The sequence below is a fragment of the Rhyacophila brunnea genome, unplaced genomic scaffold, assembly GCF_057557595.1.
Source record: "Rhyacophila brunnea isolate RB1 unplaced genomic scaffold, BYU_Rbru_1.0 scaffold_18, whole genome shotgun sequence".
Lineage (NCBI taxonomy): Eukaryota > Metazoa > Arthropoda > Insecta > Trichoptera > Rhyacophilidae > Rhyacophila > Rhyacophila brunnea.
This window is the reverse complement of record NW_028232837.1, coordinates 28,629,629-28,773,807: the sequence shown is the minus strand read 5'-3', so window position 1 is coordinate 28,773,807 and position 144,179 is coordinate 28,629,629. Positions and strand designations below refer to the sequence as shown.

At 33.6% G+C, this 144,179-nt stretch overlaps 1 protein-coding gene across 1 annotated transcript; it reads left to right on the top strand.

The window, feature by feature from the left end:
- The first annotated feature begins 27,077 nt into the window (after positions 1 to 27,077).
- abd-A (abdominal A) lies at positions 27,078 to 120,998 on the top strand. The gene is made up of 3 exons (XM_085945644.1): positions 27,078 to 27,570; positions 35,694 to 35,753; positions 120,604 to 120,998. Exons 1-3 carry the CDS (start codon positions 27,078 to 27,080, stop codon positions 120,996 to 120,998), a joined length of 948 nt encoding a protein of 315 aa, XP_085801770.1.
- The last annotated feature ends 23,181 nt before the right edge of the window (positions 120,999 to 144,179 follow it).

The window sequence follows — 144,179 nt, the reverse complement described above, 5'->3', positions numbered from 1 at the left end:
AGTGCAAAAGGTTTCCCCAAAAAGTGAACATTCCTCGCACTTCACAGTGTGAAAATTTCATTTTAAAATATTCCGCCAATAAAGCTAAGCACTGATAAGGCTTGAGATGCTGATGTTACAAAATCGGCCTGCCAGTACTGTAGCGACTGATAAGATTTTCGAGAAAATTTGGCGGAATATTTTTTATCGCCCACTGGGAAATGTACGGATATACATAAACTCTGCAGATATTACTTGTTTTCTTTTAGCATAATTTGAAATAAATTTTGAACGCGGGAAACACTGGCATCGATAAAAATGAAAATCAATTCATACAGAACTACCACAGAATATGTATAGATAGATGGATAGGTAGATACAATTCAAGCATGTTAAAAACTGCGCAAAAGTAAGCATTGTACAATAAAGACATGCGTAATTAATAATGGGGCAGGTGCACACTTTCTTCGTTCTGGCGTCTCTTCCTCTTCAGGATCACAGCCTACTAATCATCACTACTTTTAAATAATCTCTGCATTCTGCATGTCCGAGGCCAATTAATAGCGTCCTTCAGATGATCGGACCATCGTTTAGGCTACCTGTATAGTATTCCGCGTCTACCCTCAATGTTTCCGTCGTAAATTGATATAATACATGCATGCATTGCTATGTACTTATATGCCTACACTCCCTACCTCGACTAATATTAATATCCATTATATCGTTTAGATGTATGTGTTTGTTATAAGCTATAATTATGTAAGTAGGTGTGTAGCTTGGTACACATGGAATTTGTAATATAAAACGACTTACATTATTTAATGTAATCATTAGACTCAGTAACATTTTTTCAGCTTTACTTTTTCAGCTTAGTATTTCATATAGAAGAAAGTTTTCTTGAACGTCTTTCAATTTAGGTAGGTGCCTAACTATCTTTTTAAATTGAAAACAAAACACCAGATCATACAAAAAGCATTCTTTAATAATTCTTTAATAGTCGAAACACATATTATTATTGTTTTGTTTCTGTTGCATAGACTGAATCCTTACCTATTAATTGATTTTACTTAAGATGAAAATAATCAATCACAGCGATACGATCTCATAATTATAATATATCGGAATATAATTTAATCGTAAACAAAATAAGTCAGTATGCTGTAATCTTTTACACAATGTCGAAATACGTGATTTAAAAAAAATGTTCTCCTGAAGATCAAGCAAAGGATTAAGGCGATTAAGCCAACAGGGATGGACGTTATATGTTTATAGGAAAGGGTAGGAAGTTGGAATGTGAGGGGAAATTGGGGGTGAAAATCTTTATTTCACATCGCTCTCCCTTACTTGTATCCCAAGCATGCCCCGAGACCTGCCTGTAATGCTGATAGGCAAAAAAAAAGAAACTGAAAACTTTTAGTTCCCACTTCTTTGGTGGCGGAATGGAGGAATTTTATTTTGAGAATTCGATTCGTGAGTTTATTGATTTTAATGAAACTGCAAGGAACTTTTTTTGTGAAATACGAAATGTTTGTTATGATTAAACAATATTGTACTGATTAATGATTTGGTCGGTGATTAATTCACAAAAATTTAGGTACCTACCCATCTCCACCATGGATATAAATACTTATAAAATATAGAATTATCTCATTGGTACCTGAATTAATTAAAAATATTTGTACAGTGTCTTGTTATAATAATATAATACCTCCGCATAAAATGTAATTGTACAAACCTACCCAAGATATTAACTGAGTCCTTAATCTATAAAATGTGAGGGACATTAATATAATATATTGGTTCAATGAATAGAAAAAAATTGCCTGCGGCGCAATTATCATTCGTGTTGCTACGTAATAGAAAAATATAACATAATTTGTTATACCTAATATAAATATTTTTATGAGAATATAATTCATATAGAATAGGAGTTCCATTTAAGAAATATTTTTTTTATATTTTGGGAAACCACGCTTGGTGCGGCCCTAAACACAACTAAAATTCTATAAATCGGGCATAATATAATATTATTATGTAGCCATATTTTATTTCTTATGTTTTACTCAATCATTTAGTTGGAAAGATTTTTATTTATAATGCAATATGTAAAATAGCCGATGAAAATTAATGGAATACCTAGGTACTTATATCAGTTTGTATTATTTACAAAAATAATAAGATTGGATTAATTAAACAATCGTTCATTAATAGTATTGATTGATTCCGTATCAGTTTTAATTTAAATGACTCACTATTAATATAATCTGAAGCATCGGTAGTAGTAAAATGTAGATACAATTTATTGGTGTAGGTTAACACTATCAAAAGGAGGTAGGTAAGGTACACTAATTATCTTTACAATGTAAATTAGGTAAAAGGATACAATGCTCATAATATCATATCCAACTCACGCGCATTACACAACTGGTAAGTAGGTACCTACCTACGCAAGTCTTAAACAGCATGCCAATTCAGTAAACGACAGGGATACCTATATTGAGAATATCGGTTTCCGGTAATCAGCAGTCACGCAGATATAGGCGCCACTCACATACAAGTAAATCAATCAGGCTTAACAAATAATTTTATTCAATGCACATAACGCATTACTATTTAACTGGCATTATTTATTGGCGATAAAAATAATATATAGGATCAATTTGTATTATTGAATCAATTATTGGAAAGTAAAACTTAGTGTTATAGTTTACGTTAAGTGAGCATGTAAGAGATTGTGTAATCGATTTGGAATTGAGTAAATTGTCTGAGAGAAATAATATGTACTTACTTATCAATATTTTAATTCTGTCTATCTTAACCCTGTCGCACATAAAAACTCGGGTCGACTGCAATACATCGATTTTGTCGATGTGATTTTGTTGTCATTCAAAAAACAGAATGATGTAGCTTAATGTGCTGCCAAAATTTTGCATTTTAGCATATGCATAAGCTGCTTATTCATTTGACATCACTGTCTCAGCACGGAAGAGAGTTACAACATTGCTTCCAGTGTTGATTTATGATTATATCCCAGTCAAGACAATTATTGGCTATGGCTTATTGTTATTATTTTCTCTACAGCAAACTGTTACATCTTAATGCTGATAATTCTAAATCATGAAATAAATATCAAGATGTAGGTACCTAATCTATATTTTATTTTTAAATACTTATTATTAATCGTTAAAATGAACTGCTCCCATTGTTCGATATCAAAATGCAGCTCGTATTGAGAAGACTGCACAAAAAGGTACCCCGGTACCACATATGCAAAACAAGGTCTAAATCCACGAGACACTAAACTTTATTGCACCAACAGAACCCCTGACGGGCTCACCCGAAGTGGGCTGAATGCCCGCATAGAATGCAAGCTTAACACGAATTCTCGAATAATGGGTCAGCAGAACGTTTCCCCAGCCCTAGAGCTAAGCTCGGGTTCCAAAAATTGAAAACCGAAAAAATTACAAAAAATGGACCACAGGTTTTTTATTGAAAGCGAAACCACTCAAATGCAATGAGATCCTACACTAAGGAATTGTGTTGCCTCTGGAGGAATACCTTAAACCCATTGAAGACTCGATATTATGAACTCGAACTGTCAACGGGTTTTTACATATTATTTTGTGTACTCAAAGACATGCAATTCGGTACACAGCACAGTGGTAATGCTACAGTAGTAATGTTATAAAATTTGATACGGATCAGGTGCTCCAAATATGAGGTCCCCATATAACCGTTTTTCAAAAAAAAATCAGTCAATGTCAGTTTTTATATTTCAAATGACATTTTTTTAAATTTAAATAGTATTTAGTCGAGACTAGGAATTCCAATCCCGGGATCACAACTATTTTCGATACCTATGAATCCCGGGATTGGTAAACATAATCCCGAAGCTTTTGGGATTGATTTTTTATTAATTTTTTGGAAAATAAAATAAAAACGAAAATATAACAGAAAAATACTTTTAATAACATATAACTACATTAGAAATAAACTGAGTTTGAATCAAGTTTGATTTATTACCCAAGTATTTTTTCACATAAATTAATAAAAATGAGAAAGATTGGAAAAAAACAATTCTTCGCACTTTTAAAAAAGTGATTCCACCATGATCTCATACGTTTTACGACAGTGTCATATTTGGCTGTCTAATTAATATGACAACAAAATACAAATGCAAAAGAAAAAAGGGTTCAGAAAATGCTTACTAGGTAATTCTAACCATTCCCGCTAGCTATTTCTGTACACAATACTACCTTACATAGTTAGTTATCTACATAAGGAAAGGCTGAGTACATTTCCTAAGATTTCCTTTGAATTTTTCCTATTTTCACTCACCCGCTCTTTTTGAGAGTTTCAAGCGAGGGACGCGAAAGACGTATCGTATAGCTTTGGCTTGCCTAAAGTTGCGTTTACGCAAAGACAATCACTTGACACTTGAAACAAATATACCTACATATGGTATTAACTGTTTATTATACTTATACTAAGATACGTAATGAAAATATAATTAAAAACTTGGTTTTGAACAATCATTCTCTTGTTACCCCGTACCTTACCTTCTAGTTCATTAAATAAATAAATATCAAAAAACCACCTGTTTGCAATTCACCAATAAACTAAAGAGTCTTGAATATATCTCTAAGCTGTCATTATCAGCTAAATCTATTTGGGTCTAAAATATTCTATAACCTTATTGTGTACCTAGATTATCCATGAGCGCCACCGTAATGAAATACTATATATTGCCCGCCTCTGAAACCGTAGATGCGGGTTCGAATCTCGCACTTGGCAAAAATCACATAGATACCTATTGTTTTTTTTTAATGTTCATTTGATCCACAGAAACGACCCGATAAGTTGGGAAAAGGGTTACTTAAATTCCTCGTAGAAAAATTATAAACGTAACTACATTTTCTTTTAATTAAAAAATATTTTAAAAACTATATAGATATTTGGTACCTATATTATGAATGATTGGGTACATTTTACTCACACATAACTATTAATATCACATATATTTAGTTAATTGTTTTAACTTAAGCAATTGTTTCGATAAATAATTGACTTGCTTTGTAGTAGAGTAGATGGGCCGTGTTCGAAATAAGTAGGTAGGTACCTACTACGCTATATACATACATTATATGCAAGAATGTAGAGCTACGGCGTCTACGCCAGAACTTAGTACTCTTGTACGCAGAACAAGTAGATCTTGCTAGGCGTAGAACCTTCCCTCCCTCCGAAGTGTCAAACCTTTTTCTGTGTGAACTGAATAACAAAACATCTATCGAAGATATTTCTTATGTTTTAACGTATCTCTTTGTTTCGTGGGGAATTATACTAATTAGTTTCTAAGCCAATATACCTTCATATACTTTTAATATGATGATAATATCGAATAAGGATGACTTTTAAAGATTAATTATACTCCTGTATGAAGATATGCTGATTTTTATACAAAATCATAGTTAATACAAACTTTTACTTTTTACTTCATATTGTTAGCCCATAGTCCTGGGTGTGCATTTTTCATTCTTGACACTTTCATTAGTAGGTAGTTATTTTTCTTCACTCGGCCCGGCCTATCATCAGTAATGCATGCCTGTATAGGTAGGTAAATAATGTGATTTATGAATATATAATTAGTTAAATAATGTAACTTTTGTACGATTTTGTGACCACTGAAGTCTCTAAGAGTTTGGTGAGATGCTATCAAACGCACGGGCTACACACATTGCCTTAGACTTGAGGGGCCTCGCGAATCTTAGAGGATATTTACGCCAAATAAACATTATCACAGAAATGATAATTTTCTAGAAAGAAGTAATAAAATAGTTACATATCTTCACCCCCATTCTACCTTGCTGTAAGGTAAATGCGACTTTTCGCCATTAATTTATTTATCAATCGATATCTATTTGCCACTTGTAAAAAATTGTCAATTAATACCCAAGACGGACTATATTTAGGCTGTGGTGCTGTATTGCGAATGTGCAAATTGTAATACCGACTAGTTATTGATTATTTTCGAATACAATGCGGTAACCTGTTCGAAATAAATGAAGATTTTTAATGTCATATTTTGTTCAAATTATTATGTATGACCTACCCACTTATTGTCTTTATGATTGAATATGATTTTTCGAAACCTTAATAGAGGAAAGATTAAATATCTAGTCATTATTTTGTATATTGTTATACCTAAGTATATTGTATCCATGGATATACTTATATTAAAGGTTAGCTTTCTTCTCTCTACGTTCTACGTTAGTGGACGACAGTTCAGGAATATTGTGTAGTCAGGAAGGTCTTCCTTTCATCCATCCTTCCATCATCAACTTTTAAGGAATATAAAATAGGTAGGTACCTAGGTAGGTATATCATACAAAAGAATTTGTTGTCATTATTATAGGAAGGTAAAAAGAATTAATTTCACTTAGGTACATTTGTACTTAGCCGTGGCGAAGATTCCATCTCAGGCGATTATTTAATAAGAAAAAATAATTTGTAATTGCCTATTGAAGTATTTAAACAATAACTAAATTTTTTTAATATTCTACAAAAATGATGTATTTTGCAAATTTTGCAAAAGAAACTTAATGCAGATATTACATATTATTATGAACCAACATCACCAACGCAATTCAACAAAGGTTTCAATTAATTTAGGACATTTCACGCAAACAACACCTACGTATGATTATATGCGTAGGTATAGTAAAAAATACATAGGTAACAATGTCATACTATCACGTAAACTGAGGCTGTAGGTATTTAAGCCTAATGAGACCTCCGGTCCATATAACGATGTAAATTTTGAAAAATACACATTCATTTCAGCGCGTCGGGTTGATATCGAACAGTCTCGCGGTCTAAACGCCCAACTGCCGTGATAGCACAATTTTCTAGTCCGAGTTCGAATCGCGGGTAGGTACCTATTACTTTTCTTTAATTTATATTTTAGTGTATTGTCTTTTTTCGTGTAATATCTGTTATAAAAGGGTTAAATACAATATTTTTTCAGTTACCTATCTACCACAGCCTACCTACCTTCAACAGGCAGCCTTCATCACTGCCAACTAGGTACCTACGAAATAGTATAGAATAATTATTAATATCTACTATTATAGTCATAAAATCTTTTAACATGGAACATGTTTTACTCATGATCTCCGTCGCAAAAGCGTTAGGTAAAATAGACATAGAATAACTTATTATAGACGCGTAGCCCGCGGCCCGCGCCCCGCCCCGATTACTTACGAGTGCCGATTATATTCATTTTACGTTCAGTACCCTACATTCTGTGCGACGTAATGTTCGTATGTTATTACACTTCTGTAGTTTTATTATTGTAATTACATAATTTTCAGAAAAGTAAAATTGTTTGAATCATTTGGATTCGATTGCTTTGACAAATAAATTTTCTTTCGAATTTGGACAACCAGCATTCAGAGAATCAGTAGGCATAGCATGCTCCATGTTTAATAATTTTAGCCGTCAGGGTTTAAGTTACCATATTCTGTTTTTATTTTCTATTGTGGTTCTACGTGTTTATCCACCTGGTAGGAGTGAATAATATCAATTTGAGAAAAGTGTTTCATTTACTTTCGACTCGAGAAACGGAGCCATCTCTCACCCAGATCTTCGCTACCTTAGTCCTCTTGACCCTCCACCTTCCAGCGAGGGAAAGAATGAAACTGGGAGGGACGGAAAAGAAAACAGAGAAAAAGTGAGGCACCGAAATATAAAGGCGCGTTCTCACAGGCTCTACACAGCCGAAGGAATTCTACGAAACTTTGGAACTATTCAACTCTCTTAGATTCGTCGCCGATTATAGTAAATGGTTAAATACAATCGAACTTGGTTATTACGATCACGGAAATAGCGATATCTCGGATGTAATGAGGAAACATTCGTTGACATTTCAGTTTATGATTTTTACCATACATTTATTCACTTTTATAACGAGCTACTTCCCAATACTGAGCAAAACTGTTAATGTGTCGATCGTTCAAAAACAACATTTTCGACCCTAAGCAATAAAATCCGAACGGGCAGTTACCTAACTAGACCGATGCCGCTGGGATCGGACTACGTTTATGACACTAGTTAAGTGTCTAAGTACCTAATTGGTGTTTTCGCCGACAACATTGAAAAAGTATCCACGCATATGGTTGAAATTGCATGTAAAAAATCCAAGGTTTGTGAAGTCAGTAGGTATCTACCAGCGCCGGCGGCTCAGCACTTCTTTACAATAAACAACTCAATCTTTTGTAGTTTATGAATGCCAGGCTTGTTTCGGGGATTTTTACGATGGTTTTCAGATTTTTTTATGTTATAGGATGCTGAAATAGTACGTGGCACGAAAAATGCTATATAACGATGTAATGAGTAATGCTCATAACGAGCAAATTCAGTCGGTCCCGTCTTCCTCGTAATAACCAAGTTCGACTGTATACCTACAGCTTTATGTAGGACTGTAGGTTGTCATTGATTGAACTGGCGTAGTTTGGTTAAGCGGTAGGAGATATAGGTTATCCTTTATACCTATACCGCCATCTAACAGAAGATTCATTGTTATTGTTTTATATCTATTTGCGTCTGTCTCTAAAAGGTGAGATTCTGCTTCGGTGGCGCACTCAGGATTTAATATTGGGGGGATCCCAAGGAAGAGAATGTAAATTAGTCCCATAGGCTCTTTTTCTTTTTCATATAATTATTTTTTCACAATACGGCGATATATTTGTACAGTTTCTCCTAGTTTTTATTAAATTGGAGGCATAGTGGCGGTAACCGTTGAGCGTGTCATCAGCGACTGGCGGACTGGAAGTGACTAACAGCAAGCATGCTGGACATGTGCGCTTAGTATGCTAAAACATTACTCAAATTATATTTGCTGTACCCGCTTGGTCTAGAGAGCTACAATATTTATGCCGAATTCCACTGAAAAAAATGTTCTTTTGATTTACACCACCACCGACTGTAGTGGGTGTAGTCGTTCTTTTCACCGAATGTTTATCGTCGAATTTTGGTTTTATAATATTGAGGTACCAAAATATTAATTGAAAAAGGACAAAAAAAGTATTATTGCATTTAACTTATACACAAACCTATTGAACACAACACAGCCTAATTTCTCGTTTATCGGTATTTTGTCTATTGCACTCGGTGTACCTACACCATGGCCCCCACATCCTGAAACGGACCCTAGAGCTAGAATATTTGGCGGCCCCCCCTACCTACCGCTAAGATTAAAGGCAGTGTGAAACACTACATTAACGTTATTCAAATTGTGTTTTAGTTCAAATTAATTTATTCGATTCAATGATTCGGTTCGGTCAGTTAAATGCGGGCAAAGGGAAGGCTATAACGGCGGAGCTGATCAAGACGGTTCGGGAAATGGACATCGATTTGGTTCTCGTGCAGGAGCCTTACTCCTACGGCCCCAACCTGGGTTTCAGTGGGGGTCGGGTAATGCACCACGGCCTGGGATCCATGGCCTGCATCTTCGTTGCGAATCCTACCCTAATGGTGCTACACCTTGCCCACTTGTCGAGCGAACTCTTTGCCGTAGCGGAGGTCTCCGACCGATCGGGGAACTCTATTGTGGTGGTCTCTTATTACTTTAATTTCAGCGTAAACATCCTGAAATGCGTCGAGCAGCTCGGTATAATTCTGGTTGCATGCCGCGGCAAACAGATTATAGTGGGAGCGGACGTCAACGTTCAATCATGGCTGTGGGCCCCCCGGGGGCCGCGGTCTGGCCGGGACAATCCGGCGCCCCTCGAGGAACTCGTGGCAACTCACGACCTGACGGTGCTGAATAACTCTAATGGTCCAGCCACATTCTCTACCAACAATGGGGAATCTCACATTGATGTCACTTTGATATCCACTGGTTCTGCCGGACGCGTCGTGAACTGGACTGTCCACTTGGAAGCGTCAGCAAGCGACCACCGTCTGATCATGTTCGCCTACAAGACCGAGAGGGGCCACGCGTCTCTCGCTCCACTTGTGAGCGAGTCACTGCCGAGGCGTTTCAGGACCAAGGGAACCGACTGGGTACGTTTTGACCGCGAGTTTGCTGAGGGTTTGGACAGGATGGCCTCGCGCCCTCCGCCAAAGGACATGCACGCTGCGGCTGAGGACCTCACGAATCTCATGATTGAAAAAGCGGAGGGCACTATCGGAAGGACGACCCCGAGACCGCCGAACCTCGCACCCTGGTGGAAGCCGAGACTGACAAAACTGAGAGACGCGATGAGGAGGGCCAGAAGGGCCTTACAAGCAGCGCGAAGATCGCTGGAGGGGCCGCTGCACGCGGACCATCCGCTTGCGGTCACCTACAGGACCACTAGACTCAAGTTCAAAAAGGCAATCAGTAAGGCTAAGAAGGTGCACTGGAGAGAGTTCGTCACTGAAATGGGTGGCAATGATCCGTGGGGCCCCCCCTTCCGCGTGATGAAGCTGGGCTCACGGCCCGGAAAAGTCATGTCGGCGGTACGGCGCCCCGACGGATCGTTCACCAATAGCTCTGAAGAGTCCGCCACAGTCCTGTTGGATGCTCTTATCCCACAGGACAACGAGTCGCTCGACATTGACAACGACCGATTTCAGCAGCTTCGCGTCTATGCACTGCTCCCCTTAAACACTCCGCGATCCACAGCCACTACCATGTCCGAACTAGGGATCCTGTTTGCCAGCCTCCCGATTGGCAAAGCCCCGGGGCTTGACTGCATAGATAACGCGCTAGCGAGAAGGGCGTGGTCTCTTGCCTCACACGAGATCACGCAACTACAAAGAATGCATGAGTAGTGGCATATTCCCCGACTGCTGGAAAAAGGGTCATCTCACGGTGATCCCCAAAGCCGGCAGTCGCCCTCCTTGTGACCCGAAAGCGTATAGACCGATTACGCTCCTTCCCGTCTTCGGGAAGATATTGGAAAGATTGATAAACAGCAGGATTGAGTCCCACCTGTCGGAAAACTGTCCAATCTCGCAAAGACAATTTGGGTTTAGACCCGGAAAGTCCACCGAGGATGCGATTCGCTTTGTGATCGATTCTGTGGAGAGCTCTGGCAAGGACCTCGTTGCCGGGATTTTTCTCGACATCGCGGGCGCGTTTGATACTGCGTGGTGGCCCTTGGTTCTGGCAAAGCTTAGGCTGAAACAGATCCCCGGGGACCTCTTTGCCTTAGTTCAAAGCTACTTCAGCAATAGGGAGATAACCTACGACTCCGGCCCCAGCCTGATTCACAGGAGGACCACCATGGGGTGTCCCCAGGGCTCCGTCCTGGGACCCCTTCTGTGGAACATTCTGTTTGACGACGTTCTATCCCTGCCACTGCCTCCGGGCTGCACGCTCGTTGCGTACGCCGACGACTTGCTCCTGCTTGTTGGGGCGACGAGCCGGTCGGCACTTGAGCGTGCAGCCACGGACGCCTTGGGCAGAATCCTTAATTGGGGGTTGCTGAACAAGCTAACCTTTGCCCCGAGCAAGACGGAAGCTGTCCTCCTCAGGGGTAGTTCTCGGGTCAACATAACTCGACGGCCGCCCACGGTTCGTTTTGGCCAGACCTCAGTGCGTTTCTCCGAAAGGGTTACGTATCTGGGAGTAATTCTTGATGACAAGCTGTCTTTCGTTCACCACGCCAAGACGGCCGTCTCTAAGGCCAATTCGGCCTATCAGAGAATGGCCCGAATGGCGGGCAGCAATTGGGGACTTAAGCCTAGAGCCCTTAAGGTTGCATACGGCGCAATTTTCATGGGAATTGCCGGTTACGCCTCCAGCATTTGGCATTCCCGAGTAAACTCCTTAACTCTCGTGAGACGCGCACTACTAAGCGGGCAGCGACTTGCGCTGATCTCGCTTACCAAAGCCTGCCGCACAACTTCTACTGACGCGCTTGCCGTACTCGCGGGGGTGCTACCCCTCGATCTGCACGTCCGAGTCAGAGGATCGATCACCCTCCTCTTGAGGGGGATCAGCACAATACTCGCCGGTGTCCATCTGACACTACCGCAGAGATCCGAGGACGTTCCTTACAGGAAGACTGTAAGTGGCATTGTGTACAAGACCGCATTTGCGGCATGGCAGGCGAGGTGGACCGCCTCCCCCAAGGGGCGGCACACTTACCGTTTTTTTCCAGACGTATTCTGCAGGCACCAAACTAGAAGACTCCAACCTTCGCACTGGATTAGCCAGTTCCTCACCGGCCATGGCAACTTCGCCGCCAGACTCCACGAGTTTGGCTTGATAGTAGATGGGCCGGGTTGTACCTGCGGGCATGACCACCAAGATGTTGAACACATCCTCTGGGATTGCCCGCTTATGGAATTCGAACGAGCGGAGCTGTTTGCCAGGGTCCGTCCTCACACGGGCCCAATTGGTCATGGAGATCTGGTAGCAACAGAGGCCAACTTTGCGGCATTTGAGAAATTTGCAGCGTCGTATGGGGAGCGGGATAGTCCCGACTCTTCTGTGGACTCGTCCATTTCAATTCGTGACACTCAGTATGCGGGTACACAAAGCGCTTAACGTCAGCGGACAGCAGAGCCAGTCCAAAAACAAACATTGTCTTTCTTAACTTTCTTCTTTAAGCACTACGGTGCATGGTTGCAGCATCAGTCCCGTGCGGCTCCGTCTCGGGACGGAATGAGCACTTAAAATCACTTCTTTCAGACACGTTTAAAGCGTCATAGAAAGCGGCCGTGCATATCCACGGTTGTGCATATATGACGGGTGGTGGTGGGCACTTTAACGTAGTACTTATACAGTTAATTATTGGCGATTTTTAATACAATATCTACTTTAATAATGGAGCTGTCGAGTTTCGACACATAATAATCAGAAAATATATTGCACAATTATATAATTTAAAATGTTCATGGCCATGAAGTATATACTTATATTTGTATGTACTATATACTTTTTTTTACTATTAAAGCTAATTTATGATGTGTGTTTATCTCACTTATCTAGTCAACCCGACACGCCGGGCCCCCCACAGCCCGGGCCCTCAGGCTAGAGCCCTGTCTTCCCTCATCAGCCATGACCTACACCACTCCGGAATTTGGGTGGACACTGAGAATTTTTTGACAGTTCCATTAAAGATTGGGTTTCTAAAAAAACCCGTCATTAGTCTTTCGAAAATTTTGTATTGGAAATTAAAATCCAACAATTTTTTTCTAAAAAGAGTGACAAATCATTTTTTTGCCGTGTTTTTATTTGTCTAACCCCAAGGTATAGTTTATTGGCTTTCAATTTCAATGTTTAAATCATTCTGATAATTTTCACGTTTGGGGCATGCCAGGGCCCCTTGCCCCCCTCCTGGGTACGCCACTGTTCTGCTTTGGTTGAACCATAGACATAGATCCTTCTGTCAATTAGGTAATGCCCCTTCATCTTCTTCCTAGTCTTTTTTGCCATAGAAACATATTTATAAAAACATAATTATATTGAAACAAATTGCGCAACCTTATCATAAAACAAATTCATGAGGCATTTTTATCTTTAAGTGTTTTAGCTTTATCACAATTCATTTCATAACTCCCTTTATCATTTAAATAAATTTATTTTTGAAGGTACAATATATTTTTTATTATGCTATTGAGACTTTGAAAGAATAATAATGTCATCATTAGATTCAAATAAAATTAAATACAATACATTTTAAAAAATCGAACTTTTGCCGACTGGGTATTTTGCGCCCCCTAGTATAACCTCTTTTGGCGCGCTCCTAGTTGTCCTATTCACAGTAAGTTTTCACTATTACCTACGATGTTTTGATATTTATAATATTTTTTGTTCACAAATATCTTAGATATGACTGTCATAGATGACATTATACAACGCTATTTAAATCAAATAAAAGGTAAACAGACCCAGAAAATCGCGTTCTTTCGCGTCACCGCTCCACTCCGTACGAACGCTTTGTAACGTGGACGAATTTCTCGGACTGGTTGTTCGGGGTAGGGGTAGAAGCGGAAACGCTTAACGAACGGGAGAAATTTGGCGGAATAAGAATAATGAGTAATGCGCGAACGTAAAATATAGCGCTGAATTACATCGGGAGAGGGCGCGAGACGTACGAATTGGTACACGGCGTTATAGCCATCGGAAAATTATGGCGCAATGGCCAATATTATTAGCTCACTTGCAGTAGGCACTTACTCTCGCAGCACCTAGGTCTAATAATTCAAATAAAAATATAACAAAATTATGCGCCACGTAAATTTTATTGTAGAGTATGTTTAAATAGAACATAGGTACCTACCTACTGGTCCCACCATCCCAAGTATCAGAGTACCTAATTGATCAATTGGGTAGCTATTTAACTACTTTAGATAATGGTGTATTTTACGACGAGTGGTAATTTCCCCTCTTTCCCTGGTCTGGCAAATTCACATGTTGTTTTTCAATGTTTAGACACATAGCATAGATCAGTGGTTTCCAAACTTTGTGTTACTACGCCGCCCTTAAAAAAATCTAATCATGGCGCCTCCCCCCCTTTATTTCATTAAATAAACAAGGTTTTACTACATAGGTACGTATATTATATTCATTTTTTAATTAATTTGTTTTTCATGCGATGAATGTGCTTGTTTATTAGCACAATCAATTTCAATAGTAGTCAATCCAAATTCATCATCGTTCAACCAAATATTAAAAAATATTTAATAGCTCTTAAATAAAGTAGCTTTTAGACTTTCAGACTCTTTTTTGTTATTAATAAAATAATGTTAAAAGTGCATTAGCAAACTAACCAAGAACTCAGTAAATAGATTTTGTTTGCTTCAATAGTTCAATATATCTGCCGCAGAAATTATTTAAAAGTGGAAACATGGCAAACTTTTTTTTTTGTAATTTTGATTTCCAAAGCTGCATTTTTTTATGAATGCCTTCACTTTGTCTTTTTAAACCAGTGAATGCATTAGTGGTCCTTGCATTGATTTATTCACTCTTTTTTTTTTTAAATTTCAACCATATAGACAAGTTTAACAACAAAATTATCGTTCGTAAACAAATTTGCCTCAAATTTCAACATTACGATTTGACCCTTTTATTTCATTTTTTCACGAGATAGCCAGCGCGCTTCATAATAGTATAGAAGTGAGGTATTCTAAAATTAGTCTCCATATTTTCAGACAGGTTTGCAAATAAATTTTTATACGACTGTATTTTTAGGTAGTTTATAACTAGCGGCCGTTTTATAAACTTTGCATTTCCAAACTGCAAACCTGTGGTTACATTAATTGTGTTAAGCTTTTCGCGCCTCCCTTTGCAACACTCCGCGCTTCCCAGTTTGGAAATCGCTGGCATAGATTGAGAAAGTGGCTCGCATACATTCCTTGCAAGCACATCTGTTAAGAAACCTCTCCGTTGAGTCAAATATCCTAAAATATATGTTTTCTTCAAAATATTTCTTTAGTTCTTTAGAGCAGTGTTATTCAACCGATGGTCCGCGGACCGGCACCGGTCCTTGCAAGCACATCTGTTAAGAAACCTCTCCGTTAAGTCAAATATCCTAAAATATATTTTCTTCAAAATATTTCTTTAGTCCTTTAGAGCAGTGTTATTCAACCGATGGTCCGCGGACCGGCACCGGTCCGCAAGAATTTATTACCGGTCCGCGAAAGCTTTCACGACTATATCGCTACACGATTCGGGGAATTCACACTAGATGAAATGCTGAGAGAATTTTTGGATGTAGCTTATATTAGCCAGAAAGTCATATTCAAAATCATAAGCGAACATTGAAAATAGATATTAAATCATGCGCTCTTGATCCTCGTGAGAAAGAAAAGCTGATCGAGCTATCTTCTGAAGTCACTCTGGTTTTGATAAAGCCCTTGATAAAGAATATCCATCTCTGAGTTATAAAGATCAGATTATTTGTAATTTTTTCGACTTCCTATTTTTGTGCTGCAGTAATAAAAACCAAACAGAGAAATCGTATGTTCTTCGAATTCGTCTCTCAGAAACAATGCTGCAACCATGTATATGTATATCAAATTTGCTTACAAAGAAGCAGCAGCAGATGTGGCAGTAACCAAAAGTTGTAATTTTAAAACATAAGATTTAATAAATAAAACTCTACCCATAATGGTTATTATTTGTGGCTAATACCGGTTCGCGAAATATTTCTCCTTTGTTCACCGGGCCGTGGGTGTTAAAAGGTTGAAGAACATTGCTTTAGTGTTTAGTGAATGCTGTATCAAATCAAAACTGACTTCATGTATTATAGTCATTGCAACTGCTGTTCTGTGAACTTTTGCATTGTCTTCGAAAATATCACCTTTCTTCTAGGCCAAATGCATAGATGATTTTATTAGCTACTTCTTTGCTTTCAAACAATACAATATTTTTCCTTAATACCTACGTATCGTATCACTGATGCATATTTTTCCATTTGAAAGATATCTCGTCACTGTTGTCAGTGAAAATTGTTCCAGGTGGGGTACGCATCCGAAAAAATAGTGACCGTGACCTTTATTGTGTGTTCCAATGAATTTGGTTTCGGTGGTACCGATTCACGCCTGTGTGACAACTATGTTGATTTTTCTTCTTCGCACATACGAAATCGTCTCGACTGTGAAACGGTCATAAATCAAAACGTCCAGCAATGTTACAACCCTCTTCCGCGCACACAGGCGGGACCATGCCGAAACTACACTGAAACGAATGACCGACCGCGAAAAGCAGCATCTGCGCATGTAACATTTTGCTGTTCTTCCTGCAGACCATCTCAAGTGAAATTTGTTACATGCGACAAGTAGATTTTTTTTCTATCAAAAATGTCGCACCGACGCTATGTGCGATGGTACATTAATTTACACGTTACAGTTTTTATTTCTTTAGTCGTCCCTTTCGGTGTTCTCCTTTATACCTCGTTCAACCGCATTGAAAATTCAATAAAAATCAAAATGAAATGGGCTTAATTAAAAATTAAACTATGATTCAAACTTCAATAGTAAGTAAGTACCTACCTATAGGTATAAATTCAAATGAGGGTAACCGTTTTTCTTGCCAAAAAAAACAATTATGACAGAACAAATCTATTTTTTCCACATTTAAAACAAAACTATCATCATTTTTTTTTAAATTACCTAACTCTCAAAGACAAACCAAATAACCCACGAATTGGGATTAAAAAGTCAAAATAGCCCTTCCTATAATAAGTGGATATCATACCTATTGCACTTAATTATCAAACTACACTCTTTAATGTGGAATGTCGATTTTTCTAATCAAATAATAAGATATTGTAAAATAATAAGAGCTGTACCTAAGTTAATTCAGCATGAGTAACTTTTTAGGAAATCGTTTTCCCATTAAGATCATATCTATTATAAACGACACCATTATGTAGTGTTATTATTAAAAAATAAACAAATAAAAATAATTGAATGATATTGATTAATTTTACCATGCTACCATCACTACCAATGTTCTATTTGAATTTTCTCTCGGCTCAATTCAACAATGTAGCTCCTAAATCATTTTGAAATAATTCAAGTAGAAAGTCGTCATAAATTACTGGCGTCTGCGAGATTAATTGTTCGTCGTAAGCTCATTTTCTGAAATTCCCTTGGAACAACATAAATTTTAATAACGAATTGAAGTCAAAATATGTAAATTATGTACACATTAATGACAAAAACACTAATTTAATTTACTTGAGTTACGTGCTCTCATTTCAAACGGGAATAATAATATTATTATTGTTCTTTGCATGTAGAACTGTGAGTAAATAACTGCACATATAAATAGATAGGCACGTATTACCACTTTTGAGTTGATTATAAAAAACTCAAAACTTACTCAAACACCCCAGGTATTATTATGGGCAGAATATATCTTAAAATATAGCGTTCATTTTTATGTATAGACGTAGATTAATTTTAATGGATTCGATCTTTACCTACCAGCTACCTACATAAAGTTAGGTCACAGTAAAAAAAATAGATACTAGGTACGAGTACATCACTTAGTTTTGGGTCGAATCTAGGTATAAGAAATCACAACGAAGTATCAGAAATTTTCCAACAGGGCCGCGTCAAGGAAGGCCGCTAGAAAAAAAAGTGAATACATATATAAAAGAAATAATTATTTAATTTTAATCTAAATATTTAAGTAAGTATAAGTACTTATTATAACAATAGTTAAAACATATTTTACATTGGTACTAAATATCTTTATTATATTCTGAATTAAAACGTGAAGTAACTTGAAACTAGCGGTCTGAATCGATGTAGCACAAAGCACAATTTAAAAAATATTTTTACTGAATGCCACTTATGATGAAAATTTGCTACATTTTCTACAATCTCTGAATTGGGGCCCAACCGGACAAGAGGCCCTAAATCTCAGGTCAATAGTTGTTAATGAATGATGATAATAATATTTATTTTTATTCTACTTATACCAAAAACCTATTCCTAAAATGTCTTTGCTAACAAAAGGCTCTCGACATTAATTTTTAATGATTTTTTTTACAAATACTGAATGGTTCTTTACATAATTTTATCATGGGGTCCCAATATTTAATGAACGTTTTATAGAATGATATTATCAAACATGACAGCGATTCCATAAAGTTTTAAGAATGATTGAATTGATAACTATAGGTACTTATAAAATACAATAATATTGGCCGTGTTACCACCAGAACTATTTTTTGTAAATAGGGGAATTCGGGGAATAATGATAGGTATAGATAAGTAGTCAATGGGTCGAGGTGTAAAACTCTCCTTAAACTGAAAACAATGTTTTGTTTGAAATCTATTAACAATTATAATCAAACTATAAGTCATATACGAGTACCTAACAGGTAAAAAAGATGTACATGGGTAAGTACCTAAAAGTACAAGTGGGTTCTTAATTACGTGACACCGTAATTTGCAAAGTATACAATATTAATTTATATTCATGGGGGAGTAGGGCACCCGACTGGTTAAATCCGCCCCTGGGTATATAAATAATTGAAAAGAAATAATATAGTTTAAATAACATTACATACATTGCTTGTTTCAGGTGGATCCATCGACTAATCAGTAGCTTGAAGAGCAGCAGGGTGAGTTTGTTGTGCAGTGCATGCTGTAAAAGAAAAAAAAGCTCTTACGTATGATTTTAATATTAGATGACCACAAAATTTTATTACATGAACAATGATATGTTATCGTAATCTTGGAAAAAAAACAATTGTTAAATATATGTTTTATTAGTTAGGAGTTATGTAGCTACTTCCTTTGTTAAAATTTTTGTATGCATGAGTTCTGTTAATAAGTATGACTATAATCCTAATATTATTATGTAATATTGTAATTTACTTTACTTCTTTTACCTACATCATCATGTACATAGTGAGGATTTATTTTTAATTATTATTAAATCAACTAAACAATAATTCAAGTGATACATTTTTATTTATATTTGACTCATTCTTCCAGTTTGTGTGTGATTTTCGAAACTATTTTATAATGGAATGGAAACCTGTTAAAATCTAATTAGATTTTTATGAAAATTCAATTATTCTTAAAATGAAGCTTCATCTATTCAACGGCAGGTGGTAGAGTTTTTCGAAATGGATAAAAATGTTAGCTATGTATTACTGAAATAATTAATAAACTTATTTACGTCAAACGTCATTCAAAGTAAAAAAAAAAACAATAATATTAATACGGGTACCCAGAGTACATACAATACAAAAATACTAAGTAAATCCTCGTCTCCTATTATAGAATGACGGTCAAAGAATAATGGTTAGGAATAAGTTTGTCGGCGCTTGATTATCCAAGCTGTAGGAAGTTGGCTAGCCAATGGTTGTAGTGCTATCAATTAGTGGTCCCCAACCTTTTTATCACCCCGGACCGGTCAACGTTTGATAATTTTTCCACGGCCCGCTGAAGGGGGGACGTTGTTTATATTTTAGATTGTTTTGATTTAATTGTATTATAACATGCCTTCAAAATAAATTACAGTTACACCAAAAAAATGAATACCTATAAAGTGATTTACGAGGGGCGTAGTTTTAAGGCCGCCGTCATTTGCAATCTCTCAGCTCCCGGTTAACCTCCCGTCCATGGAAAGTCTCACAAACCCGAGAGAAATACAGCACAGTAAATAAAATGGAAATAATTTAATGTTCCTTGGGCGGCCCGGTACCATTTGATCCACGGACCGAGGGTTGGGGACCACTGCTATAAATGATGACGAAACATATCTTGGTAAGGTACCATATTGACAAACTTAGGTACCTACTTACCCATTTATAATATTGATATTGACTTTGAAACATATTCGAAGTTAAGTTTTGAAAGCAGAGACCTGTGTGTCTCGGAAAGTACATCGGTAGGTATTAGTACTACCAGCTAAAGTTGAAAGGTGACCTGCAACTACATATCTATCAATAAATAAGGCAAAGCGATACCCCACGTGTATTACCTATATTGCTTTTTGTTCATAATACTTAAGTACCTAATAATTATAGGTACAAGTACCTACCTAAGTATCTAACAATCTATCAACGTTGAACATAATATTACGTGTACAAATTAATCTGATGTAATACACCTAGGTACATATCTAGGTAGGTACCTACATAGGCATGCCTTATTCGTTGAAATATATAGTGAAGGACACTTTCCAAATTTGGTTTCTACACTTATCATGGATTATTAAGGTAAAGGTAGGTAGGTAGTAATCATAGGTAATATGGACCCTTCTTGTCAATACTCCAAATAAAGAATAAATTTCTACAAAACTCTCACTAGGCGAATATCTATCTACTGACCTAGGTATATAGGTGCATACTTAATACAACTAGAAGAAGAAGACATAATTGATATGACGGTATTGAAGTTTTCGGAACCGCAAGGATGACAAAATCACATGTGGCCCATGTGGATGAGAAAGGCATAACCGCAAAATGTTCGCGTTGATCATTATTATATTTCCTGATAGTGATCCACTCATCGTACATCTTTAAGCAAATTTTTTAAGGGCCTTGTCTCAAGAATGGAAGACACCCCACAACATAATGTAGGTACCTACACCGCTTCTATAGGTATACCGGAATATCGGAAGGGAACAGTATTGTTGGGAGAACCTTTTAAAAATAATTTTACAGAGGTTTTGCTTGCGATCCGCTGACATATCGGCTCTGAGTGAGGATCGGTTGTTCAAGTCGTCTCTCCAATTGGGAGAAATCCATGTTAAAGTACCTCTTCCGTCTTCCTCAATACCAGGCCACCTTCCGGTTCCTCGACGTTTTTGAAGACATCTCTAATATCGTCTACTCAATGTCGTTGGAGAGACATTAATGAGGCGACTCTGTCTGTATAAAGATGACATGAGGAAGGAAGTGGTCAAACTCACCTTGGGTGTTAGTAGCGATGACCTATCGAGTACCTACAGACTGGGGCACCGACTGATTTGGCCCTATAATATTTGACAAAATTATCACATGTTCTAACAACTCGACGATGTTATAATAATAATTCGTAATAGAATGGTGGGTTGGGACTATTTAGGGCAGGGGTGACGAACCTGCTACCTTTTAGGGTCTCAAGTGTGGCCTTTTGACTGAATCCAAAAATCATTTTATTTTAAACCTAATTTTTTTCTGTAAGTAATTATAATTTTCATTTATTAGGTACTTACCTACCACCTATAAGAATGTTAGATTGTTTTTATATCAATTTAGTGTATTTGTGCATACTTATAAATTTAAAAGTACTACCTAGTGTAGGTACTAGTAGAAGTAACACGATCACATCAATACCCAGGCTTTGATAAAATAACATACCTAAATGCATTGTGACCTCACGGGGTATCGAACTTGGAGACGCCGTATGAAAAGCCAGTGTCTTACGCACTGGACTACGGTGGCTGGCACTATAGTAGGTTCCTAAATGTATAATACAAATTCTATAAATAATTATAGTAGGTACCTACGGTTGGCAGCATTGGGCGAATAAGTGATAAGTACCTGCCTAGATATTTTTAGTTATAACAGTTTGGGAAACACTGAAACTAAGGAATGACTAATGAATATCTTTGACTAAATAGATTTCAATGACAAGTTTTCAAAGTGAAAAACTTTGTTCCTCGGTGGCAAGCTAGTATAGTAGCCATGTGTGTTTACGTAATAGAAATCACCGTAGAAAATGTTAAGAGTGTCGTGTGTCAAATTATCGTCCGATAGCGCATGGCGTATGAAAACATGACAATAACATAAAAAGTAACACAACTCCGGATTCTTACAATGCTGATAAAAACACGAAGTGCTCCGTAAATCGTAAAAGTGGCGCAATAAACCTCACGGGGAAGAAGACCAGAGGACTCGTCACTGGGCCGCGACCCGCACAAGGTAAGTGCCTGCTTTCTCATTTTTATTAGTAATTATTAGCTACTCTAAGTAGGTAACTATTTACCTACCTACGTAGATAGGTACGTATGCGTACCTTAACCTAGTAGACAACCGTATTTCTGAAGATACTTTTATTTTACTTATATTTTGATCCTGTTTTGATTTCACCTACAAAGTCGTTATCTCAACTACCTAGTTAACTGACAGATTTATTGTACTAGTGACAAGGTAAGGACCTAGGTATTATAACTAGTAGGCATATACTTACCTACTTATTACCTACCAGCCTAAAAATAATCATAATACTATAAATTAAAGAAAATGAGGTCGGTAAGTATGTAGGCATGTAGTACAGTTTACATACACTAAAGTAACACCAGTTACCTACCTAATTAAAATTAAAGACTATAGATGGGTAAGTAGGTATATATTAAAATAAGTAGGTCTACCTACCTACCTACCTACTATTCGCAGTTAATCTAAGAATGTGTTAAGTACTTAAGTATGTTATTTTATTACGAATTATTATTGACATTTTAATTATGGGTAGGTACACTCTTTTTCTGCATACTGCAATACTGCATAGGTAATACCTACATACCTATATTTATTACTTTAAAAACTTTTTCTTTGTTTTTTTAACGTCATGTTGGGAACATCTTAAATTTATAATTTGTAAAGTTCACTATATCTACAAAAATAAATAAATTTGAATAAATACGAAATTTATTGAATTTGAACAGGTGAAAACTATATCCCACAGAAATAAAATGGATTCTGTTTGTCCAATGATTGATATCCATTTGTGATACATTAAATTCTGTAAATGGGACCCATAAAAAAGTTGTGCCGTAAAAACCATTTTATAGATATTTTAACGACCATCTAAATTTCATATAAAAAATCTGGAAACACATCATTAAAATTCGGCCCAGATAAGAATGTTCAAAGCAATCGTTCACGAGAACAGGAAACATTCTTTTTTTCAAAATATATAAATAAAAAATAGAAACAAATACAGTCGGGCCCTCTGGCACTGAATGAGCGTGTGTAGTTCTTCAGCTGTTTCGGCTTTGGAACGTTTGCTGCGGCGGGTCGCGGGGAACCATTGAATCGACGCTATTGGCCAATTGTCGGGCGCGCCGGCACGTGATTGGCTGGTCGACCATCTCTCGTCACGGCCATCGTTGCCTGGAAAGACCTCAACAGAACAACCGTTATCCCTCTCTAATGTGCCATACGCAGGTACGAATTAACGAGCGACTACCGCGTTCTGTTAATGTGCCATTTTTGGGTATCACTATTCACTACAGTGCGACTTGTTTTAACCATTTCACATTGTCGCCTCTTGAGGCATAAAACTTATTGTATTTAAAAATGTTCATAAATTTGTATCAGATACCATAACATTATTGATGCTAACGCCATAAAAATGCAAAGGTCGCACATTGCTCCAATTTCCACAATTTTAGTAGGTACCTAATAAGTACTTATAAACTTTTAATCCTAAGACAACAATTAACATGTATCTAACTATACGATCTTAATTGGTACAATACTGATTTGGTACAAGTCTGTTTACTGGAAGCCAGGCGGAAACAGCGGCAATTTTCATAGATAATTTCAGCAAAAATACATGAATTCAAAAATTTGAAGCTAGCCTAATCTAACCTAACTTAACCTAACCTACCTAGCTAACCTAACTTAACAAATAATCCAGTATATCGGCTATTTTCAAAATTTGTTTGTCGCTGGCTTCCATTATACAGACAAGAACCGCGTTTTTTTTCTAATTTGAACATCATTCATTATTATATTGACCGGTATCCAAGGTATTAGGTATTAGGTGAAGAAAGCTCGAGAATAGCGGATCCTTTAATTTTAATAGTAAAGTTGATAAATTCATATTTATTAGAAATATTATCTACCTAATTAGCGACTTGTAATTTATTATTTGTATTTCGTATTAAACATGTAAGTACTTGTATTGTTTTGTAAGTATAATGTCCGATCCTTAAAAAATCATTTGGGAGGATGGGCCCCCATATAGTGGCAATTGTATTAACAGATTTTTGTTTTTGTACGAGAAATGGAAGTTTTGCAACATTATTAACCTACTAGGTCTGTACCCTGAGTCCAAACACACGTTAAAAAATAACGCGTTTTTTTGCCATACCAAAGATTTAAACCTGGCACCCACGACGTTATTGTTCGACACGTTATCCGCTGAGCTATCGTGGGCATAATAAAAAATATTAAAAAAGGAAATAAGAATAGTCTAGCTTAACCAAGCTTAACCAATAAAACATCGTATTAACAAATACGTACTAAAACAAGGTGTACATATCTTCAACTTTATCCGAACATCCTCGTCAAATCAGATAATAGTTAAAATTGTCACTTTTGTTGTCACGTACGTTACTAAAACAGTGTCCATACTAAGTCAGGATGTTAAAGACTCGTGGTCTCGTCTGTACCATTTGCTGTGAATCAGGTTTTCGGGGTTAGCATAAATGTCTTAGTCTACCCACCATGCTAAACATGCGCTTCGGTTTTTCTTTTTGCTTTTTTGTTATAATGGGGTCAGCTTTGGCTGAACGAAGTTTACTACATCCTCTCAAACTCTCAGACTCAAATGAACACAACTATACTACTATTGAATAGCGAATTTAACGAATATCCGATCTGCTTTGCCTGGTGATTGATTTAAAACTCAACTCGTCTAATATAGCATTAAATCATAGTAGCAGAACGCTCAGGGCATTATGTAAACGGACCAATTCATCATGTGGTCCATAATATTATAATATATACCCAAGTATACTTTTTGAATAGATGGAGGGGTAGGAGCTGAGAAACAGTTAAATAATAACCTAGCAAGAACTTGTTTTTGTATGCATTATGTATGTGACCAAAACATATGAAAGTGAAGCAATATAGAAACTCCTCAACACGTCATGCCTATTAATTTTCTACATTTTCATTGGGAATTCACAAAAGGTTTCATTTGCCAGAAAAAAGCATTTCTTCAACATCTTTTCTCAACATGAAGTCTCACATTTGAATTTGGTATTTGGTTATTTTTCTGTACCTTAGGTATTAGGCATTCTTGAGATATAAGTACTTATTGAGGAAATATAAGGTAGGTATCTCTCTTTCATACAACAAGAGATAATGACAATTTGATTATTAAAATTAAGAAGAAACGAAAGTATGTGGTTATGTTTTGTTTGAAACTGTAAATACATTATTCGACTACTCAGAACTATTGAGTATGATCGATGATTAAAGCCAACTTCTCTATTCATTCTTCAATATCATTTTCATTTTTTGCGACAGGTTCAATACCTCCTTCAGTTATTCAAACTGGATTAAGTGATCTTTTTGTCTACCTTCTTAACTTCTCTTCATGATTTAATATGCTGCTTTTATTTTAAGGTAGGTACCTACTTTTTTTTTAATATAAAATTTTATGTAAGTAAGTATAATTGTATTTTATATTGCATTATATTTTACTTCATTGTAACATTTTGTTATTATTGTGCGTTCTCTTTTACTATTGTATTTAATACTTTTTTGTATGTGCATGGACCGTTAATTTATAAATAAATAAATAAAAAACTGGTAAACTCAAAATGTTTCAAAAGTCACAATTCAACGTAAACACATCTTTGAAATGACTAAGATTTTAATTTAAAAAATAAGGTACGTACAGGATTCTGTCACCGACGTAACTAAAGCCATGATATTTTTGACTTTTTTTACAGTTCTTTATTGACATATTTTTCCATGCGCAAATATACTTTTTTTTAAAGATTATTTACCAAAATGTATTGTGCAATATGTGCTTAATATTTAATAATCATATTAAAAAACTAAGGCTTTTAGGCAAATCACACTCCAATATGGCAGTACCCAAGTGTTTACAGTTTTGTAAATTTGGTTTCTATACCTGTTACCACCCATAGGCTCCTATATAATAAAAGGGAAAAATAAAATAGGAACGAATTGAAATTTGAAATTACATATATCTGAATTGCCATAACAAACTTTCAAATTATAGAAGTTAAATCCTTGCAAATAAAACTAGTGTAATAGGTGTTTTGTTAATTTTGTTGTAAACTTAGATTTTTTCATTGATATAAAATTAGTGAGCAACACCTTGTTCACTTGCAACACACAACTGTTCAATTCCAGTGTAAACTACTATTGTTATGGCTTGTCGCATCAAAATATAGATACTTAAATAAATCATTGATCAAAGAATAATTTCCTATTAAAAACTATGTTATTTAAAAGTATAAGATTTACTGATCTCCCGTTTTATTAAGGTCAAAAATAAAACTTATATGCAATTTAATTTAGTATCTCGGGCGTCATTTATCGGCGTCGCGTGTAGCAGCGAAAGGGTCAAAAGAGACGTCGTCGGCCCGTAGAGCGGCGTCCTTGTCTCTCTCGAGGGTAGACCTCACGGCGCAGCGGGGTACGGAGGGAAACGATCCGCCATGGCGGGCCGGCCGGCCCGATACCAAAGCGAAGACATTAACAGTCCGCGAGTAAAGCGAGCGGCACGCCGATCGCGCGCCCATACAACGAGAGTGCGTGACGAGATCCACGATCTAGTGCGGCCGAGCCATCCGACATCCTCCCCCAGCCGCCTCCCCCCCGGCCCTCGCCATTTTGCAATCGTCGCATTTCACCCCGGGTGATGGCGCGCGCCAGATTATGAGCTCCAAGTTCATCATCGATAGCATGCTGCCGAAGTACCAACAGCCGCTGCACGGGAACCTCTTCGGCGGCGCTCTCGAGCTCGGAAACTCCCCGCCTCGAACGGGCGCCGGGTCACCGGCCCAGCCCGCCAGAATGTACCCTTACGTTCCTCATCATCAACAGTTCGGCGGGGCGCCCGTGGTGGGCGGATTTCCGCCTGCCGCCCTCGCGGCCGCAGCGGCTGCCGATGCCGACAAATCGTGCCGTTACCCGACTTCAGAGTCAGTTGTTAATTATTTGGGCCACCATCAAAACGGTGGAGGTACGGGGGCGTCCGTGTCGGCGGCATCGGCCTCGATGGCCGCCGCCGCCCAGTTCTACCATCAGGCAGCGGCTGCGTCAGCGGCCTCTGCAGCCTCTGCCGATCCTCTGGGCTCCTGCTCACAAGTCGCCCCCGCCCCCCAACCGCTGCCCGATTTGCCGCGCTACCCTTGGATGTCAATCACGGGTCAGTATTACATTAACTTTCATTACTCGTTTATTATCTCCTTCCTGATCCATCTTCCAAGAATGTTTTCATCCAAAATCATGACATTGTTTTCCCATGTTGCTAAAGCATAATATCATCTGTCATTGAGGAAAATGTAAACAGTGCAGCTAGGTATAATAGTGGTGACTGAACCATTTTTTTTAAACTTTGGTTTTGTTTACGTTTCTCATTCCTATGATAATAGGTACCCGAATAGAGATGTAGGTAGGTACTTACCCACCTGTTTACGATTTGGTAGGTATGCGAGTAGGTACATGTAGGAGTAGGTGTCCTGTCATCTTACTTTTCCATCTCTGACAGCCTGATAACCTAGCAATTTAGTGTTTAATCTTAACGTTTGGTTAATGGTAGCACATGTACATGCAATAAACTTTCAATCTGGTGTGATGGAAGTCACTTTTATGGTCCATTATATTTATAACTGAGTGATAAGATTCTACAACCTACATACAATTACACTTGGTAAATAATATTATTGGTTATTTTATTAATATTATATTTATAATAGAGTGATGATAAGATTCTACAACCTACATAAAATTACACTTAGTAAATAATATTATTGGTTATTAATATTTATCGAGTCACGTGTAGGTACTTCTTAAGCACCTTTAATTAAACGACTATAGGTATATTATAAATAAACCATATTAACACTGAATAGGTACATACATGGTTATTTTATTAGGCACTTGATCATTAAATCAAACAAAATGAGTCAACATCAATCATCAATATTCCCATTACACATTTATAATGCATGGCTAAGTACTAATATAACCTATGCATCTCAATGTTATCACCTGTATACCTAGTTACAGCTATATGTATATAATATATATACCACTATTTGCTAGACAATAATGGCTTATTGGTCATTATTGCTTGTAATTATATACTTCACTATATACAGGTATAATCCATTATTAATTAAAAAAATATTTTGAATTGAAATGAAGGTTAAAACCTTTTTTGGAGGTAATTAGTAATCATTGGTGGATAGATAGATTTAGGAATGATAAGGTTTTACAGATGGCCATAGGTCATATTTATAGATGTTGACTAGGTACTTTCGGTACCTAATTATAATTATGTACATAGGGTACCTCATGAAAATAATGGCCTACCTATTGGCTATTGTCCAAATAGGGATGTGCTCATATTGTTATGTAAACATTATAGGTAGGTACTTACCTACCTATACTTATTTATGATACTTTGTGTATGTTGAAATATTATTTTTGAAAGTTTAGATGGTGTCTATCTTTTACGCCTTATATTGAATTAAACGGCAGTATTGTAGGTACTACATAGAAAAATATGACGTTATAAATTATCTTTCACGATTTTGCCATAATTTTAGGGATTATTGATAAACTATGGGTATTTTTTTGGCGTTTTGGTTTAGGCAACAAATCCGACGGCAGAATATTCGGAACTAAAGCATTTATAATATATGTATAGGTATACCATTGTATTTATAGTACATTTAACATGTATAGGTAGGCCCATTACATAAATATACTTGACTAAATAAGGAGCCATATAGGTACCTCCTATAATCTGAAGAATATGATATCTACATAGGTATGAAAAATAAACAATATCTATGTAAGCATGATTTGATAAGTATATGCATATTATTAAGTAATTACTTGTGCACTTACCTAGGTACTGGAATCAGGATTAGTATTATACCTACTTGGTACCGCCACCCTACATACCTATTTGTTAAGTTTGATTAAGGATTAAGTACTCGTAATCGCCTACTTAACACTAAGCATATTACTTACTATTATGAAGTACCTATCATTAATTGCAGTTTACTTTACACAGTAAAATTAAGTAATATAGAATTAAACAAAATTTACAAAATACAGTAATATACCTACCAACGTTTTTTGTTATGTAGGTATTTACTCGGTCGATCAAAATTTTGTTTCTTGTGGATAGGTATTTGTCACAAATGTGTTAATTCGTATTGTGCATTTACTCGGTCGATCAAAATTTTGTTTCTTGTGGATAGGTATTTGTCACAAATGTGTTAATTCGTATTGTGCTTGCTCTATCAATACCCTATGTACGGTTATTCTGTTAACGGTAGTTGAATCTATTGTTTATGCACCATTTCTCAAATAGGTACAAATAGCATTTTGTCTATTTTGTATATACAGAATATCGACCATCCGTCGGACACACTTCCCAACGCCCTCTATAGGTACTCACTTAATACGGTAATATGACCTATAAAATTCACAATATATTATTAACGGCCCATACGAGAGGAACTGCACAATAAAGTTTATCACGCGCCGTTAGCGGGTTGTAACGACGGCCGTTACGCCGTGAGGGGCGCTAACAAATCACTGCAGATAAATAACCTTCCTTACTTGCACTTGAATGCATCATCTTATGTCGGACTTTCGGATTTCCATTTTCAATAGGTCATTGCAGCGTATCGACCCATTATGCTTTGCCTCAAGAATTGTTGGAATAATATGCCTTTTATAAATCAGAATTTAGAAAATTATTATTATCAGCAGAAGTTAACCCTATTAAAATTATTTTAAATTCCATTCCGTAAAAATCGGTTTACGACACCCGGATATCGTATTGCGACATCTTCTGGCTCTATATATAGTAGGTATAGGTTCTGTATACCTTAAGTATGTATACTTAAGCACTGCAAAATACACGTTATTTAGTGTAGGTAATTAGGTAGGTACCTACCCAATAAATATTGTGAAAGTTGTGCGTATCTACTCGTGCATACTTTCGTATTCTTTTTTTTAAACATGGCGTATAAAGATGCCAAAAAGTGAAACTATGTTCGGTAAAACTAATTCATATAAATGCTCATTTCGACTATACCTAATTGTCTATTAAATTTATTCTTTTCCGTTTGCTATCTTGCCCTGGATATCCATCTTGTACATATTATTAAATGTTCACTGATCACTAGCCTAGGTACCTATATGTATCAAATCTATATGGATACTACAGCCATACTTCCACAGGTGCTCTCACGGTACCGACCACTGGACATATTTATGTAGCTTTGTAGAAAAAAAAATATGGGCAACAATGAAAGATTGATGCAGCACAGATATTTATTTGTTTAGCTTCCATGATGTATGTACATTATCTAAGACAGTCATTGGAGCATAAAAACTTATATTAAATACTGGCATGAGTTTAAATTAAACTTGCTCCAAATCAGCATCAGTATAAAATATAAAGCAAACATTTACATATCAAGGCGTGTTTTCATTCATTGCAACATACCTCAAATTTATTTGGCACTCAACTCAACCATTCGAGCAAATAAAAATCTCATAAAAGATATTTTAAAGTCTCCATTATACAATTTAACTAAGCCATTTGATCGACGCGCCTTCTATTTGAATTCGGCATATTTTTTATAATTTTATACAGTAGGTATCAAATATATAAAACCCGAGTAGATAGGTATGTAAATTTAATGTTTTATCGAAATTTTACGAGACTTATTGTCCATATAAAAACTTGACATGTCATACAAATAACATTAAAGCAATTTATTCACATTAACAAACCACTTTTGCATTTTTAAACAAAAATATTTACGTCGAAGAAAATGCGCCGCTTTTCTTACATTATTAATTCATGAATCTTTAAGAGCCATCTGCGAGTCATTCAAACTAATAATATTATGTACGTTTTCTCCTTTCTTGTAAAGTAGGTGAGTACCTATTTCATTTTGTTAATTTACCTCCCATAATAATATGACCTGAAGTTTAATTCTATATTATTGTTTTATACCTTCCATTGACTCACCTAATAAATAAAATTTGAAATGCAAGCATTTGAAATCTGCAACTAAATTATTACGGAATTTCAGTGAACTATTTTTTATTTTTCTTCGCATGGGTAGGTACTTGAATATTTGAAGCAATTGACATTTTTTTCATTTGAATTGAATTTGAATTAGGTACTACATCATTTTTTACTAGGTTTTGTAAGCCTACTCACTACTGATTTGTATGGAGGTAAAATGTCATTTTGTTTTACCGCCTACCCCAAATATTATTATGATTGCAATATAGATAAGTAGGTACTACATAAATATTGATATACTGACCTACCTATTTCCTGAATGGAATCTATTTTATTTACTGTTTACAAATGCAAACAAGTTGATTTTCCCAATATGTTGGTAACGTTTGAATGTTTTTACGGGTATGTGTATTTTTATGGATAACAGCGTTTATGGGCTATAAAAAGTTTTAATGGCGGCCGGCGGTATCCAGGAGGCACCGAGAAAGTCTCCTGAAACCCATTTCCCTTTATTGGGGAATTAAATGTCCTATAAATCATTTGTTCCTGATACAGGGAATCAGATAGGTACAAATAACCTTTTTTTGTCACATCACTTATTTTATAAATAAATTTTGTATATCGAAAAACTAATGAACTCTACAGTTAATTGTACCCGATTGACCAAACCAATGCAATCTTTATAGTTTTAGATAGGTAACTAACTAACTGCCCATACCTATTAGCATGCCATCACTAAAGATTTTTTTTAAAGTAATATACCTATTAGGTACGTATTATGAAATACTGGATAGACACTTATAGTATAATCATTAATCATACAATACAATAATATGCCGTGTTAATTATCATTATATAAATATACCTATATAGGTATATAAATACCCCATAATATATTTTTATAGATTTTAATTAATTACCTATTTTAATAGTTGTTAGTTATTGCATATTACACACCTTACCTACCTATAATACCTATCTAAATATTATTCTCATATCAAGAAATTTAATAAAATGTTCTACACCTTCTCTTGGAAAATTTGCCATTGACATCTTTGCAATGCATTAAATTTATTAAATTGAAATGCTTAATGCATTCTCACATGTGAGAAAGAGACATGTTTTAATTAAATCTTCATTGTATTGTCAATGAGGATTGATTGATTTACATTTACTGCCTATTTGATTTATTGAACGTCCCTTTAGTGCCACTTGAAATTAGCACATACAAATAAATTATTTATAATTCCATATAAACAGGCACAGTAATACATATTAATATTATGTAGGACTGTTGTTTAGCATTGTCGTCCAATTATCATATTCAATTTTATCAATGCCAGTAAAGTTGTATTTCGTTAATAAATAAGTTCTATTTGGAAAGCAATCATTGCATTTATAATGTTTTTAATTGCTTTTATCTCATGAAGCCAATTTTAATAAGTGTAAATAATAAACAATTCCATGGATTGGAAAGTTGTAAAACAAGCACCAAGCATTTTTTTCAAATAATCCGGTTACTTAGTGTCCAGATAAAATAATTTTATTTCATATGGTGTAGGAAATGATAGTACCTATATTTTAACTAGCAGTAGGTATTGTTCGTCACAAATAGTGTTACTATGTAATTTTACATATTGGATAGGTAGGGATTTAATTGATGTTGACTCATTCCAATTTTATATACCTAGGTAGTTAATAAATAACAATAACATTAAATAAATAAGTGAATAAGTGGAAACCAAAATCTTAAAAAATGGTGGGATACTTTTAGAATTTTGTAAATTATTTTAATATAGGTACACGTGTTTCGTTTACGTTTACATGTTTAACATTATCACCAATGAAATTGTTACCAATTTATATTAATTATCCTTTTATATACTGTGTAAATAAATGTAAAAGAATGTATTGAGTGATTTAGAGAGATGGGATTATAATCTGAATCAATGATGATATTATGAATTATGGACTTCGTCCTGAATTGCCAGTAGCAGCTACCTACCTCCCAATTTCACCACTAAGCAAAATATGCTAAAGCATTCATTCATCCATTCATCATATCATTTTGCAAGCCTGTCCCATTTTTTTCCTATTATTATTTATTATATTTATATTTATGATGGTCCATCTTAAAAGTACGTATTAGTTAAAGTTATTGATTGTGACTAAGTATGTATTTTCAACTATGTACTTATCTACTTCCTAATGTCTACATACCGACAACTATAATTTGAGATGCTGCGATATCAATAACTATTACCTTGCAATACACTAACAATACTCGCAATAATAATACTAGGGCCTCCGCCGCACCTCAAGTTATAGTTGTCGGTCTCTAAAAAATTAAAATAAAAAAATTAATACCCATATATTATGTAAGAAGACCAAATAATTAGTATGCATTCCAACTCTGGACATAACTTTCAATCCCGGGATTAGTATTCCCAATGAAAACAGTACGAAACCTTTTTTTACATAATTTTGAACAAATATGCAAACGTAGGGATGTCCTACAACCATTCCTCATAGAAAATTCCAATAATATAACCTCCACCTGTGTAGAAGCGAATGGTAATTTATGGCTATACCTCAGCTGAGACATGGTCTAAAAAATCGTGACTAGGCGATGTGCGGATTGCGGGTCGCGGGTCGCGGGTGCAAATGACGCGAACCAAACGAAATATAATTTGTCATAAAAATTCAACATGCATCCTTTTTATGTTATGTTTATTATTATATTCGTAATAATAATAATATTTTCATTGACATGTTTTCTTTTTCAAGTACATGCGAAACGTTTTTAAATCATCTTTACACGATTTAAGAATATATTCAGACGACTCCATCACAAAAGAAATTGACGTGCGAACAGTCGACTATCGCTCTCCGAATGGCAACGCGGCCGAAATTTCGTTCCACATAGTGTTTAAAATTATTTTCCGTTTCACTTATGTACGCTCTTACAAAGATCTCATAAGACATAAAATATTAATATCTATGTTTCCATTCATATTGTCAGGGACTAAATTCAGCAGGATTTACAGGAAAATATTGAGCAATATAGGTGATGCCACAAATATGTACTTATTCAATTTTCTCTAAATTATTAAATATATCCAACAACATATGTAATTTGAAATAGATTCAGACCTACCAATTTTTGGTTTACTTTCATTTTTAACTTAGGATTTGATTTTAAAATATTAATTAATAAACACTGAACGATATAAAGCATGCACAAAAGTACGCTCTGAACAACAAACATAAGTACCTATTATAAAACTAAGTAAATAACTAATTTCGTTCGCGAGATTTTGGACCATAGTTCTCTTGTTTTGTTATAAATTTTATGATCTCACACAGTTTAGGGGTTTTCTTTTCTGCTGTTTTAAGGTGACGCATCAGTGAAACGCCAAATAATTTTCAACTGTACGCGCGACGAAATTTTGTACTCGCTTCGCATTCATTGAGAGAACGTCGGGTCAGACACACGTCACTTTGCTGCGTGATGGCGACGGGCCAATTAATTCTAAAATCGTGTAAAGATGACTAAAAACGTTACCCATTTACTTTAAAAAGAAAACATGTCAATGAATATATTATTATTGTTACTAATATAATAATAAACAGAACATAAAATGGACGTATGTTGGATTTATATGAGAAATAATATTTCGTTTGATAGGCGTCATTTTCACCCGCGACCCGCAATCCGCACATCGCCTAGCAACGATCTTTTTAGACCGTGCCTCAACTAATGCATGGCCTTAACCCAACTCTGGTGTTGACTAAACATGTTCTAGATTCTAGAATCCAGTTGGATTAATGTTGTATTGTGTTTGGACTGGACGCTACACGGCGCCTCAAAGAATCCTTCTTGATCGTCGGTATTTTTGATTCTTCTCGAAATTGACACAGTACTTGGTTCTATATACCTAATAAATACAATGTGCTTTAACTAATATCCAAGGTGTACTTTTAAGGCCTCCCATTATAAATAACATATACTATACTATTACTACATTTGGTTAACAAGTTTATTATTTTTATTTAAAATAGAATATTTGTTATAAATGAGACATATATACCTAATAAATACAATGTGCTTTAACTAATATCCAAGGTGTACTTTTAAGGCCTCCCATTATAAATAACCTATACTATACTATTACTACATTTGTACATTTGGTTAACAAGTTTATTATTTTTATTTAAAATAGAATATTTGTAGTAAATGAGACATACTGCTTAATTGATAACAGATTTCCACTTTTCAGACTGGATGAGCCCTTTCGACCGAGTGGTGTGCGGCGAATTTAATGGTATTTATAACTTTCTAAATTATTTATATTTACATATTAGGTCTGTATCTTATCATTTAAAAAATAATCTACGCCCATGGAGTTGTAACATTTAATGAAATCTATACGGTTTAGGTATATGCGTACTACACTGTAGGTACAGTTACTGTGTCATCGAATAACTAATTATATTATTCAATACAATTTTATTAATTATGTTGGGCAAAACATACCTATTAGCAATAAAACTGCGTCAAAATAACCACTATTATTTTTAAAATAAAGTAATAAATACTAGGGAAAGTTATTTCAACCTGCAAGTAATACTTACGTACCTTCTTAATGATAGGTAGTAAATAAATCATAATTTCCTTCATTGGTATGTCTTAAATGGCTGAATGTGTCGCCGAATGCTAATTAATAATAACTTCGCTAGTAACACCATTCATAATTAAAACTAGGTATCTATTATAAATTATAACCTTAGATAGGTAGATATGCCATTCTTCAGTAATAGGTACCTACTGTCGACATTGTGAAGTGTGCATCAAGTGCCAATTTTATATGATCGGATTATCGAGTTGTACACACAATGAAATACATTTATTAGGTACACTTATTTTGTACCTATAACAATTGAGCTACCATTGTCTATATAGCTATAATAATAGGCTATAATCAAGATAATTTTATATAAAAAATATTATTGGATATCACTTCCATAGCAGTGTGTTTATTTGAAACTGTAACCATTGCTAAAGCAATCAATGTGCAGTAAAGTAACTTAACTATCCGGGTAGATACAGCATCTACAGATCTACGCTTTACATAGTCTATTATACTCTACCTATACAGTATACTTGTGTAGGTATATGGACGTATGTATAGAATATACAAGCCGACACACGGGAATGTAGACCGCTATTAAATTTTGCATTCTTGCCTAATGAGATCTAACATGCAATGTCTGCGAAATTTTCCACTTTAGCCGAGTTGGCTTTCGAAGGAACATACTCATGTATTCTAACTAAACGTATCTGTATGGCGTATGCCCATGTACATTATCCAAAAGAGCATTGGAGGGCATTATGAAAGCTTCTATATTTATGTGTGCATACAAGTAGAGGAGTTGGTACACACGAAGCATTAATTTGTTAGAACCCGTATTCCTAATTAAAATTTGCCTTTTACTTGTTCTCTGAACAATATAACTTCGATAGTATGTTTATTTTACTATGAATTCTCTACCACGATTATTAATTTAAAATTAGCTTATTTGTGAGGTTTTACCTTTAGTAGTGGTTTGCGATATGAACGTGAGTAGATGTTTAAACGTGAAAATTCAATAATTGCATATTTTTTTGTTGTTTAAAACACACACTTGTCATACTTAATTATGACATTATTAGTAGGTATATCGTATATATTAAAAATCATACATATCTTCAATATTATGTAAAATAGCTACAGAAGAAAGGTTTGTAGAAATATAATAAAATCTGAAATGTTTATTCAATACCTAATAGTTTTGCTCGATATTTTCAACACCGATAGTAAAAATTAAGCATTATTATATCTCCTTAGGTACCTACTGAATTTTACTCTATTTACTTTGCAATATATTTAGGCAGTTAATTGCATCGCATTGAATACCAGAATATCTACATAAATAACTAAACATATTATTATTTATTTAAAGTGATATGGATTACTCTTTTTGCGAAACCCATCCTTCTTACCTAAATAGTCTGGCAATACAACCTAGGCATATTAAACCAGTTATCAACAAATTATTGAACTCCAGAGTGATGCGCTTTTTGACCCTACCATATTGTTATGATTCGATATAATGTAATTCACTGAATGCTGCATAATAAATGACTTATTTATTACATTTTTAGGCGTATTTGGTATTTGTCTCTTTAATTAAATTATTTATAACCCTTCTTATTTTCGGGTTTACAATAGTGAATCAACAATACATAATATTTTACTTTATCTAGGTGTTATATAAGTTAAATAAGAAATAAAATGTAAATAATTAATTCTTGCAGCATATAGGTATTCAATTTACATGCAAACAGCGAGACAGCATTAGTTTTTTTGATGAGTCGTCAACTTCACTGCAGCTTAATTGTCACTAACCAACCATACAAGAACTAGTTTCTTAGATAGTGTTTTTTCAACTGGTGTGCCGAGAGTTCTAGTGTATCGCCAAATGTTCTAAAGCAGGGTTGGCGAACCTTTTTACATCGCGTGCCAAAATTTCCCAAATATTAGTTTTCGACTGTCTGACGTGCCGAGAAGTTTTCATGGGGAAAAATAGTTTTTTTTTTTTTTAAATTCTTATTTAAAAGGACACTTAACAATTGAGTTCTTGAGATTCTATCTTTCACAGTGTTTCTAGCCAAAGCCATATCTCCCGTTCTTTGAATATTTTTTTCCGTGTTTTCTAATTTTTTTAAAAATCGTGGGAACATTCTCGCTTCTTTCGTATATTCCCCATCACTGAACGGTTTTCCATTTCTTGCGTGTATTTTTGAGGCAACATAACAAGGAGCTGTTATATTTGAATTGAAAGACTGCCAATAATTTTCATTAGGTATATTGATAGAATATTTTTATTTCCATTCTTTTTTTAAATCGACGAAAATTAGCTAGACTAAATTAATGTAGGTAGGATCTATCATTTTTAGCAAAACCTCCAAAATAAGTATATTTTACTAACGACTTTCATTTTAAATACCTTTACGTATCTACGTTTACAATATTTTTAATTAGTCAAAAACAACTTTGTAATGTTTTAGATAGGTAGGTACGTACCTACTTAATTGCGTATTGATTATTTCAAATGAAAAAAAACGTTATAATGTATTCGCGGAGGTAGTACGATCTCCCTTACGAAGGTAATATTTATCGTATACCTACCACGAATTACATTATTAATTTTATTAACAATTGTATAAAAAACGTCATGTTTCAATGCATGTTTCGGTAACCTGTAATATTGAAATACATTTAATATTGTTAATGAACCTAAGCTTTAGGAAATATTGTTTTAAAAATATACATATTTACAAATATTTATTTTCGAGGCCCCATGGGCGCTTCCCAACCCCTCCCATTTACCCTGCAGGACTTCCACGATGTAGTTCAGAGTGTGTTTTTTTAAATAAACAATATGCGGGTACCTACTTTAATATTATAACAATTATTAGTGTATATTTAATTACAAATTACTACAATACCTACCTATTTATTTAAAATTAAAGTCACGTGCCAGGTATATCAATGCGTGCCAGTCAAAACTTAGAAATACCTATATAATAATATTCAAACTAACAAATATGCAATTGTTTTAAAAGAACATCAAATGAAGTAAAATAAATGTGTAGGTAAACCTCGACTATTTATACTAAAAAACCGTTTAAGATTTAGGAATGCAGTCAATTTTAAATAACTGTTTAATGAAACGGTTATGACTTTGTTGTACCTTTTGTGTAAATCTAGAAGAGAAAGTAAGGATATTTTTTTGTATGGAAAACAATCAAGTTGGTAATCCACCTATAGGTAAGTAGGTACCTATTACTTGCACAAAGCTTTAGCGAAGGGTTGAAACCCTTCTGCATTGCATTGTTTACACAAGGTGCAACGATTTCACTTCCAAACATTTATTTATTGTTATCTATTATTGCAAAAAAAGGATTATAAACATAAAAATATTGCACAACTAGTCATAAAACTTTCTCCACAGTCCGTCAGTTTTCGCAAAATAACAACACATTCAGTTTCGTTTTAAAATATATTTTATGGCTGGTAATATTCTTCAATGGTAGGTACCAATTTTTACTGCTGTAAATTCAAACAAGGTTATTTATTAATCAATTTCTAGATCTTTTATATTCATTTAATATTGCTATCTTTTGTCACTTTCATATGCAGATCTTGTAATTCAAATTTTACATAGTTTTATAGAAGTTAGATACTTAAAACCTATTTTTATTTTTTATTTTTTTATACATTTTCCCAACTATTTAATACGTAGGTATGTACAATTATTTGGTTACGGTTACATGTTTATTGTACGTATTACATTTCGCCGTAGCACAGTTTACCGTGAGCTGTATTACCGGAAAGAGATTCCCGTATAGCAGGGGTAGTCAACTTTTTGTATACCTACCGCCCACTTTTGTATCTCTGTTGATAGTTAAATTTTCTAACCGCCCACCGGTTCCTCAATAATGGTGATTTATAAAGTAAGGAAGTAACTTTACTGTATAAAATTTATAAAGCAGAGTTATAGCAAGTTAAATAATATAATAATAATTACTTACAAAATATTTGTATGTCGGACATTCGCTAAGTTTGGCAGAATAAATTATCTTTATAATAAGGACTGTAGTTAAATCTATCTTTTTATTTATACTTTGCATACTTACCTAGAAGCCTGAAGTCTGGTGAAATTAAATTTAACTAAGTAAACTATTAATGAGATCCCTGAGGCTAATGCTGCAAAACTAAATACTGGATATCTGGCTCAATTTTTGTGAGGAACAAACGAAGGTCTCTTTCGGAAATATTCAGGCGGTTTCTCTCTTTGGTCATAATATGATTAACAGCACTGAAGCCTGATTCCACGAGATATGAGGTAGGGAAAGGTGTCAAATGTTTTTAAAACCCCTACCGCCCACCATGACAGCTGGAACGTCCACTAGTAGGCGGTAGGGACCAGGGACTACTATCCCTGCCGTATAGCATCGATATCAAAAAAATACGCGTTGTTTTTGCATCATTGAAGACAGTAGGTACTGTTCCACTTTTATTAGTTTCAATAATAACATTAATTTGATATTGATTGGTATCAAATGTTTGATTATTCGGTATCATTAACATTATAATCAGATAATTGATAGGTACAACTTGATACGAGAACCTATCAGAAGTGTATATAAGTAGGTATTACACTATCTATAATGATTGTATTTCTAATTTATTTACGTACCTATTTTCTTCTGTGTTACCCTTGTGGTTCTCCCGTGGTTTTTATAACTTATTTTTAAGTGGTTTATTTAGGCAAGAAATTGATTTCAATTTTATTCGGCCATCTATCTCCGATACGATATCTCACGATGAACTGTATTACGCCCAACTGCATACGTACAAATTTCCGGACACGCAATTATTTATCTGTTTATAGATAGAACATAGGTACATATTTAAAAAGATACCGATAACTTTATAAGAACAGAAAATATATAAAATTGGTAAAAAGTATCAAAAATCCATCCAACAATCTTGGGTTTTCTGTACCTACTTTGTTTTCAAGTGCATAAGGGTAGATAACCCTTTTTCGTAAATGTAACTTATTACAAAACAATATGCGGAATAATAAAAGCATTGTGATTATTTTGTATTTTTAATACATTGACTTTTATTAGTATTTTTTGGTTCTTCATTCCCCTTATTTTTTGAAGATTACCTTTTTTGGGGATAGTTTACCCCCGTTATTCAACCCCTGAACTATATGTACAAATAATACGTGATTACTTATGTTTTTTTTCAAACATTCATATTATTATGTACAATATTGAAAATGCCGCATTTAAGTGATGTTTTGTCTGGATCAATTTCCGGGACTTTCCTATTTAGGTAATTACCTAAACGAAGAGTAATAGTAATATTATTGAAATGAATTATGTATTTATACCAAGTATATACTATAAGCTCCTCAAAGGTAGGTACCTATAGTTATTATTCAATGGCGAAGAGTAGAGGTAGGCTGTAGAAATTCTGAAAATACCTCAGAAATATACCTACTTAATCTTAAAAAATACGACGCCCGGCGGGACTCGAACCCGCATCCACTGGATTTGCGCCAATGCACTTTATCAATCGTCGATTTATGTACTTTATTGAAGTTAATGAAAATAAATATCTAAGTACTCTTCGCCACTAACTACTGCTCGTGAAAATACCCCGTCTGTCTTCTTAAATTATTTTGGATAAGTTATATAATTTAGTTAACCACGATTAATTAGATTAGGTTGACTTATTATTTAGCAGCTGTTAGATATGTTAGCACTAAAATGAATATATATTATTCTGACTTTCCTTACCTACCTTACATGTATAATGTATTGTAGGTTCCTATTTGATGTGATAAAACTGATGTCCGTTTCTAACTTGCTAAAATATTCCCAATATAAACTTGTCTTCTTGAGTGCATGGCAGCATTCTTTCACATACGTTTTCATCAGGTACTTGCTTACCTATAGGTATTATAGTATATAGGCATACTGGTATACAAGTTTTGTTTTTTGTTTTTATCTAAATAAAAACATTTATCCCAGGCGTACTGGAGTGTGAGCCATTAGCATTTGATACTCGACACAGCGGGGTCATTATAAAAATAAATTCAAAGAACATACCACATAAACCCATCCCGCGGTTAGGGACGCTCTATCTTCTGAGACCAGGATTTATATAGGTAAGAGATATAAATGATTAAATTCTACCTCACAACCGCTGTTATATTGTACGATTGAACAAGCCATACTAGACCTTATGTAATGATGGTTTTCATGTGAAAATCTCATGATTACGTGTAGTGTGATGGCTCCATTTGGAATGAAACGATTCGAACAATGCATTGGTCGAATTGCCATTAGCATAAACAACGACGACCACGGTTGAGATGTTGGTCGGTTTATAATTCACATGCTCTTGAGAGAACCTTTGGCATTTGCAACAACAATACCTGGAGATTTACTCTTTCGTGTATGTACACACATAAGTAGGCATACATAGCTATTATCCCATTTAGAATGTTTATACAAATATGCATAGAAGGAAGTCAAAAGCGCCACCTACAAGAATAATATTTTTTTTCACCCGAATATAAGTTATGTATGTATACAATATCTACATAAAACCTATGTAACAACTACAACGAAAGAAGCTGTGTTGTTTTGCCCCGATGGGTAGATACTAGATTCTCATTTTTCTTAAAGCCTCACCCCTTTTGAGGCTTCGTAACTTATATCGCCAACCCTTTGGGGCGATAATTTTTCATAAAAATAAATTTATATTTATGACCCACCTTCCACGTTTCACCCCATAATCTGGCAGTAGGTATATTCTCGAGCCTTGAACTCGCGGTTTAGTAAAATATCGTTCCCAAGAAGATAGGTGTGCTTTGTTTTTGAGGATTAACACTATTCTTCCCGGTGGCAAGATATACCAGATGCATACTTCTACGATGGTTAACTTTAAGTTGGTATATTATGTATAAAATTGGCTTTCTGTGAAATTTGTTTGTATCCATAAAAACATACAGTTGGAATTAACTAAGTCTTAAATTGTTATCACGTCATCAAACTATACTAAAATATAGTGTAAAAAAGCAAACTAGTGAGGTACGCTTCATATATTCTCATGAGGCACTTTTTATAGGTAGGTAGTAAGTATAAAAAATACAGAATGTGCAAACTAATTCAACAATATTGATTGACAAGTGCCAATTTCGATGACCAAAAATATTGTTTTTTTAGTCTTAGCTTATTACTATTGTATTATGTGCTTGTCGCGTTAAGCCGCGTTGACACGGTCCAAGTACGATCCAAGTAGACTTGGATAGGTATAATTAGTATGAAGATGTCTCATACAAGTGACAGCTTCATACTATTTATTCCTATCCAAGTGCACTCGTATGTGACATCTTCATACTAATTATTCCTATCCAAGCTAGGTACTTGGACCGCGTCCTACTCATCCAAGTTAACTTGGATAGGAATAAATAGTATGGAGCTGTCACTTGGATAGGAATAAATAGTATGAAGCTGTCACTTCGATGAGACATCTTCATACTAATTATTCCTATCCAAGTCTACTTGGATCGTACTTGGACCGTGTCAACGCGGCTTTAGAGAAACAACTAGCATATAAAGTTATAATTTATTATTATGTAGGTACCTTTGCATGTTATCGTTTATCCTACTTATCTGAATCAAAAAAGTATTAGGTCCAGTATTCCGTACCACCCAATGAGTTTAAAAATATACCTATACCTAGGTAGGTAGGTACTCACTGTCAATATTTACTCAATTAGTATCACAACTCACTGTCAATATTTACTCAATTAGTATCACAAGTATTATTGTATGTAGGTAGGTACCTTTATATAAATCTAATAGGTAGCACTTCGAGCATATAAATAATTACTCTATAATATAATGTTATCTTTTTACTTATGTAGGTAGTAATTTTTAATGAAATCGATATACCTAGATAAAAACATACAAATTGCACTTCGGTATAACAGTGAGAATTTAAATTATTTCGCCCAACAGGTACCTAGGTACGTACCAATTATTTTAACGAGCTGCATTACTTTTAAAGAGAAATTCCTTATCGAAAATTTTCGAAATCTTAATATTTTATCAATGAATTTTGGTTCCAGATTTTGACACCTATGTAGGTACATACTGTATACCAGTAGGTATACCTAACAAAAATTAACATTTTAAAATCGAATGATTATTTTATTATGGGTTAATTCAAGTTTGAATACATGTTTTGATTATCCAGTAAAAGTAATGATATCCACCTATATGTCCCCTACATCCGAATTTTCACTTTACATTGCGAGTTCTAACATGTTGAACTATATTATCACTCATGTAGGTTCTGCTAAGCATAAATCCTACTTTTAACCAACGATATTACTAATGCCAGTTTTTGTTCTAGGTATTATAGAAATAAGCATGCCGTGTTGTTTGATATTCACTTAATTTATTATTATATTTAGTTTCAACTAAAATACTACCTACCTTCATAGTTTGAAAAAGTATATTGGTGTCTTGTTAATTCGAAAAGACTCGGTAGGTATTAATCTATCTACTTGCATAATTTCCAAAGCCATATTTATAATCATTAATTTCTTAGGTAAGTCTAATAATTAAACATAATGTTTTAGTTACGTACCTACATTACAATTAGCTACATAGTATCTGTAACATTTAATTATATTTACATGTTCTACAATCTTCTATTCCAATATCTATGCACTGTTTGATAATATTGTGGCTTGTTTGTGTCATTTAGAGGCCTTATATAATTTTATAGACCATTCAACACGCCACTTACATAGCTAATCAATATGACGAGTGAATAACAAAATAATTGTTTTGTTGTCAGTGAAAGTGAACCAACGATAGAGTTTAATAAAATAATATATAAAATTCTCTGGCATAGGACATACTAATGAAAAGTAATAGGTATGTCAGTCATTGTCAAATTTTTTCAGTGATCGGTAAAATAAAGTCATTTTTTGTTTGGTGAATTTATTCCGTGATATCAAATCCATTCTTCGATGTCTAGATATAGGTATATTATATCATAATAAAACCACGTTTGTTATAAGTTATAAGTATCTAAATAAACAAAAGGTTCAAGGAATAATCAATATAAAGGTAGATATCGACCCTTAATCGGCAGAACAACGTAAGCGACACTTTTTGGTAAATTGCGTTTTAAATGGAGAACTGTTCAATATCACCTAGCGCATAAGTGACAAAAATATTAGAGCCCGATCTCAATCGCGTGACATTTTTTTAGGGTCTGTGCCTTTTAGCGTTTGAACTTGAATCGCATTATAAAGTAGAGCAAAACAACGTAACCGACGTTATTTGATAGTGTAAGCTACGGTACGGTTTATTAGGTGGTCCGTCTGGTAGTGAGTTGTGCGAAAACCGATTTGGGAGCAAAGCTCGCGCCGTCCAGTAAAACTGGCTGAGATAAAATAAACCTGGTAATAGAGTTTATTAAACAATAATTACCCGCCGTTACATCTCACTACTGTCGGAATAATCTACGAAGAATAGTATCTTCCTATAGATTTTGAAATGTTAAAAATGTATAAGTATAAAATTTATACTGAAAATTTGGATTCTTTGAATGAATCCACTAATGTCGTGATTCGGAATGTTTTCAGAAACGTATTTAATAGACAGTAAGTTCAACTTGGGTTTTCATCTACCAAAAAAGATAATAGTGTTCTTTTTGCGAGAAAGTAACAAATATGTCTGGTGACGAGAGACTTCGGCTAATTGAAACGGATACTTACAAATGTCCCCTTACCGTAAAGGATAAATGCAAGGAGATGTTCTTTAATGATCTGGCCAAAAGTAAAAATCACAATGACATTTTGTGCGCAAGTTTTGACCTCGAGAAGGTGCTAAACACTCCCTAGTCGAAATACGCATACTATAATGAAAGTATCTACGAAAGTGGAACAAATAATGGATACTGCTTTTTATGGGGTGAAACTGATGGTAAACGTGGCAGTAATGAGATCTCAGCAATCATGCACAAATCTTTGGACAGGACTGACAAAGCGGGAAAAAATCAAGGAATTATTATACTGTGATTGGTCAGAATAAGAACCGGGCAACACTGGGTATGCTATCTTATTTTATGAAAAATTCAACTTTCATTGAATTGATAGAAATACATTTTCTATTACCAGTGGGTCTATTCTGTATTTATCGACCGCTAAAGTGATAAAGTGATAAATATTATCAAACTTAGAGTAGGTTTGTATTATAGAATTAGCACTTATTGTAACAATTACAATACGTTGATTATAATTGTTGCAATAAGTACTAACACTTTTATATAAACCTACCCTAAGTTTGATAATATCTATCACTTTAGCGGTCGATAAGTATAGAATAGACCCGCTGGTCGTACTACGATGCCGGTCGATTCCATTCATGCGACAATTGAGTCATTTATATAGTAGTTTGGGCACTATCAAAATGACCCACCATCATTTCCAACGCTAGGTCATCATGTCATATGCAGAATTCCGTGACTGGAAATCTTTCGCTGCTACTTGCATTCCTTCAAAGTTCAAGATTAAATTTGGTGAATTATGAAAGGCATAATTTAAAAAACTTACCAAATATTGTACCTACTCTGGTGACAGTAGGACTAAACTGTTAGACCTAGAAAATGTCATCAGATCCCGATCAAGTGCTGTGATGCTTTAAGCGCAGCCACACTTGCTGTATAGTGCTAAATCACCAATATCGGAAATCCAGTATAACGAGTAACAGTATAAAAGTCTCTGTGTTAAATGTAATATCCCTCAGAGATGACGGATGAGTTTATGAAACTGCCACATGGATTATCAGTGGAAGATACTTTACCGGAATCCGATCAGGAAGATGTGAATGAGGATAATACAGCGATTACTGCTTAAAAAATGTGGGACAATAATTTTTTTGTAAAACTGAATAGTTCATTACAATTTTATTTTATCATAATTAGTAGGTCCCCATATTTAATTATGTACGAGTAGATACGTACCTATTTCAGTTTGAAAAATAACAATACCTGATAATATTAATAATATAAGCGAAACCTTACAAATACCAATCATTTATTTTTATTTTACCTATAAGTGAATAAGTATCTACAAGCAAAAATATTAATTTAAAAAGTCAAAATATTTTAAATTTATTTAACAATGTCCCCTTTCGTAAAATAAATGGGTGCTTATGTTATTTATTTTAATACTTAATTAGTAATGCCCTGTGATGATAATTAGCATGAAATTTATAAATAAAAACGACTACGCCAAATAGCGTAAGCGACATGCCTGGAAAAAATACCGCCACTATCTCGAAAACTAAAAGCACTAATGCAATTGTTTTATAATTTCCGTATAGGCAGTAACCAATTATTATTAACCACACTTAGGGCTTGCGCAGACAGAGAGCGGTCGGAGTTCTGCGTTCAACCGACCGTTGACCGCTAACGTTCAGGGACAGCAGACAGGTGGCGGTCAACAATAAGCGTTCCATTTGTTTACAAACGTTGTACTGACACAAGCGCTGCATAATGCGAGACCGCTATATTCCGACTGCGAGTGGAAGTGAGAAAGCACCGCTGTTGCGTACTCACTCCCCCGTGTGGTTTCGCTCTATGTTGTGTGACTGCTCAAATTCCTATGACGGGACTGGACGGGAGGTACGGCGTTCTTTGTAATTCCGGGCATAGAACTCCAGAACTCTAGCGTTCCAATTGACCGGCGCGGTCTGACCGCCGGCTGTGTACCCATACAGTATGAAGTCCATACAGTACAAAGAACGCCGAACTCCGAACGCGGAACGCAGACCGCCTGACCGCGCTCTGTCTGCGCAAGCCCTAACAGAATTCATTTTTGGAACTAATTACGGAAATAATTAAAAAAAACCTTCTCCTGTAAAATTTATGAATTGTCGCTTACGTTGTTCTGCCGATTAAGGGTCGATATGTGTTTCACTTACCTACGTAAATTATTATATTTTTTTAAACCAGTGTTTTGTTACACATGCGGACTACTGAAAATAGGAGAAACATTTTACGGACGGCTAACACATAAGTATAATAAAATTATATTAATATTACTACATAATAATATACCTAATAACGTTTGATCGGGGTTAATTTCAACACGTAAAACCAGCCCATTAATCTATTTTAAGAACAAATACAATTGCATGTGCACGGGTTTTGAATTAGTTAGCATATGCATTATTACCACAAAAATTCGCGGACCACCAGATCACTGTTTTAAACCTTGTCCGTACATAAGTGTAGTGTATGGATTCCTCATATCGGAGGGAATAATAATTAATTTATGTTACCGACTTTTCACAAGAATTTATTAGTCATTGGTCGTACTTTGTACTGGATCAATGAAATACGTGTCGCTCTACTAACTAGGTCACCATGGGTGATTTTCAATAAATGATATAGAATCGCATACCTACCGAATGCTTGGATTTTTAATTTGAATTATTTTGTTACAGTGATTATTATCTACGCATTAACTATTTATTAAACCTATAAATTCAAGTTATGTTGAACATATTTAACTAATAATAGTTAAAGATTACTTTAAAAAGTTGATTGCAATGGGATGCCTAGTGTCTACATACCTAAAGTCTAAAAATTGCAGGTAGTCTGGGTCGTAGATGTATTTGCCTAATAGGAACTAAATTATTTTATAAAACATATTGAAAAGCTTTGCCAAAAGTAGGTATGCGCCATACAAACTGTCCACAGTGACGTCCCGTGGGGGTAGGCAGATTGAGCGTCGCTTGGGGGCGGCAGTTACTCGAAGGGCGGCAAATGAAGAGATTCATTTGGTATATATAGAAATAGCTACGTAAGCTTAGTACATAATAACGAAAATATCTTAAAATAAAAATTCCGCTCACTGGTTGGAAACAGAATGTATTAAAAAATAAAATATTGAATAGGTCTGTGAGTAATTGTTTTGTCGGGTTTGCGATGTCTAGTTTACTTCCGTTGCCCTTTGACGTCATTGGTGACTAGAAACGACACGTACAGATTCGCGAATAATTGGATTAACCAGTGCCCACGGAAGTTGCCCTCGAAACTGTTACACCCCCCTCTTATAGAGCGTCCCACCTACCGCTCCTGTGGGTCTATTCTATACTTATCGCACTAAGTGATAAATATAATCAAACTTATGGTAGGTTTGTATCAAATTATTAGCACTTATTGTAACAATTACAATAAGTTGGTTGTAATTATTGCAATAAGTGCTATATTTTAATAGCACCTCTCTTGCTGCCCAAAAAATTCCCACTTTTGGGAAAAAATATTGTAATTTTAATTTTGTATGTTTTAGTGGTAGGTATATTATTTTGAGGGTGATGTTTCCGATCAATAAATTTTTTAGATATATTGGAGTCATGAAAGGATGATGAAAAAATGGGGCGGCAATTTGTTGCTGCCTAGGGGCGGCATTTTGTCTTGGGACGTCACTGACTGTCCACGTAGTTTTATTGCGTAGAATGTTCACAGCAGAAATGCATAACATAACCTAGAAACTTTATGTCCCCAAAAATGGCCGTTAAATCCACGACCTTGGGGGCAATAAAAGTTTAACTGCCACTATAATGCTAACGCAAGATGCGAGTTGAATGGTTAATAAGCAGGCCTGCACGATCGGCGCGAATCGTTTCATTTCGTCATCAATCCATCATCAGTCCGAAGACGACAGCGTATCACAATGTTTTATGATAAAATTATCACAGTTCCCTGTAGTTGAATATCGCCATGTCATAAAATCGTCATAATAATTATAACCGTAAGTATCATAAAAACAATCATAACTTCAATAACAATGTTCAACAAAATATTCTAAATTGTTCATTAATAATAATTATGTAAATAAAATATTGATATGAAAAAGTAGTTCACTCAATATGTCTCTTTTTCAATAAATACATAGGTAATAATCATAACAAGATTTTTTAGCTATACACCTGTAGGCAGTGGCGGCTCGTCCATATGCACTGCGGTACTGCAGCACCCCCAAGCAAATTGAGAAAAATGTAATATTATAATACTTATAAATTTATGTAGGTATATTACATGAAAATATCAATATTATTTAAGTGTGTATTAAAGTCGCCCGCGCACCGATACATCCAATAATTATCAATTATCATACACGGCGGTACTAATATCAGACAGTGACACATCGCATGATTTTGTGCTGTACCGTTTTCGATGGAATATACGTACTCGAGTTCTCGGGGCTCGCAGCTAGAAGCTTGGTCTGTACTGCCACTCCGGCAGTATTTCGTGTTGCGTCTGTTCGGGTGCAGCGCTCTGAGCACGCGCGCGACAGCTGTCGAGAACAACGAAAAGGTGATGGACCCTTTTTCAAGGAAAAAAGACAAAAGAATCAATTTTAGAATGAAATAAAAATACATATACTTAATGCTTAGTTTTAATAATTTAAAATATAATCCAAGTAAATTTTTATTTTTAATCAACCGCGGCACCCCCAGATATAATATTCACGAGCCGCCACTGCCTGTAGGTATGATTTATTTCACACGAATTAACAAGTAGGTATAGGTATTACAATACTTACAAATTTTCCAATCATATTGTTAACACAAATTACCTAATAAATATGAACAACCTATTTTAGAGATGGAGGGGGAGAAAAATTAATTTATTTTTGAATATTAAAATTTATAACAGAAAATTTGGTTTAATAATATTAATTAAAATTATACCTACTTACGCATTTAAGGATAACAAGAGATTTAAAATATGAATAGAAACATAACGCACCCTACCGCTACCCATTGGTATGTTTTTCATCAGAGAAAAATGATTGCAGTAGATCTGCTACACTTTTTTTATTATATTATGTTTAATTTCAATATACCTACTTACCTATTTTTTAAACTTGCATGGTTATTGAAGTATTAAATTTTATAATTCTCTTTACAGAGATTTTGGTAGGTAGGTAGGTAGGTATACAGGGAACTGTGTAGGTATACCTATGTATAATTTAAAAAAAATGACTAAAAGTAAGAACAATAGATCGGTATTATTATTATCGGTCGGTATAACATTTTTTCACAAAGTAGTGGCGCCAAATAGGGGATTTAGTTGCGAGTATTTTTTTGTCTTGTTACCTTGTGTATAGTCTTTTATTACTCTTTGACATATTATATTTCATATTTCTTTCACATTGCTGCTAGCTCTACCATAACTATTAATAATTTTTGGATTTATAATACTTGTACCTAAATGTGTGTTGGACGTGTTAATATATCATTGAATCAATGGGCATCGTTTTTTAGGTTTATATTCTCATGCATGCGTAAATTGAATAGGTGTATAACTATCCCAGTGGCTCTTAACCTTGTTGGAGGTACTGACCCCCACCAGTTTTATATGCGCATTCACCGAACCCTTCTTAATTGGAAAAATAAAATGTGATTTTTTTCAAATTCAAAACATAGGTAGGTATGTATTTTACTGGTGCACAAAATGAACCGTGCATCAACATCACTGTGTTCAAAGAACAAAACCATTAAAACATGACTTTCACACAAAAACAAAAACATAATAATGAATATTTACTGCAAATCAGTGTGACTTCTGCTGTTGCCTTTCGGAGACCAGTTCAGAAATGCGCGGCTTCAACTTGGCAAGTGCCACTCTCATGTCATTTTCGCAACAACGTCTGTTCCTTTTCTTCGTTTTTATGTCCAGCATCCTCGAAAAGGATTGCTCGCAAAGATATGTTGTAACAAGCGGTATGACAATCTCCAGATCTTTCTTAGCAATAACAGGGTACTTTACCATTTGTTGACACCAAAACGTTGAGAGCGTTGTTGTTCTCAAGAGTTGCTGTTGAACCTGGCTCTGCTGAATTCCATCGAGGTATTCATCATTGACATAAATGTTGTCTCAACACTAAACAGCACAGATAGGCCAAGCGATGTTGCGTGATCACCTGCAGCCAATGATGGCCAAGCGGGGCGTGTCATCACGAATCATATGAGTCGGGTGTGCGTCTTGACCTCCGCCGGACCCCTGAGACTGACTCACCGAACCCCTGGGGTTCGATTGAACCAGATTAAGAACCACTGAACTATCCGAAGCATTGTGGTTGAACATATTCATTGCAGTCCCAGATTATAGACAGTACCCCCCCCCCGGTAGTTATTAAGGCCATACCACCTTACTCTTATACATAAGATCGTATATAAAGTTTCGCCATATTCTGAGCGACCAAGACTTTCCACCCCTGCTGACATCTGCTTCTCTTAGACCAGAGTGAAAGCTCCTTCACCTGGTCGCTCCAGCGCGCCGGCGTTCTTCCTCTGCTTCGCTTTCCCCAGAGCAAAGTAACATTCGCAGACATTTCGAATGTAATGTCAAACATAACCTACATCACCCTCCGTCAACGCAGCATAGTGCAATTATAATGTCGCACCCATAGAGCACCTTTTCCTAATCGTAAATCGCCACAACCGTGTGGAACCTGCAGTACATAATATACATAGATATAGCACCACTGCAAGCTAAGGAAGGTCAGTTACGGCGTGTTGCTGTGCCACAAAGAATATCTGTGTTGTCCTCCATTTGCATGAAGCGCTCTTCCTCCAAGGACTGGCGTGTTGGCTCACAACCGACACTTTACCCTAGATGCTCTTTTAAAGATGGATAAAGTAGTTGCACCAGTGCACTCACAAGATTCGGCGGATGCATCGATTCCCAAAGCTAATGTTTTCTAATTTAATTATCTATTCCAAACGTGTCAAACATTAAATAATATGTAAATACATGTTTATTTTGACATCGTAAGTCACAATTAATTTTAATTAAATATAATAGGTATCTCTACCTATGCTACAAAAGGCCGACAATTTGAGTATTAATAAATTTGTAAAATATCACCGAAATTTTATGAGAAATTTTATTCTGTTTACGCTGCCAAAGAACGCTAGCATACGCGATATGGAAATTTTGATAAAATGCTAGATCTGATAAAAATACATAGGTACATATTTGAGTTAGTGATATTGGAGAACGTGTGATGAAATCTAAATTGATTATCAATATTAGTAGTTTGTGGTTACACTAGCAGCTTCTACGGGTGCATATTGTATGGATTTTCCAAAATTAAGTCAAGCTTATGAGATATTATATTATAAAAATTAGATATGAATATTATGATAACTGATAAGCATGTCCCATTTATTATTGGGTGTTCAATATTATTTCCTTGGACCGGTTAGTTTCACACGGATAATACAGAGGTATGACGGATACAGCCTTTACATTGAAACCAGTACATCCTTTTTATTTACAATTGTGGTCGGTATCGTCATACCTGAATCAGTGTATCGGGACACGTGAATCCTCTGTGTGAATCTGCATTGGGCTTGGACGTAGATCGGATGGATTGAATACCGTCACATGGTTGCGTATCACGTGATTCGATTTCCCGCCAAATAAAGTGCAATGAACTTGCGCTGTCGCGTCTGGCGAGTGGAGATCGGTGCATCGCGAATAAGAATAATATCGGGAGTCGGCGTGCCAGAGTATTTTGTGTCGCCAGTATTTTAAAATTTATTAGGCTGGGTGTGTTAGTCATTTTTTCACGAATCGTTTTATTTATACATTCGGATCAGATGTACTCTACCACCATCGATGAAGGAAGTGCACGTCCGTACACCTACCTACATATTATACCGGATATTATAATAGCCACTGTATATTATTATCGCAGGATTAGGAGCCATTAATTAATTGATATAAAACTGTTCAATTAATTATAATTGCAAGTATTTATTCAGCTCAGGTATGACTGTTGAGTAAGTATTACCTATCTACCAATAATAAAATTAGCATTAGCGACGAATTACTGGAAATTGGGCGTAGGTATAAGTAAATCATTTTATACGCCCCGTGTTTCTGACGGCTGTGAATAGGTATTTGTGCAGCATTTCAAAGATTTGCCATCTAGGTATGTATTCGTTCAAGTTAATAAAAATAATAATACATACTTCGTAGGTAATTAATGTAGAATTTAGATAATAAATTTGAGACTAAAACCAATTAATTATTTTGAAATTTTCCTGCATACGATAATATTTGCCTACTGCAGCCCTATGTTATAACTTGTGACATGAAGTCACCCGACGACATGACGTAATTGTGACGTAAGCTCAATGCACGCTCGAGGCAAGCCGCCCAACGCACACGGCTCACCATATATATTATTATGCTGAAACACCTATTTGTGTATGGGGACAATGAATAACGCCAGTATTTGAGTAGCGTTAATTTCTCGAATGCTATTGACTCACTCCGGTAATACGTCACAATGATGTCATATGACGTCATATCGACCGGGCGATTTCAACTCGCAAGTTACAACATAAGGCCCCCGGTTAGGGTTAGGCTTCCGTCAAACAGAATACCCAGGCTTAGAATTACTGCACAGAGCATGATTATGTTATTTTTTATACCTATTGAATAAAATTTCAAATTTCGTAGGTATACATACGTACCTGCCTACCTTCGAGAATACAGCAGCAGAACTGAATGTTAATGCTTGTTTTTAGTATCACCTGTCTAAATGTGTATTGACTGTATTCCTATACATACTTATCTGAATTAAGGTTTATTTTGAGAGGCTTGCATCAGCTAGCTACACGTTTCACATCAACAATGACCTCTTAAGGACGATTCCATAATATAATATTATATTAGATGTAGGTACTAAGTTTGATTAGCTTGGAAACGATATCACAGATATTGTAGGTATGTAGAGTCTGTCTTCTATAAGCTGGCGTGCGGTTTCCCCCCGCTTCAGCATTCAGCACTGCATTCCCTCTCGTTCCCTCCCATTGAAAACTTGCAACATTCGAACGCGATTGCCAATGCTTTCCGTCGTGGCGTGAACGCCAGCTTATAGAATACAGACTCTAGATGTAAAAATGGTATGGAATACTTTCGCCATTCTACTCCGCGCCAGCATCAATGAATATAGCATGCACAAGGCAAGATCGCATTCATCGGTACAGCGCAGTGCTGCCATATTTTTTTTTTACCCAATTATAGTACGAGGTCCAAGAAATTATAGTACTTGTTTCCGAAAAAATTGTAATAGGTAGGTAGGTACCTACGGAATTTTTGTAGGCCTTTTCTATTTGGGTCGGTATCTACCTCTTCTGACCAAAAATTCTTACCAGCGAATTTAAATAAATTTCATTTTAAGCCGAAATCAAACGCTTTTTTTACCTCTTTTTTTTCTTCGTTCGCCAAATTTTCTTCTACATATTGCAAAATTATGGTACTTTGCACCAATTCATAGTACGGAATTTTAGTAGGCACCTTTTGCATATTATTTTATCCGATATTCAAAAATATAGTCTTTTGGGAGTATCTACCTACACTGTAACGTTTTAATATCATGTGTAGAACGCGGACCAAAATTATAGTACAAAAATAATGTACTATAATAATTATAGGTAATGCGGTTGGCAACACTGGTACAGCGTCACATCTTGCACTCGCGCTTTTGTAGCAGCGCTGTAGGTATAAGTATAGGTCTATCTATACCTATAGGATGAGGGAATACTGAAATCCTATAGATATATGATTTTTTTCGCGTGAATTAATGAAACAGAATTCATAATGAAACATAATTGAATATTATTTAGATAAGTTTATGCAACAGTCGATTCCTTTATATAATTGAAAACGTCTCGGATAGTAGGTACCTACCTAGTAAGAAAGTTCAACCCTGAGATCAACAAACCGACGCATTTGCAAGTTGATTTGCATGTGAATGCCTTATCTTGTCTAGGACTGTCGTGTGCTCATAGAGAGCTTAACATTTATTTCAATTCTGTGTGCAGTCGGCGGCACAAAACTGATATTTAAAGACATTTAATTCGCATATATGGCATGTACACGATGTAAACTTACGTGGGTACATAGATAGATAAATAGAATGCATATATTTCCATGTGGTGAGTGCACAATAACGGCTTTTCTCGTTGGTCGTCTGCATAGAATATGCCTACATTCAACAGTGGCGTAAGCTTTCCGTTTAATGTAGGTACATTGCTGACTGATTTCAAATTTTTATAATAATTATTAAAAGTTATCTCAAATTAGAAAATTTTTATACTTACCTAATTACCATTTTTTTCATCGCGTACCTATTCGATTTCGACTGTGGGTATATTTTTGCAATATAATTTCAATTTCAAGCAAATATTGATATGTACTATGATTACATGATTAGGTTAGTAAGTAATTATTAAATTTAATGCTGAAACTGAGAAATAACTAGTCAAAAATAAAAATACATGTATTGCCACACATCAGCGTCGGTGCGACATTTTTAGTTTAAAAAATACCTGTTTATCGCATGCAGCAAATTTCACTTGACGTGGACCTCAGGTAGAATAACATCATGTTGTATCAGCGCATGTGCGGTGCTGTTTTTCATTCGTTTCTGCTAGCTGCGTGACGTCACTTTCCCGGCATGGTCTCGCTTGTGCGTTCGGAGAAGTTGCAATATTGCCGGCGTTTCGCCGCATTACAGTTCACCGTGAGCCGTCGTACCTACCAGAAACAGATGGCCGTGTAGCACCGACATTGAAAAAATACTCGTTGTATTTCACGAGCACCTATTCGCTAACATACTTTTGAATCATTCAGAATTATAATAGGTAGGTATCTAAGTAATTATTTAAGTATACGATATGATTATATTTCTAATTTACTTACCTACCTATTTTCTCTTGTCTTTCCCTTGTAGTGGTGGTTTATATTCCTACTTATTCAAAAAAAAATTACGACATGAATTTGATTTCAATGCTATATTTACGACCATCTGTTTCCAATTCAACAGCGAACTGCATACCTACGTACATTTTTTCTGGACACAATTATGATGGTTTCTTGTGAGTAAATTTAGGGTTAACTTTCTAAGTTAGAGCATTCGGTTGAAAATTTTGACTCACACTTTTTTTGCGTTTTACTTTTTTCATAGGCTGGCAAAATTCACTTTTATTTCTCGTGGCACCCGTCTTGCCTGAGATTTAAGCAATATACCTACCTGAGGTATGGAAATTGCTCATAAAAATTACTGTAGGTGTTGAGAAACGAATATGAATATACTCTCTAGTGTCGTGTTTGACGATTCTATAATTATATCTTGTTGTTTATTTAAATTTTAAATGTTAACTATCCCTTTTACAAGAAAATTATCAGGTGATTCATTATTTTATTAATTTGTATCTTGGACCGATTGGCAATCACACGTATGTATTTAGCTTATTGGGCGAGTGCATATTATCATATACCTATTCCTATTCCAAATTAATGTGTCTTTTCACTTTGTCTCCTTGCTCTGGATTTCAAAATATTAATTATATTACCTACATCTGAAATGGTAGACATGTTCTGTATTAGGGGGGGTGGGGCGGGGGGGCATGTTGTGCTTCGAGTATGGCGGCTCCGACTACCCTGATTACAGGACTACATTGGCATAATGTTTTGTAAACATTTTTATCGACATAACAAAAGGTGACTCGTATATTTAAACATTTGAGCTATTACAAATACGTAGACATAATAATAATTACTGTGCGTAGCAAAATAACAATTCTGTGAATTATTGAGCCATTGTTTTCGTATCAGCTGAAGGCGTGCATTGATGCAAATAAAATGCTAAAACCATGACATTGTAGCTTAGTCATATAATACCTATACCCGGTGGTTCAGGAGAGAAAACTTGAGTATAAACGCTATAAGGACGAGGGACGTAGTTTATTTTGTTATTCGTCTAACTGAAACGATAGTATTCACGTTATGGTACCAGCCCCGGAAGCATCTTGCCAAACTCTACTTGTCAGAAAGTAAGGCAGATGCGATTTTCGCACCTACATCGATATACCTAGCTTTTGGCGAATGAATGTGTATTGTAAATGTATTTATTATACAAATCTTTAACATGCCAAGAGAATTTCCATGCATGTCACGGATAGCACACGTGTTGTAGGTTACCCACCGCTGTTCCATGTAATTTACGGTCGAAACAAATACTTAACTCACTTCACTACCTACATAGGTATCAAGCTTAAGTGGAATTAGGTGCCGGCCTACCTAGTTAGGTACTTGCATGTATTATCATTAAATTTATTATAAAATCTAACATGCAAAACATGGTAAAATTGGCAATAAAAAAAGTTAATTGGTATGTTTGTAAAATGCCTACCGAATAAAAACTTCATAGGACCTAAACTCATATTCCAACGAAAGTACGATGCATTATTCGATATTGGAAATTCATGAATTTAATTATTTATTATAATAGTCTGTGCGATACAGAATTTCTTTAATGTAGAGTAGGTAGATACCTGTGTTGAATGTTGATTATAAAATCTATTCTTTCTTCACTTTCTAAGCCTTTCTTTATCCATAAGATAGGCTGTGCTAAAGCTAAATAAAGAGTGGAAGAAGAACAAACTTTCTATTTTACTAAACAAAGCTCCCTTTGCAAACTTTTTTCATAGCCCCTATTCAATTATGTCGTCCGAATATTCTTCTATTTACATTTCTCGTTTTATTATTGTATTATTTACTTACATTTTTACATTTAAATACATCGTAACATCACAGTTGACTAATAATAAAATGATAATAGGTATTATACTGAGCAATCTGAGCATACATAAAACATTTTATTATGAATATGAACAGTAATAATTAGCAAAGAACCGGAACGGCAACATAGTCATATAATTAGCAATTAAAACTGAAAATGGCTACATTAACGAAACTCTAACGATTCATTTAGATACATAACATGATAATTTCAGCTTTTCAATAGAAATTCCGCCTAATAAAGCTCAATTAAGTAATATTTATGATATTACACGTTTTTGCTGAATTATGGAAAAAAATAATTTTATTAAGTACCTACTTACCTACAATCTAGATCAAAATAATATCTACCCACATTTCAATGGTGTGGCAATTTTATTTTCTCTTATCTGTCAAAATAGTATTGATTATTTTCTCTGTTATTACTGTTACCAGATCATGGTTGTGACCTTATCAGACCATTGCCTTATTTTTGTGGTGACAATACCTATTTCTTTTATTTTTCTTTGACAATAAGATATAAATGTAGGTAAATAGCCATTCGCCATCAACCAAAGTTTTGAAATCGCACTCGTTTTATTTCTCAGGCCATACATCACAAGAACCATAGATAGTAGTGGCGAAGGGTGGAGGTAGGCTGTTAAGATCCGCCATAAATAGTGCACATTAACCCTTTTCAGTCAAATGTATATGTTTTTATTGAAATAAGAAATCAATTAAACCCTGTCTAAACAAAACCATAATAGTATTGGTATATTTTAGGCGATATGACAAAATTGTGCACATTTTTTCATTCTTCAGTCATATTGTTGGTTGATTTTTTTAATTCATCAAGCTATGCCTAAACCAAACTATAATAGATGAAAATTATTATTCTTTCTATAAAATATCCAAATTTATGTATGATTTAATTGCATAATTTTAGATAATTTATAAATATACGAGTATTTTTTGACTATTATGGCTTGGTTTCGCAGGGTTTAATTGAATTTTAAAAACTAGCCAACACCATCTGTAAAATGTAGTCTTACTTCAATGAAAACAAGTATGTATGACTGACTAAATTTAGTGTGCAATATTTATGGCGGATCTTAACAGCCTATCTCCACCCTTCGCCACTGATAGATAGAGCCGAATGTCCTAAAATATTTCCAATACCGAATGCTCGTTTCGTTTATATGCCAATTTTTAATGTATAGTTACTATGATGCAGATGTTAGATACTATTTAAAATAACATATTTTTTAAAACGTGTTTTAAGTTTATACTTACCATATTTCTCTACACTCGGGACTTAAAACATGTTACTACCACATCCAGAAAGTAACGCACTTCCCATTATTTCAGTGTTTTTTGGTACTGATTAATCGCTTATCACATTGTCGTATAAGTACCTACTACATATTATTTTGTGATGAAAATGCAATGCGTCATATGGGGGAATGCAGAATACACGTTTACATAAATGTAATAAACTATTTATTTTATTCAACGAATAATTCCAAAAATTTAAGAATGTGAGTAATAGGTATTCTAAATATTGAACATATAATTTGAAAACATCTCATAACCGATTGCCGATATTATAATATAATTCGATAATCATTTCATGTACGGACCACTAGTTGAAATCGTCGTAATTAAGTAGGATGTCCGTAGCTTAATAATTCGTAAAGTATACTGGCGCGAATCCAGAGGATACAGGTTCAAGCCCATTCGGGTGTAGTATTTTCTAAAAAAAAATCCAGTGTGTGTATGCATATGTTTTTAAATTGTGTACTATTTTCCATAAATGTATCTAATAATACTATCCACCGTGTAATTTGTTGCAGATTTTGTTCTATGTTGCTTTCCTATTCTAAGCATTACTTCACGTAATTTTCAATTTTCTCCGCATATTCGCACCCCCTACGTAGTTACTAGTTAGGTATATAATGAATGGTACAAATGAAAGTAGATGCAACGTTCGTTCGTTTTTTAATCTTGTGTAAAATAAGTGTAAATATATAAGAATAATGCGTTTGGAATTTGTTATGGTTACATAGAAAGAAACATATAAAATACCCCTTTAATTCCGCAGCGTCCTTGTAAACCATTTGCATCGCATACTTTGATAACCCCTTTTCAATACGAATTATAACTAAATTTTTATATACTAAAATAGCTACACGAATCTTCGGCATACATACATTGACCAAGTTTAGCATAATTTCTAAACTAAACTATATAGGTACACATACGCAATCGCGCATGTTGAAAATTGTTTTTTTTTCGTGTGTAAGTATAGTGAACGTTATAAATATGCATTACTTATGAGTACCAAATAATTGTATATCCTCCCCCCTCCTCTAATCTTGTTAAAAATTCAGATTACTGAACAATTTTGGTCGTGCTGCTGACAACCCATAGAAAATTAATACGTCTCTAAGCAGTCTACGAAACTCAAACGTATAACCGTATGTAAAATGTTCATAGACAATGTCTTTTTTGGGGCATAATACACACGGTTATACGTTTGAGTTTCGCAAGACGCCGCCGCGCCGCGCCCGCCAAATCACTCGGCCGAGCACTAAGATAAGATGTAAAGCGGACACCCGTACAGAGATGTCGCTAGTGTGTCGTGAATCGTGAGAGCCACCAAACGACCAGATTAAATGATGATCTTGATTGGTGGCAATAACACTGCAGACTGAAATAAACTCCAACACCCTACCTCCGCCACCCTTTCCTTTTGTCAGACCATTGACCAAGAATGCCAAGTTTTGCATGTAGCTTTTTGGCAAATGCAAATGGTTACGTATTATAGCGATCATCAAGGAAAACAGTAGTCTTCAAAATGTTGTTCTTCTATTGCCCCTTCTAATAATATTATATCTGCTAAAAACTTTCCCAATGGCAGTGAGAAGGAAAAGTTTGTCAACTACTTTGGTAAAGAGTGCTCAGATTTTCCATAGAAATAAGCCTGAATACTTAGTTAGCTGTTCACACTGAATCTAAAAGTTTTAAATAGTCAATAATTTATTTAACATAGGGATGTTAGGTAAAGATGGTTACATAATAAGTTGTATGTAGGTATTATTAAGAATCAGTTGTGTAACCGCTTCGTAATGCAGCCAAACTCCACATCGGATTGGGATTGAAAACATGTAGGTGTAGGTATGTATCAAGAATAAGGTGAAGCGCACAAAAATCACATTTTCTAGGGAAAAAATATAGCAAACGCGTAATGACACGATTCTATTAAATTAAGTCATACATATATAATATTCGTTAATTAGTAGTGGCTAACTTATTCTTTTAGAATTTTCGTTTATTTGATGATCAAAGGATTTTTTAAAACGCTTTCATCAAAGTATTGTATCAATAAAAGCGGTCTTCATTTTTTATGTTCTCTAAGCTCTTAGTAGGTATGTATAGTGGAGATATGTTTTATCAACGAAAATATTTTGTTTTTTTTTAATCACATTTCATTGGTCAGTTCCATTGGCTCAATAATTTTGTGTTTGCACTAGAAAATGAACGCATTCCGATAAAAGTTCGTTGTGACTCGAAAACAGCACTAAGAAACTGCGATTGGTTTAGATTTAGTGGATGAAAAAACATTATTATGGTAACATTCAATAATCACGTTATTATTATGTATTCTTACATTCACACTTTGCGTAAATAGGTATGTTTTCGTGAGTAGTTGAGAGAGAGCCTATAGATTCTAGCTTTTCCGATGTGAAATGTTATACTTAACGGTTTGTGGTCGCATATTATTCTACAATAAAATGTTTTATTCAACTTTTGTTCCACCATACCTGACTTAGTTCCACCCGCCCGCCCACTAGGTATTCCAATCCAAGACAATTACGGAATTTGTGTTTGAATAAATCTCAATCTGCTCAATTTCAAGGTTAAGTTGTTTCACTGTCATCGTTTTTTTTTTCATTTTATATAGGTAGGTACTTACTCTTTTTTCAAAAATAAAAATAAAAGTATTTCGAAATCTCGGAATTCCCACATAATATTATTTCAACTCCATATTTCGAAATCTATCGGGATTACGCGCCATTGAGGTGAATTAGTATGGCAATAGTTTCACAGATTGGTGGTTACTGAAAATTATTATTCTTTTTGTACACTATCAAGTTAATAAAGTGTGTCATGATTGGTGCTTTATTCTTTGGAAGAACCACATGCCATATAAGAGCACATGGGCACGCGACACAAGCCTACATATACAAAATGAGCCATTTCAGTAATGTAACTGGGCTCTTTGGGAAAATGTGGTTATGTGCAATGAAAAGGAAAATGCGTGCGGTACCTACTATAGGAATAAGAATTTATTTTACAAATGCGGCATAGACATAGAGGATTCATTCAATAGACGGTAGTATGATGTTATGTTATATTTATTTAAATAAATGATTTTAATATGTTAAATTATAATTTTATTGTTTAATTGTGTAGGTTTTATTTAAGTATTCACCTCTTATTAGAATTGATTCGTATCTTAATATAGTTTTAACTACATATTTCCTATATAGCGATACCTACATCATCAGCACTGGCGGCTCCCTCTATAGGTCATTCGGTCATTGACCTGCCAAAATAAATACCTAAAAGTGCGGCCACACCGGCAACAAGTCGCGCGACAACTCGTTAAATTTTACGATAATTATCATAATTGCTTAAGAAATTTTACGATAATTATCATGCTTATCGTAAAATTTAACGAGTTGTCGCGCGACTTGTTTTCGGTGTGGACCCGGCATTACAATCGACATAATAATATTAATAATATGTGCAATGTCATATATAATAATATTAATAATAATCGGTGGATTTGAAATTATAGGGCGCGCGATATTGTGTCAACCCAGTCTATTGGGCTTTTTTTGTTTGGGCGATAATTCCCCGAACAAAAATATTGTGTTCGCCGGCAGTCTGAAAATTGACCCAAATTGAATATTTTTATAAAATTTTCTCTCTCGTTTCTCATACATAAGACAGAGATCGATATAACACAACATACGAGATCGAAGCTTGTAACGGTGCGTGAATTACTGTAATATCGGCAATGCCCGAGTGTGAGACAAAAGATTTTTTCACCTAATTAAATGAAACAGAATGATAACACTGACTAGATAATTGGTCTCAAGACGCAACTGTGTATGCGGTTCGGATTCGTTGACAGGTTTTGACGAATGCCTTTGGTTATTTTAATAATATATAAGGAGTTTTTGGTGATTTATAACATTTTTGTGAAGCAGTTAGTACGCACGCAGTAGCAATTGAAGTCTGTGATACAATTATAATGGAAATGGAAGCACAATTTGCATCCAACGATCATCTCATTATATCCGATTTGTTCAATAAAGAAAATTACACTGATTTTAAAAATAATTTTCCCACACGTCAAGTAAATTTGGTAACACTGTTAGAAGAAATAAACATAATCAAGTTAAAAAATGAATTATTGGTGTTTTATCAACGAGATGATTTGCATGGCGCTATTAGTGCAGTTTCTCTTCTACATTTTTTACTCAGCAATAATTTCAACGAAACATTTTCCGAGTCGATCAAAGTTCTCCAATTTATTTGCGTCATACCAATGACAACAGTTGAAAGTGAAAGATGTTTTTCCACTCTCAAAAGAATAAAAACCTTTCTACGCAATAGGGCCAGGATAGACTGACCGCTCTTGCAATGCTCAGTATTGAAAAAAAATATGTGGGAAAAATAGACAATTTTTATAATCGTGTGATTGATGATTTTTCAAAAAGCAAAGAAAGAAAAGTGGACCTGATTTACAAAAAATTATAACGCGTTGTGTGCAATTTCGGTTAACGATGGGTTGGCGTTATGAAAAACGGACATTTTTTGAAGGGTTAGTAGGTACCGACCTATAACAATTTCTAGCACTTATTCTATAATGTATAAAAAGTCAATTTGCAATACGTCTTTTCAGTATACAACGAAAAGGCAAATTAAAATAATATATTCAAAATTGACCTGCTAAGTTTTTCCGGATTAAGCCGCCAATGATCATCAGTATACGTTTTTATGTGTTATGTAGGTAGGTACCTATGTATTCTTTTGCATTTATATTTAATATTCGACGTGTGTCACAATATTAGAATCACTCTATACTATATATGTACACTTAAACATACGTATAATATGAAAACTGAAGGTGAAAAGGGATATATAAAAATACTAGTTGATGGCTATTAAAATGATTGTAGGTAGTATTAAGATTGGCACCCAACAATCAAATGAACAACCAACAAAACAACTTGTCTTCTTATAACACTCAATATTTAGTTCCTTATTTTCATCAAGAGGATGCTTGCCAAAATATTTTCTGGAACGCTGGGTAGCGTAATGATTCGGTTATTGTCACAGATGACAGTATAATGACTCGATCGTTCACCCGATTCTTCGGACAGAGCTCTGCTTCTTGATAGTTGGTTCGAGACTACGAAACAGTGGCACATGTTATGCGGTACCAATCCGCCCCGATGATGAAGTTGGATTGAGATGCGTGCTGCTCATAATTGCTGCGCACGTGATATAGCTTGAAGTAGGCTATATTTATAGATGTATTATATTATTATAATTACATATATTATTATGGGTTATATTATAAAGACCGCCAACAAGAGAAATTTGTGCGTAGGTATTGCAGCGTAGGAAGATTTTTTTGAGTTTTGGTGTTATATTCAGAGTTCATCCATTTTAATTGTGTTTTTGGTATGCTAGTGGAGCTCATCTCATATAAATCCTACGAAGTATACAACACACACATTGTTATAAAATACATACGCACTGTAAATTCGATGCATTTTCAAAATTCAATCTCCCGAGCTGTCCACCAACGGATCTTGCATATAAATCCCGAAAGGGTACAATGAGAAATATAAACGATTTTGGGGAGGGATTTATAAGATAGACTGACGCACATGTGACCGGAAAATGAAGCTCGGACATTTCGTCGTAGGCACTTTTTGAAAACATTCAATAGGTGGATTTAGATTTTACAATAAGCACCTAACTTATTTTAATTAAAATGAATTATTTTAATGCTGAAATACCTACATTCTGGTTTCGCGGTGCTATTATGTACAATTACCATATTATAAAAATAAGAAACTTCATTGTTGAATGTGTTTATAGCATTATTAAAATTCATTAAGCGCATTTGAAATGATTTTTTTTTTGACTTGTGTCTACGAAGCTCCCGGATGAGAGTTGTACCTATCTTGAAGTCGATTTTCAAAAACTATCGCAGGTGTGAATAAATTTAAGTGAAAGTATCGGGACAATCAACAAAAAGTGTATGTTTTAGATCTCTTCAGGTAATAATAGCAATAAAAGAGAATTTACATTAACCAATTTCCAAAACCATTGTAACGTGAACATCAGTAATACGTACATAATTTTATTAATAGATAGGTACTTTAACCCTCCCGCTATTTTCTTGTTTAGGCGCTTTTTTTCATCTAAATACTACAGAAGATTTCACAAGACATTTTTTCAAAATTAATTATTTGACTGAACTGTCCTCACACAACTGTGGTTTATTGATATATTAGTAAAACCTTAAACATTAAGTATTTACAAAAAAATCGATCGCTTTGAAAGTAGATACATAGTTTAAATAAAGTGTACAATACAGCGAATGGAACCAGGTGGTCTTGAAACTATTGACGTAGGAATCGAAAGAAAAATTAAGCGTTAGGGTTATAATTTGAAGTTTTTTTAAAAATGATTTTTGGATTAGGTTATACAGAGAATATAGGACTATTAAAGAATACTTCAATATAGTTGGACCGGACATATAGGTCGTAGATAGGGTAGACTCCTCCACGTAATCTTGCCATTGTAGGTACACAGTGGCAAGGATTTGTGTGTATACGCATCCGTATAAATGTATTAGTAAAAGCCGGGCACTCAATTGGTTTATTCACGTTTTCATTCAAAAATATCTATTCCAAATGGCAAGGTTACGTGGCTGAGACTCTAGTGAGATGGACGAATTTGATGATCCAGTGGTACCTGAGAGTATTTGTACAAGAGTATTGACAGCCGAAAGACCGCCCTAACGTACGATGGGTTGATGACATATTAAGTTTCGGTTGAATTACGTGACAGTGAAGAAAAAGGAACCGAAAAGAGTTGGTTAAGAAGCTCTTTACCTGGAAGGTTATTGAAACTGACTAATAATGGTACATATTATTATAATCAAACAGAAGTACCTACCTATAAGTCGAAAAAACGAGAATACAACTAATGCTAACATTAATTTTTCAAATTGTGATAAAAACCTCAGTGTAGAAATTATGTAAGATGTCTTTTGTGTGTAGATTTGAACGGCTTTCATTAATATCGGAACAAAAATTCTGGATCGTTTTTGATCACTTTTACCAAGACGGCAGAATTTTAATCAGCGCAAAAAAACTGTCGGAATCAGTCCATAATAATTCTTTGTCCCCCCAACAATACCAGAGCAGGCTACGTGTGCATTCACTGGGATCCAGACTATAATAAAATTAAACAATTATTGTTCCACGTAAATTATGAATAGGTATTGTATACGTGTAGATATTATATTGAAATGATCTTAATGTTATATGGCCATCTATTTCCGATACAAGAAGCAACAGCCCACGGTGATCTATGATGTGGCGAATTGAATACGTACAATTTTCCGGATACGATAACGGACATAAACAAATATACATAATGCATTCAGTTTTTCATGGTTTAGCTTTAGCAGCATGACATTGTGGTCAAATTGTTTGAATACGTATTTCATACCTACGTAGGTACTATCTCAAAGAATGTCTGCCATCAGGGAATCCGATACGATTTAAAGTGAAACCGGTTATAGGTATTTCTATCCCTTTTCATCGTGATATAAAAATTCACCATTATACCGCTCTCTTTTATTTGAAATGGTATTTTATTCACCATTTGGGTAGTGCAAGTGTTGAATGAAACTAAGCTTAGGAGTAGGTATCTGACGTTTTCTTGGGATAAGCCTGAATAAAATAAATTTGTTTGTGAACTTAGGTTACGTGAGAAGAATACACACCTACCATTTTATTTTGAATGACATGGTACATTTAAGTATTGCTTTTAGTTAAAGGTATACCTAACCAAATAAATACCCAACATGTCATAATCCATCGATCCATACCCTATTCTGTGGTTAAGTATTCGTATCAGTGTTGCCAACCATAAACGGCGGCTCTCGTGGTGCAGAGCGTAAGGCGCTTGTTTTCCACCCGAGAGTTCTGGGTTCGATTCCCGTTGAGGACACAACATTTATGTGTTTTTCTCAAAGCCTGGGTGTTTATGATTGTTCAAAAATTACTAACAACCACCTTGTACAATAGAGCAGGGACATTCTAAAAAAAAGTACTATAATTTAATTTAAAGTTATTTAAATTTATTATTATTATTATTTTAAGTAAGTAAGTAAATATTATACTGTTAAGTATCTACATGTGTAGAATTCAAGACGAAAATAATGTGTCTGTAATTCCTATAGTTTTTTTTTCTATACATTTGTACACCTTCATACTACACTAACCATAAAAGGTGGCAACACTGATCCATACCTACCTATACCTATTCCAATAGTAAGTATGTAGGTATATAGGTATCTGAGATGTTTTCAAAATTATTATATTGTAGGTTAAATAGATTTTTCATTTATTTGGTATAGAATGCCAAACACGTGTATGTACATGAATTGTTATTATTACAAACCTATAAAACCCTGTTAATTTGTAAGAATAATGTAGACATATTATATAGCACTTTGTGCAAATAAAATATAGGTACCATAATGTACATAATATGAATAAAAAAATATTCAATAAATTACCTACACATATTGTGGTTCGCGAATTGCGTACCTACCAGATTATTTACAATTTTACCTATTTCGCGATTCACGATTTCAGTTGGATATATATGTAGGTATATAATAATTTAATGGTGAAATTTAATGTTATCAATTATCTATCTTATATATAATACATAAGTAGGTAGGTACTGTTACTAGTTACTACGCAGGTTCATTAAATTTTCCTATATATTATTTTTATGGAACTGGGTGTGACGTTCAAAAACAAATTAAGGTAATTTAACGACTTTTTTTATGTGTTCCTGCTATGATAAAACATTATGACAACAAAATATATGATCCACATTGTTCGCACGAGGAGCATTTTTACGTAATTTTTATCGAACAACTTCATTCTTCTACGCCCACCAAAAGCCTTAATTTTCCCACCATACAAGCTTAACAGCCCCATAAATCAAGTTTATGTAATGTCTAGCATATTAATGGCTTAATACGAAGTATAACTTTTAATGATACATTAAAACGTTTAGCTATTCATGAGGAGGTTTATCCATTCACTAAATGAATTCATTTTGTATTGGCAAACAATTTTTATTTCAAATCTTTGTAACTGAAATATAATTTTTCTATTCATCTGAAACAAATCTTAGATACAAGAAATATTTTGAATTCATTATTTTATGCCTATGGCTATTAAACTGCGTAGGTATTTATTTTATTCATTGAGGGTAGCTACCAACCTTTTCTATGATGTGAATATATTTCAAATGAGTCATATAATGATCATTTGATAGTACCTAGGTAGGTGTAATACGTTTACGCCTAAAACATCGCATGTCATTTTTCGACATTTGAACGTTATTTTTCCTTTTTATTAAATGTAGGTATTGTTTAAAAAATGTTCTTGTATCCAAAGCTTAAATGTAAGGAACTGCGTACTTCTATTATAATAGCAGTCAGCTGTATACAAACGCAAGTTTGATAGTAGAATTGTTCCGTTGCCTAGGCAACTAATTTATTATTGTCGGCCATTTGCAATTCCTTACGTAAACAAACGATTAAACGTCAGAGTGACAGGTGATACTTTAAAAATAAAAACAACGAAAAATAAATATATAATTTAGTAATATAAGATAAGTGTATAGAAATAAACCAACGGCGCTCCAATAAGCGGCCCTTTTTCTTGAGTGTATAATTTAACAAGATAATTAAGAGCTAGTCGAAGAATCTAGGGTATCATAGGTTTTTTTCAAGAGACCGAACTAGAGTTGAAAAACTAATGGGTATATATGTGTCGCTAGATTTCAAAATCAGCCAAGTCTATAATAGATAAATAGGAGAAAAACAGCTTTTTGTTTTCTCAAATACACGGTCACAAAGGTGAAAGTTTATATTATTTCGAGTATAGAATATTTAAAATTAATAAATTCCACATTTTGATAATGCAGAAATGTTGGAAAGCAGTAGTTCTTCAACAATTTAAAAAAATATTAAGGGGGGACATGCTCGTCGAAGGTCAAAATTGAGTTTTTATTGTAATTTCAAACCATGATCCTGGACACTCCTTAAGCGTTGTAGATAATCTATTTATATAATTTTGAAGCCTTATTATCCTTTATAGTTATTTTAGACATTTGATGACTGCATAAAGTATTTTTGTTACATAAAATAGTATTCTTTTAAACCTCTCGCTCTAATGTTTTAGAATATAGTCATATTTCGGTACATAACTGTGCAGTGGTGTTAAGATTTTTTATATTTAATAATTTTTAAACGCATTTATAAAACCATTAGTATAATTTATTACGAGATAATTTTTGTAAAATATTCACGATAAAAAATTATATTGATAATCTCTGTGATCCCAAATTTTACAAGAATTAGGCATTTTATTATTCAAAAAATCGGCAAGATTAACACATTTGAAGATGATTCTAAAGATATTTATTATAAGCTATGTTTTTGACCATTCAAGTGTGATAAACATCTTATGAATAATGATTGCTTTATAATAATTATTGACCTAAGAATAACGTAGTGTTTTTTTGAAATACGCCATTTCTTTTGTCATTCCCTAGTGGTTAAGCTACAACATACGGCCGTAGCCATAAATTGACAAACTATAATTAAAATAGGGAGTAAAATTATGTTAACGCGCGTGTTTGAACATGTACGTAACCGAATTTTTTTTTATTTTTTTTTAAACGGTACATGTTCAAACACGCGCGTCAATATCATTTTACTTCCTACTTCAATTATAGTTTGTCAATTTATGGCTACGGCCGTATGTTGTAGCTTAACCACTGGGGAATGACAAAAGAAATGGCGTATTTCAAAAAAAACACTACCTTATTCTTAGGTCAATAATTATTATAAAGCAATCATTATTCATAAGATGTTTATCACACTTGAATGGTCAAAAACATAGCTTATAATAAATATCTTTAGAATCATCTTCAAATGTGTTAATCTTGCCGATTTTTTGAATAATAAAATGCCTAATTCTTGTCAAATTTAGGATCACAGAGATTATCAATATAATTTTTTATCGTGAATATTTTACAAAAATTATCTCGTAATAAATTATACTAATGGTTTTATAAATGCGTTTAAAAATTAATAAATGTAAAAAATCTTAACACCACTGCACAGTTATGTACCGAAATATGACTATATTCTAAAACATTAGAGCGAGAGGTTTAAAAGAATACTATTTTATGTAACAAAAATACTTTATGCAGTCATCAAATGTCTAAAATAACTATAAAGGATAATAAGGCTTCAAAATTTTATAAATAGATTGTCTACAACGTTTAAGGAGTGTCCAGGATCATGGTTTGAAAATACAATAAAAACTCAATTTTGACCTTCGACGAGCATGTCCCCCCTTAAATCATTAAAAAAAAATCAAAAATACCTAATGGTGGACTTAGCTGATTTTGAAATGTAGCGACACATATATAGTCGAATATAAGAGTGGTATTGTGATAGCATTGTCTGAAATCCGAGGATATTTTTTCTTAACCTAAATTCAGAAAATATTCAATGGAAGTTTTAGCGTCCCGTCGTTAATCAAGTCTAAATTCGTCTCACATTTTTATGGAAAGTGCTTCTGTAGCATTTATGGCATTGGTTTCAAAAGGATTTCGAATGGAATCGTATTGTTCCGTATTGATTGAGTTGAAACTGAAATTCCGAATTATTCATTGTACGTGTTTTGTGCGTCTGATTACAGCCCGTTGACAAATTATTTAGAATGTTTCGTCTTTCACCGCATCACACCGGTTTCGGACCACTGTTATAAATTAGTATAATATTCAGTAAGTTTATATTATTTAGATGTAGAAGAACCTTGTTACTGTCGTGATTTTACTATTGTAGGCATTGGCGGCTTAATCCGGAAAAACCTAGCAGGTCAATTTTAAATATATTATTTTAGTTTGCCTTTTCGTTGTATACTGAAAAGACGTATTGCAAATTGACTTTTTATACATTATAGAATAAGTGCTAGAAATTGTTATAGGTCGGTACCTACTAACCCTTCAAAAAATGTCCGTTTTTCATAACGCCAACCCATCGTTAACCGAAATTGCACACAACGCGTTATAATTTTTTGTAAATCAGGTCCACTTTTCTTTCTTTGCTTTTTGAAAAATCATCAATCACACGATTATAAAAATTGTCTATTTTTCCCACATATTTTTTTTCAATACTGAGCATTGCAAGAGCGGTTAGTCTATCCTGGCCCTATTGCGTAGAAAGGTTTTTATTCTTTTGAGAGTGGAAAAACATCTTTCACTTTCAACTGTTGTCATTGGTATGACGCAAATAAATTGGAGAACTTTGATCGACTCGGAAAATGTTTCGTTGAAATTATTGCTGAGTAAAAAATGTAGAAGAGAAACTGCACTAATAGCGCCATGCAAATCATCTCGTTGATAAAACACCAATAATTCATTTTTTAACTTGATTATGTTTATTTCTTCTAACAGTTTTACCAAATTTACTTGACGTGTGGGAAAATTATTTTTAAAATCAGTGTAATTTTCTTTATTGAACAAATCGGATATAATAAGATGATCGTTGGATGCAAATCGTGCTTCCATTTCCATTATAATTGTATCACAGACTTCAATTGCTACTGCGTGCGTACTAACTGCTTCACAAAAATGTTATAAATCACCAAAAACTCCTTATATATTATTAAAATAACCAAAGGCATTCATCAAAACCTGTCAACGAATCCGAACCGCATACACAGTTGCGTCTTGAGACCAATTATCTAGTCAGTGTTATCATTCTGTTTCATTTAATTAGGTGAAAAAATCTTTTGTCTCACACTCGGGCATTGCCGATATTACAGTAATTCACGCACCGTTACAAGCTTCGATCTCGTATTTTGTGTTATATCGATCTCTGTCTTATGTATGAGAAACGAGAGAGAAAATTTTATAAAAATATTCAATTTGGGTCAATTTTCAGACTGCCGGCGAACACAATATTTTTGTTCGGGGAATTATCGCCCAAACAAAAAAGCCCAATAGACTGGGTTGACACAATATTGCGCGCCCTATAATTTCAAATCCACCGATTATTATTAATATTATTATATATGACATTGCACATATTATTAATATTATTATGTCGATTGTAATGCCGGGTCCACACCGAAAACAAGTCGCGCGACAACTCGTTAAATTTTACGATAAGCATGATAATTATCGTAAAATTTCTTAAGCAATTATGATAATTATCGTAAAATTTAACGAGTTGTCGCGCGACTTGTTGCCGGTGTGGCCGCACTTTTAGGTATTTATTTTGGCAGGTCAATGACCGAATGACCTATAGAGGGAGCCGCCAGTGATTGTAGGTATGTTGTTTTTATTAAAAATAAAGACTTCACTGACTAAATGTATAAGATTGCTGTGACTCAGACTTATTTTATCATACAGCATTATTAGAAAAGTACCCAGAGGTATATTCATAAAGGTCTTTCGATTGACTACGATTCGAATTGAAAACTTCTATTCAGGATAGTTTCATGAGTTTCTCTCTGTCTACACTCTACAACGGGCTATCTATGCCATTAAATGCTTTGTGCAATAGGTAAGTAGATAGTCTTGTACATGCGCATTTGTCTGACTATGTACCTACCCGAACCCGACTACTCGCTTATGGCTGCTTTGCTTCTTGCTAGCTTTCCGGATCAATATTATGCCCTGCGAAATGATACCAAAAGGGCATAAAAGGCCGGAGTCAAGTAAGGGAAATGGGACGGTATAATAGTGAACGAAACGGCGTGGATTGCTCGGATCGGACTATAAGCAATTTCGACGAATTTACATTCTCCAAAGAGTGAATTCTATGAATGCAAGCCATGCTCTCACACCTTTTTGGCTTTGTTTTGATTTTTCTAAGAGTTGATAAAATCTTTAAAAAATCATAAAAAAAACTCTTGTTTACACATAAAACCTGTTGTAAACTAGATATATTATTTTTATGGTAGTATTAACCACCTCATACTATATAGCAACTGGTACCCATTTAATTATGTAGTTTTGTATGTTTAGAAAAGGTTCATTCACATTTTCCATAGCAATTAAATTTATTTGAAATTCTCACTGCTTGCTGCGGAACGTAACGTGAATGAATATCCACGGTGTAGCGATTTCTTTAGCAGCCAACGTTTTACCAGTGCTGATTTATAACCATTCGCTCAACTTCGTGGGCACTGTATCCAACCAGCGATGATCAAACTCGACACCGATAAGAAGCGTGATAAGTTTTTCTTAAAATTTTCACATTGTGTTGGGCTAAATTGAAAAGAATCTATCTATTCTTAATTAATCCACTCAAAAAATTGAAAATCACCTTCATTGTTTTCCTATATTGATATGCAATGTCACTTAATATATAAAGACAACATTAAATTTTAAAATATATACATATTTTATGTTATCTACCTACATGGCTTTATCCAACTGTCTTGTTCTTGGACATGCTTGGATGAGTGAGTATCTAGACTATCTAGTGTAGTTTAAAAGTTACGTTTACGGTTTTTTCGTGGTATAAATGAGAACGCTGCGATTCTTGCTTATCAGTTTATTAGTTCTTCCAATAGGCAAAACTAACTTTACTGCTAATAGGAGGAAAATAATTATTGTGATGAACAAAATCGCTTCAGATGTCGATGCATTTCGCTTGCGTGAGGTGATTTCAGGTTGATGTAATTTTATAAATTGTTAAGATACTATTTATCTCACTCGGTTATACCTACTTCATTGTACGTAACAGTGGAGAAGGGTGGAGGTAGGCTGTTAAGATCAGCCATAAATAGTCATACGTATTTGTTTTCATTGAAATAAGACTACAATTTACAGACACACAGTGTTGGTTAGTTTTTAAAATTCAATTAAACCTTGCGAAACCAAGCCATAATAAATAATAGGCAAAAAATACTCGTCTCCGTCGTCTCTATTAAATATCTAAAATTATGCAATTAAATCTTACATAACTTTCGATATTTTATAGATGGTATAATATTTTTAACTATTATAGTTTGGTTAGGCAGGGCTTAATCTTAATGAATTTAAAAAAATAATCAACAATAGGTACCTATGTGTAATATTAATATATTCTTAATCCAACGAAAACAAAAAATATGAATGTAAAAGTGTACAATTTTGTCATATCGCCTAAAATATACCAAAACTATTATGGTTTGGTTTAGGCGGGGTTTAATTGATTTTTAAAAACTAACCAATACCATCTGTAAATAATTGTAGTCTTAGTTCAATTAAAACAAATACGTGTGACTAACAATGTTGGATGTGCACTATTTATATCGGATTTTAACAGCCTACCTCCACCCTTCGCTACTGGTACTTACAGATACCTAGCTATATAATTTTATGTATGTTCCCTGTGGTCCAGACTAAAAACACATTCTATACGTGAACATTGTTTTCGATTTGCTGTGGAATACGAACAGCATGGATAATTTCATTTTTCACGCACACAATAGGTTCGTACATTTTAACTTTAAACACAGTTTTGGCGATTTGACAACCTGACATTTTTTTTTTAATTTGTATGTAGGTATGTTTTTCGGAAAAGTAAATTTCGGCACCATACTAAAGATAGCAACACTGTATTGACAACCTGTGCCGTCCAGTGTATTTTTTGTACGTTGACGTAGAATATTATTTGAGATCTACATACATACAACGTAGATATGTTCACCTATAAGTAGGAGTATTTTTTTATATTTATGCACGTGTACGTGTACTCAGTAGGTACCAAACTGACACTTTTAGTGGGGCGTGCATTATTTCAGTAGCATCTGGGTCTTGGCGCGTGCGAGCGATCGTTATTTCGTGGGGATTAGTCTTCAAAAGCTCGCTTTTGTCTCATGAATGCCATACAGCCGGCCGTACTGATATAAACGTAATTGATGGTCGCTCCTTGTGTAGCATCTTTCGCGGTGTTTGAATTCGTAATTTGAACGTGCCTCGGAGATGTTTATGAGAATTGAATTTTGTTTTCATTTCCATCAACAATCATTCTCAATAGGTACACAAACAATAATAAATGTCATAATATAATATATAACTATAATCTAGGTATACCTATCATATTATCTTGTGAGATAAATCAAAGTTCGAAAGGTCGTATAAATATTATTAATATTTGAAAATAATAATCTTCATCGCTATTGGATTCATTATTTATTGCACATTTGGGTACAATGTAACTTTGTTTTTATTGAATGTTCCGCCATAGTATCTATATAATATATATTTTTAACCATCTAGCTCAGCGATTTTCAAACTGGGAGGCGCGCGCGCGGAGGGTTGCAAAAGGAGGCGCGAAACGTTAACGCAATTAATGTAACCACAGGTTTCCAGTTCGCAAATTCATATTATATAAAACGGCCGCTAGTTATAAACTACATAAAAAAACAGTCCTATAAAAGGTTGTTTGCAAACCTGTCTGAAAATATGGAGACTAATTTTATAATACCTCCCTTCAATACTATTGTGAAGTGCGCTGGCTATCTCGTGAAAAAATTAAATAAATGGGTCAATTAATCATAATTTAAGACAATATTGAGGCAAATTTGTTTAGAAACAATAATTTTGTTATTAAACTCGTATATTTGGTTGAAATTTAAAAATACAAAGTGAAGGCATTCATAAAAAATTGGAGATTTAGAAAAAATAAGTTCGCCATGTTTCCACTTTTATATGATTTCTGCGCCAGATATATTGAAGCAAACAAAAAATCTATTTACTGAGTTCTTGGTAAGTTTGCTAATGCACTTTTCACATTATTTCGTCAATAGTAAAAAAAAATCGCCTACGGCGCTGATTCGTGTCAAGGCTGTTTAATATGTGGCAGTGCGTTGCAATTTGACGTGATACCTATATGATGATTGCTATACTTAATTGATATGAATAACAAATTAATTTAAAAATGAATATGAATGAAAACCTTGCTTATTTTTATATTTTTAAGTAGTACACTGTTGACTATTTAAAAATGTGTCTGTTTTATTTAATGAAATAAAGGGGTAGGGGGGGGAGGCGCCAAGATTTGATTTTTTTAAAGGGAGGCGTATTAACATAAAGTTAAGCTAAAGAAGTTGAAGCTAGACCTACCTACCCGATTACTCATCATGCAATAACTCGTAACGGTGAATTGGACAAAAAATTATCTTATTTCGGTCAAGATTATTTTTCTGCGTGTGCGATTTTCTTTCTAGATGGCAATCAACTTGCCTATATGAGCAGCCCTTATCAAAACATTATGTTCGTGCTATAGTTTCGATTATTCGCCAACAGGGTAATACCCCATTTAAAGATTTGAAAATGACACCGAAAATCATCCAACATTAATTCTCCAAGAGTTATCAATTGGTAATATAAAAAAATTATAGGTATATATGAGATAAAAAAGGTATGTACGACGGACGTCCCCAGCTATTTATGTGGACATACAATATACATAGGTAGGTACGTGTTAAGCACTCTGTGCAATTTAAACATCAAGTAATATTATTATTTTTTAGTATTTATCACTACAAACAATCCGTGACAGCATTGAAATGTAGAGAAATAAAGAATTAAAAGCAAATCACGTTTCACTGGTATCAGGATGCAGATAACGTCCTCAATATCTTACAGTTATGTAGAAACATGGAATGAAGCAATATTAGATTATTTATAGTCAAGGGAGTTCACAGCAAATCCACCCCAAAAGACTACCCTCCGCAGGGTGGGAATCGAATCCGGTCGGGCAGGGGGCGCTCAGTGGCGTAGGCAACGGGGGTAAAATGGGGGCAAAATGGCTAACAACGAGCAGGGTGCGTCTGACATTGAAGAAGTGCCAATAACAGCCGAATAAATAGGGGTACACATAACCATGGGACGAGGGTAGAATACTCTCGCGTGGAAACATCGCATCAGGTGTTTGGAAACATTGAGGACTACGGCGGGCTTTATCCTTTATTATGTGCCAAGTTATCTGTCTTACATGTGCGGGTAATACGTTATTAATCGCAAGTAGAAGAAGTTATTCCAAAAACCACCTTTCCTTTATTTTATAGAACCCTTTTCATTAAACATTTATTACATGTATAACCAGTCATTTGAAATCCATCCAAGATAGGTACTTAGAAAATGAGTAGCTATTTATTATTTCCTTTGAGTACAATAAATGCGTAGGATTTTTAAAATATTATCTTTATGGTATAAATTGTATTATACGTCATATTACATTATATGTATACGACCGATACACTATGGTAGGCACTAATTTCCTAGGTATTGAACAACAAATATTTTTTCGTCACAATTAGGTAATATGTATGGATATCGTACCTATATGACCAGGATTTAGCTTACTGTATAAGTGTGTAGCTTACGTACTAGGCTGCTAGAAAATAAATGATTGCCAATTATTGACCTGGCTTTTTAATACTTGTAATACCTACATATTTTTTTCAAATTTCAAAACAAAATTTTATTTCATTATTAATTATTTATTGGTAGTTTTAAAGCGGTATGGTTTTAAATATGAGTAGGTAAGCCAAGTAATGCCGTCTGTGGTTGCGCTTTTGTGTGGTAAGGATCGACAGGTGTGTAGGGGAGGCGCTAAAGCTTTATTGAAGTGTACTTATGTGTTATGAAAATTAAAAAAAAATGTGATTGATCATGTTATTATGTGCCTGTGTAGTATTATGCAATTTTTTGGACACACTAAACCTCGAAATGTTAATTGTTTTGGGCCAGTGTAATGTAACAAAGTGAATAAAGTCACTGGAAACAGATAATTTCTGCCACAAATCTTGCAGAGAATAGGAAAAGTTATAGAAAGTTGATCAAGAAATCCGAAGTACCTATTCACCTTTTCCAGAATGATCACCATTCTGCCATAAAGGAAAGATGACGTGTAGGGAAATTAAATTGAAAGATATATTTTCAATAATTTATTTTTTATTCGCTTCCAACATTTTAAAAGCTTGGGTACGTCTGGCTATACAAAGGTGAATTGGTATCTCTATGCCGGAATCTATAGATATGAACTTTCTAAACAGGTATGGCAATTCAACAACGTGCGAATGTACCTATGCCGTGTTTGAGGAACATTCGCCATGGATAACGAATCCATGCTTTAAATTCTATTACTTCCAACGGGGCAAAAATGTTCAATTTCGTGAATCACCTTTTGATTCTAAATTACTGACAGTATTACTTTTAAGGTAGACCGAATAATTTTAGAATGAATTAATATAATATTTTGCAATTTTTACCTTGACTGGATACTGTTAAATTTTATTATATAATTCGGTTAATTTTAAACAATTCAAGTAGGTATGTAAAAATCAGAATGCTTATTTAAGGAATCCAAAACGGAATTCGAAGTAAATATTTTTGGCATCGGCGAAAGGTAGGTACAACAAAAAAAAATGTTTAATAAGTACCAACTTCCACTCTGCTAAGGCCCATATTATTATGATCTTATTAGGAACGGACAAGGCGAAAAAAGTTACCTACATTAATATAATATGTATTACAAAATTAAAATTAAATAATTGTAAGAAACTTATTTCAATTAAAATATTATCACCTCAGTTTTAACTTGTAAATGTATTAGTTTTGGACTTATTCAAGTTAGTATAATAATGGTACCTATAAAGTATTAGTACATACGATAAGGCAAAGTAGAAAAGTAGAATTCCGGAGAGGGAAGACTTAAACCGATTGATAAAATATAGCAATGTCGAAGAAGAAAGAAAAAAACTAAACACATTTAAGTACATAAATGTTTAGTTAAATTAGTTAAACTAGTTGCCTACCTACAAAATTAAACACATGATAATTTGGTATATCTAATTATGATAATTTGCGTATTTTTCGTTTTCATATTTTTTGTGCTTATTCGCTCGGCGTTTATTTTAATTTGATCATTTTGAACAGCTCTATTAAAAGATATAGGTAAGATGGATATACATTAAATATTAAATAAATGAATAAATGGCTTGTTCACAACATTAAAATTACTTGGAATTTTGATAATGTATGTATGTACCTAATTAGTAATTTATATATTAACATACTTATTCATTTATTAAAATTTAAATAAAAATAGATTCACCGATTAGCAGCGCTGTGTCACCTACCAACTGCTGTGATTTTTCTTCAATTGCCTACACACAGAACTATCGCTAGAACTCTTTACTTATTTTTATCCGATTATGTATCGTTTTCGATAATTTATTATTTGTTCGTGAAATATTGTCTTATTGTATTTGCAAGCTTCTGGTTTGGTATTAGCAGCAGGTTAGGCAAGTGTTTGCAGAAAGATTTGTATGAAGGCAGGCAAGTGGCTGGGGAGCACGTACCGCCAGTTAGAGAAAACGCGCGAAAAAAGGCCGATCGCCTTCGAGCGGGAACAATGGCGGTAAAACTTTTCCTTCTGTTCTTAATGGCCGCCCGAGGAAAAATGGCTCTAATCATTTTCGATTGAAATTCGCAGAAATGCGAAAGCTTATTTCGGCCGGAATGTATATATCAACTAAATTTTCTTTTAATTTGTAGTTACATATAATTAAAATACCTTTTCTTTCCGTCAGTAAAATGAAAACGCATAATACCAAAACCGCACGATTGATGAATATGAATATTATTATCATAGATGCATTCTTACTATCGCATACCAGCAATAGACTCAAAACTTTCAATATATATAACATAATAGCGCGCCTGTACACATGCATGGATTTACTGTGAGTATTTTAAACTATCGTGACAATAACTGTTTACACGTAAAAGTGCTGATACTCTCTCCGATTCATTCTTCAAGAGTGAGCGAGACGTCATTCCATGGTACTATTTTTCGTACTATTAGACAGGTAGTAAAAATCGGTCAACCTGAAAATTCGTTCGTAGTTCGTTCTTTTGCCAGCAGGTTCGCCACTATCGTTCTACTTCGCAGGCGCAGATCGAAAAATTCCTACTGTTGCATGGAAAATCAGAGACTTCCAATCTTGCCAACTGCATGATAATACATGTTTACCCATACATTTTCTTGTTATGGCCGCGATAAAACTTACTGTCAACAATTAACAATGTCAATCAATGCACGTGTAAACGGGGTATAAGACTAACTGTAAAATATCGAAAAGTAGCTGTTCTACCTTGATTAATAACAAATAAATTTATAATTGACATATTAACTTAATATCACTCTCAATTTAACAAATGCATTATTTGCCCAAGAATCTTGATAACCTATTCTATTATTCAATAATACCCAATTATAATGTTAATAATAGATACCTTCATATTACAAAAATTTACTTTTTAATTGATAACTATTTTGTTATTAACTTGTTTTAAACATTTTTAAACTGTGTTGATATTCTTTATAGTTACAGCCGAAATAGCCATCGATTAGTAAACTGAATTGATGGAATTTCGTTTATTATTAGGTACCCACTCAGTAGGAACTTATTAATGCTTAGTATCTATAGTACATATCTACTATTAAATAAATCCAGTCTAACTTCTGATATAAGTAAGGAACCTAATTAAATGAGAAATGTTTTTTAATTTAAAATAAAATAAGTACCTTTTTTTTAATAATATCAACTTAATAAGTATATTTTCAATTTTAATAAGCATAAAAATGTAATAAATTTAACAATGTGATATATAAATAATATTACTACTTATTGAATTATAGATAGGTATCGCTTATGTTTATACATACTATAGATTTATTGTTGTCTATAAACTACGAAATTTCATCCGAGCGGGTTTATTGAACATTCTCTGGCTTTACTTATTTTTGTTTCACTGCATTAGTACGGCAATATCAGTTTACACCCCGGTGCGTTGTTACAATACACAATTTAGCTTATAGCTCCCTTGAGAACTCTTCCATCCACTGTCCATTTTGTCCAATATACGCGATTGTATGCGTACCTCTCGTTATGCGTGTGTAGAATCTGAATAGGTACTTTCATATTATATAATATGTCGATCAAGATAAATGGAAATAAGATACATTCTTGTCCAACACCTAACACCCAAACGTTCTAAACTCTGAACCAGCCAATTGTCAGGCAGTTTTGACAGTGGCGCGATGGTGCAGCGCGGGGTGATCGAAAAGGGCAGTAGGGTTCTTTCCCATCTGTTCTTTTAGACTAGTTTAATGTGTTTAACGTTTAAATACAATCTTAGCAATTAATAGTGGTCTTTATGATACCTATCTAATATGCCTATTATAAAACAAACTCTGTTATAGAACTGACGTAGGTACCTATACATTAAATTGACATCTTTACCACATTGTCAAGTCAGTCAAGCATCTTCGGTTTAGCTTAGCTTGTTCACCTCTAATAAATAATATTTTTGTACACATTATATATAAACAGCGCTCTTATAAGTAATAGGAATATATTATAAATTTATGAATTTACCAAATAAATACCAGGGATATTTTACTTTTTTCGGAGTGTGCTTAGATATTATATTACACTCCGTCTACCATGGCTCCAATATGTGTGCATTTATTTAGTTAGATTCATGTTTGTTTGATGTTCTTTATGTGTAGAGAAAATTAAATCGTATTTTTACCGCAACCAGTACGGTATCGTTTTCACGTGTTTATTAATATGAAAATACATGAACAAATTATCATCCACGCATTTATTGCAACTCGGTCGTTGTACCTACTTGCGCATACACAAAACGGGCAATAAAGATATGAGCCCTAAACAAATAGCCAAACGCTACGCGCTACCCTCACTGTTTCAGCTATTTCGTCCAGAGAGCGTCTCTCTCCCCATTTTATCTGAAATGTATGTATATTGCCATTGTGGGTGTGAAAACACCCTTTTACAAGCGCGGGGCAAACTTCCTTCTAAATGAACATTAGTTCTTAACACCCCTGCGGCAAGAATAATCCTTCGGCACTCAAGTAATAAGAGTGAGCTTTTTGACGCCGGGAAAGCGGCGCTTGCGATGTTTTTCGTGAATTTTCCGTTTGACGTAAAGAGATGGGCTCAAATGCCTTTAGGGTCATTTGAAACCGTCCTTAGTAGCCAAAATAATATGCGACAAGCATGATCATAAAGTGTGCCACAAATTTGTTATCGGGCCACTGGCCACGGAAACCTTGGTAAGTGGCAGAAAACTGAATAGGAAAAATGCGCAATACGTCGTAGTATTTATATTGGTATGTATTTATATGGAATATTTCATATACCTACATCAATCGGGGAAAATCCCACTGTTCGCTTTGAAGACCTCCCCTACCCGTTTTTACTATTTTTTCAAGTTTCTCTCTCATCGGAGTGACGATATAAAATTAATATAGGCAGTTATACATACCTAATTATTATACCTAACTAATCATTGCCTAATAGAAAGCTACAAAACATTAATTCTACAAATCTAAAATGTAACTAACGTGTCGTTATTGTTATTAGGTACTGTAAGTTACCTATTATTTTATTCGTAACTAATAAAGTGAGAATTCATTTAAACAAAATTGAGTTTCCTATTTTTACGTATGTAAGTCGTTGTTCTCAATTAGGGCCTGAGGGCTAAACATTTTTTGTCTGTTTAATACTTTAATAAGTATTGAAGATTGTATTAAGTTAAATGCTATCATTAAATTAGTAGTAGCATGATAGTGAGAAGCTGTATTATATTATAATATTACCAAACGATAAAATAATCTGTTATCTTTTTATCTTATTTATTTACGAGGCAATTCAAAGTTCCTCTCAACAAGTAATCAAGGCCCTTCTACCATTTGTTATCTATCTCCTCATCTAAATGCAGAGGTAGCTGAGGGATGCTATTTACTAAATTTCATTATTATTTGACAATATGACCTATTTATAGGCTTACAGCCTTCCACCTTTATATTTACCAACCTATATTTTAAATAAATTGTAGTTTCACTCTTAAAGTCTGAGCTAAACCCGATTTAAATCGCGCAAAATATATTTCAGTAAAGCGTTTACACCACCGATGCCATAATGAGAAGGCACTATTTTGGTCACCAACGTAAAACATAATATGAGGTAACCTAACTTGCTTAGAATCACAATTTAATTATTTAAGTAAATTATTATGTATGGAAATTTACTTACAGAAAGTGATCGTTTTGATTATTGGTGAATTGAGATGGGAACGTGCTTGCCCAAAATTTTAAAATCATATTTTCTTATTTAAATTAAAAATTAATCATCACCATACATTTTTATTGTAATTTGATCGTGTTTGGTCACGAATAAATAATATGAACTATTGGCAATATATTAATTACCATTGTTTATATTATGTAAATAATGGCCTTAGAATGAAGTTCAGCAACGCTGCTCTAACACCTTCACATTTACCTAATTCCGCTGAGTTTACTTACGTGAAATAATTGACGGTTTATCGAGTCGTCTCTGTCGCGCGCGCCTTTCAGATTTTCCGTGCGCGCGACAGAGACGGAGGACGCCGAACGTGGAACGTGGGCGTCGAGAGCGGCGGTGGCATGAAATTGCAACTAAAAGCAACACGGAATGGTGATAAAGTTATATGGAATTACTCCTTTACGCATGTTTATGTAGCCTTAAAGCATTCTATGCCCGTGTACTCGCTAAGCGAATAGCACTCTCTTGTGTCAGTTCGCTCTCAGTGGACTCGGTCTGTCCTCAAAGTCTATGTATATGGTCACATTTTGTTACTATGAACATTATTACCATACTGATAAAAATTTAGATATTCACTATCTGCGCATAATGTTTTACATCGCAGCCATTATCTTATCTATTTAAAATAGACGCCTAAACATAGAATAAGACAATATTATTGTTTTCACGAAAATATATTGAAGAGACTTTTTTTGAAAAAGTATGCTGTTAGATTTCTTACTGAGGCATAAAGGTTATTCTTGAACCACTTTATATTGTAGTTTAGAATTAATTTTGCCTTTATACGTATTCTTTTTATTCCAGGTGTTGATTAATTAAATAATTCAATTAAGTTGGTCATCCCATCATTTTAACTAACCCTTAAATGCATGATTCATTGTGCATTCCAGGTCCTAAAAATATAGGTGCCTATGTACGTTTATGATATGAACGTGGGTTATGATAATGATAATATTGTTTTTCTTTGCTGTAATTAGTTTTATAATAACGAAAATATAACAATTGATTTATTCAGACAAAAACGTGTTAAATCCAAATTTCACACAAATGTAAAATTGAAATTAATATAATTCGAGTCCAGCAGCCAGTAGGTACCATCTATGTTAGTTTTTAAAATTCATTAGTCATCCATCGACTAATAGAACTTGCTTCTGAAATAACAGGTTTCACTAAAAGTACAGAATTTAAATTCAATCTGTACCATATAATGCTACAGCTACATGATGCACTGAAGGGAAGTGATCCAAGTCAGGTCGTTTACGATCGCCAATCTCTGCTATGCCTGTATACATTGTCATATGAAGCATTTAAGTACGAGTATCTACCTCACATAATTTAATAATGATAGACACCTAACTTGTAGGTATATTTACTTACCAGTCTTATTTCTTTCATAAATTTCTAAGCACTCTTCGTAGCTTACGAGATAATAGAAACCAACCGTTTGTACCTACTGCCGTGGAGCAATAATAATAATATATAAGTAAATATTATATCAATAATGCAATACTACATAATATTATTCCACAGGTAGTGTAGCGCCTATCTCTACTGCCGTCGGTTGGACGAATGGTTTTCAACCAGTCCACATTAATAATGTTCATTGAATATTATAAATAACCTGCACTTTGTGGGGCCCTATATGTTTCGTTTGGGATCAAAACTGGAGATACATATAGGTATTTTATTATTTAACATAGATATACATAAGTATAAATACTTGGATATTTAGATTCAATCTCGGCTGGCAAAAGATAGGTATTATACCTAATGTTGTTTTTGAAAATGTGATTGATGCAGTACAAGCACGCAATGGGTTGGGAAAGTGGTTTACCACCAATCATAAAATGTATGTTAATTCATATTTCGACTCTAAAAGTGCGGCCACACCGAAAACAAGTCGCGCGACAACTCGTTAAATTTTACGATAAGCATGATAATTATCGTAAAATTTCTTAAGCAATTATGATAATTATCGTAAAATTTAACGAGTTGTCGCGCGACTTGTTGCCGGTGTGGACCAGGCATAATAATCTCTTTTTAATATAAATTGCTTTATATGTTATTTTATTTTTATTATGTAGGTAGGTACTAATAATAACATATATGTTATCCATCGAATAGTTTTGTATAAATAATGCCTCCTTTCTAGCTGTATATTGCCAACACTAAACTAATGATAGATAAAACATAATAATAAATTATATTGTTGTAGCGTAGTCTTTCTAGTGGGCATTGATAAGCATAAATAGTTTTCAATGACTCAATTGATAATAATATCGGGGTAAATGTTCCCGCATTATTTTCAATGTAGGTACTTTCAATATATTCTACAATCTACGCTAACGATACATAAATAATGTCTGTCTCATATAAAGTACCTTAATGGAACAACAAAAAATCACCAAGTTAATTTAAAAGGCAAGTTGGTCATAAAACACGCTGTTTAGATAATACGGACATATATCTGACCTGTTTATTGCTTAGTGCCCATCAAAATATAACATTTTCGTGGTAAATAGCAGTATGTAATAACGCCGACCGTGTCGCGCAACACCAGTAGCATGCGTTACCGAGGCTGTCATATTCTGTCACGAATGCAATGGTCAATAGGTATGTACCTATAGAATATAACTGTACTTAATATTACAATCACCTCAACATAATATTAAAAAGAAATACGTACATAATAAACTGAAATTCATTTGCGTTTTTTTTTACTATCATCCAACATCTGGTATCCAACATCCAATATTGAAATATAAAAATAACCATATAACATAATTTGTATCGTGTTATTTATAGTTTAAAAGTATACATATAGAGCACAACAAAATAATTTCCAACATGATAATAAGAATAAGTTATCTTCACCAAATTTGGACTTTTAATACTAGTAAGCTGATAGTGTATAATTCATTACTTAAAATTGTTTAAATAGTATTTTATAGTAGGTAATTTAATTATTTAGTGAATTACTGGGTGTTGGGTGGGTTGGGTCTCTTGAATACGATTCGGTAGACCATGGCCCCCACAAAGGTGGGGCTGACAGGACTCTTGCCTGGGGGCCCGGGCTCAGGAAGGGCCCGGCGTGGCGAGTCGACCGGATAAGTGATGTAAACGCTCATCACAAATTCTCTCTAATAGTGAAAAAAGGCGGTATTTTTCTTCAATAATATTATTATTTATAATTATGTGGTTATACGATACAATTTTATGTACTTATATCGATACTCGACAACTCCGTAATTCAAATAGATGTATTAAAATATACAAAAAATCTTTAAATATATCTACACATTAATTTTACCGCATACGCCATTTGGAAAACGCTACTTTATCTTTAGCGATAGGAAGGGGGCCCGCCAAATATCCTAGCCTGGGGGCCCGCTTCAGGATGTGGGGGCTATGCGGTAGACCTACAGGCATTATCAACTATTCTACCCATAAAAATATGATTGATTATATTTTAGAAGTACCTGAATAGGTTCATTGTTTAATATTATCATTATATGCAACGTTCCCAAAAAGGAGTTAGGAAAAGTGAGTTATCTATGGTGTTTAGTTATTTCTAATGCCCTTTTTATTCTCATACCTAAGTGCCCCAGGAAGAGTCGTAATTCTGTTACTAAAGACACTACTATTTTGCAGGGTATTCGCTGAAGAATATATAATGTGACTAGGGAATCCAATCCCGAGCCAAAATTCTGATCCTGGGATTTCGGGATTACAAATTGACAATCCCGGGATAGGCATTTTTTTCCATTGTTAATATAAAATTTTTATATTTACAAATAACATTGATAAAATCGGTCAAAAATAAATCTAGTATAATTTATACTATTTAAGACATTTATTGTTAATATTGTATACGTTCAATCTTGGAAATACACAAGTTTAATGGAGTAAATAATATTGTAATATAAATAATAATGTGAATTTAATATGAGATTGCTGTTTCTGATAGTAAAGACATCAGTGGCGAAGGGTGACTTTTGGAAAGAGGTAAGCTGTGGAGATCAGAGAAAAAGAGCACACTTGTCAGGTAACTTACGGGAAATAAGAAGATAATACTTACGATATTACTACTGATGAATAGGTGCACACTAATGACAACGACACACTCGTCATAGGTTTCACCGCTTGAATTTGTCAAATTATTTAAATCACTTATGGCAGTAGAATTCCACGCATACTTTTCTTTACCAAACAATACGCATCGCCAACAAAAAAGTTTGTTTAATGTATAATTGCCAGTTAAAAACAAATATTTATCATATAAATTGTTGTGAAAATGTCTAATATAAGTTTTTTTGCTGTATTCAAATCTATATGAACCCTTTGGAACTATTCAATTTAATAAATACTTATATATTTAAAGCACTGGCGAATGATTTCGGTACAATATGAGATAATTTATCCACATTCAAAACACAGTACATAACACACTGAATTTTGTATTATAAAATAAACCTTTATCACCGCTTTGAAATGTCAAAATGACATGAACTGTGAATAGCATGTTATGTTTGTCTATGACTGAAGTAACCTAAATAATAATCGCGAATTAATACATTAACAATTTATAAATTATATGTGATCGAACACAATAGTTATTATTTTTTTTAATCATCCTTATTATTTATTATTTGCTTTTAAAGATACGCGTAGACAATAAAAACAAATCAACATAGAGCATAAGCTTGTCTGTTTACGCTTCCGAGTCAGGAACAAAAACGCAGACTTGCATGAAGTTGGCAACTGAATTGCGGTAGAAAATTCGGCTTGGATTATCGTTGAAATAATTCTAAAAATAGCACTCACGTTGTGATGTTCCGTCATTTATTTTTGATTCGAAACTTGACTAAATTAAAAGCTCTACTTATAAATAACGACGATAGATGACAATCAATATTTTTATTATAACCTACAATATAGATATTTATTTACATATTTAAATTAAATACTTGAAAATAGAAGGTAAGCTTTAAATAATCGCTTAGTATGGAGCCTTCGCCACTGAAAGACATAATGAATGGATTAGCGAGATTTAAAATAGTAACGCAAATAATCATGGCGAACTTATGGCCTTTCCGCTTCATAAATCTAATTAGTCAGCCAAATATGAAACTGCCGTAAAACGTATGATATCATGGTGGAATTACTTTGTTAAAAGTGCGAAGTATTGTTTTTTTCCAATCTTTCCCATTTTTAATAATCTATGTGAAAAAATAAAATGAATCGGAAAAACCTACACATGGGTATAAATCAAACTTCATTCAAACTCAGTTTATTTCTAATGTAGTTATTTTTTATTTAAAGTATTTTTTCTGTTATATTTTCGCATTTATTTTATTTTCCATAAAATTGATAAAAAAAATCAATCCCGAAATCCCGGGATTATGCTTATCAATCCCGGGATTCATAGGTATCGAAAATAGCTCGGGATCCCGGGATTGGAATCCCTAAATGTGACCAGTGTTGACCAGCTGTAGCATTTTTCGATAGGCACATAGCTTGCAAAAATCGGATCCAGCTTATGGCGTTTTTGTTAGCGTTTTTTGATATATTCAACAGCTTTAAATGTGCTGAAAATAAGCTAGATATTTAGTTTATTTATTTTTGTACGCATCAATTTTCTGACTATTAGAATCCTAACGGAGGTAGGTCGGTACTTGATGTGATAAATAAAACAACGCAATGAAACAATAGGATAATTCATGGCATTCATTATAGTGATATAACGGTATCAAATATAATTTAATGTGTGTTTAGGCATGTGGCATCGGTTTGACGTTTATGGGGATTGCACTCTCTGGTGTTACCTAATTATTTATTATAGTTGTTTGTTGGATAAATTAATTCTTTTAGTTTTATGACATCTAATTATTATTTGTTCACAAAAAGGTTAATTATTATTAATCTTCAGTTCACGGGTAAAGCTACATTGTTTATTAAAAGTACCTAATGCCGGGTCCACATTGGCAACACGTCGCCGGCAACCTCGTTAAATTTTACGATAAGTATGATAATTATCGTAAAATTTATCAAGGTTGTCGCGCGGCCAGTGTGGACCCGGCATTAGAAGTTCCAACGCCTATGGATGTACATTTTGTAAATGTGGCGTAGTGACTGAAGCAGTGCTTACTTAAAAAGACAAGGGATATCGCTATGAACATGGGCTTCTTGGGGAAAAAAGGTATTAAAATTTTAATTTCACAAAACCTAGCGTTTTTTCCTGTTTACGTAGGTACTCCGTCTGGCATGTCACTGAACGCGACCATTAATTCTTTTTTCATATCGCTTTCTTGCGAAGTTGCACTGTCTCTTCTGGCTTTCAGACCAGTCTCATAGTATGAGTTCATTACGTCTTGATTATTATAACTTGTGTCGACAATTCAATTTTAAAGATAAAATAATACTTATTAAAATAAAACTTTATGGATATAACCGATTGCCGACAATCTTTTAAATCTTTCAAGAGTTACAATAACACCTGCGCATCTATTCTATACACAAGACTGCTAACGGCAGGTATGGAGGGTAGTTTTTCATATTTCTGTATCGATGTATTAGCACTTATTGTAACATTAATTATAATAAGTAGTTGTAATTGTTACAATAAGTGCTATGTTTTAACGGCACCTCTCTTGACTGTGCGAAACAGAGCGAGATCGACAGTTTTGACTGTTTGGACGACTAACTTATTGTAAAAATAATTATAATACTTCAATACAAATGATAAACTACCATCGTTAACCGCCAATAGCGACAGATAGTAGTGTTGTGTATAGAATATATGCGCTGGAGTATGTAGTAGTTTGATATCAAAACCCTCCTTTTAACACATTTTATTTTTTCTCGGGAATAAGAGCGCGCATTTAAAATACCCCTAGTATTGAATATTGAAATAAGACATGGATAGAAGGTAGTACTCACCATAATAAAAAAAAACATTGTGTAGGTAATTAAATGGTTGTAGTAAAATGAATATGCGTTTTATCCGAGAAGTTTCTCGTAAAAACTGATTTTCCATCACTGCATATAAGTACCATGGCATCAGTTTAGTAGACTTAAGGCGACTCGCATGTCGTGCTTGCTACTTACTCAATGGTCCCGATTTCACCGCACGTGTGGGGGAGCCCGTGGATTTAAATATGTAGAAAAACATGTAATAAGTATGTATTATTATAAGGTGCCAATAGCTATTTTGGGGACCCTGAATGATTTTACATGCACTTTGTTTACAACGATATCAAACTATAAAATATGCAGTTGCTTTTTTATGTACCTACTTTAGGTACATACTATCTAAAAAAAGAAATAAAAAAAACCCGTTTATTGTGATTAAATATTCAGATAATTTTAGGGTCCGACATGGCACCAAATACCTATTCATATTATTCACACATCCTACCTACGATAATTAAAAATAGTTATCTAATTATATTATTTAGGTACCTAGATAGGTAGGTACATCCCAATAAAGGAATTATAATATTTATAGATACCATCTTCATTTTAATTACGTATTTTAATGGATAACAATCGACAATATCAATTAAGGTTAAGTAGATATTTGCTCCAAAGTAGGTAGGTACTCCAGTACCTATATATTTTTGTAACATTTTGTTTAACTAGAATTAATTATGTTATGTATATTATGTGCCTACTTTCTTATCATATTATGTTGAGTATTGACATAAAAATCAAGCTTCTTTCACTAGTTACTTGCAAACTAATTTTGACCAATATGAAAATATGGTTTTCAAATAATAATTAGAATGTGTTAACATAGGTAACTATATTTTGGTATGAAGCGGAATTGGTAGGTAGGTAATTTAGTTTTTAGACTATGTACCTACCTATTTCGCTATCCTCAATTTTCCCTATATACCTACTTACATAATGTTGAAAAGAAAATAAAAACAACACGTTGTCGTAGCAACCTCAAGAAAAAACCTTCGAAACGTATTTATTAAAAGAATATTACAAAAAATCTAATATGTATTATTGGGCTCTAAAAAGTGAATACCTATTTACATTAAGAATAATGCTTACATTCTTGAGTTGGCGCTATAGACCATTCAGGTCCATGGCGAACTGTTGTACACCTGTCGTCAAGTAATCTTTGTCCAGAGCTCTCACCGTACAGTCGGTCACACTGTACCGATCTGCATTAATCTTGGCGTTATCTGCCCATCTCCTTCGGTGGTGACCCAAGGACCGGTTGCCTATCGGGGTTCCTTCATAAACCTTAGTGAGGGCCCTAGATCTACTGCATCTAACATATTTTTGTCATCCGAGTTTTATTTTCGTACCATGGGTAGCTTCCTATTTTTGATACGTCATTCTCCAGGTTTTAAACACATACAGAACTTTTGTTTTACAATCATGTTATATACCCAGAATTTGGTTGCACAATAACTAAACACCTAAAAACGCTGCATTCACGCTCTAAATATGTATAGTAAGTAGCCGGCGAGTTCTAGGTTCATATAGTAAGTAGCCGGCGAGTTCTAGGTTCATCTCGTTTTTTTTCGAAGATCTTGATTGAACTTGGTTCTCAAGTAGGTAGATATTTAAAAGGAAAATACAATGCTACATTTTAAAATTTGGTGTCTTTTCTTAAATTATTTTTTTTTTGTATTATATAGGTATAAGTACTTATCCTTTATAATACTACAACAGGCTAAGAAGCCCAATGACAGTAATGAAACAGTAGTGTATTCAGTAATGTAAGTGAAACAATAACAAACACCAAGCTTTGAGAAAAATCACATACATAAATATATTGTGATTTTACCGGAATCGAGCCCGGAGCTCCCGGATGAAAGGCCAGCGCCTTACGCACTGGACCACGAGAGCCGCTTTTATATAACTAATAGCAAGATTGTTGCTACCTACCTACAGTAATTGATACAGACCTGCATATCAAATTCAAAACAAATGTTGCAAATGGCATTTTGAAGCATAATATAAGTAGGTAATATGTACATCGGCAATTACGCACGACTCTGAGCAATTTTCTTCAACGACGTCGTTAAAGAATATTAAAAAAGTGTTTGCAGCATCGCTTCTCTCGCAAATGGCACATTACATATAAATTATAATATACGATAGCGTAATTTAGATTGCTGAGCTGTGTGGGGCGGTTACGCTACCCTAGTCGGTGCAGCCAAGGGATGAAATTTGCATTTTCCAGTGGGAAGCCATGTCCGCCCCTCCTCGCCCTTGCGAAACACAACCCCTCCACTCGGCAGGGGTTTGCAGGCGTATGTTGGAAATTATTAGTTTCCTGGCTACATTTAGTCGGAGACCACCTCTGGGGTAAATAAATTATGGAGGCTTCCACGGTACTTGCCTACTTTCGTGCAGTGACGTAAAGTTACACGGAATTGAAAGGAAGGTTTTATTTTTAAGTTATCTCTTATTGTAACGATGTATCTATGTAAGATTTATCTATATTTATTACGTACCTAGTTTAAATGTATGTCAAAGTTACGTTTTTCAAATTTAACAATGAGTTAAATATGTAAAATTAAGCATAAATACTTATATTCAGTATTACTTTCGTAAATCAGAAAAAGGATGAGTCGAATAATTACCGAATCTTAATTATTAAATTTCACCCTGAATCAGATATCCACACCTAATCTTCCTTTATCTCTTATGGATCTCGGTAGTGCTATTAGATTAATCTCTCTTTTCCTTTCGCATTGTATTAAAACATTTAAAACTCATTTCATATTAGTTTACAAAGAAATATATCGACAAGATACCTAGGTACTAGTTTGTTATTCCCATTTTATTTACTTACAAAATCTAACACTATCCACGCTTAAACTTATTACTATAGATAGCCACGTTATCCACGAAATTTAGGTATTGCTGTATATCTATATCCTGATGAAAATACGTAAAGACTGTGTTGTGGAAATAACTTAATTTTAATTAATAGTCATTAGTTTACCATAAATTCTGAAAGGAGATCATTTCAGTATTTACTTCGATACATTAGCATTTTTAGCTGACCGCTATTTCGGCTGTATATATTATTATCGAGAAAAAGTCTTATCAGTGATATCGACTAAAAAATAGTCTTAGGAATTCAATAAGACATATACTTAATTAATCGACTACCTATTAATTACGTCTGCGCTAACGTGTACAACGAAACACTGAATTTGGCTTTTTCGCCGTGGGAAATGTAGAAAGCAGCTAGAAGACACTTGATATTATGTTTTATTATTTTATGCATTTACAAATCCATTACTTAGCACCTACTTAATATAAAATTTGCACCTCACTGTCAACTATTTCTTATTGTTTTATTTTTCTTTTTGGAGGGGGGCTTATTCCATCTTACGTACGACACTGAATGACGTTATCTATCGACCCTCTTGTAGCCCTTATATTAGACTCGGCCTCCGTAGTAAATTTTCCTCGGAAATTTGTGGGCGATTCCAAATGAAAAACTTCTGCAATGTCGGACGCCGATGGTTGCAAGAGTTTATATGGGGATTTGAATGGCTTAGCACGTTTATATTTTAACGTCCTCTACAGTCATGTTTTGATGGGGGTGGGCTTGTTTAATTAATCCAAATAAATGATTGCAACCAATTATGTTTTTTTATACTTATATAATCTAAGCAACCTAACCTAACGTAACTCCTTTGCGTTATTTTTTGTAATTTATAGTTAGGTAGGCAACGTTACTATTGATTGAGAAACACATGAAGTACCCTTGAATTCCAACAGTGATTATTACCTAATGTTAATTTCGTTATAATATTAAGGGTTCTAGAATAGAAGTTACATAAAAGTGAATGAAGAATGTCTTGTCGTTTACTGAAAGTAACATATTATTAGGTTTGTAATCAAGAACGCATCGTTTATTCATATACATTATACATTATACCTAGTCTTCAAAATGGTTTTACAACCCAAATAGCTACTTACTATCTACTCTACATAATATTATAATACATTCCATAATCAGACATGATGGAAAGAAGATTTAAACATTCATAATATGAGGGACGCTATTTATTTTGTGAATCGTCTACTTTAGACGATTGTGTACACGAATAATCATGATGCCAGCCCCGGAAGTTGTCGTGGCTTCCACTCTTCACTGCCGTATGCTGGTATTTTAAGAGCACCACGCGCATGCCTCGGTTTCTTACGCATTTTCTTCTGTAACTCTTATATAACCTAATTATACCTGAGACGATAAAATACGCGATAAGTCATGGTACCAGTTCCGAAATGGTCGTGGATCCCACTCCTCACCCTCCTAACTCGGTATAAGGCACCGCATGCGAGCACTTGCTTTCGTACGAGTACTATTATGAATTATTGTATATACACGTTGGCTTATGCTGTGTTCAGTAAGTACATAATATATTGCTTGATAACATCATTCTTCTTCATCATCAGATCTCATGACAGGATCGTGATCCGAATGGGTTGGTTGACGGACTGTAACTTTATCCGCGGCTCGGTTTTTCCCCTCTCGACATACAGCTGCATTTAGAGACTGTCAGTGGTAGATATAGATACAGTAGTTGTTTGATCCATTCATATAGTTTTCTCTTAATCGTAACTTTCGATCTGATCAAATATCACGAGTTACACTGCATTTCTAGATTACGTACCTATCCAATATATATTTTTTTCTATCTGACATTTAATGTTGCTCTCAAAACAACAAACGGTCATTATGCTCTCTTCGCGTTTCAATTCTTCGCAACCGAATGTATGTTACATATAAGTTACGTATAATTTTAGTTGACTCCACGTTTAATGAATTGAGTTAGCTCAGCCATGAGTGTGTACAACTTTTAAAGCTGCAAATAAGCAGTAGCCAAAATTGTAATATGTAGTAATGAGAAAGCCAGTTGCCATTCATCAAGACTTTGAATGCAGTTATGGTGTATGGCTAAATATCCACCAACATTAAATGCGATTTCGTTTACGTGTCAAACTTGAATGCAAAATGTTAAAACATTTAAATTAATGTATTCTGTAACACACACTTTATTTTTTTGTTCCCTGGCGATTAAACTAAAACAGTTTCGTTCGGCTGGAAAATTATTGAAAAATAAAATCATTTTCAAATATTTTTAACTCCATTTATCAGTTAAATACCGACTATGTTTACTCCTAGGGTGGAATCGAGTAGGTATGTACCTACAATGACATAAAATTGTGTCATTCGCCACGTGAACTTTTCCTCATAATATATGACATTCAGACAGTTTATAGGTAAGTAATTATGTCAACTTCCAATTTAAAGTTTTCCAAAAAATGTTAGTTGACATACTATTTATATTTTTAAACGTTTATAATGATCCACATTTCAATTACTTCAATTATTCATTGATATCTTGATTACGTCATACCACAGCGTTTTCTCACATAATGAGAACGTGAGTTAAGGTTGTAAAAGATTAGGAACACGCCACCTTTGTGGACTGTGACATCTTACTATTTTCCGTTGTGCATTATGGGATCAGAAACATACTATTAACACCCGACGCGAAGCGTCCACACTCCACGTGGTCTTATCAATCTGGTTCAGCGCGTTATCGGTGGTGGGAGAAAACACGCTGCCCGACGCATCGTAGGCAACAATAAATTTAATGTTCCTAGTCGACACGTGATCCCAAGCATCAATATATTGTGAATGTTATTTATAATAAATTTAATATTATTTAATATAAACTACGATTTATGTATCACTAGATGGGTAACAGTTAAAATTAGAACGTTTGCTAAGCTATCATAATATTACCTATGATTTAATTACAATAATATATAGTAGATATGCATATTATGTTATGTGAGTAAGGCGGTACCTTCTTTCACAGAAATATGTGCATTTAATTACTCAAAAACCAATAGATCAGGTTCTGGTTGTTGCCTGGAAAACCTGTTTATTGGGCATTGGAGAAGTCGTTAAATTTAACGATGTAAATACGATGACTATGATTGGTTAAATTGATATAAATTTAATTGCTTTCCGTTTCAACAGATCCTGTAAACTTAATGTTACCTCTACTCCACTTAAAAAATCTAGTTGAATATTAATCGAACTGTATGATTTTATGTCGATATAGTAATATTATAGACTTTGGACTCTTTAGAGTAGGTTTAGTATAGATGAAAGTAAGTAATCTATAATAATTATGTTTAGCTTCGCTATTGTGAGAATACAATCATATATAGATTAATAAAATATTATAAAATATAAATATTAGCTAAAATTATGACTGTTTAAATATAAGTACGTTTATATAAATTGTAATATCTCGACTATTTGAAGGTATTATTTACAATACCTACACATAAATGGATATTTTTAGTAGGTGATTAGGTATTAAACTTCTTTATCATGTTATTGAAATGTTCAACTGACAATTTCACAATCATTAATTTGTAAGTCATACAATGTCATTAGATTCACAATTTTCCCCGTAAAGCTGTGAATTATAAATACCTGAAAATTACTTTTGAAATTTGTATGCAAACGGCTTCAGTTTTTAACAAGGTTTTCAAACTCCGCACAAACAAGATTACGAGAAGAATGAAAAGTTAAGTTGACTTCTAACATACTCGTTATGGACATCATCAGGTTATATAAATATTCAAGTGTACTTAACTGAAACATCCAAAACTATATCAACTTTGAGGGACGCCTAGAAAGCTCGGATGAGGTTTTTACGAGTTTACGACAGTTGTAAAAGCACTGTTTTGAGACGATTTGAAGAACTTTATTTTATGGATGGATATGTAGCTATTGCAGTTGCAGCCCTTAATAAATGCAGCCACTAGCCAGGGGATATAATTATACTAATGGAATAAACTATATTAGGTATTATAATATTAGTTGCAATTCTCCATGTAGGTACAGAGAGACCATGTAGACACCCGGCAGTGCCTCCTTCCAAGAATCACTCACCAGCATCATACATTCGGTCCTCCAAATATACCAGTAGGTATTGGTAAGCACTGTACAGCACAATAGAGTGCAGCCATCAGTCCCAGACATTCTGCACTGAGTTTTATGTTAACCCAGTGCTGGGGGGGGGGGGGGTATTCGGGACCTCTTTTATCTAAATCTAATTACATTTTAGTTATCACCATATTACAGCTTATCGAACCAACCATCGATTGTTAAATGTAAATTACAATGCTCGATCCTTGGCGGACATAATATGGACCCCCAAATAGCGGCTTTATAGACAGACTTCGCGAAAAATAGTTGTTTAACCATTCTTACACTGGATCTTTCAGGTCTAACAGGTTCTTACACTGGATCAAACAAACATTGTAAAAAAAATATTATACCTGTTTATAGTAATACCTACACATGATGTTATTCAGACATTGAACGTCCAGAGATCGAGAAATCTAAGAGATATATTAATCTTTAATCTTCCAAAATCTCTTAATTCAGAAAAAAAGTCACAATTTTAGACTTTTCTTGTAAGTTGTTTACTTGTCCCAGTAAAAAAATCGGTTGCGACATAATTTTATTTAGTAACCACATACAAGTAGGTGCATATAAGTACATTAAAAAGGTGATAACGCGATACTACATATTTTCAAGTTATTAAGCAAGCTTTTTAGGTCATAAAAAAACTATTCGAACGACTATTTAAAAATATATACCTACCTAGTTTTTTTTCGAGGAGGCAGAATTTTAAATTTCGCTACTGCTCCAGCCATTCATTTTTGGCTATTCAACTTTATTTATGAGGCACCTACCATCTTTCAGGATGTAGGTACCTACGTCCCCACGAATCTTAACCAATAGAGTTAATAGACTAGGTACCTACTACTTATAATAATTAATTAGGTACAATGTCCAATATTATGTTAGTTTAATATGTTTACAATCTATATTCTATGGCCTATCTATGCAATGAAAACGTTATTATAACTTAAACTTTAATTTTTTTCTACGAATAATTCTATGGTTTCTCTATTTTCAGGGGTAAACATGTGCTATAAATAATAGCAAAGCTATAACAGTTGATATAATTCAAATGTTTGTTGCCTTGGCAATAAACGTCATTTATTTGAATAAAGCTCAATTACTTTAACGACATTTTTACGTTCCTGCATCGAAAAGTTTTACGATCAGATTTTCAGTGCAACGGGCTACCGGTTGCAATTCTACTACGATTATCGAGTTCTTTGTGTTTTGTCGGATCCTTTATTGATACCCGATTGACATATCCGGTTAATGTGATGTTATTGGTATATCCCCAAGTTTTTATATCCTTATTAAAAATTTGCGATTCATTTTTTTTGTTAGTTTCTTTTTGATATTTTTCAAGCAAATTTGTATTTGCAATGAACATGTACTTACTTGTCATTTCTTCTCTTGTCAAAAAATGCAACCCGTGTTTTCAAATTGAATAATGTGTGTTTCTTCCAGTGACAAGTGTGGGGCGAATGGTTAACAACCACTTTACTTACTACTGTTTATTATATCGACTTAGTGGAGCACATGTGCTCCACTTGGAAATGAACTTGATAATCTACTTTCATCTTTTTCATGTGATTTCCCTATAATAGAATAGATCATCAACTACTGCTATTTTACTCTATCTTCTCTACTCTATGTCTCTGTATCTACTTCTATGTATTCACTGAGTTAATTGCGTTAATATAATATAATGAAAATCACTTCAATTCACAGACAGTGCTGCAAAAAAATATAGTATATTGTGGAGATTTTACCATAGGAAGAACATAACTTTTTTTTAACAACATTTTACGATAAGTATGATAATTATCGTAAAATTTAACGAGGTTGCCGGCGACATGTTGCCAGTGTGGATCCGGCATATGAACCGTCTTAAGATTGGAGTATTATTGGTGTGAGGTTTTCTTTAAAATTACATGTTCGGTCATGGTTATGATCCGACCGGAATCCTGGGGGCCATGGCGATTATTAATTATATATTATTACCTAATTAGAATTCACATTTTAACAGTAACTAATACCTTATACCACTTTGATTATAACCTTATGTAACCGGTTAGAATGATGTGCCATTAATTAGACTAAAATTATTGTTCTTTCTGGCGAAACTGCATCGATAGAATAATAGTATTCGAACGTCATGTATGTGTAAGTATGTAGCTGGATATGTTCCCGCGCCATGGAATCATTCAAATTTCTTATTCACTTTGCTTCCGAAAAAAAATATATATGTACCTACCTACTTCATTAATTTTTATGATGGTTGCATTTCATTTTAGTGCGCAAAATTTTATTTCCATAAGGAGGAAATTAAGTTATGATAATATTGATTTTGCTAAACATTATTATAATATTAATCAGTCCAATATGGAACCAACCAAGACATTCCCCCATGCCTACAGCGTTAACCGAGCTAGGGCTATTCGGTTTTATGCCAAATTCGAGAAACTTTTCACTTGTTATTTATTGTTATCATGTATTTTTCTACATCGAATGGCATCATGAACTTTTCCTTCCTCCACCCGCAAAGTCTCCACACCGCTATGCAGGCGTATGTATTATTTTGGTTTCAGTTTCTCTTTCAAGTAAATCATTGTATTGTTTCATGTATTAATCGCTAAATAACAACACACTAACCTGTAATACACGCCTTCATACCAAATGTCATTAAATTTGATAGTTGATACAACCAATCGTCATTATTTGAAATGCCGACTGCGTACTAAAAAGCAATTAGGTACTGCTGTACTAAATTCTTGAATTTGAAACTTTAACATACTCAAATGACAAATTTCATAAACAGTAATTATTAAACACACTGGAAGTTGAAAACATGTTCTCGTATATCACCAATCATAATTAGAGTAACACTTTCGCATCGCTAATTGGATGCAGATATTGGATATTTTATTATTAGTATGCCATAATATAATGAAATTTTGCATACTCATTGATACACCAATGAAATAAAATTTTAAATAATGATTATTAATAATAATCTAAAGAAATACTAGTCTGCAAAATATATTGTATATGTACACATTGTATGCGATGTCATTTTGTAATCGAAAGTCACATTAAATGGTACGGTAATTTGTAAATACGAGTAGGTATTTTATGCAATTAGAGAAAAACAAGTAATTATTGGTTGATATCTTTAATTTATAAAAATACTTGTTTATTCTATAATAATGTGATATCTGATAGCTATTACAAAGTATATCACTACGCACCTGAGTCTTTCAATTCCTTATCATGTTTTGTTTCGGAAACTTCCTTTCTAGCTAAAGCTTAATCTTGGAACAATCATTTATAATAATAATTTACTTTAGGAATTACTATAAATTATGTGATCAATGAAATAGCTAAGCATGTTTAAAATTTATTCCTTCGTTTGTTCTGTAACTCGAAACTATATAATATGGCGAACTGTACTATTGCTATGGGTATTATAACTATTATAAAACCCTTCTATTCGAGTTTCACTGCACTCCTGATCGGGAGCCAATCAACAATATCCAATGAATCGCTCAACCAATATGCAATTATTCTATATACCTAATCAGACCTTATGGGTATTGCTATAATTATTCTGATGCACCGCTGAATCCACTGAGTGTATGCAAATCCCGTTAGAGTTAAACATATATAGGTAGAGGTTAGTAATAAATGTAACTCTGCATGTAGGTATATATATATATATATATATATGTACTATGTCTACCTACCTTAAGCCATATGCACACGCTCATCTACCTATTTCTACAGCGTTAGATTATTAATCCAAACTAGGGACGTATTAACCAGTAGTGACGCTCGTGGTTCAATGGGTAGAGCACTGGGCTCCCACCTGAGGGCTTCGGATTCGATTCATAATACACATACATAGTAAAATTATATCAAGTAAAACAATTTAATCGAAAATAATCAACCTGTGTATATTTCTTATTGGAACATGTGAGTTTTTTTAAATATTATATATTTTCATATAAGTAGGTACAATGAAATAAATAATGTTATTGTTGGAAAAACCTTTAGGTACCTAGTCAAAGTGTATCAAAACCTACCGCAGTGAAACACATGGTAAAGTCACTTACCAGTTTTATAAAATCTATAAATAATAAATCATCGCTACACAGTTCCTTTATACAATATTGGTGCTTAGGATAATTTCACCTAATCATTTCTATAAGTTACGTTTTGTTTGAATTTTTGTTCAATGTAGGCGCATTACCTTGTATAATTCCGCCTTAATAATATTGTTTAACTAATATCAATACACTGAAATTAAGTAACTATATTTTCTTGGGTAGAGTAACTGTAGTTACCTACGATTAATAAAACCGTCATAGATACAATCATTCCGTATTTAACCACACAAATCTACTGATTAGTAGATAAAAATATTTACAAATGTTTATTTAAATTAGGCAGTGATGTTATCCGGAATTGACAATAATTGTCGCAGTCTTTCGAGGCATTGAAAAGTCAATCAAATGACATCATAAATATAATATTCCAAATTTTTTGTATGAATGAAGGGGAGATCCTGTGGCATACTGGAGAAATAAAACTACGTTTGAAAAGAAATTTAATCATATTGTGTTTTGGCATGTCAATCACAACAATCTGCTGGCGGGGCGCCGCCTTTGTCTGAAGATTTCTGTATTCAACTCTTCTACATACTGTGTGGAACGTGTGGAGGTACCAAGATTTTTTATGGCTAGTTTGGTTTATATACATTTACTTAACGCACGTTTTTGAAACATTATGGGTTAGTGAATAAGGAAGGACGATAGCCATGGAGCATGTTCGATCCCGCATCTACGCAAATACTTTGTAATATCCATTAAAAATAGTAAAATTGTATACTTTGTAAATAGTATCAGTAAAATATAGATGAAACTACATTCAAGTACCTACTAGAACATTCTTTGGTTCGGTGTGTTTTTCGCTACTGGTACCTATTTAACTACTACGTGAATACACTTTTCGTACACGTTATAACTATATGATTCGCTAAAATGATTCAGTTCGTTCAGTTACCTATTTATTAACCAAACATATATTATGTACGTCTCTTTACGTAGGTATGCATTCGGTAGGGACGGCAAAAGTTTGTCCCCATGAAAGGCTGCACATTGCATATAAACCCCTGAGAACGGTACATGGACCAGTCATTACCATACATTCGCTAAATACATTTCGGTGCATTGTCCCAACGATGGCGAATGGCGCACTATGCGGGAACACAGCCAGGCGTTATGGCGGCGTTACCATTCCCTACTGCTACGCTACGTTATCCACGCTAACTCTACGCCGAGGCAACGCTACGATGTAGGTACATATAGCAACAAATCGTAGCACATTTTGTGTACCAACTTCTACGTTCCGATTGTTTACTGCAGCATGCATTTAAAGATTCAAACAAATTTTGATTGAAATTCTTAATAAATTTCGATTTATTTCCTATTTTTGATAATTGGTAAATATAAGTTATGATCGAAATATATATCTAATGAGAAAATTTGATTGTAGTTTCGTTCTCCATCGATGAGCGTCTCGTGAATTCGAGATTATCAGGAATACTTATGTTGAAATGGATTTTGTAGCAGCGTCAACCAACGCCAACTTATCGGCTGACATCCAGCGTTTTTCAATTTCTCAGAGAAAGGATAAAAAATACCGAAACATCAACCCTACATCTCTCAACTTCGTTATGCATGCAATTTGTTAAATCTGTTGAATTGGTTGGTATCGAGAAATAAATAAGCCAATCTCGAATTCCTGAAGGTCAAGAATCGAAAAATGGCAAGAAATCACGAACTAGTAATAAGTAGGTCCATACTTTTTCATTTGACATGAAATTACAGCTAAAGCATTGTTGGAGTACGTTAACTTTTTTACTGTTGAGCTATTTTCACATTGGAGCAAAGGGTTTCTCCTGATCGATGGATAGCAAGATCGAATTTATATTAGTAGGTATATAAATAATATATTATTATACAATAGTGCACCTGAATCTAGATTCTAGATGGAAAGCCTAAAAGGGAAATGGTACTATATTAAATGTACTATGAATTAAAGGTACTATGTAATGTTCTAAATACCTCCTTCCGCAATTTTCTTAGATACATTAATGTTTTAATTAAATTATAAAATGACCATTAAATGTATGCTCTATCTATATTTAATATATTAGTATACTTTTCAACGTATTCCAATCTTTTATTTATTAATCAATAATAATATGTAGGTACCTAGTATTAAGTTTGGAAATAATTGAATACCAATGTTAACTGTGTAAAGCGAAATGATTTAGGTTAATTTTTAATGAAGTTTAATTAATTTTAATCCTCAGTTGGTTGCGCTTTTCACTTTACAAATAATATATATTTATAACCCCAGCAGGGAATGTTTTCTATTACCAAAATACTGGTGTGCAGTAAATATTCCTACTTTAAATTATTAAAATCTCCAGAATTAAGTCATAATCGAGAAACTTGAAGCACGATTTCATGAATTGTTTTGAAATGTGGGACTTTATTAATTCAAAAAGTAAAAGTTTAATTCGTTTTGATTATGGCTTTATCAAAATATAAATAAACAGCTATAGGTTATCATTTTATTGTTTGGGATGTTTTACTAATGATAGATTACTGACATTGAAAATGATGGATTTTAATGTTTTTTTTATATTTTTAATTGATCATAAATTACTACCTACCTACTGAAATCTAGTCATAAATTTCTGCAGCATTTTTCGTGTTCACGCAAAATGTATGACAATACGTATTCCAAATTATGTATTTACATTGAATTCATAGCAAAGTACTACCTATCTTAAATCTTATTTTAAATTTAAACTTTACGGCCCACATGCTCAGCGTAGGTCAAAATGGAGCTTTTATGGTATTTTCAGTGCATAACTCTGGACATTCCTTAAACTTTGTAGATAATCTATTTATATAATTTTGAAGCCTTATTATCCTTTATATTTATTTTAAACATTTGATGACTGCATAAAGTATTTTTATAACATAAAATAGTATTCTTTTTAACCTCTCGCTCTAATGCTTTAGAATATTGTCATATTTCAGTACCTACCAACGTAGGATCAACGTAATGTTAGTGGGTAGGTATATTGGTTCATATAATTTAAGTACTTAACTAATAATAGCCTGCTATGTTAGTGGTGTCATGCCTCGTTGGTTGTGTATCCGAATCCCACGTCTGATATAATGACCATCCCTTACAAAAATCAGCAAGTAGGTAGGTATGTTATCACTGAGTGGAGCTTAATCTACCTACCTAACATACTCCCCCTATCATCTATACTTTCTATACCATACTCTCCCTACCACCAAAATAGTTATTAGCCAGGGACTTGTAGATTATAGATGTTATCAATAATTATGGATATACCATACCTAGGTACTTGAATTAGCCATACTCGAATACAATGACCTACGTCCATAACACTACATAATATAAAATAAAAGGCTAACATACTTTTTAATTAATATCTTTTTTATATAGTTAGATAACTAGGTAGGTACCTACCTACTAAATATGAATTCAAACTCATGTAAAAATCATCGTCAAATAACATAAAATTATGTATTTCAATTATTAATAGTCCAAGTTCGATAGTGACTTGCAGTAACATGACATTGGCGTGCGAGAAATCTCTACATACATCAAATTCATTTGTGTGACTCTATATTATATGATTTGCTTTGCCCGTATGTACATCCCCATAACTTATTGTCTATTCGAATATCCACAAATATGTTTTTTTTAATAAGTAATGGGCGATGGGCATAATACGTACCTACCTGCATAATTATTGTATTACATCTTATCGTGTACGACCACAGAACATGATTGAAAGGTGAAACCTAGTCGTCATGGATAAAAAATTTGAAGCAGGGTTCGCTTTATTAAGTACTTACTTTACCCCATAAAACCATAACAGCGCGCCGACTGTTCTCAGATATTGAATGCGCGTTTATTTTACTGACTTTAATCAATAGTTTGAGACATAGGTACTTATGCAACTGTTGAAAATAATATTATCTTCCTTAACACGATGTGCTTAAGTTTATGTCATATTTTTCCACACTGGAGATCCGTATCCTGTTATTGTTATACTCACGTCCAGTGGCGGCCGGTGACAAGAATATGAGGGAGTGCAAAAAAAACTCACCTATTTATGCAAGAAGTCCATCTTCCATCGATTTTGAAAACACGTCGATAAGACGAACATCTATACTTAACATCGCAAGAGCATTAAGCCTGTCTTGAGTCATTGTATTTCTCAAAAATGACTTAACCTTTTCTAAAGTTGAGAAACAACGCTCACTTCCCACTGAAATCATCGGGATTGTACAAATTATTTTTAATAGGGTAACACTTTTGCCAAATACTTCCAGTAAATTATTATTAGTGAAAAGTTGAAGTATCAATAATGCTCCAACAGTAACGTAGAAATTTAAATTTGTTACGTTAATAATAATTATTCATTATTTATAATTAAGTATTAAATTACCCGATTTAAAAAAATTCATTTACTAAAATATAAAGCCAGCCGGCTCTTAACGGAACTCTAACTATGACCGCCGATTTTTAAAAATTCATTGCGTGCGGCCGCATTGTAGATATGTTTCAGACGATGCATATTTACATATTCCAAAGTTTTAGCGTTGTCCATCGAGTAATAAGATAGTTATAATAAAAGTTATAAAAAATAAATGTCACCTCCGCGCATTGCCAATCTGCCCCTATGTTAAACGTCGAACTGCAAAAAATGATATAAACTTTGCAACGAAGGAATTTCGGCACATTTAACATGATGAGTGACATTCTTATTGAACATATTTAAGCCGAAACGTCGATATTGAGTGGGAAAAATTAATATCTTCGGTATTTTCTTTAAAATCAGCCCATGTCAGATTCAAATCGCAGAACGTTCCCGTGACACGACAGTGCTGTGATCTGTCATATAAAATGCATTTTCACGCTACCTACGATGACGCTATTGAATTGAATCGTCGATTTATGCTCTAAATTCCCATTGATGACATTCTGCCGCTACGGCAGCTATCCAAGGTAGGGTTGTATCGAAGTATTAGCACTTATTGTGATCCAAAAGCAGTCTTTATACTTACCCACCTATAGAATAGATGATGCGCCGATGTGAATAATAATTGCTTCATGAATTCGACTCGGAAAATTAATTCCCATTAAACTATAGGACAGTGGGTAGTTATCGACATACTACCTACACATTTACCTACCTAATGATAAGGTTAATGATACCTACCTAATCTCAAAATGACCACAAAAGAAATGGGGCCTTTTTATCGTGCTTACTTACCTATCAAAATAGGTACCACCTAATCTCAAATCGACCACGAAATAGGGCCCCATTATCGTTTCAAATAAGAAAAATTATAAATAGGTAGGTAGGTACCGTTCAATGAATGAATACTTGGCTGAGCTAATAATGTCGGCCAATGTAAACTGTCATCCGTCTCGATGTGAATCGCTAATTAAAATAACGATGAACAATAATAATTTCACTTGTAAAATTCTCATTCGACGACAGTACCTATGCTCCATGTTCCTTCTTATTGAATAGATACCTACCTACCTATCTGTACAAAATAAACGTAATAATAGATATTATAAGTCCTATGTAACTAGGTACCTACTTCAATGCGACAAACACTAGGCTAATTAATTGTTAAAAGCTACCCACCCACCTACGTCTACAATTCTACACCTAAGTACCTATTTATTCTCAATAACAGCCTTTCTGTGGAATACCCACCTGATTAAAATCATAATGCACCTAAGTACCAAATTAACAAGCTGAACTGAACTGTGTGTACATCAAATTTAAGATACCTACCTATTGAAACACTAATAGTATTAGGTTAATCTCAAAATGAAAATAAAAAAATTAATCCACCAACGTTAGCATAATAATATCGGCGTAATCGGTGAAACCGGGAGCGGCTTACGTTGAACTAAACTTACTAAACTAACCGTTTGATAAATAAGTCGAGAATATGTTTCTATTTTTGCACTGCATGCATCGACATGACATTAGTCATCAATAATTAGGCTTCCAACTATATCTCGACGCGTGGCCTAAGCGCTTGTGTTGGAATATTTATATCGGCCAGTGTATGATTTTATTGTCCGAACGCCGAGTTAAGCTTTTTGTGCTATGGCATTAGGTACAGGCAACCTCCTGAAGAATTAACTTGGAAAACATCATTTCCAACGAAGATTCATGTAGTCTTATAGAACTTTGTTGGTTTTGATTCTACTAGCCTCATTTGTCGATGTAAATTTTTAAATGTATGCGTGAAAAATAGTGTAAATTCAAGGTACACTTTGAATTTTGCTCCTTGGCATGTCTCACCGATGGAGGCATGTGTGTATTGGTCGCGTCTCATTGGTGTAGTTACGTGTGTATTGGTAGACGGTGGCGTTGGCGCGTCGAAATCACTATGTTCGAATACGCGCGGAATTCAAAATGATTGATTTCGTATAAGTTTCCGATATCGCATTTTTCGGAATACATGGGGGTTGTATATTATATATTTTTATTTAATCGATGATGGGGTGCAGTGCACACTTTGCTCCTTTACTAGAGCCGTCCCTGCTCACGTCTCAAGTACATAATACCTTTAGATTCTATTGAATGCAATGCAAAAGAGCTGTTGAGTAGTGTAATGAAATCATCACATTCATTATAATACCTAGGGTGCGTGGCAAATAATGTAAGTATTTTGTACATTAGCTACTATTGCATGATTTATTACATTATTACACAACTTTTTAATAATCTGTACCTGTTATCTATCGAGTGCAATAGTCAGTCATCAACGACCATTTTAATGAATGAGGTTGAAATGTGCACTATAAATAGCTGCGATAAGTACAATATTCTCAACTTCCTTTAGTACGGAAGAGGATTCCGGGAGGTCCCGACAAAAGAAATTTCTATCTTCATTTCGTTTTGCGAAGCGACCGTTTGGCGGCGCGGCGGTCGCCGATCGTTAAGCCGGCAATGGCCGATGAAAGCTTCACAAGTTTGCTTGTTGACTGAATTACAAATGTACATTTTGAAATTATTATTCTTACATACCTAGGTACCGGCGGTTAGAGGCGATAAATGCTACTGCAGCGAATGAATGCGTTTGAGACAAAAATAACTATGAACGTAGGTATGTATAATAGGCTAGTACCTATATTTGTAATGTCCACAATGTGTAAAATAAATAAATAAATTGAAATAGGGGAAGGTATCAAGCGCTTTCATTCTATTGCAGTGTTAGTTGCCTACGCCTACATATTTACCTACATATATAGGTATAGTGATTTCTTAATTTTATTGAGGATTTATCTGTACTATTATGTAGGTAGGTACCTACCTACTATAATTAAATTTCAGCACAGTAATTTTATTAGATACCTACCTGCTCTATTGATATGAATTAGAAAAGTTTCTTTTTCGATACTTACCCTTGTATTATTAAGCTTATATGAATATCATTTATTTATCTACAATAATTGCAGCGCGAGTTCGAATATTGTTTTACGGATAAATTGCGAGCTGGTTGATGATTTTGATTAGGATTGATAAGCATGAAACAACAGATGTTTACGACAGTAGGAAGTCGTTATGCCCTATCCAATGATATTGGTGAAGCATTAAAAGTTTGGCTTGGGTATTAGGTGATTATACAGTTTTTGTACATAATAAGTAGGTATATTGTATTTGTGAGTATGTACCTAAGTAATTTTGCGATTTTAATTTAATACGCTCACTCAAGTGTGTATTACGGATTTTAATTAAGTAATTAATATTTAAGTGGTTTAAATGTTATCTATTCCGTAAATCTTTTTAGCGTGTACGCGCCATGCCTACTTATGTGCGAGATAAAGCAGAATTTCATTAGAGAAACGTAAACATTGTTCTATGTTGTGGCTAATCTTTAAAATGCAAATTACAAAGGCCTCCATTTACTTGCATTACAGTGAGCTGCCTCTGTTTTATAATTTATTCAAGGACTCATATTTATATGGAAATTTTAATATCCGGTTTCTATATTATGTAATCTTTATAGTAGACGTCTGTATTGTAATCTATTTAACCGTTATTTTTAAGACAAAAAATGTGATTTTATAAAAATTATATAGGTACCCGAGTTTTTATTTTAATGTCTGACGTCTAATAAATTCATGGCGTCGGTACCTATATTTTTTTGTTTTAACATTTCAATATTGCTTAGAATTTAAATGTCATTACTCATTACCATGTACCACATCCACATTCGATGCTAAGTCAGTTTTTAGAGAATTAATACAACAATGCAATACCTACTTATTATATAAAATAATTAATTGAACCTGCGTTTACGTAGTAGGACTTCAATTTGCAACAAAGCAAAACAACAAAAAACTATTACAATGTAATATTATGTAGGTAGGTACTACTCTAGGATCTACCAGCGTTTTTTTTTATATTAGATACTAAATTGATATCTTTTTATAAATTAAATATAATGTCTTTCTTGAATAAAATCATTGATAAAATAGGTGGGTACATAAAAAAACTTATAATGGTAAAATATCATATATAATATTTTACAAGTTCATTGTTTTTTTATGCCCAGGTCTGTTCGTTCAATAAACGGCGTCAAACAAAGTGCAAATCGCTATCGTATGTAAACGTTTGCTTAAAAAAGACATTGTCAAGTGGCAATAAAATCAATGGAATGGACAATTTGCTCAATAAAAATGTGTACCCAGTGTCACAAAAATGCTCATCATTTCTTTGCGTACAGTGCCGCCAAGCAATATCACTGCCAGATTACGCTTATGTTAATAATGTTGAATTTACATTGGTGAAGAAGACGCGCGTAGCCAAATTTTTTTTTTTTTTTGAATAAATTTTCTTTTTTTAGTAAACAATGCGTTTTGGGATTGCAAGGTGCACTTAAATGCTATCCCGTAGTGATTTAAATAATAGGTTACTATGTAAATAACATTTTTAAAACGTGTTCGGAAATATATGCGTGTACCGAATAAAACTCTAAATCAGTGATGCACAAACCGCGGCCCGTGGGCCGCATGCGGCCCAAAATAACAAGTACCTACTCCCATCACCATATTCTTTCATTAAACAGGACAAAATTTTAATTTCCCCTTATAGTAAGTTATACCTACGTTGAATTTTGAACTAAAGTCCGACAACTCTAACTTGACATGCGGCTATTTCTAGATTCAATAGCTCGCACTATACCGGCAAGATACATTTGATGCTGTGCAGTATTTAGTCTCGCATTGCATGTCGAGGTGAAATATTTTTTTTAGATGGCCGAAGTGATATAAAATGACGTCATGTCGCGCCCATTAAAGTCTGCCAAAGCATCTGTTATGAATTTATTGTATTCATTCGTAATAAATAACCACATTATGAAATAATTGAACTTCATCTACAATTCTACATTGTAGTAATGTTTAATTTTCCCAGCGCTTCTGCGAAAAATACAGCTCAAAAAGAGAGCAAGTGCGCTGGTGGTAGATCTGAGGCGTAATGCCTACCACACTCTCGTGCTCGGCCTTCTCGGGTTGATATAATAAATACAAATAATAAATAAATATAATATCCCACTGTGCCACACAGTATGCAAAAGTTACAGTAATATTTTAATTTACATGCTGCTAGCAATAATCTCTTGCGAATGTGTGTGTAAATTTCACTAAATTATACTGCTTTGAAGTATTCGTGATTAAATTGGGCTATGTGTGTAATATAACGGCTGGCTAAGAACATTAACGTTTTAATCACAACATTTTTAATGATATTTACGAATTTTACCATTGTTAGTAATAAAAAATATTATATATTTATGTACCTACCTACTATTCGGTAGGGATGTGATATCATATTGAGTGAAAATATCGATACCGTACCGTAGCAAAATAGAACCTAATAATTATTATCGTCATCACGTGCAGCATAAAAACTTCTTCTTAACGTAAGAGTCATAATTAATTGCTAATAAATAAGTTTTTCATATATTAAAAACCAAAAGTCAACCATTTTTATAACGACTCCCCTCCCCCTATTCTCTGTCATCCTTCAACCGATAGTTTTCTTTCGTATCTTAAATCAAACCAACTCAGTAGTCGGTACTTGGATCGGAGGTTTTTTAATCGTATACTGTCGCTCACTTACGCCTGAATCAAAATTGTCGCGAAAAAAAATAAAATACGGAATGTTTTCACCTTTACAATCATTTTGAATGCTGCTGACGTCAATCGAGTGCCTTAATATATTAATATGTTTTGTCAAGAAAAACTTTATAATCATTAGGAATTCTGAAAATGAGGATCGTCGCTAAGTAATCTAAGGTAACCTTTAGATTCTAGAATCTAGTTTATTAATCTCTCCGTGAAAATAAATAGGTATGTCTACTTCTGCGCACTTTAAAAAATATGATCAAACTGCCTTCTGATTTTCTGAAGTTACCCTGGGACCAAACATAAATTGCAATTTTTGATATGAATGTAAAAAGAATACCCATTGCTGAGTTATTGAACCATTTATTTGTTGGTCTTATTTTCAACTAGGTATTTGTGTGAGCAGACTTTTCAGGGAATTGCAGCATCCGAACACAGTGAAACCAAATGAGTGCACCAATTTTCGCCCTAATATTTGTTTAATTAAATATCGCCTTCTCCAAAGTTCAAAATTTTCTATTATTACTTGCCATTTTTGTTTACCGCTCGATTTTGGTTATTTTACCACGTTTTTATTAGCTCGTATTCTTGTTTGTCCAGTATTTTTTTTTTCTTGTTTGTCCAGTATAATTTTTTTCTTGTTTGTCCAATACAATTCTTGTTTAACTAACTTCCCGACTAGCTAGACATTTGAAACTTTTAGAATATATCAGAACACGATGACAATGCATTTATATAATACTTTTAACCATATATAAGCAGAATTGAATTCATTTTCAGTTAATTCTGTTTTGTATGGAAAGCTATTTCCAAATTCATCAATTAATTATTAAAAAATTCATAAAGATTATAACACTATTATTGGTTGCTAAGGAGGTCCTAGCAATTAAATTATCAATATATACGCGCGTTACCATGGAAATCAATATGAAATGTCAAAATGACATTTCAGTATTTCTATCAAGTACAAAAAAAATATTTATTAATGCGTAGAATTGTCAAGTTTATATGATTCAACAGAAAATTTAAAAACGTGGTAGGTATATAAAAAAAATCTTTTTATCTTGTAATTATTTAATTTAAATATCCACTTAATATCATTGTAGAAACTGATACACAAAAGGCTATTAAAAATAATGATTTTTATTCCTGTATTTTGTGGTCCTTCAATTATTTCTCCTAATATCGCCGCACGTGTAAAATGTTGGGTAAAACTGCTTTTTACCCCGTGTCTAATGTGATTAATTAACCTAGCATCCCGGAAGAATATACCGACGTGACATTTTAGTAGTTGTTATCATTGATATACTACTAGATGAGCAGTTCCCATACAAGTGTCATTTTAAAAATGTACCACAAAAGATATAACGAATATCGTCTTATAATATTTTCTTGTAGGTATAATGCGTTAAGACCGTTAACATGGATTCCCGAATTTCACCCGTATTGCCCTGGCTGTAAAACTAAATTTGCGTTCTTGGAATAGTGAACCTAAGGGTGCTGCAACGCAAAACAGACAGAGCAAGTCGTCGTGCGCTGACTATTAGTTGGAGTAAAATGCAAGCAAGCTTACTCAGTAAGTTTTAACAAAGGCCGACTCGCTGAAAATCGGGCGTCATTTTAAGAAGCATATGATTCATCCAGTAGTATATTAATGGTTGTTATATTGTTATATCTACATATACATAAAATTAGTAGGTACTTATTCCAATACTTATCCAACTGAGTATTAATGTATTGACACCTACAGAAGTATCAATACTTTTCACATCCCTACTCACTCGGTGTAACGTTCATTCATGTCAGTAAAGTAGGCCATACTCAACAAAATAAATTCTTATTAATTTTTTTTATTTAAATAGGAAGTACCTACCTACCAGCAGTATACTATTTACGGTATTTTTATGTTTTAATTTATATCTACTGAACATTTGGATTTGCCAATGGCCATGCTATGAGAGTCTTGGATTAGATTAGAACATCGAGTGTGTTACCCTAGGTACTGTGATCAAATCCGTATACATAATTAGGGAGACTCACTCTCTTTTATGATTAGTTAAGTTGAGACGATATTATGCACCAACAGTCATGGTGCCAGGCTGGAAGTGGCCATAATGGTTCCCACTTCTCACCTCCGTAACTTGACACTTGATAGGCCCCGGCACGTATAAGTCAATAGGTATGTATGTAAGCAGCTAATTAACAATGGTGCGCGCCTTTATACTTTCGAAAATTCCACCCCTCTCCATCAAACATCAGTTTTCAGATTGTGGTAAATTTGAGGGTAGAAAGCGGAAATAGTGAAGGAAAAATATTATTCTTGAGCAATTGCCGATGTTTATTACATGACGTGTAAAAACTCTTCAATAATTATTGTTTACTGATTATTTTTCAATTTGGTTTGTTGAAAATTCACAATTTACTATTTGATATGATTGTTATAGAACCTACTATTAAAAAAATCAGAATTCTTGAAATTTGTCATCAGTTATGAACTATTTATCAATCCGTATTATTTAAATTTACTAATGTTTGAACTTGGATTTATTTTATAGGGAGTAGATAAAATTATGGACTTACCTACATATAAAGTTCAAATTTATCACGTGTCGTAGAAAACTAATTTTTTACACTGCTCAGGGCGCTAAAACACATTGCTACACCCCTGGTCATGGACCAGGGGCTCTATGTTAGAACTTGCGAGTGCAAGCTTCCCGGTCGAGATGACGTCATATGACATCATTATGACGTACTACCGGAGTGATAATAGCATTCGAGAAAATAGCGAGTGGTCAGACAGCGGCGCTATTCATTGTCACCATACACATTTAGGTGTATGATAATAATATTTTCTATGGTTATTCTGTGCGCGGTCGGCATGCCTCGAGCGTGACGACACAATTACGTCATCTCGTCTGGTGCCACACGAGACGAGAGTTAGGAAATCGCGGTGCAGGCTTAATTATTTTACACGTTATTATTTTATTATTTGTGACCTGTTAATGGTGAAAATTTTCCTATTAGTAAATGTAATTAAACATTCTTCGATACTACACTCAATGCAATATCCTGGACTCGGCACTTGAGTGACGTAATTTCAGAGTAGCCCACGCTCGTAAATCTTTCACACGTGTAATACAAGCGTTGATTTATTGTTTGCCTGTCACAAGTGCGGTTGACTTAATTTGTGGTCAAGCATTTGGCTAAGTTAGCGAGTTGACTCCGCAGAGTACGAATAAATCCACAAGATTTCCTCCGGCTTTTGTTTTCCTTGCCTATTGTTCGGTTGTTTGACAATGTCAGCCGGTTAAGCGGTGTTAATTATTTATTACTTATTTATTACTCCAATGATTTGTTTCCTTTTGTTTCAGGAATAGCTGTATTGCAAATAAAATGATACAGCAATACCTACTTAGTTATTCTTTACAATCTTTATTAGGCAGGCTACTGAGAGACACAGTTTCTTTTGTGATACGTCTGCACCTAGTTACCTGATACGATAGTATAGGTACGCGAAAAGCTGTATCCCATTCCCTGCCTCCTAACTATGTATTTTAAGAGTATTAAGATATATATTATATACCTACGCACTTTGATTTCCGAGGTGTGTTTAGTGTGTACCCACCTACCAACTTATTATTTGTTGACACCACTCTTATTAATCACCTGAGGTTCTATACGTTTATCCTGGATACAGCGGCAAACACATTTTGAAAATAGGCGATATACTGGATTATTTGCTAGTTTGGGTTAGTTTAGGTTAGGTTATCCAGTATATCGGCTATTTTCGAAATGTGTTTGCCGTCCTATCCAGGATAACTCACCTGATGACTGGGGATGATGATCCAAATGATTTGGCCTTAACGCCTACTTTGTCACAGTCACTCTATAGTGTATACTATCGTCTCCGGTGGACGAATCACAAACGAAGCAAGGTTTTTTTTAAATTCGGCTTTTATTATAGGTAACAGCTAACGCAAGAGTAGGGAATATGCGTCATCATAGGACATGGACCATCGAGTACGACTTTTAAAAGATTCCCATTTTTTAAGTAATTAGATATACCTACTTTTAAGCTAGATTTTGTAAATTTGCACAGGCACATACCTATATTACTCGTATTATTAAAATTATGTATTTTTTTGAAGGCGGCCAACAAAGCAGTCTTCCAACATGTTAAAATGTTTCTCACATCTGGTCTAGCGCCTAGCAATATTTCCTCGGCATACCCATGTTTAGGTACCTACTTATAATTTACATTTCGTCGGCAATTCATAAAATGTTAGGACGTGCTTGGTAGGTACCTACCTCGAATGTTTTTTCGTTATCAGTTATCATAATTCTAAAAAGATCTTGCAGATAAGTTCAATACTAAGATCATAACGAGTTGGACTAATTGGTAGAATGTTAACTAGGTACCCACCTACTTATTTTATTGGTAGACTTCCTGGTTACCTACTACAATAGGTATGTATTGTAGGACACATCTTCTTGGCTACGTGAAGGACGACGCTGTTGTCGACTAAATGGGAAGAGCTTGTTAGTTTATAATGGAAGTGCAGTTAAAAATGGGAGGAGCATGTTAGTTCACAATTTTAACACGTAGCCAAGAAGATGTTGTCATAGAGTACCTACCTGTACATTTTTTTTCTTAGCTAGGTATGTATCTACCTATTATAGGTATATTATACTAATAATAAGTATAAACAATCTTTATCTACAAGAATACATTAAAAATATAATATTTGTACAAGTATAGGTACTTACCTACTTATCTTTGATTTATAACGATTTTTTTCAATCAGTTTAATAATAACTACAAATTACGCGAATATCGAACCAAGGTAAACTGTCAAAAGCTTCATTACCTAATTATTGTTATATCAATAGGCCACGTGAATATTTTAAATTTATAAATATTGTACTACGACAAGAATAATAATTGATACCTATCTGAGATAAAATTATGAATTCATATAATATACCTATATTTTTTAATACTTATATACCTACTAATGTATAAATAAAATGAAACTGCATTCATCATAGGCATACTAAAAATACGTCTGGTTCTGGTTCCCATGTGTCATCTTATTTCGGCTTCTAGATAAATATATCGATAAGATACTAATATTATTCATGATTTTTATATTTTTTGAAAATTGAATATAAAAACAACCTTTTTTTAGGACTTACCTACCTGTTCTCAAACTAATCTTCGAAACAAACATTTTTCTCGTGAGACCGGAATTCGGCCAATTAAAAACGGGGAAAATTCCAACATGAATGAAGGCAGTTGCATTTTACCCAGCCTTGCCAGTGGTGATATTCCAACTAATACGAAACAGTATAATATACAGACTATATAGGTATAGTGTTCTCTGAAAATTATCAGTTGGTACCTACCTACCTACTTCATCCCAATCTCGAATCTCCTGAAATATTTTTTTCGAATTTTCGAGTTTTCATTTCTCGAGAATCAGTATGAATCTCGAGAAATAAAGAAATTGTCACTGGACAACCGGAATAAAAAAAACTGAATAACTAGGTATCTTAAGAAAATATGATTTCTTGGTAACTTTCAAAAAACGCATCCAACATTATCACAGTTTTTCTAGATGTTTTATTTAATGCTCCAACGTGCTGAAAAAACGCTACAAATTTATCGTGTTGCATATAAAATTTATCAGAATTTTCTGTTCGTCAGTGATAAATTTTTCCGCTCAAGAGAGGTTAAAAAAAGCTGTCAACTGTGATTCGGCATTTTTTTAAATTCACCAGGGATTTTTTTTTCGGCCGAGATAGCTAAAATACTAGTTAAATTCTCGGTAAAAAAATAGTTAAAAATAAAACCATAAAAAACAAATCTGCAAGAACAGGTAATTTCGTGGCATGGATTTAGGCTGAGTGATTATAAATTATAGTTAGCGAAGATTTTATAAAATATTAACTGGCCGGTCAAAATTATTCATAAAGACACGTAAATGACTTAAGATGTTTATCCTATTCTTTTTTCCTTGGATGTTACAGGATACTGCTTTTAAACTTCTGCGTGTACATTTTAAAATGTATTGCTTCTATTATTTAATTAAGCCCTACTCTCGGTAAATAATTCGCTGGTCTGACATAATATAACAAAATTATTAAAGTACCTAGCCAACTAATATGGTATCGTACACATCATGCAACAACACTTTTTCATAATATAATATCAGTTTGTTGACACAGGTAGGTAGGTAGTTAAAAATATCAGTTGAAAATTCATTCTCTTTCCGTGCTGCCCAAATCACACGGGATGATAAATTGCCCAGCTGGGGCTTGAACCGCGGCCGCTTCGAAGGGCGTTGTCGTGAGATCGGGTTCCTAGGGGAAGAGAGAGTGGAGGGGTCGGTTGCCATGGCGACTGCTGTCACTGGGAACAGCGGCCATTGTTCACCAAACATCGTAATGGAAGAGAAAGGAGAATCTATGAGGTTTATCTTACAAAGGGATGGCATTTGAGAGTCGAGCTGTACGCAGGTGTTTTTATAAGCTCCTGAACACACATCAAAATACAAACGAATATAAGATCTACCTACGTAGTTGTTCTTTTAGATTTCAATCAAATAGGTTTAGTTTGGTATTCTTGATCCAGAATATTTCACTAATATCGATCATTGTTTTCATTTCTCACACACCGACAAAAATAATTTGTCCATATACCTAATCATCATTATCATCGGCCTGAATCTATCCACTGCTGTATGAAGGCATCTTCAAGCTGCTTCCACTTCTCTCGGTCCTGTGCATTCCGTTGCGACGTACTTCCGCAGAACTTTATCATTTCATCGATCCAGCGGCCTCTAGGTCTACTTTGCGGACGTTTTGTACCTCTTGGATACCACTGGATGACTAAATTTGTCCAACGATTGTCTCTTCTTCTATACCTATAATAATGTATCAAAATTATTTTCCTTGACGTTTTGTTACAATCATGACATTTTTTCATTCGTGACAATGTCTCATTAGAGTCTACATACCTTGGTAGGTTGGTAGGTAGGCATCTACCTCCTTATCACAACATAAAATGTCAGGAATATTTTTATTATAAAACATGATTACGTACCACCAGTTTACCAGTTTTGTACTTATTTACATGCTATTATTTTTATCGAATCGAATTTAAAGCTAGGTAGGTAAGTACCATTTACGTACCTACCTGCTTAGGTAGCTAAGATTAAGGGCTGATCAAAAAATCAAAAACTAAACGCAAACTTTGTAACTATACCTTGATACCTATATTATGAAGTCATCCAAATATTAACATTGTTCTGTTAAAAGTAAATAAATACCCACCTACATGCCTAATATAGGTGATCTTTTGTAGCATGGTACGGCTGTATCATAAATTTATGATACATAAAAGTATAACAGGAACTTTCAAAACATGCATGTTCGCATGCTTTCAATCGACCCTAAGATATTTTTATAGCCTCATATATCCAAATGTAATATCCAGTAAAATGTTTTTAACAACTCACCAGGTTGTTTTGAAATAGAATTCCTCATGACAGATTGCATCCGTAAATGACTATCTTACAAAACCTATAGTTATAGGTAACCTTTCCTATATTTTATCATAACAGATAACCCACCTATGCATTGTGTAGCTCTGTAGCTAGCTGTAGGTAGATAAATACCTCGGTAATCTATATTCTTTGATAGATTGAATTGGAGGCGTTCATTTAATTGTTAAAGTTAACATTATGTTTGTTTTTTATACGTTATATCTTATAGGTACCTACCTAATTATTATTTATTTATTTTTATTCTTGTCTACATTTACTTTTAGTATGTTCCCCCAAATATTTATCACTATCTTTATAAATTTTGTACTTGTCAAGGTAATTTATTAACCCTGAAAATTATTTACTTGTGAGTTTTCAACATATAAACTGTATTTCCGTCGTTTTTAAATCTTGAATATAGAAAAAATATTATTATTTTTCAGGACCCAACGGATGCCCACGACGACGAGGCCGCCAAACGTACACCCGATTCCAGACCCTAGAATTGGAGAAGGAATTCCACTTCAACCACTACCTTACGCGCAGACGCCGAATAGAAATAGCTCACGCGCTCTGCCTGACGGAGCGGCAAATCAAAATCTGGTTCCAAAATCGACGGATGAAGCTAAAAAAAGAGTTGAGAGCCGTCAAAGAGATCAACGAGCAAGCGAGGCGCGAGCGAGAAGAACAAGACAGAATGAAACAGCAGCAGCAGGAAAAGCAGGCGAAAATGGAGCACCATGGCCATGGCCATCACGCGTCCCATCACCACGATCCCCTCAAACTAGGCCTCGACAAGGGCTCCGCAGATCTCCTCAAAGCTGTGAACAAAACGTAGAAAATAAATCACAGCCCACAAAACAAAACCAGGCCTCATTCGGCCGCCATATTTCAAATACGTCTGTGATCGATAACATCATAACTTGTGCGAAGGTCTCGAAAAGAAGAATTGCGTCGTGAGTGATTGACATTTATTTTGTGAAATGAGGTTTATCGTTCGAATTTAATAATGGCGATGTCGAGAAACATTTTGTGAGTATCGATATATCGGCGTATTGTGAAAATTCCTAATTCGTCCGCGTTTTTACAAGAATACACATCCCAGTGAAAACAGATGAGAAATAAATAATGTATCCATTAGAGTAAATAATGATGTCTTGTTTCGGAAAAGCGACACGCGGCCTCGTCGGCGTTGTCGTAGGTGTGCTTGAAGCATTTATTTGTTGCCATTTTTTATGATACTTGAAGGTTTTTCAGAGTAGGACAAAATAATATGATAGCGAATCCAGTGGCCATACTGTTATGACGTAATAGATATTTACATTTTCTACTTATTTACGTATATGGCAGTCAAAAGATTCGCAACGGTAGTCCGGTAACGTATTTATTTTTTCTGTAAAAGTAGTTCACTGTCATGGTTTATACATACACGAAGAAATAACTAATTTTTAATTAATTACCTAAAGCGGTACGAATAACAGTCTTAATTAATGTATAAATACAATATACCTATAACACACAAATCGTCTCAAATACGTACTAGTTATTAAGTTTATAAACGTCAAAAGTTCTAGGTAGTCTTAAGGTAACGTAAGTAGAATTAGGAGATTATCTAATTAACACGAATGACAACTGGGAGTGTAAAATGGAGCGAGGAAAAGTGCAAAATTGTATTAATAACAATAAGAATGAAACGATTAATTAGGTTATTAGAAAAGTTTCTCAACGCTGTCAAAATTTTCTCTATGAACATAATTACGAACGAAGATCCCATCCCATCACAGCAGTAGCGGTTTTATCTGTTTTCGAACGTTTTCATTTGTTGGTGACTGTGGTTGACATTCATTTGTATCAAAATGTTTGGTTTTATTAAACAGGTTGAAGTGTTTCTATATACAAAATACTTACTACTAAATAGTTTGCCAGGGAATTTAAGCCACACATTGTCCACTTATATTTATTTTCAAAAGGGGCGAAACGTCCTACGACCATAGTACTTGCATACTAAAAGTTACCGAATTTTCGATCGATCTATGCTCTGAACTTGCATTATTGAGAATAAATAGTATTTGAAATTTAAACTGTCGTTTATGTTTGATATAGAATGCAATGAAACAACATTTTTATTATTATTCTGTAAAATTTTATTTAAGTTTTGTGCGTTTTTAAATTTTTTTAATTAATCTTTTAAGTTTTGTAAAAACAATCTCAATTATATTATCTATATTAATTTTATCCATTCCACAGTTGAAATTCATAAAATGATTTTCTTGTTACAAAGAACAAAAGTTCTCCATTGTGTGGAATTCAACAATCATTTTGTTTTTTTCTTATGTAATTAAATTTATATGTTTACTCTTCGTCCTTAGTATGTATGTTTTTCTTAAATTTCGTTATTATTTTATTATTTTTAAATTTTATTCAGTTGTAAGTTGATAAACAACATACTGGCGAAAACAAAACTGCAGACGACTGTTATTATAACATATTATATTAGTTGAATATAAATACATAATTTCACTATGTATCTAGAAATAAGTAGTTAAGACATTTTCTATTTAGTTTGTTAATGTTTTCCATGTTGTGATTGTTGATTGTGCGTAATGAATATTCAGCTATGTTTAATATTCATGCGGCTAGCCCCCCTCCCCGTCTATTAGATGAGAACATGCAGCAAATTTTTTTTCTTGACAATTTTCACGTAGGTACCTCCTCTTCGTATCCTTTGTCACATTACTGAGGAGGATGATCACTGAAATTACAAACGTTGCCAACAATCTCTTTCTATCTTAACATTCTAGAATCTAGAGCGATCTTTTTCCTTCGGTTATTGTTGATTCAGTCGCTTTCTTAATGGTGTCCCTCGCATTCTACCCCATTCGATCGCATCAGAGATCACCTAATGGATGATCTCTGGTAGGTACCTACCTGCCATCTTTCTTATCGTACTGAAATATAAGTTATTTCATTGGATTTTTATTTACCTCGCCCAACTAACGGAATCTATGGTAAGTATTGGGCAGTTGTTGCATTTTTTTTTCATAAATAAATCAAACATTAAATACACCATACCTATTACCAGAGTAAAAACTACTGAAACTAATTACGTATTAAAATTGCAATCTACGTCGAATCATGGTTGTATCATAGAATTTTGAATCTATCGGCTACTTTCTCCGCTCTTTTAAAAAATGCACACACAGGGACTGTATTCTCATGACAATACGTGCACTAAGGGTAATACCATTTTCAACATCAGTCTTTCAGAGGAATGTTCTTACCTTACGACATTAGGCGCTAGCTGCCTAGTTGGAAGATAATCGTGTGTCGTGGTTTGAGAATAGAGCACCTTATTTTGCTCACTGTCCATTCGTTTTCATTATAACTTGGTTGGGTACAAGAAATGCTGCCTATTTGTAACAGCATTATACGACATTACATTGTAATATGAATATAAATGGTTTAACGAGGTACATCAAGTTAATTAATACCTTTTTTTTAATAGCAGTTTATCTTTTGATAATTTCGAAGCATTATTTATTTTTCTCGGTTGAAAACACATGAAAGTGAAAGTTTTAAAACAAAAACATAAGTAATAGTGGTACTTATTCAATCTTATACGTAAATTGATGTCAGGGTAGAATTAAAATAGGCTAATACTTGATTCCCAAAATAACTGTAATCTTTAAAATCGAATGTAATTATCGTAATAAAATAATAATATTGACTAGAAAATGCTGCATTTGGTATATATAAATGAAATATTTCATGAACTAGGATTTTACATAGATGGCTTGTGGTTAATAGTAATTATTGTACCTAGTTGGAATAATCTTCAGTAAAAATCAATCATCTGACTCTGTAGGTATGTATAAAAAACAATAGAGTAAGCTTTTTATATACTTTGCTTCAAATAATTTTGTTTATATTATAGTTAAGCTTTCAATACATACGTATACAATAAATACCCATATGTTGCACATTCAGAATAATATATATTGCATTGAAAGTGCCAAACCACCCAACTGAATTACATACTTCACCAATCATTGCTATCTTAGCCATTTAAAAATTATTTATAAAAGTTTTTATGATTTGCAGCTTTGGTATATTATGTTTTATTCATAATTACACATTAATATATTGTATAAAAGTGCAACCCTTGAAGTACCTATGAGCTTTTGTTGCTTGGCAAATTTCGTGAAGGAAAAGTCTAGCAAATTTTCATTTAAAATAAAAGTGTATACGGAACAAAATTTAAAAAAAATGACGCGCTGATAATGCCTGCATTTTAGTCTGTTAGGTTTAATTAAGTAATCTTAAAAAAACGATGAATACCTATATGTTATGCAATTTTGTTTTAATTTTAGCGGTTTTTGTTTGCCTGTTTGTGATTGTGACTGAAATAGATTTTAGGTTGTTTCTAATGCAATTGGTAAATGAACATTAGTAGATAGGTACATTCAGATATATATCCTTGTAAACATGTAAACAGTAATTCTTTTCCCATCTGTATCACCCATTTGTCATAGTTGAAGATATATCCAGAAGAACGCTGTATGGCATATTATTATTGATATAATGAAATGTGATATAAAAAACAATATTATAATTTATAATACATTAAAAACCCACATGGAATAGTATTTTTCCCATCAAGAGGTGAAATAAACAGTAATTTTTTAATCCCTCTAAAATCACACAAAGATTTGTCATACAAGTGTTGTTCAGGTGACATTTTCAATTATTGAAAATTCTTAGCTTTTGCATTTCAGAAAAAAATACCTACATAGGTACCTATTTTGATATTTTTTTATTTGAGGTATTTCCACTACATGACTAAATGTAGGTATAGTCTTTGATATCACTCTGTTATGGTTTGTCACTATTATAATCAGATGGCTATTTACTTAGTGTTATTTTTATTATTTACATTTCAGCCAATGTAGTCGAATGCCTAAAAATTACATAATTTGTCAGATGCTGTATTTACATGGTGCATTGCTTTATTTTTTGTTAAAATTTATCTTTAAATACTTTTATTATATTTTAATCTGCAAAGTAAAAAAAATAATAATGAAGTTTAATTTAAATATTTAGGATATAATTTAGATAAAATGTTATTTATTACTTATCTATCATCATTTTTTTTTCAAATATATTATTTCACCTTGCCATATTAGGAAATAATTAAAATTATAACCATCTGTAATTAAAAACTATTATTACCTATTTTAATTTATTGTCAAATGGTGTAGATTTAAATGTGTTATCTCAAAGTATCTGTAACTATAAAGTTATTAATCTTAAAAAAATATATTTTGAGAATCTTTACACATACCTACTTAGGTACTGACAAAAATAAAATTATTGTTTTAATACATACCCTATTCTTTAATAAATAAAAACTATCTTACAGAAATTAGGTATACCCTGACATGGACAGGACATTCCAAATAATTTTTGAATTCTTTTCTTTCATAGTGCAAGCCTGCTTAATAGATAATAAAATAAAGAAAATCATTTTTTTATACTTACATATGGTCATATAAAATATACCTACTGGACTAAATAATTCCAGTCAAGACTTCTCATTGCCGAATTAATAGAAGGAATGTAGGTGTAAATGGATTAGTGTTTTGTAGAGGTTTTTTACCATTAATGAAGTGACTAGGTATTTATTCACATGATATTTTAAGTATGTCCCTCCCTATCCATGAAAAATTTACGTTTTTCTGAGATCTGATTTTTGGACAACAATAATTAGTTATATTAAATATTTAACCATTTATTTTAACCCTCAATTTTCATATTAGTATGACTAGGTTACCTTTTGTGAAGACAATTCATAAGGTATTTGATCGAATATCAATTCCTTCACACCTACCTAATTAAATATCATGTATTGATCTTATATTTTTTCCCATGAACCGGCTGATTGTTAAACTGCTCATCATGTCTACCGATATTCATTTATCTTTAATATTATAATTTATCAATATTTAAATAGGTAGGTAGGTATATTGATTTAAGATACTCTCAAATGTCCTGAATACAATCATACATACAAAAATACCTTTAATTTACTAGTAGACGGTATAGTACCCTAGCTGAGCTGATATTCCAAATAATTGGTAATTTCTTAGTTGATCCATTATTGTGCACTCGATTAGCTTTTTTATGTTTTGCTGCCTGTCTTCCCAATTATTTTATATGCATCATTGTTTTTGACAATAGCATCCACATACCTTTTAAATAATGCTTTTTTCAATTTACCAATCAGTTGCATAGTACCATGGTTGATAATACATTAGTACTTATACCTATATCCACAGATGATTGATGTATATTTTATATGCTTTGCCTACCTAGATACTTGGTAATATTCTCATATCTTCCATATTTTCTGTACTACTTTGATATTTTTTTAATAGACAGTCATTTTCCCGCATTAGGCTTTTTTACTTTTTTATTCTTTTTATTATGTGTTGATTTTTACCTTATATAAAACATTAAGATTGTTCATATTTGAATGAAAGTTTTTCTGTTACCTTTCATTTACATTGTTTAATTTTTACTTTTTGGAGTTATTGTTCATGTGATTTTTCTTTAATTTTAGATATATTAGAAAGTAGTCTATATAATTTTAATTAACTGCAATAAAGTTGTTCTTTGCAGTCAAGAATCAAAATATACAATTGCTAGAGATACAAATATCTCGTTTACATATAATTAGTTCTAGATAGGACCTTATCTTATATAATAGGTATGAAAACATATTTATATTAATAAACTACTATGATACGTAAATTTATAAGTAAGGATTACTTTAGTGTGTCTGCTATGACAGTGTGTTGAATATGATCAAATTAAAATTTACTTTCTGTTTTATGCGATGGTTTAATAACTACCCATCAAATTTAAACGCAGTGAGTAGGTATGTACATAGGTACCTACCTATCTACTAAATAATTTCTAATAAAACAAAAGTTGGTTTTCCCACCGAAAGACTTGTAATAATTTCTCAAACCTTTTTGTCGGGAAAACAACTGTTTTAAAGTCAATATTACGTAGAATAAACCACTGCATTGTATTAAAAATTACCTTCAGTCTTTGATCTTTACTTATAAATATGTAATAACAGCTAAAATATGTATGTATCAATATATTGAAATGTAACATGTACAGTATGTCTAAATAAAAAATATTTCAGAAAATTATCACTTATTTCATTACTTACATTTTTAAGCATTCCTTTCCTATAATATAGTATTATAATAGGTAGGTATGTGTATAGTATAACAGCATCAATAAATACTTTCCACAGGTACAGGAGAAACACTACACACAATGCATACATAGGTACATCTCTGTAAAAATGAAACCAATCTCATAACAATTTCCTTTTAATTTTATTAGAATAATACATAAGTATAATATTAACAATAACTTGCTAGTTTTATGTTTTTTATTATAAATAGTACCTCTCTAAGTTCCATGCTTAGATACTTGGGTGTTATTTTTGTTAATCCGCCAATCGAAGGTGGGTAGATGGGTAGATGACGGAAATGGACAGTGCCAGTGACCACTGAGCATGCACAACACATTGATGGGCAGAGGACATTATTCTCAATCAGCTTGCAATTATTACCTGTGAAAAAAATGGGATGAGTAAGTATAATATTTGGAGGTATAGTTAAACAATACTTCCATAGGTATCCAAGGATTAAATAATATACGATTATCAGTTTTTTATTGACACTGTTCTTACAGTGTTTTCACAGCTTTATTTTTATTACTAACTATAGTAGGTATGAGAAAAATCTACACTAACTTAGTTTAATATCTGCCATCTGGTTAATAATGGATCATAAACGTATATATTATTATTATATGGATCGTAAATTTGATATAGTAGTACCTACTATTATTATAAAATACAACAATAAATAATCAATTGGTTTCTTAATGTATAACTTATGTAATGAAATTTGCGTTTAAGTAGTAGAACTCCATTTTAACTATTGGTTTTAAATCAAAGTTTTTTTCTTAATTCTAATGAAATTGAGTTATTTGTAGATGTCTTTTTTGGGTTATAAACCCATAAGATAATTTGTTTTCTTTTGTCTAGCTAGAAAATATTGGATGTATAAGTTAAAGTTAAAAAAGTTAGGTAAATATAATTGAACACATTAATAATTAAGTATATTGTTTGAAACCGTTACAGTTAGATATGTGGTAGAATGGGTAGATCGTTTTGAGAATAAATAACCTGTGAAACGACGAAGAAAGTAGGAAAAATACGCGGTGACAACCAAAAAATCCAATGAGATTATTGAATGAAACCCACTTCAGATTTCTTAAATGGAGATTATGACGTAGCTAGGGCTGTTATAGGTATGTATATAAAATATCGCTACCGGAAGAAAAGTACATAGAATGCCACAGTAGGTACCTATGGGTATCAAATGATACTTGTCCGAGAGGATTTTTTTCCGAATGAATATTGATATCGTATCAATACTTTTTTGACACTACTAGACGTACCTACATAATGTACTTACCTAATAGTTTTACTCTACACAGTGTCGTAATATGGGCTGCCGTCCCGGGCGCAGAAGTGGAGTTACGTTGAACGTACAACGTACAATCATCCTAAAATGACCAAATTACGAGGAACGAACCTTATGATTTTGATAAAAGGTAATATTTTATCGTAAAAAATCGCCTACGGCGCAAATCTTTTGATGTTTTATTATTTTTTTTTTAATATGTAAATATTACGTGTTCGATTATATTATTTTATCGATTGTTTAGTCTTTCATCTACTTAATTATACTTAAGTAATGTTAAAAATTAATTATCTTTCCTTATAATTAAGTATCCACCTATCTATGTTATGAAAAGTTTTATGATTTTTATACGAACAAAAAAATTGGAGATCATTTTTTTCAGTTGTAGAGGGCCGTAGATTTTTGAAAATACATATTTTTATTGGTTTTTTAATTGTAAGTATTACGTTAACAGCTGAAGGCCATGCGATGTCATCTAATATGTATCTACCTATGTGTAAAAATAAAAGTATGGACGCTAAACCAGGAAACTTTTCAGGAAGATATGGCTGTATAGTCATATCCTCATACTTGTTCATAATGTTGGCACCAGGGAACACAAAATTAATGGGAGCATGGATGTATAACAGGCTGCGGATCTCGAGTGTGGAAAAATATGGGATAAATTTATACATTATTATATTATTGTGTTGAAGAATATCTTATTATCAATATTTAAATCTTTATTATAATAATATAGGTACATTTAAGTTTGTCACTAAATGTAACGCGCATTCAATAATAATTATGTATTTTGTCAGCGCGCTTTCCTTAGTTGAATTTTACAGCCAAACCGTCATAAAGTAGGTCCCCTACTTCAAAACTTCAGTCCATGGCGATGTGTTTTAGATTATTATCTTAATAATAATTAATGTGTCCTGTAGTTAGCACCCTCAAACAAATCGGAAAAGCCCGAAAAGTTCTGCGCAGTATCAAATCTAGAAAATTGCAGAGTTCTGAGGAAACTACCGACTTTAAAGAATAGGTAAAAACATGGTAGTATCCACTAAGATTTTTGGCGGTTTTTTTAATACTCAGTGAGGGATAAAAGTCCAATATTTCTAACGACGCCACTGTAAGAAAAAAGTACAGCATTCTCAGGCCATTGTCCAAGGACAGATCAACGGTGCCCGTAGCAAGCACAGGAAGGCACCGCATTTTTTAGCTAAAGAACTTTCATAATAATTGGTCCACCGGACTGATGAAACAATCGTCGCATTGATCAGGAGGACACAGGAAGAAGGTAAATATTTCGAAATGTCACATCGAACAATCTAATACCTACATGTAGGTAAACGAATTATCATTATGGATATGCGAAACCTAGCCATTCTCAAATAATTATTAATTAGATGTCATCGTAAACTAAATTTATGGATAATATTATAATAAATTTCAAAGACTGATTTACCTACTGTATTATTGGCGTTTACGACAATATGACTCATCCCCACAAGATATAGGTTCTCGTAAATGAATCAAAATATCCGTTTTCTCAAGAGCGTCGTCACGGCCATTGTCGGCATTTTGAACAACGAAAACAAATGCTAAATTACGACCTTTTTTGCATTATATCAGAAAGAACCTGCTATTTTATAATTCTCTACAGACTATAGAAAATGTCTAATAAATTTCAGTTTGCCCTTAAATTATGACTCCTCTTTTCTCCCTACAGGCAACCTATCTTTATTTTTTTTTACCCTACTCTTTTTTCTCTATTATGTTTGGATACACCCCCCAGCTATGCAATACAGAGGTTTTCAAAATGGTATACCTATGAGCATTAAAGGTATATTTTTATCGTACCTAGGTACCTAAGTAGGTATCTGAATATATTTTACCAAACTTAAAAGTATGTTGGTGGATAAGTACCTATGTATTTATATTATTTCACAAATGGAACAGTTTTCTGAAATTAATGTGATACCTAGGTACTGAACTGCTTACCTGTAAATCGTGCGTATTATATTTCACCATATCACAGTTCACCGTCAGCTGTTGTAAGTACATGAAAAAATATGGCCATAATAAATAGCATTGAGATCAAAATATTAGATACGCGTTGTTTGTGGAGCTAGTGCTGTAATCAGAGTAATGTTTCAATTCTCCAAACCAAAAATAATTGCTACAAAATTTCTGTATGCGGTGGGTGGGTTGAAGGTATCCACATATTTATCAGAACCTAATAATAATACTCTACTATGTAGGTAGGTATACCTACATTTTAAAATCGTTCAATAATTTTACTGGTAATTAAAAAAAAAACGTTAAACCTGGATAGATGTTTCAATAGGCCGGTATAAGTATACGTATAAATAAGAACGCCCACGATGGCCGAACGACTTACTCGTCGTCTTTTAAAGTCGGTATAAAATCTGGAAAATACACATATTGTTTTTCAATTTGTGTTTGGAGTCAATGGACATAATAGGTTGAGCAAGTGGCTATCATCCATTTCTCGTAAATACAAACCTCCACTATGTGGAGGCCCATAATATGATCGTATTATTACGATCGGACATGGTCAAAGAAAAAAACATATTAGTAGGTACCTACTTAACTAAGGTATTATATTATTGTAATACTTATAACTTGTAGTATAAAACAATCACAATAATTAGTGGTAACTGTAAAGGTAAGTGGCAAGTCCATATAGGTACCTATGGCTTGCATATACCTAATGAGGTGTAGGTAATTATTATTTTATTATGTATTGTGATATCAGGTAAATACGTTCATCATTTACATTATAAGGACATTTAAATTATTTTTTATAATTTTATATTCTGCTATTTATTGTGTCGCCATCTAATTTCACGCTCTGCCGCCCGAGGGAGTCGTTGGCATATAAAAACAGGTTATTTCTTCTTGTTAAAGTAGATATTATGTAGGTACCTACCTAAAGGCAAACTGTCGAAAACGAGCTTTCACAGTGATTTATCGAATAGGCTGGCTGCTAGAGCAAGAAAGTTTTTATATATCAGGCAAACTAAAAAAGCTCCACCTCTTTTGGTAAAAGTTTCTATGCATTGGGATGCGTGCGGTCAGTTGCCCGTTTTTGGATCTATTGTTAAAATTGTTGGAAGATTATGGAGTGATTTCCATAAAAGGGTGTTTTTTCGAATATATGATTTCGATGGTGGTGCATGTTTGGATTCACACATTTTCTAGTTACCAAACAATTCGGACAATAATTATTATTAATTAATATAATTATATGTTATAATAGAATAATTAATATGAACTGCCATAGGTACGATGGTCAGAGGCTACTGTAAAATACTAAGTTTTTTCATGTTATATTTTAGTGAGCATTATTTTACGTAAGTAGGTAGGTACAATTGTTTTTCGTTAACGAACAATTTGGGTAGATTTCTGTGTAAATTAGCCAATTAGTGGGGAAAATTCTGTGTGGCCGAGTCGGTAGATGCATTTTAATTATTAATGGGTACAATGCATTTCCACCATGAATTGTCAGTTAATACCATAAAAGAAAAAAATCATTCTTATTGTTTTTTATACGTGGTGTTTGATCTAGTCACTAGTGCAAGACCCAGTGGGATTGGTGAATAGCTTACAACCAAGAACTCAGAAATAATGGAAACTGAAATACCTAACGGGTGTTCAGTGACAGTGTCAACCGATCTCGAATGTGGAAGAATATGGGATAAACTTAAATACCTACGTATTAAGAATACACTTGTCCTTCGTTCTGACAACTGACGCTCGTTCAATATTAGTGTATTTGAAGGTTGCAACACACTATTGCACGTTTATAATGTGTGGTTCATTGTCGTAGGACACTCACTTTCAAAAGAATGCGTCAAAATGTAGTGTATTCTATTTATTAATCTGTTCTGTGCTTACGTTACGACTATTAGGTACTTTGTGGGTGCCCATATGCTCTGTATACGAGTGAAAATAAAAACTCACCTTTGAATTTGTTCAAATACATTTTCTATTGTATTCTACACTACTTCCACAATTCTTTAAACCCGTGAATTTGCTTAATTTAATTGGCCCTGGTGCGTATGCTATTTACCTACCTACTCTATTTTACCACGATTTTATTAGCTCGTATTCTTGTTTGTCCGGTACAGATTTTTTTTGTGTGTCCAGTACAAATTTTTTCTTGTTTGTCCAAGATTTCTATTTGACGATTGAATATTTTTAACTAATTTCCCGACTAGCTAGACATTTAAAACTTTTAGAATACATATATCAGAACACGACGACAATGCATTCTTTTAATACTTTTGGCCATCTTTAAGCAGAATTGAATTAATTTTCAGTTAATTCTGTTTTGTATGTATATATAATATTTACTACTCACTATTATTGGTTGCTAAGGGGGTACTAGCAACTAAATCATTAATATACACGTGCGTTACTGTGGAAATCAATATGAAATGTCAAAATGACATTTCAGTATTCTATAATATTTATTCAGTATTTCTATCAAGTACATAAAAAAAGTATTTATTAATACATAGAATTGTCAAGTTTATATGATTCAACAGAAAATTTTAAAACGTGGTATATAAAAAGTTATTTTTATCTTGTAATTATTTAATCTATGATATGGACCTATGGATATTAAAAAAATATTGGCGTTTTAAATTACCAGTGACATTTTTAGATGACTTGTCGGAAACTCGAGGCATGTATTGTATTATTAGGTAGGTACCTAGTAAAGTAGATATATAATATTTTCTTCTTGTACCGTTTGCATAAGGGGAGAGGTCTGCAGCAGACATGTTTATGTTGATTAATAACTTGTTATTCTATTAGGCGGTTAACATAAGGGGAAATGCCGGCATGCTGCGATAAGGTGCAACTTATTTTAATTTAAAACGCTTTTTATAGTACCTTTCCAAAAAACAGTATTCCCATAATAATAATTAATAGAAGTTTAAAAATTTGGAAATGGCCATTCAGCTCATATTGCAGGTAATTTAAAAAATGTAGGGTTACCATGGCAGCTATTTGATTTGTTAAAGTTAAATCATCCCTACATAATAATTATTAGTACCGACCTATATACTTACGTACGCTACATAATATATATGTACCAATGTACTTATAGGTACAACTTATATTACTTACAACATTTAAGTATATAAAAAATACATATTATTATTAATTTTTTTTCAATATTGATTTTTACGTACCTACACCGACCGTATAATTATTTACACATTTTTTTATTAGCTACCTACTAGAGTTAGCGATCCTGGAATACCGAATTTCATGATGCCGCTCTATTCATTGATCCTGATAAAAATGTTGAATTTGAGATTAGTTTTCATTTGATTTTCATGTTTCTCAATAGGCAAACAATTAAAAAACATACATAAGTTTACTATGTTATTAGTTAACTATTATGTAAATAAACTTCCAAATATAATTTAGTTATAGATAATATTTATCATTCATCACCTGACAAAAAAGTCAAAATTACATGCTCAAAAGATAAAAATAAATACGGAATGATTTAATGTGTGTCATATTTTTTCCCATCTTCAGAGTTGATTTTTACGATTGAAAACTTGCTTGAATAAAATCAAAATATTTCGTATACTTAAATTGATAATTATCTTGGCGGCGCCTTCAAAAGGATGTCAGGCTTACAGGATTTACGTTATTTTTATGCCTAGTTATTTATTTATGTGGCAGCACATTTCAGTAATTTAATGACCAATCAAATCTATCAACGTAGGTACAGCAAATTTTAACATTTAGGTGATGGTAACTTACCAGAAGCAAAGGTCATTATGCTGATTGATCAGGAAACCAATCCAAAGAAAAATAGTTTCAATAATATAATTGCTGATGTTAATTATTATTTATAAGCATAAATCGATGAAAATAGTGAATTGTTATACCTAGATAGCACCTAAGGCACATATGCGAAATTCTTCTGTCCGCGGTGTAATTATAAGCATAAGGTATAAGACGTATACTACATAGCAGTGGCAAAGAGTTACTTTTAGAAAGAGGTAGGTGGCAGTGGCGAAGGGTAACTTTTGGAAACAGGTAGGCTGTGGAGAAAGCACACTTGTTAGATGTATTTACGGAAAATAAGAAGATAATCTGACATAACTACTGATGAATAGGTAGGTACACAAAAACCGATGAAATTTGAAAAGCTCACTGATTAAAGATTGAAGCAATTAATTTGAACTATGTATTTTCTTAAATATAAACGCAAGATACGCTCAAAATATATTGAAAAATATCCGTTGTTGTGAATCTGTTCCATAACAATTTATAATTTAACCCGTAAACTAGACATTTTAAAATACTTCCATATTTAAAACACAGACTTAGATACAATATCAGATTTCAACTTACATAATTGGCTGAATAAATTGTCTTAGTCTATGAATAAACTAACTGACAAATAAAAATCACGAGATAAATTATTTATTATTTTTAACAACAATCAATATTTATATGTGATTCAATCCCTAGAAATTATTTTTTTAAATTATCTTACAAATTATTTTGAATAAATGTGCACTTGCGTAATATGTAAGCGTAATCGCTCCTTAAATAGCTTACCCATTTATATGGGCCGCCGCAGACGTCTTGAAATTATGAGAAACAAACTTCATATAAAAAAAGTTTTCGATTCACGCGAACGTAATCCATACAATATGTGAAGCGAAACGAGATGTCGCTTATTTTTTTAAACTTTCGAGACATGCCATAAATGGTGCTTATTGAAATAGTGGAAAATATCGTAAAATTATTATGACAATTATACGATAGATGTCGTTGGGCATATTGAATATATTATTATTTGATTATATTATTTAATATGTCAATATAAAATTTAAAAATATTTTTCTTAAGAAGGTAGGCTTTAAATAATCGCCTAGGATGGAGTCTTCGCCACTGGTAGGTAGGCTATGGAGACAGCAAACTTGTCAGATATACTTACGACGGGAGAATAAGAAGATAATCCGATATTACTACTGATGAATATGACACAAAAATATTAAGCAATGAGTTTGAATTGAGTATGTATTTTTTTAAACATTGATAAACGTAACATACCTACGCCCAAAATATACCTATTGTCATCTTTGAAAAAATCCGTTGTTGTGTATCTGTGCCATAACAATTTATAATTCAACGACCCGTAACACTAGACATTTTAAAATACTTATATATTTAAATCACAGACTTAGGTACAATATCAGATCTTAACTGACATAACTGACTGAATAGATTGTCTTAGTCTATGACGAACTAACTGAAAAATAAAAATCACGAGATAGACTATTTTATATTTTTAACAACAATCATTTTTTATGTGTGATTTAATCCCTTAGATTTTTTTTAATTATCTCAAGTATTAATTATTTTAAAAAAAGATTGCAAGAGTTTGAAAATTAAGAATTCCCAATAAATAAAAAAATTAAAACATTAAAATTGTCTTTCTTTCATCTTTAGTTTCAAAGGTCTACGCAAGTCAGACTATACGTATGTAGGCTTCGGGATAATAGCTTGCAAATTATGAGAAAAAAAAACTTCATACAAAAAGCACCCAAAAATCATCTCGAAATAATCGATATTCCAATGCTCGCTAGAGGCGCTGCTTTGACACTTATTTTTTTATTTATTCTAAATTCTGACGATAAATGGCTGGCTCTCATTTTTTTTTAAATATTAATTAATTATTCTGATGATAGATTGGTTCCCGCACATTTATTTATTTATTTAAATTTTAATGCTTTCTATCAATTTTTCTTGGAAGGTAGGCTTCAAATAATCGCCTACTATTATGGAGCCTTCTCCACTGTACTACATAGGTATGTGGGTTCGTCCCTGAAAATAAGTCCCTACTACGAATACCGGTAAAATCGCCACAACCAGCATCAAAAATATCCCGGAATTGTAGAAGTAACCGACCCGATTTTATTTAAACGAGAGCTCGCAACGATACGTAGTGCCTACAAAGGTAAGAGATTTTTCTAGTTAAACAAAGCTCTCGATTGTAGATTATTTTTGGGAAGAAAACAGCTGCTTGAACGGAAAAAGTTTTTGGAAGCGTACCTATAACGCTATTCTTAATTTATATTTTCCTCGGTGTTACTTACACACACCACCCATTAGGTATTTTAGTTTTTAACGCACTAGTATAAAAATATTCGCCATCACTGACCCAGCATATGATGACTATTTTGTTAAAATGTAACTATGTAAAATAAATCAATCATACCTACCCATTAATCAAATATTACATAACTTTGCCAATAAAGTAGGTAAGTACCTACCTACATATCTATTAAATTTACTCTGTGGGTACAATGATATTCAACCTATAGCATATATAGATCAACATAATTTTTGTAAGTAGGAAGCTTCACGTTTACTAAAACCTACTTATTAATAATGTTATTCTCATAATTTCCTTATATAGTCTTATTATCTACAATAGAGTAATGCTATATTCTAGAAAGTGTAATGACTATACGTGTACTTATGTAAGTAATTTTGTTCCTATATAACTAAAAAAATGTGTATTTTTTTAAATATCGATATTCTGGAACCTCGCGACTAGGTAGTTAGGTACCTACAACCTACAACATAGAATGCTCGCTCCAAGCAGATCCTAGCAAAAGTTCCGGCCCCCGGTTGGGCCCAATTGGGCGTCACACTCTGGGCCCTAACTTAATAATAAAATGACACATTAAAGTTTGTTTTCAATTGCTATCAAATATTTGAATAAAAATTTAGAACGCAATGCCTTTTTTGCAGTAGAATCATATAATTATCGGTATTCAAGTAGTCTTTATAATAAAAAAAGTAATTCAGAAACTAAATTATATTTTTTTTAAAGTTCAAAATTATCTTATCGGCATCATGAAAGTTGCAGTACAAAATAATACTGTTAAACTAATAAAATCGTCAAGTATTTTGCTGATTTGCAAATTATCTGTTAATTTTATGTCACTGAAGAAATGAAGAGTTTCAATTTTGAATAGTTTTGAATAATTTATCGATAAATAGTATCTTGATTAGGTAAGCAGGTAATTCTTTTAATAGGTCTTATCAAAATGTCCTGTAAATTGTAATATAATCGGTAATTAGTTGATAAAGATTTAAAAAAATAGAGGTTTCCAGTAAACTGTTCACATTGGTGTGAAATGCTTCTGTAGTGGGAGTGGGGGCACCGACCGTTATTACTTACTTATTACAGTGGAAAATAATAATTTTTGCCCATACATAACATGGCATCGCACTTGCTTGTAGGTACTGGCCCTTTCTAGCATTTGAAGCCAGTTTGCGTAGGTACATGCGTGAATTCATCTTCAACACTTTTTTACACCTTTAACAATTTACTTGACATTTTGATAATATTATAATACTTACCTACGTCTGATGGTAGGTACCTACTAGGTATAACTGGAATCGACATACAATTATTTAAACAATTCATTTTTATAGACCTCCTTCATTGCATGCCGACCACTGTTTTCAAGTTTCGCGAAAAAACAGTTCTTGAGAGCATGTTGCATAATATTTCATTCTGCATTCACCGGTCTGATTCATTTCTACCCGAAGCACAATAAGTAACTCACGTTTTCTTATTTTACCTTTTGGCATTTTTAGAATTAGAAATTTGGCTTAGAATTTTAAATGATTTACATTATTTACAATAAATGTTAATATGTATTTACCGTCATAATATTTCATTAAAAATTTAAAGAACAACTTTTCCATTCAACTTTCTTGATTTTTTGTTAAGGGAAGATGAGGCCTAGCTCCAAGCTTATTTAATTAAAGATACTGCAGTGATATTATTATTTTTAAAAATATCATATTTCATTAAATTAATTTATAATCACTAATCAGTTAACTCTACAATATCATTCCAAATTGTATTAATATTCCAGTGGGTAGGTAGGTCTTTTAATTTTGAGCAATAAGCATTTAATATTATTTATTATCCATGTGCTATTTTATTTAAATTGTGTAGCATGTGCTATGAATAACAATAGTATATCTCCTAATATACCTACTGAGGGTGAATTCTGAAATGTCGTAACACTCGTAAGAGTAAGGACAGATAATAATATTATTACAACAAACGCTTACGACGTTGTAGTGTTGGTAATGAAAGCTTTCTATTGGCGTAGGCGGAGAAGCGTAGCACTTGAAATTTCATATCTACACCGGAGTTTGGTGATTTAATGTAATTAGAAAGATAACGGTCGTTTGGTAGCGCGGGTCAGGTAAGGGGTAGGTACCCTTAGATAACTAATGTCGCCTATTTACACAGCTCTATAGTAAATATTATCACACTCTTGTCGCAAAAAGCAGTGCCGCCGTAAACAGAAACGGGTGGGAGTTACTAATAATTATCTAAGTAGGCACTTTTGCCTATCAAAATAAGAACACCTAATAAATTCTAATAGAATACGTTTACCCATTATTCTTATTATGAAAATCTCATTCATTTCTAAACCTAAAAACTGCTAACGATACTTATTGAATGTTTATGAATTTGAAATACAGAAGTATATCTACGTATAGGTACCTATTTCCAGGTCCTTACTACATTGTTTTCTTTAATATATTAATATAATACCCACTTAATAATAAAATTTTCTATTGCAAACAAATGATTGAAATTTTGATCAGCCCTAGTAATTAAATACAAAAAAGGTATGTTTATAGTATATACCTAATAGGTACCATGTTTTGGGAGTGCAGTATTTAGGATGAAATTTTTGGTAAGCCACTGTATTTAAGATAACTACATAAATATTGTCAAGCGCTTGTAACAAAAGGTAACATAACGCCTGTGTTTATTCACATCTTTGATAACGTGGTCAAAATCTGACACATAATTTATTTTATGAAATCAGAAATAATATAGGTATGATACGTACCTACAAAATAAATAGCTTTTATTGGAATGAATTTAAGGTCGGTGGCGGATCTTCGATGTCTGCCCCCCCCCCCCCCTCTGTAAAGTAAATGACTAAACTAAAATAATTGTGAAATATAGGTAATAATTATTAAACTCCATTGGAATGGTTTTGAAACAAAGTTTTTGTCTATTCTACGATATTTGACTCATTCATTTTAGGTGTTCTGGGTTATAAAACTATCCTCGGAACGATCTAAATATTATATTATAAACCTACCGCTTATAAGCGTAAAAACTGAAGTATTGTGCTAGTATGATATTAAAAAATAAATGACATCTAGTACGTTACATACATACCTATCTACCTATTTATTTAGTGAATAAACAACTTGCGCCCCAGTCAACTTTTTTATATACCTACTTAGGTACATTGGACAAATGTACCAACTTATATGAAAATTGTCTCGTCAGAATTTACAAGATTTGAGAGAAATGTGATGAAATCTTAAGAAGTTTGTAATATCATATTGTGTTGCGGGGTTTGGGTCGAAATCCCGAAGGCCGGAATCCCGAAGGCTGAAATCCCGAATGCTGAAATCCCGAATGGCCGAAATCCCGAAAGCCGAAATCCCCCATTCGTCCGGCACCCGTGTTGCGACATTTAACAATAAAATTGTGTGAGTTACGTCAAATAATGGAATGGTTAATTTGAGTCACCTACAATGCACGTTTTCTAATGCAAATAATATTATATTATTATAATACAGTGACCATTACAAATTATAAATTTCAGTCGTTTACAACATGAATTTTAAAAAACAAAGAAATGGTATTAAAACAGTGTAAAGAAGAAAGAAAGAATATAATATATAATGCAGTAGGTATCATAGAAACAGTATTGCACAAATTATAAATAGTCTATACGTACCTACTCATCCTCACGTGTCTAGGTGGAATATAATATCAACATCCGAAGGGATTTGCTTGAACAGAGTTATTGCCCTCCCAATAATTGACATAGTAGCTAGTGGCTACCTACCTACATAATATTAAAAAAAAATATACTATAATATAAACTTTAAAAAGAGCTTTCGCACTGTGGAGCCTCGCGCATTGTATTTCCCCCCCACTACCTAAAGTGGTCCTAGTTCAGTGATGGTTAACCTTTTTATGATTTGGATGCCAAAAAAAAATATTTGTAATGTTATGTCACGTCTAAACGTTAATTTTTGGAGGAAAATGATAAATCTGGAGCAGCATTAAGTATTTTTTATAAATATTATTGCTTGATTATAGTACCTACCTACCTACCTTTTAGTCTTTTACACAGGTTGTTTTCAGTGACAATAGTGTCTAATACTAAAAAATATAGCAGCAACCTATGGCACGCGAGATGATTTTGCATGGCACGCGTTTGAAGAGAAAAAAATACTTATAATAATTAATAATAAATGACAGATCGTATTGTATAAAAACAGCAGGGACACACTCTTCAAGAATAAGCATTATGTTTAATTTAAATATATAATTGCATAGGTCGGTCCATACTCCTTAGACTTTATGCGTCCATATAATATTATTACACAAACCTCATCAGGCAGCGGGGGATGCCACGCCACTAACTTCTAATTATAATCGATTTACAATGCTTGAGACCACTGTAGCGAGAGAAGGCCTCATCTAATCAGAGCAATTCTCTCGTGTCAATTTATGCGATAGGTAAGAACCAAACTAATTAATTGATTACAAACAATTTCATTTATACCTACAAACAATTACTGCACCAAATAAGAAACATAAACTTGGTGAAGCTAGTAGGTAGAAGTAATTCTGGCGGACAGTTTCAAAATTGGTGGACTGAAATGTATGGCGTAATCAATGACATTATTAATGGACAACGCACTCAAAACAGTAGCTAGCAATTAAATTCACGCACAGCGACATTCGCATATGTATAGGTAGACGTCACGCAATTTCCATTAATGTCATTGGGCGTAATCGAAAAAAGTGATAAAGCTATATGTCTGCTATATTCTATGAGTAGTACATGATCTTCCTAGAACATCATCATTTTTTTAATAGAATTTGTAAAACTATTTTTCCTCTTGAAAAAATGCTCCGCACGTCAGGGAGTAATTGAAAAATAATATTTGGGAAATTTTGGCACTCGTACATAAAAAGGTTCGCCAACCCTGGTCTAGTGATTGTCGTGAAACCCTCAGCTGAGCAGGCCATATGCAATACCTAACTACTTATATTATTAGTAGACTTATAAATAGGTACTTATGTCATTCATGATTAAATGTAGGTAAGTACGTTTTTTGTAGACATTGTTAAAGAGAAAAAATGATTTGGTACTTAATTAAAATTAATTTAGAAATAAAATAGCTATTAATAATAATGGTAAAATAAATAGAAAGCAGACAATTCATCCTCTAATATAATTAAAAATTACTGCTAACCTCCCTTTAACTTCCCAAATTCTAAGGTTTTAGAACCGCCCTTCGCTTAAATGGGCGGGAAATAATAATGCTTGAATTCGACGCACTCGGCTATCAGAAATTACTTTGTCTCATTCGCGTGTGTTTACTGCATAATGATTACGAGCGAGATGTAAACATTCACTTTAGTCGACCGCTAAAGCAGTCAACTTTACTGCATCCGATATTAACGCCATCTACTGACGCTGAATCGAAGTTTTGGAGGCCATAATATTTTTCCCATTGGCCATATAAATTTTAAGATTCATAAAAGACGACCTAAATTTATCTCTTCACATTCTAGTGAATTGGTGTGAAAGGCGAGGGGACGTGTGTCGTGTTCCTTCTATGGCGTAATATTTTATGCTTTTACTCATTCGTCATTATGAAGTGAAATAAAGATAGACCAAGAAACCTGAACTAAAACGCCACGCCAGTTTTAAACAATTTAATATTTTAATGTGACGCCACAAACGCAACATACAAAAATATTTTTATTTTATTTAAATGAAATGCGATCAAAATAAAAAGAAGTAGGTAACTACCTACTTAAATTTAATTATTTACAATTTTGTCGTAAAGCCGAATTGGTCCTACGTAATACCTAGGTAGGTACATAATATAAGTACCTATTAGAGGTGGGAAAACTGGTCGATTTTGAAGACTAAGTATACTTACGACCAGTATTAAAGAATACTTAGTATCGAAACTTGTTCCAAAATACTTACAAGTATTTGGAATACTATATAGAGCGTTTGGCGTGCGTATGAAGTTTCATACTCAACTGGAACTAAAACCAACTCCATATTAGTACCTATTTGAAATACATATCGGCTCAGGGACTGTGTATCGGCTTTAATAGAATCGCTAATAATACGATGAGCTCTGCTTGTCGAAAAGTCGCATTTATTATAAAATTTCGAACACCTTTTAAATGTATGAGTTGTTTTTCTGTTATGTTACAATATTCTTGTTAACAAAAATGAACAACAGTGATTTTTTAAAATTTTATACATGTTTTGAGCGGTCATATAACAAGCCTAAGCCTGTGCGTCATTTCACCAAAGTGCTGCGACACAAACTTTATGAACTATTATTCATACATTCGAACAATAGACTAATAAATTAAAATATACCTATATTCAAGTGCTATCTCGTTCGCGCGCATTAAATGTCAATAGTGTTGAGTCTACCAATTGGCGAGTGCACAGAACAGCGACTCGCAATGATATCATCACAAGTTTTTTGGAATAAGTTTATTGGGCCACATGCCCACACATACTGAGTATGTGTAGTTTCATCCAAAACTTGAGTACACAAACTGGTGACAGTATTTCCAACTTACCTCTGATACCTATTGTAAGTAATAATATTACGTTACGTTACGTCACAACGTCTAGGTACCTGTTAATAAAACAATTGGTACGCAGGTAGGTCCCTACTCCCTACACACATTTTGTAAGGTTTAGTAAGTAGGTAAGTACCTATCTAAGTTTTTACACAATATTATTATCCATTTCTTACTTCATATTATACTTTTTTACTTTTGTAGAACAATTATTTGCGTAGGTACCTACCTATGTAAGTATTGTTTTTTTATTCCCACAAAACTTCTCGCTTTAAAGATATTATATAACCTACTTATGCCTGTAGGTTATCTATGTGAAGTTATAATCTATATCCTATAATCGTATAATCTATAATTCTATACCTAGATGTTAGTAACTAGTCACTAGACTAGTATGTACCAACCTACCCAAGCCTTCTAATTTTAAATTTGAATTATTTTTATACCTTTGGGAGCGATAAATACCTAATCAGTTTTAAAATAACTTGACATATTTTTTCAAATCTTCCCCTATGTATGAAGCAACCATGCGTAATCGTGGTAGGTACCTATCTATGTACTTATGTCAATATCAATTTTATTTATACGTGATTCCAAATAATAATAAATACTATGTTTCTGAAATAGCTTTATGTTCCTGCCGAATAAACACACCTATATGTGAAACTCAATAGATCAGGGTTGGCGAGCC

Coding starts and splice junctions, on each gene's coding strand:
- abd-A (XM_085945644.1), top strand. CDS start 27,078: ATGAGCTCCAAGTTCATCATCGATAGCATGCTGCCGAAGTACCAACAG. Junction 27,571..35,693: donor CCCTTGGATGTCAATCACGG/GTCAGTATTACA, acceptor AATTGATAACAG/ATTTCCACTTTTCAGACTGG. Junction 35,754..120,603: donor GGTGTGCGGCGAATTTAATG/GTATTTATAACT, acceptor ATTATTTTTCAG/GACCCAACGGATGCCCACGA.